This window comes from Trachinotus anak, unplaced genomic scaffold, assembly GCF_046630095.1.
Source record: "Trachinotus anak isolate AG129_WGS33_773 ecotype Australia unplaced genomic scaffold, CSIRO_AGI_Tana_v1 ptg000010l, whole genome shotgun sequence".
NCBI lineage: Eukaryota > Metazoa > Chordata > Actinopteri > Carangiformes > Carangidae > Trachinotus > Trachinotus anak.
In genome coordinates this window covers 13,124,993-13,262,165 of record NW_027273861.1, presented here as the reverse complement: position 1 = coordinate 13,262,165, position 137,173 = coordinate 13,124,993, and the positions used below count along the sequence as shown (strand labels likewise).

General features: G+C 42.6%; 9 protein-coding genes and 1 long non-coding RNA gene across 22 annotated transcripts; 4 read left to right on the top strand and 6 right to left on the bottom strand.

The window, feature by feature from the left end:
* Positions 1-3,119: 3,119 nt before the first annotated feature.
* Positions 3,120-7,544, top strand: s1pr3a (sphingosine-1-phosphate receptor 3a). The gene is made up of 2 exons (XM_071487704.1): positions 3,120-4,242; positions 5,055-7,544. Exon 2 carries the CDS (start codon positions 5,166-5,168, stop codon positions 6,363-6,365), a length of 1,200 nt encoding a protein of 399 aa, XP_071343805.1. The 5' UTR covers positions 3,120-4,242; positions 5,055-5,165; the 3' UTR covers positions 6,366-7,544.
* Positions 7,545-15,661: 8,117 nt separating this feature from the next.
* shdb (Src homology 2 domain containing transforming protein D, b) lies at positions 15,662-38,465 on the bottom strand. 5 transcript variants are annotated; one of them, XM_071487693.1, is made up of 9 exons: positions 38,316-38,465; positions 34,553-34,934; positions 32,490-32,640; positions 29,531-29,746; positions 21,747-21,824; positions 20,814-20,988; positions 18,875-18,994; positions 16,056-16,152; positions 15,662-15,900 (listed from the first exon to the last, which is right to left on the bottom strand). In XM_071487693.1, the coding sequence occupies exons 2-9, from the start codon at positions 34,883-34,885 to the stop codon at positions 15,787-15,789; spliced, it is 1,284 nt and encodes a 427-aa protein (XP_071343794.1). In that variant the 5' UTR covers positions 34,886-34,934; positions 38,316-38,465; the 3' UTR covers positions 15,662-15,786. The 5 variants fall into 5 exon arrangements, with proteins under 5 accessions (XP_071343794.1, XP_071343793.1, XP_071343796.1 ...); XM_071487692.1 differs by lacking the exon at positions 38,316-38,465 and adding an exon at positions 35,607-36,142; XM_071487695.1 differs by lacking the exons at positions 21,747-21,824; positions 38,316-38,465 and adding an exon at positions 35,607-36,115.
* Positions 38,466-38,690: 225 nt separating this feature from the next.
* Positions 38,691-52,113, top strand: ankrd24 (ankyrin repeat domain 24). Of its 3 annotated transcripts, none has more exons than XM_071487686.1 (23): positions 38,691-38,818; positions 39,007-39,075; positions 40,975-41,105; positions 41,452-41,540; positions 41,663-41,727; positions 41,826-41,883; positions 42,098-42,168; positions 42,366-42,472; positions 43,032-43,204; positions 43,827-43,849; positions 44,063-44,155; positions 44,467-44,589; positions 44,696-44,815; positions 45,010-45,139; positions 45,304-45,482; positions 46,541-46,704; positions 47,368-48,164; positions 48,266-48,582; positions 49,078-49,311; positions 50,257-50,424; positions 50,508-50,672; positions 50,788-50,853; positions 51,691-52,113. In XM_071487686.1, the coding sequence occupies exons 2-23, from the start codon at positions 39,040-39,042 to the stop codon at positions 51,751-51,753; spliced, it is 3,372 nt and encodes a 1,123-aa protein (XP_071343787.1). In that variant the 5' UTR covers positions 38,691-38,818; positions 39,007-39,039; the 3' UTR covers positions 51,754-52,113. The 3 variants fall into 3 exon arrangements, with proteins under 3 accessions (XP_071343787.1, XP_071343786.1, XP_071343788.1); XM_071487685.1 differs by having other exon boundaries at positions 50,248-50,424; XM_071487687.1 differs by lacking the exons at positions 38,691-38,818; positions 39,007-39,075; positions 40,975-41,105; positions 41,452-41,540; positions 42,098-42,168 and having other exon boundaries at positions 41,671-41,727; positions 50,248-50,424.
* Positions 52,114-52,364: 251 nt separating this feature from the next.
* Positions 52,365-70,246, bottom strand: shc2 (SHC (Src homology 2 domain containing) transforming protein 2). Of its 4 annotated transcripts, none has more exons than XM_071487690.1 (14): positions 69,845-70,246; positions 67,314-68,108; positions 63,627-63,697; positions 61,104-61,164; positions 60,605-60,724; positions 60,131-60,184; positions 59,880-59,931; positions 59,505-59,631; positions 58,355-58,535; positions 57,100-57,193; positions 55,371-55,550; positions 54,910-55,247; positions 54,499-54,650; positions 52,365-54,181 (listed from the first exon to the last, which is right to left on the bottom strand). In XM_071487690.1, exons 2-13 carry the CDS (start codon positions 68,079-68,081, stop codon positions 54,522-54,524), a joined length of 2,175 nt encoding a protein of 724 aa, XP_071343791.1. In that variant the 5' UTR covers positions 68,082-68,108; positions 69,845-70,246; the 3' UTR covers positions 52,365-54,181; positions 54,499-54,521. The 4 variants fall into 4 exon arrangements, with proteins under 4 accessions (XP_071343791.1, XP_071343790.1, XP_071343792.1 ...); XM_071487689.1 differs by having other exon boundaries at positions 67,314-68,124; positions 69,845-70,245; XM_071487691.1 differs by having other exon boundaries at positions 67,314-67,574; positions 69,845-70,122.
* A 2,537-nt stretch (positions 70,247-72,783) lies between these two features.
* On the top strand, positions 72,784-74,909 carry cks2 (CDC28 protein kinase regulatory subunit 2). The gene is made up of 3 exons (XM_071487702.1): positions 72,784-73,003; positions 73,535-73,662; positions 74,370-74,909. Exons 1-3 carry the CDS (start codon positions 72,945-72,947, stop codon positions 74,411-74,413), a joined length of 231 nt encoding a protein of 76 aa, XP_071343803.1. The 5' UTR covers positions 72,784-72,944; the 3' UTR covers positions 74,414-74,909.
* Positions 74,910-74,971: 62 nt separating this feature from the next.
* On the bottom strand, positions 74,972-77,268 carry cimap1d (CIMAP1 family member D). The gene is made up of 4 exons (XM_071487703.1): positions 77,190-77,268; positions 76,240-76,350; positions 75,743-75,856; positions 74,972-75,469 (listed from the first exon to the last, which is right to left on the bottom strand). Exons 1-4 carry the CDS (start codon positions 77,227-77,229, stop codon positions 74,982-74,984), a joined length of 753 nt encoding a protein of 250 aa, XP_071343804.1. The 5' UTR covers positions 77,230-77,268; the 3' UTR covers positions 74,972-74,981.
* Positions 75,893-78,629, top strand: LOC139627061 (uncharacterized). The gene is made up of 3 exons (XR_011692490.1): positions 75,893-77,716; positions 77,906-78,079; positions 78,263-78,629. It is a non-coding gene; the product is annotated as an uncharacterized lncRNA (long non-coding RNA).
* A 528-nt stretch (positions 78,630-79,157) lies between these two features.
* On the bottom strand, positions 79,158-121,082 carry cpamd8 (C3 and PZP like alpha-2-macroglobulin domain containing 8). Of its 2 annotated transcripts, XM_071487683.1 has the most exons (44): positions 120,394-121,082; positions 117,957-118,108; positions 117,363-117,385; positions 116,510-116,675; positions 116,182-116,234; positions 115,517-115,534; positions 114,807-114,861; positions 114,416-114,529; positions 114,019-114,103; positions 113,785-113,893; positions 113,418-113,645; positions 113,136-113,306; positions 112,888-113,016; positions 112,539-112,737; positions 112,251-112,426; positions 110,841-110,990; positions 110,448-110,609; positions 110,181-110,323; positions 109,332-109,394; positions 108,120-108,351; positions 106,057-106,210; positions 104,551-104,681; positions 104,328-104,379; positions 103,916-104,214; positions 102,988-103,056; positions 102,747-102,903; positions 102,387-102,563; positions 100,650-100,731; positions 96,836-96,992; positions 96,312-96,386; positions 93,219-93,384; positions 92,470-92,556; positions 92,209-92,345; positions 91,956-92,111; positions 91,160-91,222; positions 88,883-89,139; positions 88,693-88,780; positions 85,993-86,067; positions 85,717-85,822; positions 85,389-85,499; positions 85,096-85,308; positions 83,206-83,280; positions 80,833-81,034; positions 79,158-80,347 (listed from the first exon to the last, which is right to left on the bottom strand). In XM_071487683.1, coding segments are annotated over exons 1-44 (5,604 nt in total). In that variant the 5' UTR covers positions 120,480-121,082; the 3' UTR covers positions 79,158-80,346. The 2 variants fall into 2 exon arrangements, with proteins under 2 accessions (XP_071343784.1, XP_071343785.1); XM_071487684.1 differs by lacking the exons at positions 117,363-117,385; positions 120,394-121,082 and having other exon boundaries at positions 117,957-118,075.
* Positions 121,083-121,475: 393 nt separating this feature from the next.
* On the bottom strand, positions 121,476-124,969 carry sac3d1 (SAC3 domain containing 1). 3 transcript variants are annotated; one of them, XM_071487698.1, is made up of 5 exons: positions 124,631-124,727; positions 124,163-124,239; positions 123,612-124,029; positions 122,851-123,133; positions 121,476-122,494 (listed from the first exon to the last, which is right to left on the bottom strand). In XM_071487698.1, the coding sequence occupies exons 3-5, from the start codon at positions 123,864-123,866 to the stop codon at positions 122,028-122,030; spliced, it is 1,005 nt and encodes a 334-aa protein (XP_071343799.1). In that variant the 5' UTR covers positions 123,867-124,029; positions 124,163-124,239; positions 124,631-124,727; the 3' UTR covers positions 121,476-122,027. The 3 variants fall into 3 exon arrangements, with proteins under 3 accessions (XP_071343799.1, XP_071343798.1, XP_071343800.1); XM_071487697.1 differs by lacking the exons at positions 124,163-124,239; positions 124,631-124,727 and adding an exon at positions 124,745-124,969; XM_071487699.1 differs by lacking the exon at positions 124,163-124,239 and having other exon boundaries at positions 124,631-124,737.
* A 1,367-nt stretch (positions 124,970-126,336) lies between these two features.
* On the bottom strand, positions 126,337-130,837 carry haus8 (HAUS augmin like complex subunit 8). Its single transcript, XM_071487701.1, has 10 exons — positions 130,604-130,837; positions 130,254-130,318; positions 130,047-130,108; positions 129,676-129,814; positions 129,210-129,317; positions 129,023-129,126; positions 128,656-128,814; positions 127,729-127,870; positions 127,153-127,294; positions 126,337-126,843 (listed from the first exon to the last, which is right to left on the bottom strand). Exons 1-10 carry the CDS (start codon positions 130,666-130,668, stop codon positions 126,717-126,719), a joined length of 1,113 nt encoding a protein of 370 aa, XP_071343802.1. The 5' UTR covers positions 130,669-130,837; the 3' UTR covers positions 126,337-126,716.
* Positions 130,838-137,173: the final 6,336 nt, after the last annotated feature.

The following is a 137,173-nucleotide window of genomic DNA, read 5'->3' as shown; positions in this document are numbered from 1 at the left end:
ATTATATTGATAATTGTGCAATATTTGTTGGAAAATTCTTTAGAAAAGTTTTCCGTGGGTCTGGGTAAACTGCAGAAGAGGGGAGGGAAGTGGGGTAACGGCCCAAGAGGCCTTCCTTTTCCACCACCACCACCACCACTCCTCCTTCTTTCCCACTACACTTTGCATTCCCAAACATCTAACTCACCACCGAAGCCTGCGTCAGTGTGCCCTGACTCACAATGCTGCTGCGCACGCGCACGCGCACGCACACGCACACGCGCACACACACACACACACACACACACACACACACTAAGACATAGAAACATGCACTCTATGGCATCACCATTACACTAATTTTTACGGGACTTGGCAACAATGCCATTTTTCCTGATCTGGTGACCTGTAGCTACATTTCCTTTTTCCACCACAGCACCAAACATCCAGGAAGTGTGTTGCAACAACATGAAGTCAGGACCTCTGGGGTGTTTTCATACGGTTATAAATGGGTTGTCAGAGAGTCTGTGCATCTCTTGCTGCTCAGGGTAAAGTCAACAGCTCTGGGGGTCATTCATTAATCTGCAGTGCCTGGGCTGACATGTGCAAGAGGGCCAGACTGCCTGTAACCTTTCACAATCAGTGATACCACAGGGAGTGAGAGAGAGAATTAGAGAAAACTGTCTATTCTGCTGCTCCTTAGCCTCCTGTTCTTTTTTTGTCTCCTTCCATCTCACTCTCCTTTTATCAACATTTGTTATGCTGTCAGTCTGTGTTAGCCCATACTGTTATCCATCACAGTCTCAATTTCTGGCTTGTCCTGTGCTATTTTGGCCTATGTGATCCAGCAAAAGCAAAGAAAGCAAAAACAAAAGAACAGAAGAGGTGGACCATTTGAAAAACATTAGCAAAGAGGAAAGAAAACAAAGTAGCCCCCTTGCAATCAGAGTTGTTTCTGGACTTTTTAAGAGACAAACTTATCAGATATGGATAGTCACCTTACCTGGTACCTTGTGTTCCTCTCTAAAAAAATGTACTATATCATTGGAATACTGTCTTTTATGTCCTCTAGCAATAACCACCTTAGGTACCAATCTGTCAGAATTAATTTGTACCTGAAGGTGCCAAAGGAGCTTCACGATCTTCCTGAGTGAATAAAGTGTACCTGATGTATGCATGCAACTATAGATATTAAAATTTCCATTTTTCTGACCATTTTACAGACCCCACTCTGATGAAAATGGAGACACTGCCAAGATGGCGATAGCGGAGCAGGTCACTATGAGCTTCAAAACCGCTCTTCAGAAACATATGGGTGATGTTACAGAGGCTACATGCATCTTAATTTACAGTCTATTGTCTGACTGAGGCTCAAACATGTGTGGCTGAGTCTATTTGATGTTTCCTCTAATGCTAACCATCTTGAAATACTCTGCTCTGCTCTTTCACTGGTCAACCAATCACATGCAGCAGTGGTGGGTGGGGGACGAGGCCTGATCCAGAATTTCTCAATGAAAAAATAAGAGTAGATGTTTGGTTTTTTTTGGTCACTTTTTATGTCAGAAAATCATGTTAAGCACAATATTAATCAAAGCAGAGTATTTTCCCATCGTTTAAAACATGTGTGGAGGGGAACTTTAAGGACTTCTATAAATAAAGTTCATTCTTGACTTTCGAAACACTCATCACAATGCAATGTCCATGACAACTGGGCTATTCCATCAGCTGAAGAAGACTGTGTGATTCAATGAAAAGCTTTGTCTTCCTATGTTCTTCATCAAGCCATGTTTATTATTAGCCTATGTTGTATTATGTTGTATGCAGCAGTGGAAGAAGCATTCAGATCCTTTATCCTTAAATGATCCTTTATGTAAGTAGAAGTAACAATACCATAATGTAAAAATACTCCATTACAAGTAAAAGGCCTGCATTCAATATTTGTTACTATCAAAATATACTTAAAGTATGAAAAATAAAAGTAAGTCTTAATGCAGAAAAATGGCCCCTAACAAAATACCAATAGCAATTTGAAGATTCCACCATGCACCTACAACTGACCTCCTTAATTCAAGTCTCATTTTTCTCCAGCTCCCTCAGCATTTTTCCCACATGAAACTTTCCATCAACCATCCTGTAACTGCTTCTGCTCTCTCTGCCTCCTGGTTAGATGTATGATTCTCTCTCTCTCTCTCTCTCTGTCTTCCAGGCTGAATGTGAAACCATGGCACCTAAAGTCAGTGACTGGCATGTGGGAAAACTGTCATAAAAAGTATGTAAACAGTCAATGTAAACAGTCAACGAGAAGCAACAGTGCCTATTCCTACACAGTACGCCAGCCAGAACCGGAATGATGGCTTTTGGGGTATCTGAGGGGAATGCATGTTTCTGTTTTTTTTTTTTTTTTTTTTTTTAAACACATAGCACAGCCAGCCAGCAGAGAGGGGCACGGGGTGAGGGTGACAGTGGTGTGTGGGATGGATTAGCAGGGTGGAAGAGTATGTGTTAGCGGGTCAGACATAGTCCTCAACATGTCCCACAACTTCCACATCCCATGTGTTGTTGTCAGCAGGAAGTTGGCTCCTCAAGCCTGAATGTTACCCACAGGGATACAGTATGAAACGTGATGCCTGCTGTTTCCAGCAGCAACCTGCTTTTCCTCCATCATGCAGGTTACATATGATAACATAAGCTCTGCCCTCCATAACTGCAGTCTTTCTTTTTCTGGCCACTGAGCAGTTGTTGGGGACTTATTGAAAATCAGATTCATCAATGGTAGTTGTTCAAGGCGTTCCAACTTTTAGCGCTGCTTTCAGATCTTTCTGGCTAATACATACATACATCCACAAGATGATGACCTAATGACCTGGCCTGTACTTTTTAACTGGACATATATCTCCCTGGGCTGCAGACGAAACCCCTTCTTCATAACTATAAAATATCTTTTTCAGAATAACACCAGGAAAAGTGCATAAAAGGAGAAGCGTAACTCGTCCCTTCCCATCTATTCCACTTGGCTCCAACGAGAGAGGTCTGACCTATCTCACACTGTGAAGGAGCAGAGGGACTTTTATTTGAACATGAAAAAACAATGACTCATCAAGTCATAGATATAAAAGGGGCTGCAACTTCTTGGCCTCTTGGTGGAGGAGATGAATTCCACAGTCAAGGCAAATAAACAAATTGTGTCCTTTTATGAAACTCTGGTCAACTTTGGATATGGCTGAATCTGAATTTTGCTTTCTGTGCTCTAACAAAATGGACTGAAAAGACAGGTTTGGTTGAGAATCCTTCACTATTTTCAACCCTGAAAATACGCAACAGTAATATATCTAAGAAATCTAAATGAAGAGATTAAGTTGACAGTGGGAACCAGTGGCAACAGGAACTAAGCATTAGGTGTGAAAGGCTATTTAAGAATGACACAACTCCACAGATCACTAAAGGCCCTTGGGGCAAAAAACTGACATGTGTTGGGACAAGTTAAGTGCAGAGAGTTTATGAGACACTGGAGCAGACAAATTAAGTGTTTCTCTGACACACTCAACCACGTTTTGTCCACAGAGAACAAAAACAGAACTCTGATTTACACTTGGTGAAAATCAACCAAAATCAATTAAACTCATTCTGGCTGCTTGTTTTGTTTGTTTGTTTGTTTGTTTGTTTGTAAGCACCAAACACAAACAAAAACCTGGTGGAGGGATGGGGCACGGGCCAGGCAAGATTATTTATCATGTTCTGCCCAGAAAACTGCCAGATAGTCAAGGGCATTTTCTGTATTTCTCAGGAAATAATGTATGGATCCTGATGTTAAAAGTCAGAAGTACTTATGGTCCTGAGATCTATGCTGTTGTATAATTTGGCGAACACAAAAGAACACACGTCTGAACATTTTATCATCGTGCATAATGAAACATGTGACTCTGACCTCTCTCTCCTCGGTAAATCCTAAACGGAGGGGCGAGGAAAGAGCCCGCCCCGGCGTCGGGAGGGGTGAGAGCTGGGATTGTTGGAGAGGCAGAGCGCGGAGACGACACAAGAGGAAAAGTTTAGTGGATATTTGAGAAATACCTCAGCAATTGGAAACTTTTATACGGGCGAGGACAAGATATGGACATTTGACTGCACGTCGAAGATATTCATCACATACTTTGTACCGGCTCGTCTTTACGCAGGAAAGGGGGGGGAAAAAAAATAAAAAATAAAAATCTCGAAAACTCCCATCACACCGCCGGGATGTTTAGATGAAGGCAGTAGCTCCGAAAGGTAAGGGGGGGGGGGGGTTGCTTAGACCTCCACGAGTGGGCATCTTAAAATGTTGTTTTGTTAAAATGTTGTTTAAATGTTAACTCAACTTATTTTATTTTGACAGCGTATAATTGATGTCCGCTGCAGTGTTCATGGATTAGACATATGCTGAGGAAAACCTGTTTGCCCAACCTCATTGCAAGGATTAGTTTTTAACCTTTTTGATCATAGGCCTTTGTGTAGGAGCCACAGTGCTTTCCCTGGCAATGGATTTCAATATAAATTATGACCTTTAGGCTAAGACAGAGGATTGTTTAACAGCACTTAACTACCACCGCTCTTTGTACACATATGGGTGACAATAAAGAAAAAAAAAGAACCTGTCCAAATTTACAGGTGCTTGTTTATTTTATTTTATTTCATCCATTTCTGTCTGTTTTATATTGTGTTATATGTAATTTATATACTAAGTGTTGTTGCTATAACTTCTGTACATGAGATTTTTTTTTTTTTATCTCAGTGGTGCACGAGGTCTAATATAAACTTTTTTTATATTTATTTTTAATTTGCCATCTTGGGTGCTTCCTGATAACAATTGTTTTCATTCATCAGAGCCCTCAGAGAGTCCAGAAAAAGCTGTTAAAGGCAACTGGACTTGGTTGTAGATACAAGATTTTTCACCTTCAGTTCTGAACTGAACAAGTCCTGTTGCCTTCAGTACAATATTTCCTGGATGACTGAGACAGCTCTCAGAGATTTTTTCTTTCAAAAATGATCAGAAATGCTGTTGAATATAACTTTTGTGACATTTGAGTGTTTTTGTTTGGCAGGTCCTTGATGAGGCTGTAAAATGACTGCCCTAACACTGCCAGGCTGGGCAGCCTGACCTCCCTGTGCTGTGTCCAGTGCTGCAGCTCCCTCTGCTGTTTAAGTGAGGCAGTATGGGGAACATACTGGAGGAGGGGATGAACATTGTCATCGTCACCCACTACAACCACTCAGGAAAGTGGGATCGGCCTCGCAGCAGCGGGGCCTGCAAGATGGCTGTGCTGCTCTTCATCTGCGTGCTGATTGTCCTGGAGAATGTTACTGTCCTGCTCGCTCTCTGGAGGAACAAGCGCTTCCACAGCCGCATGTATTTCCTCATTGGAAACCTGGCACTGTCAGACCTGCTGGCTGGCGTGGCCTATGTAGTAAACATCTTTACCTCAGGACGTAACACCTTCTTCCTGACACCAGTGCAGTGGCTGGCCAGAGAAGGGAGTATGTTTGTGGCCCTCAGTGCCTCCACGTTCAGCCTTCTGGCCATTGGGATTGAGAGGCACATGACTATGGTGCGCCTGCGTCCATGTGAGACGGCAGGTCGAGGGAGACTCCTAGGACTGCTGGCAGCCTGCTGGTTTGTGTCAGTGCTGCTCAGCGCCCTGCCCAGTCTGGGGTGGAACTGCCTGGACAATCTGCCCTCCTGCTCCACAGTGTTGCCGCTCTATGCTAAGAGCTATGTGGCCTTCTGCATCAGTGTCTTCAGTGCCCTGTTGGTGGCCATCATCATCCTCTACATCAGGATCTACCGCCTGGTGACCTCTAGTGGCCGCAGGGTGAGCAGCCGGCCATCAGAGCGCTCACTGGCCCTGCTGCGAACAGTGGTTATTGTTCTTGGATTGTTTGTCATGTGCTGGGCCCCCCTCTTCCTCCTGCTGCTGTTGGATGTAGGTTGTAGCCCAGATAAGTGCCCTGTGCTCTACGAGGTGGACTGGTTCATCGCCCTGGCTGTGCTCAACTCTGCCCTCAATCCTCTGATATACACTCTGTCCAGCAGGGAGATGAGGGCTGCTTTCTTCCGGTTGCTGTGCTGCTGTCAGACCAGCATGGAGCCCACTGGGACTCCTGTTGTGGGCAACCCCCACCTGGGCACAGTCATCCCCACAGCAGAGAATAGCAAGACCAGTTTTGGTGGCGGAGGGGGCAGTGGGACTGGCAAGTCCACAATGAATAAAGGGAAGGTTCCCACACCTATGAACTCTGAAAATAAGCACGGGGATCCCTCTGCCACTGCTGTGCCCCACCCCTCTGGGCCTGCAGACCTGCTGTCAGCTGTGCTGGTGAAGGCGGGGGCGCTGCCGCCCCTCAGCAAGTTCTGAGTGGAAGCACCTTAATGAGGCTTTACAGCACCACAGAAGAAGAACTGACATGGTCCTGTTATCAGCCACTTTTTGTTTATGCACTATGGCCAGTGTAGCATGGATATGAATAGTAAAAATATTCAGTTTAAACCAAATACATCCAGATTGTAGACAATAAATCAAAATAAAACCACTATTTATAACAATTCAACAATATTCACAACACCAGAGGGACTGAGATACTGAATTTGTTTTATGTAATGATTAAATTTAAAATTTCTGAACTATGAAAAATAATAGGCCATTGTCTTGGATATGGACTAAACCAAGCCCCAAAATAAGTCTTGGCTTAATTTCTCTGTGAAATAAGTCTTGGTAATATTTCAAACAATAACAGAATATAATTTACTTTTTTTCGTTGTGTCTGTCAATATGTTTATGTCATTATTTTGTCATTATATGCAGAAAAACATCAGATTGAGGCACTTTTATGCATGTGCTTCATGCAAGTATTTTTAAAACACCAGCGTTTTCCATCACAGTTTGACTTGGTTAATATTTATTTTCTATGAAAACGTTTGGCATCATTACACTATAAACTAATTGGTATATTTTTTTGCTTTGTGTGCATAAAAACCATCATGGTACTAGGACTTCATTATTAATGTTGTTATGATTTGAGATGCACTATAAGAAAGCTTATTTGTCAGACTAGTGGCCTCATGAGGCTGCGATGCTCATTACACACCAGCAAGCGACTGTTGGATGTGTGGTTGACATTGCTTTTATTAGATTTAAACCACCAGTGGGCAAGAACATCAAGTTTGTCCTGATGGTGGTGCTACAGGGAAAGCGATGTTTTTCATAAATCAGTAGGGTTCAAGTTTTATTATAATGGCCATTTTTTTTGGTCATTTCAGGCCCAGCTCTACATTACCACACTTGGTTTATCTTTCATCACTCGAAGCTCTATTGTGTCAGCATCAGCTGCACTGTGAGCTGAAATAGTGTGGCTAATAACTACACTCATGGACATTTTTGCTTCTCATCAGCACCTCTAGAAACCACTCACACGTCAACTAACCACTAGCGAATAGGAGTGTTGGATGTGAATAATGTGAGGTAGACGATTCTGCCTGGGGTGATGTAGTGCCTGATACTATTATATAGCAAATAAAATCCTATTCCCTTTTATGAGATTTTCGCGTGTCATGTTGTTGTATTAAATCATTGGCTTGCCTTCTCTCAGCATCCTTCCTCTTGTCCAAATGCAGTCTGTGTTGATACTCTTTATACATTGTCAAGGAACATACAAGAAACCCAGTGATAGTGATTTGGTCTGTGCCTTTTGTACAATGTGACAGAGATTTTTGCTGATATCAACCTGTCGTGGTCAAAGTTCACATGAAAGCTGAAGCCATACATATATTAATGTAGAAATGCTCCGATTTGTCAGTTTAGCATTTTCCATTCAGACAGGAGAAGAGAAATGTCATCCGACTTAACCCGCTGCACTCATTGAATGTCCTAATGGGAAGCTGATTGATGCTCTCTTATTCCCATTGATAGGAAGACGTGGGTCAGGTGGTGATGAATAATGCAGTGAAATTCTTGATATTTATTTTAACTAGGGGGTTTTCAGTTGGGTGAGGTCAGGAAGGGATTAGTCATGAATCTCACTTTGAAGAGGTCCCTTGTATTGTGAAATATTTCCCATCATTGTTTGAGTTCCCTGGAACTGTATGAACTAGATAACCAATTAGATAACCAAACAGTTTGGCTGAGGCTTTGTTACTTTCAGTTTGAATTATCTTTCTTTTCAACACAAAGAGTTGACAGATGTTGTTGAGTCCGAGAACTGATCAAACAGAAGTATATATAAGTTTATTTTCTAGATGCTGAAGAAATTCAAATCACGTGATTGTGTTTGTACCAAAAACCTGCTGCAGTGAAGCTTACTTTAAACTGAACCGATAGACTGGGCTGATAAAGTTTGCTGTTCATACCACATTGCACAGCAAAGACCAGACAGGAGCTGACAGACTGGCATTTCATACTCACCTCAGGTAAAGGATGTGTCTGTGCTCTGCACCTCCATATTCTGATGAAAAAAGACAGCAAGGATGTAATACCAGCCAAGCAATTCCAGCTTAAAGGTCACTGACTGCTTCCTGTCAGAAATGTTTGAACGCTCTCTTTCCTGAATTAGCTGGGGATGATCGTGACCTTGCACCACGTGGAACATTAGAAAATGCCAAAACGTTGAGCTGTGTAGAGTAATCTGTAGTCAGTGAATCCTCTGCTTCCTGCTTCCCACCTCACCACTGTCAGTGTCCTGATTCAAAGTTTTATTTTCTTTCCTTAAAACTGATGGTTATAAAATAGAGTTTCTCCAAAAAGATAGAGGTATTGTTGCAGTTTCAAGCTTTAATTTTGAGATGTAAGATGTGTCAGGAACAGCTGATAAAAAGCAGGTGTGATGGCTGATTGCTCATTTGCATCAATAAGAAAATTAGACGTAATATTTTGGAAATGCATTATCTCTTGGATCTCCTGGAAAAGACAATGACAAACTGCATTAGGAAAACCTTTCAGCGACAGTTAGATGGACGTCTGTCCTAAAATATGGATCCATCTATTTACTGGAAACATTGTGGAACAAATCCTAAAATTAAAAAGAATCTAACCAAAGAGGTGAGGACATGAAAAAATAGAGTTGGAGACAACTCATGAAAAAGACATTAGTCTGTGGACAATTTATATATAAATTATTGACAAAAGTAAAGACTGGGACTGTTTCTTAAAGACGCATTCATCAGCAGATATAAACCTTTTGTTTACATGATGTGTAGAGCTCTGGGTGTGGATAGGTGCTGATGTTCTTACAATCTTACGGTCACTGCACAGTGTTTATTAGCCGTTCTTTCCTGACATCACTTATTCTTACTGATGATGATTTAAAGTGAAACCTGAAGGTTGAAACTGCAACCATGTCTGTGTTCATTTTTGGAATAACTAACTCTCCTCTAAATTCATCTGAACAGCCAAAAACTGTTGTGAAATGATGGTTTTTAAGAGGGAAAAATAATAAAGTCACACAATACAGATAAGGCTGAAAAACTCACTCCTTTGTTTCACCATCTCCGCCTTCTGTCTGTCTAGATAAAGATTAAAAAAAAAAAAACAGTCAAATTAATAAATTAATTTTCATTCAAATCTTCTTCTTTGTGTCCTCAAATTCCAGCGATGAAAAATTCCATTTCTCCAAACACCTGAAACAAACACCATTTAATGGCTGCACATGCTATCTGGGTCAAACACCTTAATAAATCATGTTAACTAAATAGCCGTCACCAGTCTTCTTTGAGGATTTAGACATGGTGGATTTGTGTCATTCTCTGTGCACAATGCCTATTTGCATATGACTAATGTGAACATGACAGAGGACAAGAGAATCACGCCACCCCCTGTCATCATGATCCTGGCTTTAGACTGCAGCGCGGTGAGGAAATGTTCATGTGTGTGTGTGTGTGTGGATTTGCATGTGTCACAGTTTTTGTGCAGTACAGACGTGTGTGCCGTGTGTGCGTTTGAGAGGAAGAACAAAGACTCCATCTGGTCCGAGCGGCTCAATGTGCCAGTATGAAACACTTCTGTCATTCTCAAGTCCCTTTTTGAAGCAGCTTGGAGGTGGAGTGGGGCCAGGAGGAGAGCGGCGAGGGGTCCTATTTGAGGCGGCCGCTCACGCAGGGAGCCCCCAGCTGAAGCCAGACTCTCCTCTATGGCTCGGCTGTACCACTCTCACCAGAGAAGACGCGCATTCATCTGATGTGTGATGACTCCCCTGCACTGCCTACACCTCCACAGCTCTCCGATTCAATACAGTGAAATTACATGTGGAACAAAGAGAGTGAAGACTCAGGCAGACTTTGGTGATAAGCTCCCCGGGATCAGAGGGCTTTATCCAAGGAGCAGCTGGGAACAAGCTGCGAGAGCTGAGGCAAAGGTCACTTGGTAGGAGGATATCTGAAGGAGCTGGCTGAGATTTGGATTGGTTGACACTCTTCACAGCATCCCTTTCTACACCCCATTGCCATGAATTCTCCTGTCTGGTAGTGATCAAGTAGACTCCATTTGAGACAGAGCAGGAACACTAGATACACTAATATTTTCGACCTGGCAGTCTTTTAACATTCTTAAATGTGTATTTTTATCCCCATCTTCTTTCTCCTGAAGCGACAACAAAAACATCCTTCCTGGGATATCTTATCACATGAGAGTCATGAGCCTAAATGTGTGACTCATACTGCAACATTTATTTTCAGTGCCGATTAATCTCTGTATTCTTTTTCAGTTGAATTTTCTCTCCAAAATGTAAGAAAATATTTAAAAAGGTCCCTCCCTATTTCTCAGAGTCAAAGGCATTGTCATCAAATTGTTTGTTGTTTTTTCTTTTTTTTGTCTGGCAAACATCTCATCTCACATTTAGAAGCTGCAACCTGCAGCTGTGTCATTTTTCCTTGATAAATGACATGACATTGATCTTTTGTCAAAAATTGTTGTCACTTAATTTTCTCTCAATTGAAAAACTGATTAATTGACAACGCGTTTCAGTAAGTAGCCTGTGAAACTGCATGACAATGATTCTTGATCTCTACATTTAGATTAAAATCAGTTTTTCTCACAACAGATTAATGGTTAGAAAATCATTGTGGAATCGACCATTATGCTTGACTATGTTGATGTTTGTTTTCTCGCACTGCTCATTTCACCAACAATTTGAGGCGTTTTTTTTCATTACAGGATTTAAATATTGCACTCATCACTGTGCACTATATGAAAAAGGGGCCTGACCCTCACTGACAACAAAGAGGGAACTACACACTTGATTTGTTTTCTATAATTGTCTCCTACTCAAGCTACATCTGAGCAGATGTCAGGACCGGCTAACTCCTGGTAAATACTGATCTTTCGTGACTGAATTCCACATAAATGAAACAAACTTCTAAGGACATCAAAACCTGAGAGTGTCATCTTTTTGAATGGATTTAAACATTTTTTGGGAAGATTTTTAGAGATGTCTGCCAATGTTTCTGATGCTATGTGTATATACTTGTGTACAACCAGTTGTGTTTTGTTGTGTGTCGTACCTCTGTTCTAGTTTTTCTGCTGTACTGAAGTTTCTATAGCAAAAGAGATCTTGATCTCAGTTAGATTAAATATATATTTATATATTGTAAATCTCTACACCCGGGTCTTTGAGTGCCATCTAATCATAACAGATAGGTGGCAGAAGTGGATAAGCAATCTCCTCTAAATTCTACCCCATAATTACCCCCTCTCCCCAAAATCCCCCAAAACAGCAGCTGCTTCATCTGCAGACCTTCTCCGATTGCAGTCGCCCAGCAGAGGCTGACGGCATGCACACACCTGCTCCCACTGACCTCCAATCTATCTCCTTCACGTCTCCCTGCCACAACTGTAGGGATTAGCATGTCTGGGATAGGGGATAAGAGAGGGAGGATGGCAGCCTTTTAGTCTGACATGTGTGTCTCGTACCTCACTTGTGGCATTGAGCTTGTGCGCACAGCTGGCTGATTCCATGCCTCTGTGCATGCGTGCAGCCTGGAGGTTTCTGTGCATGTGTGTGTGTGTGTGTGTGTGTGTTATGTGAAAGAGCAACTGGAGGCAGAGACACCTTCAGACTTCAAGTGAGAATATCACGCAAGAGTTAAAATCCCTGACAACTTAGTTTCAAATTTTAAGTCTATCTCAGCAACAATGACTCATGACTAAATAAGCAACAATACAAATTAAAATTCACAAGAAACAGTCTTAAGCATTATATATTTAGAGGTAAACACTTCAGCATGTTCTCAATGCGCAGTTGAAAGCACAACAGCTAATCTGAATTCATCAGGACTGTGTGGGTGTGGTGTGAATTCACGTGATTGACAGTTGTGTTTGCAAAATCATCATCCAGTTGTGATTCAAATGTTGCTAAGACTGGACCACAGAAACACATGAATACACCTTTTTAAAGAAAAGAGCCCTGCCTACTAAATCCAGTGAAACAAGAACAGAAATCAGACAAATCTCTCATGAAAACAACACAACTGATCCATCTTTGGAAAGAAATGAATGTTACTCTAGGAAACCACTGCCCAGAGTAACAAGCTGATTGAGAAAATAGGTTTAAAGGCAAATATGTGCTTTTAAACACTGTACAGTGCCACTTAAAATGGTTCCGCTGCAAGGTTAATAGACCATTTTCACAGCAGACATTTTCATTAGGTATAGTAGTAAAAGGAGGCACAGGTGCCACTAATAACATTAAGGATGGTTATTCAGTGTCCTAGTGAGCCATCACACTGCACTGAACCAGGGGCCTGAAACTGAAGAAGCTAAATGGAACTAAACCATCATCATTTCATTATTTACATCTGTGATTTTTATATTCATTAATGCCATTTTTCTTCTGCAAAAATAGCATCTATCCATGATACACCTTTACTTGCATGTACTTGTGTCATGACTCTGTCAGGCCATGCATGTGTGTGCATGTTATGTGGCTTCCCAACATGTTCTTTGGCTCTGTGGTGATCACAGGTGTTCATTCCTCTGAGCCTGTCTGATGGATTAACAGCTGCCGTCACCGCATTATCGTCGACACCCCCCCCCCCGATCTGACATTACACACATTGTGATTCTGATATGGCAGCTGTGCACACACACACACACACACACACACACACACACACACGCACACACACATCCTTGTACACATGTCTTTGTGGGGACCCATCATTGACAAAGTGCATTCTCTAGCCTCTTACCCTAATCTTAACCATCACAGCTGAATGCCTGGCCCCAACCCTTACACTATCCCTAAACTAAAGCTAATTTTAACCCTAACCCTAAAACCAAGTCTTAACCTTCAGCCATTTACATTTGTGGGGTCCAGCATTTTGGTCCCCACAAAGCTGTCGGACCCCACAAATATAGTAAAACAAGCCCACTCATATACATGCAGCTGAGCACATGGAAATGCACAATTTACACACACCAAAATCATCGTGCCATTTGTTTCAACCTACGCAAATCTGCTCATAAAAATATAGCTTTGTATCAGACATCCTTTAGTCGTAAAGAAATTAGACAATAGACATAGTACAAACTCTCATAAGCTGAGAAACAAGGTAAGAGCCAGACAAGAGCCAGAGAAATGTGAGCGTGATATTTGTTTGATTTTTACATGCTGCATTGCCACTGTCGTTATTATTCATATACCTCCCCAGGGAACTTTGTTTGAAAAATGGGACTATAGCAGCCCCCCACCCCCCACCCCCTTCAATGTCACCATCTCTCTCTCTCTCTCTTACACTCACAAACACCCACCCGCACAAACATACACACACTTGTTTGGAGCCTTGTTGGGGAAGTACAGCCAGGCGGCAGTTCCCCCCTCCTCCTGCTCCTTCCCCCTTCCCCCTTCCCTCATCTCCCTCATCTCCCTCCATCCCTTTTTTTCCCTCTTCTTTCACTTTTTTTTTCTCTTCCTTCGCTCTTTCTCCCCGATAGAGAGTGATCCAGCTCGTCTCCTCTCTCCGTCACGCGGGTAATCAGCCTCTGCTTTTTCATTTGGCTCAGTAATGAAAGCAATCCCAGTGCTTTTCACTGCAGCGCAGCCCAAATAATGAGGCCTGCCTCACCCCTCCTCAGCCACACCTCACCCCCAGTCCTCACCCTCTCCCTCCCAACCCTGCTGTTAATGGATGGGGGAAAGCAAATGTGTGTGTGTGTGTGTGTGTGTGTGTGTGTTTGAGTATGTGAAGCACGCAATCATGCCAAGTCCTTTTTGCCTCTTTTTCTTCCTTCTGAGCTGCAAATGAGTCTCATGTATGAAATTTGATCAGCAATGCTTGTAATCAGAATATTTTGGGGTGTTTTCTTTTGAATCAAAAATAAGTACAAAAGGATTTTTCATCAACATAAGTGGTTATTGCATGTGACCCCACAATAGCAACCTATTTTGTGAGCACTCTGGTTCAGTGTTATGAGTTGAGAGCAGTTCAACAGTTATTTTCCATTATCCATTTTTTTGATTAATTTTTAGAGGCTGAAAGAGCTAACAATCAATCAAATCAAAAATTTATCTCCAAACCGCTTGTGGGAGTCCTGGCCCTCAGGTTAGGAGCCACTGATCTACATGAAGATCAACACATATATTGAATGCTCTTCAGAAACACTTGTTTTGAGTACAGAGGCGATACTTCAACACAGCAGGTAAATAATGCAACCCGTTATCTTTTACAATCAATAGAAAATGGCCAACAATAATAATCAATGCCTCACAGGCAATACAGACTTTCAGATTAAGAGACAATGATTAAAATCATTTTTCATTTCCAATTCATTTGTCATTTCCAATGTTCATAAATGTGTTTGGTTGAAATTGGCACTCAAAAAATAAGTTTTTGCCACGTAACCCTGGCACCAGGCAGCAGACATGAAAACCCATTCCAGATGGCAAGTGTTTAACTCAAATACAAACTCACCAACCGGAATGCAAGCACTGGGCCAGGGGAAAAATCTGTGATGAAGCATGTAGGAAGTGTGAGAACGTGGCCAACATTCACCAAGCTTAAGAGTTTGCTTGAAAGTGTCCAGCATCTCGTTATTAGCATTTGATGTAGCCTTAAGACTCAGCTTCCTAAGTTCTCCTACCAGGGAAAAGACAGACAACAACAGCAGTGCAGGTTGTTTTTTTTTTTTTTAACAAATCCATCATTGTCTACCAAATGCAATGTAGGCAACCAACAAGAGACACAGGTCAGCAAGGTCCAATACAACAGCAAGTACCAGTACAACACAGCTTCTCTGTTGCTTACGATGAACAATCAACAAGTAACATGGAGATGTGTCAAGCCAATGCTCAACATACAGCAGCACGACAGCACAGAACAGACTGGATGAAAATTAACAGGCGTGGCTTTGTGTAGAAAAGCATCTGAAATATGACTGTTGTTGGTAAAAACCTTTTATCTTCAAAAATAGCAGTTTTTTTTTTGAACACTTACAAAAGGGTTGTCTGAGCCCAGGGATGACAAAGGTTTCTCGCCCTATACAGTACAATTTGATTTATTGATTCTGTTATAAACATGAAAAATCAGCAAAATATAACTTGCAAGGTTTTCACCTGACAACAGCAATATTGACCAGTGTTGATGAGGTTATATTTGTGGAACAGCAGTAATCTAATCTCAGTCCTCTGCAGTTCTGAACCAAGCTCCAGTTTACAGAAGACCGTAAACTGGAGCTTGGTTCAGAACTGATTTTTTCCCGTCTCCAGTTCTACTACTTACTCCGCACTTCAGTCAGCTGAGCTGTGAGAGAAATGTTCAGGTATTGCATTTCATGTGAATAGATCCCACCGATGTTAGAGACACTTGGCACAGGCACAACAGCAGTGGTGGGTGAGGGCATTTGCCCCGTGGTGTGTTGAGTCATCAAAATCAGTCCAGTCCGACAAGAAGAGAACACTGGCCCTCCCCTGGGAAGATCCAGCAAAACATTCAAGTTTTAAGTGTCCGAGCACAATGAAAGCGTCCGGGTCAGTCAGAGTGTCTGCACCAGCACAGGGAACAGCAGGGACAGGTGCTCTGCACCTCGGATCGGGAGTTTGTGTGTGGTGTAGAAGTGTATCACCTCTGGGATGGTGTCAAAGGGAGGGCTGTTCTGTCCCAGCACGTACTTGCCATCTTTACACTGAGTGAACTTCATGTGCATGAAACCCTGGCAGCTCCTGTGAGGAGGGGAAAAAAAGAACAGGAAGACAGTATTGTGAAAGGAGGAAGAAAGCAGAAGAATGAGAGTGAGAGTGATCCAGAGAGAAAGAGATGTGTAGGGGGAAAAAAGGGGGTGACATGAAATGTGGGGCACATAAAACATCATGCAGCCTTCCACACATTTTGTCATATAATGACATAGTGGAAATGACAACCTGGATTTATGTTCACCTCTCTTTGCTGCACTTTGAGGACACGATTCTAACCAAGATTTAACACCATGTCACAAATTAGGAAGGAAAGGACATTTTGATGGATGAATGGGTGGTGTAACAGTACACGGTGGGAAAGGCAAAGCCAGAGTGAGTGAGAAAGAGGGGCACACTGGACTGTGAAAGTGGCAGGAGAACCACACCGGCGCCTCCCCTTTAAAATCCAGTCAGCCACAACAGGACTTCTCCTTTAAGAGCCAGCCAGCCAGTCATCATGTACGTCTAATTATAGAATCAGAGGGAAAGACAAGGGCTGAAACTGGTCACCATAATTGTCATTGTTCTAGTAAACCAAATTAAATTTTGAAGAGCCAGGAAACCAAAAACACTCTCTGTGACTACAAACAGCCAAACAACAGGCAGTTCATATTTATCCCACTTGTCTCCAGGGTGCTGAGAGCCAGACGCGTCATCACATCAGCACTCAGAGTTGACAGCGTGCTTTCATCCGGTCCTGTTTGTTCTGGGGGAGTCGATTTATCTCAGGGTACATTAGAACCTACCTGTGCTGTTTCATAAATATTCATGTTGGTTTAAATGATGCAGACCTTTCTGTTTTCAGTGCTGACTCACTTTGGAGTGTCTCTTCATTTTGTCTCCATTAAACAACTTTTGTCATTCCGCCCATTGTTCACATTACAGTGTAATCTTAAGGTGTGGTTCGCTTTTTCCAAGGAGAGACACTGCCACAAGGACAAAAACACCCAGATGCATTGTTTCACAAAACCTAGCTGGTATGCGCTGGTATTACACAGTCCTTTCCAATGGGTATGCTGACATCATGCCAGTGTGTCAGTATCCTGAACCTATCTGCAAACTAGCCACAACACCCTGATAAAGAATGGGGAAAACACAACTTGGACCTAATTTGCAGAGTTCTGGCTACCTGTTCTATCTGTGATGACAACAAAGGGGTAAAAAACACAATGAGTTGGTGCTTATCAGGCGATAAGCCTGATTATCTAAACCTCTGTGCTTGAAGGTACAACCCAAAGGATTAAAGTGTCCACTGCTAACCTAGCTGAAAGGCTTTGCTCTGTGCTGACAGGACAATAATGTGTGGTGCAGAAAAGAAGCGCACACTAGAACAGGCGTTCACAGATCCAATGCAAAAAAGAGTGCTACCAATGCAAAACATCTGCATCTGCATGTGTGGACTGCAACAATGGAGGACAAAGCTTACAATGTATGAGACAAATTGACCGTGTCATTCAAACATGTGGACAGGTTCCTGCTCTATAAACAATGATGCTATGAAAAACATCAGGCAGATTGGGGGTTAAAACCAAAGGTAGGCACTTCAAATATGCTGGTAGTAATCTTATTGCACTGGAAACTGTGTTTATGTACAACTGTGAAAAATAAGGATGGCCAATGTAGGTCAAAGTCTCTAAACTGTGAACTTTCTTTTAGTGATGTTTAGTTTGTTCCCTGATCTCAGCAATTTACTTTGTGAGTACAATATTATTATTACTGATGGGAAAGAAGAAAAGAAAAGGCTGTTTCCTTTGGATCCGATTAAAGATCTAAGCTAACTCCTTTCAGACTTCACCATGATAGTAGACCGTGTCATGATGCAGACTCTGAAGGTCTTCTTCACTGAAGGCCAGCTCCTCTCTCTAAACACCCGAAAGAATGCAAGGTTGATAGATTCTGTAGTTTCAGAAGAGACATTATCGTCTCCAAATCTCACATGCACCAGCCGGGGAACCAGCGCTAGTGGTGACCTTGTTGCTTGAGCTAGTGTGTGTGTGTGTGTGTGTGTGTGTGTGTGTATGTGTGTGTCAAACCCACTCTACTCATGTAAATGAGTAATGCATGAGCTTGTTTATATGTCAGCACAACACAGTGACACTCTGTGCCTCCCCCTCCCCTCACTGTCTCCCCCTTCTCTCCCTAATTCCCTTCTTGTGTGGCCCACAGAAGGTAATTCATATTCATTAGTGATTATGGGGAGGATGATGTGTGCAGTGAAGTGTGCTCTACCTGCCTGATTACCACTTAGAGGGCCCAATGGGGCCAAGGGGGAAGGCCACAGAGAAGAGGCCAAGGATGGGGTGAGGACAGAGGGATGATGGGAAAGCGGTGCGAGGCCGGGACCATGGACTGTGGTAGTAATTACAAGGGAGAGATTTGACCAGATAAGCAGTATTGTGCCCTGCAAATGAGTATCGGGAAAGGCATCAGTGTGATCTTAAGTGGGGGTGATGGTGGAGGGGAGGGAGGGAGGGAGGGAGAGAGAAGAGCGAGAGACAGATGGAGAGGTGTGGGAGACTGTGATATGAGATCGGTAGCTCAGGTGGCTTCACAGACACTTCACACACACTCCTCAGTCGCACGGCAGAAAATATGAGAAGTGTGCAATTAAATCATAGCAATGAATATCCAAAGTGTTCAGGTCTCTCACCACTTGATGTGGTACATCAGCACGTGTGTGCGCGCGAGCGTGTGTGTGTCAGAGTCTTACCGTAGGGACAGGGAGTAGTCAGAGCGGTTGGTCTGACTGTTCCTCACCAGGTAGCTACACTCTTTACACAGCGTTAGCAGCGACTCTGCCTCAGAACGAGAAAGTGATCCATGGTACCATCTGACGCGCACACGCGCACACGCGCACACACACACACACACACACACACACACACACACACACACACACACACACACACACACACACACACACACACACACACACACACACACACAATAAAGATATGGTAAAAGTGGTGACATGAAGTGCGATTCCGACATTTTTACATGTTTTGCTGCTAGATGTCGACATGTCATCAATTTGTTTCTACAAGTTGATAAAAATAAAAATACATCTCAAGATTTGCCTCCATAGTCTAACAGTGATGATACAGTAGCATGAGTTTAATAGAAAAAAATGAATACAACAATGATATAATTCCAAACAAAGCCTCTGCTGGTAAACACCACTGCTGGTCACGCATACCGTAAATGCCATGGTCTTGAACATTACACTTGAACAACAGCTGTAATGAGAAACGGTATGATACAGCCATGCTAGCAGCTATGTGAAGCTGCAATATGGCACAGCAGTGCTTTGAGCTGAATACTACTACACACTGACAATGCTAACACGCTGATGTTCAGCAGATATAATGTGGTGGGAATGTCATTACTTTTCCAGATTTGGTTTAAGGGAACATCGCAGTTTTTACAATTTTATCCAGATGAACCAAATGTGATGGTAATCCATCCTACAGTTGTAGAGACATTTCACTAAAAACTACAGATGTCAACCTCATGGTGATGCTAAAGGAGAAATCAGCAGATCACCAAAGTCCTTAAGATTGATATATTGTTTCTGTCACAATAATGAGATATTCTTGGACATGACTTAGCCAAGTGTACTGAATGCTACAGGTTAACAGTAATGTTGTTTCTGTTTATAACAGAAGGAAACCACAAAGCACAGAAATAGCCCTTCTGAGATCATCAGAGAGTAATGAAGCATGATAATCAACTACCATCCTCATGTGATTTTTGCACATTTATGAGTACAACACTGCACGTTGTGTGTGTGTGTGTCTGCGTGCATGCGTGTGTGCTTGTGCATGTGTGCTTAAGGGGTGTCATGTGCTCAGATTTCATTAGTAAAACCGCCATTTAAATGCACAGAAAGAGCACATAAATTACACAAATGATGTCTGAAATTACAAGACCAAAGTAAATGTGTGTTTTTAATGTTCTGACTTAATTAGTCCTCCTTCTAACCTTTCGCAGTTCTGTAAGCTCTGATGAGCGCTGCTTAGCCGAAACACATAACCGTTTGGCTTTAATGTGTCCACACCATCAAAGCGGTGCAATGAAATACATTTGGGCTTTATTTGTGGATGTTACAACCCCTTTGTCCCTCAAATGTTCAAAATCACTTTCATAAAAGTGTATGATAAATGAATGTATACGATATCTGTCCAGAGACATTTACAACCTCCAGAGATTAATGGCACAGACTAATTGCATTTACGTGCACAAATAATTACATATCTCAGTTTTGTTTAATGCATATAAACATCATAATTCAGAATAATGGCTCAGACAAGATGCCTGGCTTAATCATATATTACAGTGATATGTGGACATCTTATTCCTTACTCTGCTTGGATTGCACAGTGTGCACATATTCAGTTTTGCGCAGCACTGTGGGCACATTTTGATGTCAACTGTATCACCTCTATTATTACTGCTATTTTTCTTCTAAGACAGTGCAATTTCTTTATCCTGTATTATATTCAAGTTAATTAAATTAATGGCAACAGGGGCACTTAATCATTAACTATCTAAGGACGGAAGCCTCTTAATCTGATTAAACCTTAGAGTGTGGCCTGTACCAAGTGATCTATGTTTATGTGGCTGGGTTTAACAGAAGACTGCATACATACACCTGCTTCTCCAGAGGCAGGGTGGGGTCCACTCTCTCCCCAACCATCGCAAGGCTTTCCTGTGGCATTCGAAACTTCATCCCCCCACCTGCCAGCGGGCTGGACCTGGGCCCCGGAGGACGCAACCGCTCTGTGGGCGACGAGGAGCAGTCCCACTCTGCGCTGTCGAACTTCACTGTTGGCAGACGGGGACAGAAAAAGTGAGTCACAGTATTTACACAGTGATGTGATCAAAAGGGATTAAACCTCAAAGCCAGACTTGGGTAAACATCAAACATCCGGCTATTGCAAAACCACGCATGCAGGCGAAGGACCTCTTGCACTAGAGGACAGCAGGTCCAGGTCTGACAGACTGCAGAATCATCAGCATCATCACAATTACCATCATCGACATATTTATGAGTCTCCAATGGCAGACAGAGGCAGGAAGCTAGTGTCTTCTCTACCTAGCTCTGGTGCACTCATCTTTGTCTTCCAGTAGTCTAGATATTGACTATATTAATTCCATTCTGAAACAAATTACACTTACAGACTGAAGTGTTATTTACCCCCTTTGTGTCTGGTTTTGGTGAAATCCAATCTACAGTGTTTGTAATTAAACATTAAGTGTGCTGCAGCTCTACTGAGCTTGCTGATATGAACAAGGCAGACATTCCAATTTACAAGCAGCTATTCATGGTTGATGCAAGAGGGTGGGGAGTGAGGGGAGTATAATAATAAAAGCTTCACACCCAATGCCACAGTGACCGCAACAGGCGGGGACAGACGCAGGTGGTGCAGATGAAGGTGGCTGGGAGTTCAGGGTGGAGGTAGAGACAGATGTAGGACAACAACTTGGGTCATGGAGGTCACCATGACTGCATATGTGTGTGTTTGGGGTGATAAAGGACGGCAAGGCAGGGGGTGGGGGTGGTGTTCGGGGTTAGAGGTCACCTTGCTCTCTGACGGGGGGCTCCTCCTCCAGCTGACCCACTGGGGCAGGCCAGGGCAACTCCGACAACTCCCTCATTTCTAACAGAGGGGGGGAGAGGCGGAGAGGAGGCGAGAGAAAGAGGAGTGAAAAAACAGCAGATGGGTTTGAACAAAGTTAAGCAAAGTGAAGATATGTGAGAGAAGCAGTGATGATACCGAAGTGAGACTGAAATCAGCCGCAAGATTTTAATATGAGGAGCTGAGAGTAAGTGAGAAGTGCAATGTGGAAGAGGTGACAGACAGAGAAGCCCAGTGTGTGCGCAGATGACAGGGATTTGGTGTCATGAAATGTGGTTAACTATACTTCCTGTCATGGAGAGAAGTAATACACTCTACCTCCTGTCCCCCTGCTTCATCACACATCTGAAGGAACAAAATCTTGTCTCAGAAGTGTCTCAGATTCTTTATTTACAGTAATTTATCATGTAAGATAAGAGAGACGGGACAAGTTCATTACTTATAGTCATCAGAACAAATCCACTTTAAGGAACTGTCTCTCGGTGAGAGCTGCACTGAAAATAAAATGTGACTTCATGTGCAATGCCAGCCACAGCGCAGCGTGACAGCGGAACTGAGGAGCGTGGGGGCAGGATAATGCTCCCTTCGCTGTCCTACCTACAATAGGAGAGCAGCAGAAGGTGCACTGTGAGACAGAACTGAAAATAGCTCATTATCTACCATAGAAGGCAACCATCTACTGTAAGAGTCATCACTGCAGCCGTACGCACGCACACACTGACACACGTACATTATGCGATTTGCCAGTTTCACACCGTACATTCAGCTCCTGCTCACAGCGAAAACGGATTACAAAACAAATAAAAGGAAAAGAGGGGTGATGTCTTAATGAGCCGACAAATCCAAAGACCCCCCAGGCCCGCGACATCAAAGGCCATTTGAATGGGCGTTTGGAGAGAGACCCAGGCTGTACATACATCCCTCTCTCCGTCCCTGGTTAATTATTGAGCAGGCAGACACACTCCGCCACTTTCTCTGGCTCTCCATGAATTATTGATGCATGGCGCAGTACAATGGCCCCATCTGGAGCGGGGCGCACCTCCGCTGAAGCCAGGATTAAAGTGTGGCCTGGCATCCCTCTATGGAAGACATGCACGCAAACACACAGGTTCACAAACACAAACACACACACACACCTGACACTCCGAAACACCATCACTGCTACACTCTGCTGCCTGTCCGCTTGCCACCACATCACATTTCACACCTCTAATTTCTCCAGTAAAACTGAAAGAGACGCGTGGAAAGAGAGGGAGGGGGGGTGTAAATGAGTGGCACACAAAAACAAGTGAAGGGTAACAAGAATGGAGAGAGACAGAGTGGAACCAGCCAAGATAATTTATTAGAGATCAGAAATGTGCTCAGGCATATGAGCGAGAGATAAGCTCAGGTTGTGGCGTAGAGTAGACAGAGGAGAAATTCCATCAAGATTCCTCTCCCTCTGTGTTTGGGTAGCTGTTCTCCCTCTTAACAAGTCATTATGTCTGGTAGCCTTGAGTAAAAGTAAAGAAATCTACCAAAGAGAGTGAGATGATTTCAGTTGATCCACTGTCTTTTCCCGTTTGCGGACTTGCCTTTATATTAAAGGAAACAGTCAATGAACTGTGTATGTAAACAGATGTTTTGATTGTCACACTGACAGTTTCATCCATTTAATTTTCCTGGATTGACTCATGATAAAATGAGCCAGATCACGAGTGCCAAACCCTGGTCTTTTGGATACAGGGTATTGCTAGTTGTCTTGTCATAGCAGGTACCAGACTCCAGTCACTTTCCAAACAAGCTGTACATCAGTTCCTAATTAGATGTGTAAAACTGAAATTTGGTGTGACGTTGTACTGGTAAGTATGCCGCTACTTAATTCACAGATCTCATTCATTAACATCCTTTTTCCATGTTGTTACCTAATATAAATAATTCCACTGTCTTCACATAGATTTATACTAAAATCATGTGGTACATGTGTTCCCTCTGATTTGGGAATACTCCTCCTAAAGCCGCAGACTCTACATAGCTAACCAGGACTAGTGTTTTTCTATCTGGTTGTCAGATTGTAACATTGGCAACTCTCTCCACTGCAAAAGGCTGGACACACACACACACACACACACACACACACACACACACACACACAAACCTTGTCTGAGCCCCTCACTCTGATAACAAAAGGTTGAATACCAAGCTAACACATGCACACACAGAGACACACTATCACACCATGTCACTCATTTACTAACAGGGAACATCTGGCTACCAACAGGAACCTGTGGATCTGCCATACATAGAGCGCTGTTAGCTCTCTGCTTTGTTTGCCAAAACAAAGACAATGAGACACACTAAATGGTTTACAGATAAAGGCACGGTCACATCTGTGCTATTCATGATTTGTAATTAAAATCCACTACATTGTATTCATTATATACTGTATGCGAAAACAATGGAGTGTGCTTTTTAATCAGTTCTGTCTCCCAAATTAACCCAAGTGATGAAACAGGTGACCGCAATTCAGTCATTTTTGGTCTCATGCGCCTGGTGCCTCAACTACCAGCTAACAATTACCAGAAATTATCTGAGGGGGAGGGAACGGCCAGACTGAGTTTTCCTTTCTGTGTTGCACCAAGCACTCATTGCCTTAGGTGACGGATAACTGACTTTTCAAACACACCAGCTGTTTTCTGTGTCCTTGCAATAAAGGAGGAGCAGGCAGAGACAATAGAGCAGCTTCATTAGGTCCATTAATGAAGACATCTGTTTTTCAAACAGCCCTGGCATCTCGTCTTTTCTCTTCACACAAAGACCTTCTGCTGGGCAAAAAGGCCCCCATAAGGACAGACAATTAACACCTTATGCCATTATGCCAGGGCAGGGGGAAAGAAAACATGTATTCACACAAGTTCCTCTTTCATAATGAAGATCCACACCTGTGTATCCATTCTCCAGAAATTCATTACACCCACTCCCCTGTGGCATCATGCTGCTCTCCCTGTCCTTTTCTCTGTATTGAACGTCCCTCTTTCTTCATCTACCCCTTTTCACCTATCATCTCTAAGTGGGGCATTATCTCTCTTTCCGTATTCCCCTGGTCCTCTCCTCTCTTGCCCTGCTCTACTTCCATCATCCCCCCCCCCCCCCCGTCTTTGCGAGGGGTAATCACGAAGGAAATGCCTTTTCATTAATGTCGGTAAAGGTTCACGCTGAAGGAGAAAGAAAATCAGTGAAGTGGGAAGGGGCAAGAGAGAGGAAGTGTGACAAAAAGAAAAAAGAGGCGGGAGTGAAAGAGAGGGGGAGAAAGAGAGCAAGATAAGAGTCTTTCCACTGTGCCAGTAAATTGATGAAGAGACTGGTCAGATGCCCCCAGGGTCTGCTTAGAGCAACAGAGAGCAGCATCACACCAGAAATGGAAATCTCATTTTCGTTTTCCTTTTTTCTTGCTGGCACATTCGTCTGCATGAAAACATACATTTGTAGGCTCCTACAGGGACATGCACACACTCCAAATATCCCAGGAAACCTTGTCCTGTCCTGTCAGAGCACATGTATCTTGACAGCACAAACGCACACTGAACATCTGCCAAGATGTCTTTGCAAACTTTGCAAAAAGGAGCTTTTGCCTCGCTATTCATTAACACTTTAAAGCACCATTCAGCATCTTGCTAACAGTGTTATTTTTTCAAGAATAAATAAAGCAATCTAACTCTCTGGATCAGCAAAATGTCACGCCAGTCCCCAATCCTCAGTTTAGCTTCTCATTTGCTGATAAAAATACTACAGCCATGCTAACTGCTCTGTGAAGCTAATAAGGCACAGCCGTGTTTTGAGCTAAATGCTAATGTCAGCATGCTAGCATCTCACAACGATAGCACTAACATCTCATGCTCAGATTTAAGGTTTACGGCGTCTTAGTTTAGCATGTTAACATGTGCCATTTAGCATTAAACATAAGGCACAACTCAGGCTGATGGGAATGTACTAAGTTCTGCAGGTATTTGGTCATTAATCAAAGACAACTTTAGACAAGTGAAAAGTTAATGGATAACCACAGTGGTTACAACATATATCAGGTGGTCATGAATATCTGTCAGAACATTTTCGCACTAAAAAAAACATAGATATAAACCTCACAATGGCGCTAACAGAAACGTCAGGAGATCACCAAAATCAGCTGGATTTATTCTCTGAAGGCCATAAATGTATACAAAAAAAGTATATCAATCCAGTAGATGTGAGATGTTGAGATATTTCAGACTAGATAGAAAAACAATGTGATGGATTGATTGACTGACAGACAGACATTATCATGGCCATTTTTTTGGCATGGCTTAAAACAATAGTGATTCACACTATATAGGCAGTTGGGAGAAAAAACAACTTTATATTTACCCACACTGCATAGGGGTTGTTGCAGTTTATGCTTTCATCAAGACCCATTTTTTTGCAATTATGGTGCATATCAAACATGTTGCCATAGAAAAGGAAAATTGTCTTTAGGAAGAATTTCCACTTTAATGCTACAAAGAGTCTAACTAAACTTTTTACCACCCATGCATAGTCAGGAGCTTCCCTCTACAGTCCCAGTATTTTGCTGTTGCCTAATGAGCAGCTGCACTGGAATAAGTGGAGGATAAGTGCTTTGCTCACTAGCACCATAATAGTAATTGCTAAGGGCGCCAATGTTATTCCTTCACCTTCTTCATCCAGATTTCCTGCTGATTTGTGCCCCTCTCATCATCTGTCCACTCCACCAGTGTTCAGCCATCATCTGACTCAAATCAAATGGCTCAACACTCCTTTGCTGAACTATAAAACTTAAAAAAAATGAAATACCTGAAACACCCATTCATCTGTTCATTAGGTGTGGCCATCGGAGAGTTAATGAGATAGTACCTTTCATTAGCTCACTAATTGGTGCTGAATGGCTGCAGGGCCAATCTCTCACTGCTGGACTGTCTACTCACTTCCAGGAATTAATGACTGCTGTAATTTGAGCTGGACGGTGGTGACTGGTGACAGCTTTCTAACGTTGTAATTAAAACCGACCGGACAGAGAGAGGCCTGTCACGTCCGACCCCTCAGGCATGCTCACACAGCTGGCTGAAGTGAACCCACTATCCATATCCAACAGAAAATAAATTAAATGCTTTGGAGGCATTCTTAATTCGGATGCCATTTGAAAAATAGCCACATGCATCATTTCCCGGATTATATTTAAGCATGGATAATCTGTGAAAATCATAATCAGAGAGATTCTGTTCAGAAGTGCTTGCATGAATGCAATGCATGCAAATCCAGATACAATATGCTCCGACAGTCCTCCCTAACCCTCCCCACTCTGCAGCATCCACACACTCATTTGTGCCAACATCCACACAACCTCTTCTCACCCTTGAATTAGGAGCCGAGTGATAATAACAGCTGGAAAACCTATCTGAGAATCCACATGTGTGTGTGTGTGTGTGTGTGTATGTGCATGCGCCTGTGCGGAGGTGATGATGAGGGGCTGCTGGCAGATCGTGATGCCCCCCTTTGCCCCCTGCAGCGGGTTATCTGAGTGAGTGTGTCACATCCGCAGGGAGGGAGGGCTGCGGGGACAGCCCTGTCACTGCTGCTGTGCTGGTGTGTATATGTGTGAGACAGTGTGCCTGTGTTAGCGGATGACTGATTGCACCCTGCTACAATGGCCCTGACTCCCCCTCCTCTCCATTCGCCTCACCTCGCCACAGCCGCCGACCATTAATTCTCCTCAACGCCCCTCCCCTCTGAAGCGCTGGGCCTCCACAAACATCCATTGAGCTGCCACCAAACATACCATAATCCTGGACACCCCTTTCTATTTCTCTACAGCTAGCTTTCTCTGCAGCCTCTCTATCTGTTTTCCAGCTTTGTCTCTCAAACCTCCTCTTCATCTCTTTTTTTTTCCACAGTCCATCTTTTCCATCTTTCTCTTTTTCTGCTCTGTCCTTGTCCTCCCCATCTCTCCCCTCCCTCTGGTGTGGGCCGTGCCTAGCAACGCCGAGAGGGTCTGGGAATATGGATTAAATGTGAGAATGGAAAATACTGTTTGTGTGTTTACACTTCAGTGCTTTGGTCTGCTCAGACAGCCAGCACGCCAACTCAGAGTGCTGACTCCAAATGGAAAAAACAAGGGGTCAGACAACTCCAGTCTCACAAGTGTTTTCCTCCACTGCGTTCTCTAATGGTGCTGTAAGCGCTTCTCTGCAGGACTGCATACTGTATATGGCACAAAGAGGAAAAGCTTGAGAGCAAGAATAAACAGATAAAGCAGGAATGAGTGCTAAGTAGGTGAGAGGGGATACTGGCTTTTTTAAATGAACTGCTGTGCACCTCCTTTTCAAACTTCACTATCAAATAAGCTACGGCGTCTCTTTGCTGCTCCTCTAGTTCACGTGATTCGAGCACGAACATGGTGTGAATGGATATGCCTGTGTGTGTGTATTCAGACAATGGTGTGCTGACCATGACTCTCTTATTAGCACTGGATCAGTCATGCACATGTAGGCATGTAATTAACTGGGAAGAAAGGAGGGGCACACACACAAGGGGAAGAGAGGAGGAGAGCGGGAATGGAGGGGAGTGTACACGAGGCAAGGTTGATTTATTATCCCATCACCTTGACCTTGGTGACTTGGAGATGCAGCTCAATTAAGCTGAGTTGGCCTGGCATGCCTTACACTGATCGACTCCTAAATGACCTATCAGTCTGTTTCTGTTTCTCTGTACCTCTCTATCTCTCTTACTTTCACTTCACTCCCTCCCTCCGTTATATTCAATAGATGGAACATAACAGGATACTGATACTGTCAGTGTAACTTTAAAAATACACTATGGATAACTAGCCTAACCTAACTAACTAAACCTGCTGTGACAATTAATTAAAAGAAATACTGCATTATCAAAAAAAAAAGATCCTTGCTTTCTGTGTTCCTCCACTGCTGACCTTCTCTTTATGACATCAACTGTATCTCTCTCACACCAAAACATAAACAAGACATCTCTGTCACTTCTCATGATCATCTCAGAGGTTGTTGTGACTGTGGTTTGCCACATGTGTGAGAGCCAGAAATCAATAACTCAGCAGAAGGTGTTTAAATGTAGTAAAAGAGACAGAAAGATATGTGTCATTTGAGCTGAGGCAGTGAAGGTCACAGCAGTCTCCATTTCCTGCAAAAAAAGGCTTTGCAGCTGTAATGACGAGGGGGCAGGAACCACATTAAAAGGTCGGGACAGTTAGATGAGTATTTCACAATGTAGTATCAGCAGCAGGGCTGTGCTCAGGGAAGGGCTTTGACCTTTAAAAACAACCCTTTTTAGTCTGGTTTTTCACTAATTGTATCAGGTGATGAAAACTAATTTTGTGCAATACCTTACTGTTTATGTTTGGCACACTGAAGCTCCAGGAGATGTCCTCTTTACAGTACGCGACAGAGATTCATTGTTTAGCTCTAAGATAATAGCAGACTGCCATGCAAAATGGATTAAAAAGGTTGGGCTATTTTGACATTTTCCGAATAGCTGCCATGTTTTCCTGCTTGGAAATCACAAGTAAGGACCAGCGACATGCCAGTATCATGGGGTAAAGCTCCAATCACATGTAGGAACGGTTCACTGATGTGTTCATTGACCACAGAGACTGAACCAAAATTTGTGGATGGGCTTTGTCAGACTATGCTCCACTCTTTACAGCCAGAATGCTATCTGGTTCTGGTTACCTGCAAAAGCTTTGGAGATGTGGTCCTTTTTCCATTCCCAAGGTTGGTCATACTCGTCAGCCGGCCTCTCATCATCCTGCGGCAGCCTGCTGCTCTCCTTGCCCTCTTCCTGAGGTTCTCCGTACACCAGGCGCTTGCCTCGCTCATCTTCATAGGGGGTGTCGTAGAGCTGCAACCCGCCACGCATCCGTCCTCCTCCTGGGCCACGCTGCAGCTCTGTTATACCATATGTGAAATTACACAAATTCAAACACAGACACAAACACATGAGGCACACATTGAGAGATTTGTTCTATGTGTCACCTTTAACCACTCTGCAAGAAAAACAGATAATATTGAGAAATAATATTTACCAGCAGCAATAAGATTCCCCCTAACACAGCATTGATATTATTCTGCACTACAAAGTAAAACAAAAAATCCTGTTGAGCTCTGACATGACTAGAATTAGAGAAGTGAAACAAATTATGTTTGCACAGCTTGCCGTGGGCTCAGAATCTCATATGGGGGGGCTTAATGAGGCCTAAGGCTGGATGCTGAGTTGCAACACGGTAGAAAACCCACCCCCCTCCTCTTGTCCATCCTGAATCCCAGCAGCAATCTAGTATGGCTCACAACAACATCCATAGTCCCTTGTTAACATTTTCATCACTTTCTCAGTGGGTTCCAACCTAGAAATGCTTCTCAGCACCTGCAGCTGTTATGTGGAGTCAAATATGGCCATGAGATAAAAGGCTTTAGGGTTATTGACGCAAGCTAGAGGATGAAATCTGATTTCAATAGGAGCCTTTGAGCCGCAGCAGCCGCAATCAGCAGTGGTGCTTTGTTGACCTCGATAATGTGACCTTTAAAAAAAACAGGTGGTACAGAAGGGGGAAAAAATGAGGAACAAATGAAGGAATACACATCTTTTGTGTCCGCAGGCAGGAGCCTTGCAAAGGAGGTGCGCTCACGTGAGAAGGGAACAGGACTAAATGGAGGGATTCGCTGGTGAAAAGCAGAGAAAACTTTAACCTTCACACGACAAGACACCGCTATTGGGCGGCCCTGTAGTCACCATGACAACCGAGTGGAGACCCTGGGGAAAGTCCCTGAGGTTATGAAGAAGAGGGTGGAGGGGAAATGGAGAGAGAGGAGGAGCGAGGCAAGGGAGGAGGGAAAGAGGAGGAGAGGATGTGGTGGGGTGAGGAGCAGGAGGAGAAGGAAGAGGAAAGGGAAGCAGTGAGGAAACAAGGGGAGGAGGAGGGCGATGGGAGGGAAGGACAAGCGAGGGAGGTGGGATGGGGTGAGGGGGGTGGCGTGTCTGTCAACGTTTGATGTAAAGTCATTGAGACAGAAGCACAGCGGGGCTGAATGCTGCTCTACCTGCGCTGGGAACCCACAGTGTCAGCGGCAGCCTGGAGATGGAGGAGATGAAGGCGAAGAGATAAAAACAGGCATGGAGGAAATAAAATGAGAAATTCATAGGTAACATGATGGAGGAAAACCCCAGCAAGGGGGCAGAAAATAGCAATTTGCCAGAAAGGTGACAAAGACACTGTAGAGGATTGAGGGGAATGACAACAGGGAGGGCTGGGGAGTGTTTAGGCATACAGATGTGAGTCAGACCTGGAAACTGAGACCTGCCTTTATCCTCATGAGCCAGACACAAGAATCACGACAGAGTTAAAAGACACCCGCTTGAGAGATGTAAGCATTAAAGATGTTTTTCCACCTAAAAGTACAGTCTGAAAAGCACACAGGTGTCTTTTCAGGACAGTCTTTGTGAAACATAATTACTATTCCAATCTCACTGTCTTTGACGCTCTGCTGTGTTTTTTAATGAGCAAAAACAGACAGAGAGACAGACAGACAAAAGCAGGCAGACAGACAGCCCTGGAGTGACAGGCTCAATTCAAAGTCAATGAAAGAGTTGTGGCAATGCTTTGCCAAATGCTCTGCCATCACCACTGTGAATCTAATCTCTCCAGTAGCTCCATCCAGCTGCAGTGAGGTTTCTCAGTGCAGGCAATAGCACAGGATGCTCCATTCAGTTAAGCCTGAGATTATGGTTCATTTGACCACCAAAAAAGGTAGCACAGGCGACAACAGAGAGCAAGCAGGACGTAAAATTTGTTAAAGAACAAATGAGAGGGACAGCCAGACTCCCCTCAGGGCCGGGGAGAGCCCTCAAGATGAAGAGAGATAGAGAAATGGAGAAAGAGGAGGGGGAGGCTTTTACACTAAATGACTGGGACAGACCAGGGAGAGCATGGGGGAAAGGGGCAGACAGAGATGTTATGGGAGGAGAGACAAATGGAAAACGATAGATGTGAGTTAGATGGTGTGGGAGAAAATAGCAAGGGAGGAGGGAGGGTTTGAGACTGGATAGGCATCTCCAAAGGGCAGACTCGTCTGTGATGAACTAAACGCACAGGGGAGTGGACAGTTACAACACTCTAAAGACGAACTGCTGCCAACAATGAAGCAATTAAAGCGGAAAAACGGAGCAATCCTGCATTTAACAACAATGTCTTTGGAACAAAGAACTGGAAAATTATGGAAATAAAGATAGATTATTTTATAAAGGCAGAAATACATCACAACGGGAAAAAAGAAGAGTAAAAAAGAACGATAATGTCACAAATCATCTCAGTGTTGTTCAGTACAGAAATTACTGACAGATTATAGATTATACCTGACAGATTTTTATGATGAGATCTGATTTAACATTTGAGGATGTCTACTTAATCTCATATTGTGAAGGCAATTCAAAGTCATTATTTATGTGGATGTCTGGGTTTACTAGATGTGAAAATAACTGTCAGAGACAACTAAAAATGAGAAACTGAAACACAAAAAGGAAGTGGTAAAAGGAGAGGGAACAGGGAAGGTAACTAAACCACCACACCTCCCTTGAAAGTGGATCACTCAAACACTGTAATACTGATAAGATACTGAGCAGAAAGAGTCCTCTGACCTGTTATGACCCTCTGGGCCTCATATGGTTCCATGTAGCCGTTGTTCTCACATGGAACAGGTCCATGATCTGGCTCCGGTCGGTGGTCTAGTCGAGCATCAAATGGGTCAGAATAATCTGTGTCCCCTGCCAGCGGAGCAGAGGGTACCACCTAAAGAACAAAACACACACAAGCAAAACGACATTTGCTACAGAACATCAACTCGTCCCCTTACAGAAACAATGCCCCTAGAGTTTTTTGACTTAGTATAGAAATAAAAAAACACTTTAAATATGTTTTTGTCTTGCAGGCAAATGTGCAAAAACAGCTAGAATCCCAATCATAGGCTGTAATGAATTTCCTCCAGCATTTTCATATCAGTATTTTCTAAAAGCGCCCGCTTTTGAATCAAACATTTGAATAAAAACATCCTGGGGCATGCATGTTTTCTGATAATTGGGAGAATTTGGTCTGTATGTATAAATGCTTAAAAGGAAGGAGTGTTTCACAGACAAAAGCTCATCAACAACCAAGATGGAGAGAGCAGCGCCGCATTTTTAACTAGCAATCAGATCCTCACTGACTGGCACATTAAATATATGTTTGGTTTCAGACAAAATGCTTTTTGAGTATCCTCAAGACACTGAAATTGCACCATGAGTGCGCAACGTCACAAAAACACACCAAAGCTCTGTCGAAGCTACACAATGTTCCCTCTTTAAAGCCTTGAACAAGGAACTATATTTTGTCTTTGTTGAAACATTAAAGCTAAATGCAATACAGTAAGAAACCGTCCTTTCTGTGAGGATGATTCATTTTTTGGGGTGTAAGAAGAGAGTACAGAGGGCACTGGTTGGTTGGTCAGGAGCATTTGTTCTTTTATGCAAGCACGGGGGGGAAACAGTGGTCAGCTGGCACACTGACAGCTACAAAGGCAGCCATATGGTCTCTCTCTCCCTCTCTCTCACACACACACACACACACACACACACACACACACACGTACAAATACACAAACACACACATGTGCACATTCCTACAAACACATACACCCTTTGGCAAAGTGCTCTTGTCCTTTCGCTCTCTCCCTCTCTGACAAAGGAAATCACAACAGCAAGGCCCACTCCACAAATTCCTGCTAAACATGCACACTTCGCAAAATTACATCCTAATCCCATGTTGATCATGTAACAGGTTACCTATCAATGCACAGGAATCTGAAATGTTAATTAGAGTGCGGATGTTCCCACAGACCCTGGGAAATTAATGAGATCTTGAGGAGAGTTGGGTAGAGAGGGGAGCTATTGACTTCAGTTAAGACTATTACTTCAATTCACTTCAGGCCTTTTGCACTTGTAGCATTTTCCATGAGTGGAGTCGTGGATATAACTGCAGCGATGAAAACCTTGAAATGCTCCATAACTTACTCAGCATATGTGATCTGAATTAATGTGTGGACCATTTCCTTGTGCAACATTTGCATCTGCTCCAGTCGCTCTCACAACATCTGTTTGCCTTTTTTTCCCCTCACAGTAGCCGTGTATGTTTTCTACAGTACAAAAAAAGCACTCCAGTCCCGATGACACAAACAGCACCAAAGCATAAATTATACCTCCCTGTGGCCCTTGACACATCAGCATACGGTGTACTGTATATGGCCCCTAACATGTGCTGATGTGGGGGTCTCTCTCAGCTTGCAAAACCAAACCCCATTTATTATTTATGGTAGGACATAAACTCAGGGGACTGTGACCCCCTCCTACTCAATGGTCCGTCCAAGCCATCAATAATTCTTTCCTCCATCTACACTAGCAAATTTATGTGGTGCGTGGGATGTAATGTGATTTATGTAAACAATACATATCTGTGACACGTATTCCCAGTCACTTGCTTATGGAGTCTGATCAATAAAGCTGTCACTGTGATGGAAATGAGATAAGAAAGAAGAGGGACAGTTTTTTTTTCCTTCCTTGCATCCTTTCTTCTCACTTCCTGACATACCACTTAAAAATCTTAATTCATCATCCCTCTCTGTTTGCTCCGAAACACCTACAAAGATATGAAGGGAGACTGAGGCTCTTACAGGCTCTTGTGGGTCCTCTAAAGAGATGGCACTGAGGAGGATATTGGTGCGCCCCAGGTCCTGAGAGTCCACTTTGATCAGTCTGTGTTTAGGAGACTTCCCATCCACATTGGATGACTTCATGGGAGACCCATACACTGGCGTGGCGGGGTCAGAAGCCCCAGACTCGCCCCTGGACCTGTTCTCAGAGTCCTCATAGGGATCTTCAAAGTCCAGGTCCCTCTGGAGTCGGTAAGCTTTCAGGATCTCGCTCTCGGTGTAGTCTGGTGTGGGTGGCTGTGGAGGCACCTTCCTGCTGCCAAAGCTCAGGTAGTCTTTCAGCCACTTGGCCATCGCAGCTCAGCTTCCAAATGTGCTGATGTAGTGGAGAGAAAGCAGGAGTCTGCAGGAGGGCGAACAGGGACAAAACAAGGGGGTTACTGCCTGACCTTATTTCTGGTGAAACAGTGTGAGCTGTGGATTTGATTTGCTCTGTGGGTTTGTGTTTCTCTTATCATGACATTGACTTTAAAGATGAATTTCATTTTTTTTATTCTAAAAACAACATTAATCCACAGCTCCTGATCTTCTCATAACATTTGTGCTGGACAACTTTTTAGTGATCGCTGACCCGCAATCACTGTGCGTTTACATGCACCCAAGTAACATTAAACTGCACCAACAGCTGGGCTTTACGCACTCCTTTTGTTTTACGCAGGGAGCAATAACGTCTGGCATCTGGACTTTGCCCAAAGGCTGCAATTACATTTCACACCCCTGCAATAAAGTGCGACGTTAACACGCTGATAAAAAAAAAAGGAGAAGGGGAAAGACTGGAAGACTCAAAAATTAATGAGGAATCAAAGGTATCTAACATGTATTAAATTAAATCTTATCTGCTCAGTTAACCAAGATTTAATCCAGGAAGTTCAGAATTGGCCCAGCAAAGACAGGTTCGGAACACTAAAGGCATTTTTTTTTTAATTAGAATTTAACATTTCTTTTCTTCAACTTCTCACCAAACACTGGATTTAAATGGCTGTGCGCTCTGCGCTGCGAGGGCACACTCACTTACCAATCCTATTCAGTCCTTCAGCCACTTTGGATGCTTTATTCCGCGTTTCTTCATGTCGATGACAATAAAACGACACAGAGAAGAGAGAAAACCTTCCCCGCTCCTTACTCCGAAAAACGACTAGAAAAAAACAAAAAAAAAAAAAAACAGAAACAAAAAAAAAACAAAACACGGCCGCTTATCTGGGACAAAACCAGAGCGCTGATATCCACCGGAGTTCGTCAACCCGCTGACGGCGAATGTGCGAGTGAAGAGAGCGACTACAGATCCGACAGAAAGTCAACGGAGCGATTAAAGGGGAGGTGCTTCATTCCCTGTGGAATACCCTCCTATTCCCTTTCGTACTCAGCCGACCGTTCATTCATTGAAATATCTGCACATCTGCAACAAGAGATACTCCCTCCGTCAAAATCACAACCGCTGCACGGGGAAAACAAATGTAAAGAACAGAAACTGAGTGGGGGGGGGACCAGTTCGCACGAATGCTCCAAAGATGTGCATTATTTATTGGCATGACATCACTGGAGAGTTTTTATGTTGTAGCTTCAGTGAAGGCTTTTTTTTTTTTTTTTTTTTTTTTTTTTACATGACAGGTTCCCTAACAGAACATCAAACTGCAAAAAGCCTGAGAGTTGAACAAAACTGTTTTCTGCTCTCTGTTAAGGGGTTTGGTGGAATAGGGAAATCCTATCAGCCTTCAGGCAACATGAACTGCGTGCTGAAGTTTAGACAGATGTGGAGACACAAAAACGCTCATCATATGCAGTAGACAAGATGAAAAAGGCAGTGGAGCCTGTCAAGTCTGACTGAAAAATAAAGCATTTTGTTCAGTGTCACTCCCTTTGTTTCATCCTTCTTGCTCTCTCCGAGTGTGTTTCATCCTCTTACACATGTCCCATTATCCAAGGTCCAGGCTGCTAAATTGGATTATGTGCCACAGTGGGTAAGGCCCATCTAAGTCTGTTAAAAGACCGTAAATGCCTCTTTCTTTACGACGCTCATGAGCTCACTTTCTCCCAGGGGTGGGAGACTAGATGAGGTCATCGTGCTAGAATTCAACCCCACCACAACCATCAACAGTATCCCATCAAGACTTCCACATCTTCCTCCTCCTTCCTGCCTCGTCTGTCTGCGCCACTGTTCACTGTGTGTGTGTGTGTGTGGTTGCAAGTATTGTATATTTTAGGTCCCTGCAGTCCAATTTAAATCAGTTTTTGTGATGAATCAGTTAACTTGAATCCAATTCCATGACAGCAACTGATATAAAAGCCTGTCAAATTATTGTTTTTTTCTTTCTACAAATCTTTAATGTCCCTCTAACCTCACTGGTCATGGCCGTCGTCGTCGTCGTCCCCCCAGAACAAGGTTGTGGGAACAACAAAATCTCAACACCATTATCATGTGGGAACAAGATCAATACGCTGTGCTAAAGGTCTTATCTTCTGGGAATGAGATCTATTAATTCAGTAAGTTGATAGAGATCTTGTTGGCACAACACATGGACCTTGATACTTCAAGATAGTTTGTTTGCACAATACATGGGTCACTATTTCAAACCAGTTAAGATCTTTTTTCTCACATGACTAAAAATACCATCTTCCTCCCCCTTCACTCACTCTGCTATTCTTTTCTACCTTTGCATTTTTGTCTCTGGTTATCTACCAGTAATCTTTCCTCTCTTCTCCCTCCGTTCAGCCACATATTCCCTTCTTTCATCTGCACAATCGTCTCAGTCCAACACCCCCTGATCCCCCTACATGCCAGTAACATATTGAACATACATTTCATTTTTCTTTCCATGCCGACCTGGAGTGAGAGCTGGAATTATATGGAAAAGAAGATTGAAACTGAGCAAGAAATGGAAAATAAGAGACAGAGAGACAGGCAAGCTGTTAGACTCAGCTAGAGGAAGACACATGGAGAGCACACGGGGAGAGGAAAACTGAAATGGAAAATCAGTGGCTCTTACAGAGCGAGATAATCACATACAGTCAGGCAGACAGACAGGTACAAAGTCATTGTGCTTTTTCATGCAAAATAAACACTGTTGTAGGAGCCAGAGATTTAATTGAATCAAACAGAAACAAGAAGGTGCTGTGGAATGGTTCAGAGAATTAATAAGACTCCCTCATTATAAAGGGCTAAATATGGATGTGACATTTCCTCTGAACTCCACGCTTCACTCAGATGTTGCTCCTTCACAGCTCAACAGCAATGTTTATGAAATATGAAAAGGTATGCAAACGAGCTGCTCTTTCAGTAGTGGATCAGCAGCTGCAGACATTCATGAACAATCGGACACACACCAACAAAGGTCATCTTTCAAAGTCACATATTTCATCTTGAGTATTGTGATTGAATTAGCGTCCTGGAAAAGATGCAACACAGACTCGTAGGAATAAGTGATTTCCATAGTATCATCTGCCTTACTTTTACTGCCCTCATCTGATGGGTCCTGTGTATTGCACGCCTCCTTTAGAGGCAGTAACAGGGGCAGGTCTCATCTAACTTCATAGTTTGTGAAAATTCTTATTAGTATTCATTCACGACCGAAAACCTGGCACTGTAGGTGGTAAACAGAGGTGATAATAGTGCCTCAGTAAAGTATCACTTTAGTTTAAGATATAAACTCAGTAGCACCCTGAATAGTAGTGTAACAATTAGCTAGGTTAACCCTGCTGCTTTTTTTATTTTTCATTTTTTACACACCTGTCATTTTCAAAAGTGAGCTTCCGGGTTCAGCTCCTCCAGTGTTGTAATTGGTTAAATACACCGTTTGACGTTTCAGTGATTGGCCAAAATATGCAAAACAAGGAGCTTACCCCCAACAACCCTGCAGCCCATACTGAATTGTGAGCTACAGGGAACACCTACAACACAACACGTTGTACACGACGCAATGTGCTGCTCGACAGGCTACACAGCCCGTGCAACACAAAATAACATCCGTGCATTTCAGCGCGCATCCTTGAGGAAAGTGCCGCACGTCGTTGTTGCCTGTGCTGCACACGACAGACACACTGTGCCCCCCATCACTGCCAATCAAATGCTAATTCGGCGTTTTGCGCATTGCTGATTGGTTGATTTATGGTGGGGGCGGGTGCATTCCTGGTGTCCGCCAGGCAGCAGCAGTGACTTCAGTGTTTTTTACTGTGAGCAGCAGCTGATGGGACAGAGGAAGCACCCACCTGGAACAGGACTGTCCTCCACAGGTAGGCTGCATGTTTCTCTGGTCATGTGTTAAATGCATTGGGGTTTGTGTTCTTCTAATGTATTCATAAAATCCTGGTGCACCTAAATGTTAGACCGTTTCTGAGACCACTTGATGACTGAACCCTGGGGAAAAAATTAAAACCCTTCTGAGACTCAAGTTTTTGTTTATTTACCTTGTTTATTTCAGTGTTCCTGTTGAGTCGGTGGCTTTCAAGCCATTATGAAGAGTCTGAAGGCAAAGTTTAAAAAGAATGAGGTAAGAGCCATCTGTTGAAGGGCATGTGGAGCTTTACAGTTGGGTGTATTTATAAGTAGCACACTATTTACAATGTCTACACGCTATTTCAAGATATAAGCCATACAAGCTGTGTTTTAACCTAATACCACAGTGCTCAGGTGTTCCACATTAAATAGCCATTTATATAGGTCCCAGGTCGCTCACTCCTGTGCATGTAAGGGGGGGCACTGGGATTCAGTGTCACCGGCAGCAGCAGGAGAGCAGGGCTGTCTCCAGACTGCTGCTATAACCAGGGATCTCAGGTAGCCTTCAATTATTTACATGTACGTGCACACACGCACACACACACACACACACACACACACTCAAAGCATATATACTTTCCTGCTGTTATTGCCATGTTACTCTGAAGGGCTTTGTGTTTTGGGGGTTAAACTTGGTCTCTGTTGTTCTGTTTTGTTTTGTTTTTTTGCCTAGCTCCATGTAGCTAGGTGCTTGTTGCAGGCTGTTTTACAGGTGTCAACCTTGCACCCTAGCAGCACTGGGGCACAGGTGCAAGTAGATAAACTAGCAACTGGTGGCTGTAAAATGTGGTCAAATGTAAAATGTGGAGTATTTGGATCCTGATGATGCTTTTAGCACCATTACAGCCTGTTACTGTCAGTCGTTTTAAGGAGAAATTGTACCTCCCTGCTGTCTTTGATTTCACACTTTGTGATCACCACATCTATGGTGACAAAACTGATCTTCTTGGATACAGCAGATGAGTAGTTTCAATTAAAAGTCACATAGATAGATAGATAGAAAAGAGACAGATAGGTAGATAGATAGTGGTGTTTGTGTGTCTCATTATGTCCCCCCTGCCTCATAAATGACCATCCAAACCAGCAGAGCAGAGTCTGGCTTATCCAGCTTGTTTCTCTGCTTTTTGCTGAGTCTTCACATCACACAGGCCCTGCTTTGTAACTGCAGAGAAACAGATCTCCGACACTGCTGGGGGGGGGGGGGGGGGTGTACTGAGCAGGACCTGACAGAAACTAAGGGAGAGAAAGAGAGAGGCTGCTGCAGAGAAGAAGGAGGCAGTGTAATTATTAGCTTAGAGAAAGGAGGACAGTGAAGAAAGGAAGGCAGAGTGTGTGTGTGTGTGTGTGTGTGTGTGAGGTAAGACTGGCTATGTCCCTGTTAGCAGCTGGAGCAGGACGAGAGGATGGATGCGGACAGAGCGGCGCTGCACAGGGAGATGTTGTGAGGAAAGAGAATAGAAGCGTTACTGCGTGTGTGTCAGAGTTTGTGCGTGTCGAGCTGTTTTGTTTAACTGCATTAGTGATTGTGAGTGTGGCATACAGTCTCTGGCATGTAGATCTCTGTGGTGATGTTGCTGTGACCTTTGAAGGGTATCTGACAGAAACTTAGGGTGAGCTGAGTTCTCTACATGATCTGTTGTAAGTCTGGGCCTGTTTAGTAGCCAGGCAGCAGCGTGTATTGTCATTCGGGACACACACTGGTGGGCTCGTATACTTTAGCTGTATTCAGTTGAGTGTTTGACGCCCTGCTAGCCCTATGGATCCTCAGCAGCCTGTTTTTAGCCTGATGAAGCGGTTCTGTCCTTGTTTCAGTCTGCTGCCGCTGCCAGTAGGTATCTGCCCTCTATACCCAATAAACATATGAATAGGAATATTATATTTATTTCTGTCTTAAAAGTAGTTTTATGTGATTTATAAAACTTGTCATATTCTCTTAATGATCCCATATTTTTACACAGACACCAACACTGGTTGTCGCACATGCTAATTGCATTATATTTCTTCAGGCTGCCCATCCATTGTTTCGTATGCTATGAGATATGCAGTGTGGTATCGTTTTTCTTTGGGGCAGTACAGGGTGCCTGACCTGTTCTCTGGCTTGTCCCCCCCTCAGAGTCAGGACTGGAGTAAGAGTGATGAGAGACTCCTGCAGGCTGTGGAGCAGAATGAACCCGACAAAGTCTCCGCTCTCATCGTCAAAAAAGGTCTCTGTCCCACCAAGCTGGATGCTGAGGGGAAGTCAGCGTAAGTTAATCATCTATTCATTACCTTACAAAGTTACTTTGGTAATTAAACTAATTACCTATAATATTCAAATTCCTTAAAGTTGCATTAAGATTATGGTACATGATTTCTTGTGTGGGTTAAGTCATTTTTCATGAAAGGATCAACCCAACACTCAGTATTTAGATCAATCCAGTTCTTTATTAATTCTTCCTTTTTTGATGAATGATTTGGTTTTATTTCTCTTGAACCAAAACTAAACTGATAAGAGAAATCTGCAGTGTCGGAGCTGAACAATGCTCAGGAATCAGACATTTTAAATGGAAACCAATTTTCATTTCTCATCTCTAATCCTTCCTTCTGACAGTTTTCACCTCTGTGCGTCCCGAGGCCGGCTAGACTGTCTGGAGGTAATCATCTCTCATGGAGCAGATCTCAATGTCCCTGATGGTGCTGGTACGGCATTTTATTTACCAAGTAACAGTTTTATCTCATAACCCAAGGTTGTTGAATCACATGTGTCATGTTTTTTTTTGTTTTTTTTTTGTAAATGTCTGGTAATAACTGACTGACTCCAGGCTTCAGTGCCCTTCACCTGGCTGCCAAAAATAGCCAGTCAGAGTGTTTAAAGAGACTCTTACAGGTAAAACACAAAGTGACAACACTGTCTGGTCAATCAATAAATATTGCAGTAAAAATACTGCAAATAAATTCATTTTTTTTGTGTGTTTTCCCTAACAGGAAAGATTGGCAGTAGATTGCACCGACAGCATTGGCAGGACACCACTTCATCACGCAGGTAACGGCTACACAACCACAATGCTTTGCATGTAACGCACACCTCTCATGGAACCCATTCAACCTAATTTAAATACCAAAAGCAAGCAGGCGTTTAGGAACATTTAAGACTGAAGCTGAATTCACGACAAATCTTTCATCTAGCCTTACATTATCAATCACATGTTGTATGTAAACCTCTGATATCAACCATAGTATCTGACTACTTTCTGCAGCAGTCAGTGGCTGCTTGTCCTGCACTGAGACTCTGTGGGACTTTAAAGCCAATCTGGATGTCCAGGACACTGTAAGTTGATGATTACAGTTATAGTATATGGAATTTGGTTTGCTGCTTTTTTTAAATTGTTGTGTGACATGAAAAAAGACTATCAGGGATTTACTTCTTATTTACCTTTGGTCATTGATCTAGTACATTGGACAACATTATGAAATATCTATGTGCGCTCTTGCTCCATGATGGTCATACATCTCTCTCTCTGTCAGGATGGGGCCACGCCTCTGATCTTAGCAGCCCAGATGAGCAGAGTGGAGCTCTGTGTGTTCCTGTTGGGAAGAGGTGCTAATGCAGACATACAGGACAACCAGGGAAGGTAATGCACTGTTAATGTTCAGATCTTCCTCTGAGTGGGGAGCGTTAGTTAGTTAGTTCTCACTGTTGCTGTAGCCTTGATAGATAGAATGACTGAGAGGGAGAGACAGTGGGAGGCCTGTTGAGACAGACTGGAACATGATGCAGCTTCTTCAGGATGCAGGATTATTTTCACAGCAGTTAGGTTGTCTGGATCAGGATACAGGAAGGATTCCTGTAGAAGGTCTCCATTAGTTGGGACTACTTGGGAGAGATTTCGAGGGATGCAGGCCAGGACCTCTAGCAGGGAGTAGCAGCTTTTAGGCTTAGTTTGCCTCTTGGAGAAGATGACTATAGTATTTTCTCATGCTCAACATTAACAAGATGCAATTTTTTTAGGCTACATCATTACATTAGATCAAACATTTTCACCGCTCTATACTTTATATCATATGTATTGACAGGTGTGAGTTGTCCAATACTACAGTTTTATAGCTCTAAAATGAATATACTGTGTGATTCTACAGGACTTTATAGTTTTGATGACTTGTTTTCTCAATGTAATTGTTTGTGAATCACAGATCTGCATTAATGTTGGCCTGTGAGAGTGACCGTGTTGAAACCGTAGAGGCTCTGCTGAGAGGTGGGGCCAACACACAACTGGCTGACGCCCTTGGATACAAAGCCGCCGACTACAGTGCAGCCACAGGAAACCAACATGTCATACAGATGTTGCAGAATGGAGTACATCCAGGTACAGTGTCAGGCCTTTGTGATTTGTACTGATAGAAGGAATTGAACTATTGTAAATCGGGCGTAGTTATTTGTGTTAAATCAAGTGGAATAAATGAAACAGCTCATGAAGGCACAACACGTAGCAGCAGCATCTTGCAGACCATCAGAGCTAGTGTATGCCTTCTGTTTTTGGCTGTCTGGATTCTGGCTCTAAAGCTGTAATAAGACTGTAATAAAGTGCATCAGAAGGACAGCTGGGTGTGATTGCAAAGTGGGGTTTGAAAAAAAAAGAAAGAGACGAAAGGCTTGTTCCACTTTTATCTCCCAACAAAGACATTGCTGTTATATAAAAAACAGATGTGTGACTGGTTGGAAAAGGAGATGAAGGAGAGGCTTTGGTGTGCATATGATGCCTGACTACATTAGCTTTTATTCTATAATTGGAGATTTTGGTGGATTTTTTTTTATTTTTTATACAAGATACATGAAAGCCACTACTATAAACTACATGTTAAAAAGTGAGTGGAAGAGAGAGCGTGCATGTGCGCATATTCTCTTGTGCCTCTGGCTGTTCGATGAACCTCACTGCTATGGAGGTTAAAGTGTTCTGCTGTGTGTGTCTTTTCCCTCCGCATACGCAGCTTCTGAGGGCGCAGGCGAGGAGGTAATGTTGCATAGCTGTGTGCTGCATCACTCCCTCCATCAATGAGATCACGGCCCAATTTGGCCGATCATATTGTGCATGTTTTCCAATATGAGGTCATTGTTTTTGTGCGCTTCTTTCTTTTTGTTGGCTTTCATTCCCCTGTTGTTGCTCCATTTTCCCATTTTAAGTTGAGCTTTACATCCACTGACCCCCCTCCCAACCCCCACACAGCCCCCCCAAGTTCCCTCAGGCGCCTCATCAGTGCAAGGGGGGACTACCCCCCGCAAACGGAAAGCTCCTCCACCACCCCGCTCTCCTCTTCAGGTACTGTAAGAACCATCTCAGTGGATGGAGAACACATTTTAACCACATTTAAAGACCAGCCTTACAGTATTATTAGCACATATAACCCATATCAGTGGGAGCAATGTCTGCTATTACTGAAATGTCTACCCCCATCACATGTTGCACATATGAAACGTTAAACCTGTGAGTTTTCTTCATCAGTAGAGAAAAGCAGGAAACAAAAAGATTTATCACTGATTTATTATTTATTACTGTAAATGATTGTAATATTTCTGAAGAGATAAAGTAGACTAATAAAGATTTATTTCATTGTTCTTTCCACCACAAAGATGCTGGGTTTACCACCCTCTCCGCAGCCCCAGAGTCCTGCTCCCCCTGCCCAGTCCCCTGAGCCCCAGACCCAGTCTCCCTATCCTTCTCCGCAGCCTCCAGAAACACAGCAACCAGCCCAGGTAGACACTTGATAATCGTCTAGTCATAGCTGATGTTCCCCCTTCGAATTACATGAAATGCAAACTTTGTCAGGTTGTCACAGTGTTTTGTGGATGTCTGTGTAAGGCGGAGGACGAGGAGGTGTTTGAGGAGATTAGACGGCTCCGTCTGGAGAGAGGCCGTCTGCTTCAGAAGATCAAAGCCTTGGAGCAGCAGCAGCAGAGCGCCATCTCTGCCTTGGAGGAGGTACTGCAGGCTGTGGGCAGCGCAAACTCACCTTGAAAAATGTTTAATGATGTAATTTAAGCCTGTAACGATTCATTAGAGCTCTGCATGTTTGCATCTACATCAGACATGACAACGCATTTATGAAGACTGAGGGTTTGTTTTTCTAACCTCTATTTCTTACGTGTGTGTCTGTGTTGGTGTGTGCACTGTAGTTGTCCCAACTGAAGCAGCGTCTAGAGGAGGCGGAGGCGGAGAGGGACAAGCTGCTTGAGGAGCTGAAGGGAGGCCATGGAATAGGGGTCAGTGACTCTGAGGACATGGATGAAATGTTGGACTTCCCAGGTATGTGATCTACATGTACATGTGCTTCCCAAGCCCTGGCACAGAGCATGTATGTACTTCCAAGCATGTGTCCCTGCTATACCGCATGGGCATTCCTGCATCTATCATGTCAGGAAGAACACTGACTGATTTATTTTGTGGTTTCTCTTGAACTTTCCCTCTAGAGAAGCTGCTCTCCAAGCGCTCCAGAGCCTCTCCTGCTCAGGATGAGGCCACTTCTCAAGCAGACGCTGACTCAGCCAGCCCCTCTCCCGCCCCTGCTGACCCAGGAACTGTTGCAGAGCTGCATAAACGAATTGAGGACCTTACCTCACAGAACTCTGAACTTGTTCTCAAAGTACAGGTAAAGTCACAGAGTGCGCAAAAGCACAAATACACACGTAATATATGCACACACTCTCACCCACTCACACATCTGCAGAGAAAAAAATACTACAACTAACATGTCCCACAATAAATATACTAAACGTAAACATAACCTCCCCTCTCACTCTCTCTCTCTCTCTCACACGCAAACACATACAGACCCAGGCCTCTTTAAAGAGGATAAATTGATAGTAAAGTGATGGCTCCCTAGCAGAAGATGGAGATGCTGTTTCAAGGGTAGCTGAGTGTCCCTGGCTGGAGCATTAGTCATGACCACTTAAACTTTATGACGCTGCGCTCTGGTACACTAATGCACTGAGGCAGTTGTGCTCATAGAAGTATAAATAGAACAACGCAACATCAGATGAAGACATGGGGGCATTTTGTAGTCATACTTCACTAACTGGGTCATGCTGGTTGAAGCGCTGAAGTCTATTTGAAGTATTCTGTTCTGGCGTGGTTGTTCATTCACCACCGTCTCAACGGCAGCGATCTAGGCCAAGAACCCGAGTCCTGCCCCGCGGAGAGACAACGTGAGGTCTGATGTGAGAGCAAAGAGGTTGTGTCTGTGGATGAAGGTCAGAATTAAACTAGAACCAAACCTCCTGCTGTCATTTACTGTATATGGTGGAGAGCAAGCATTCATAATAACTGAAGTTAATTAAAGGGAGCTTCACCAATTATACACATAAAGGTCAGTTTACCAGTCACTGGGAGTATTATTCAGCCTCTGAAAACAGGCTAAATACGGAGGAGCTTTGTCAGGCCTGAGAAAAATTATGGGATAATGTCATGAGGATTATGTCTGCATGGACTTTAATTTATAGATAAATTATACATTTAAAATAGAAACTCTTTGTTACGAACTGTGGGCAGGGAGTGTAATAAAATGATACTATCAAGTTTCACAATGGGAAATGTAGTATTTAGTGTTCTCGGAGCAACAGTGGCATTGACTGATAAACTGTACAAGGCATCCTAATGAAAGGTGACAACCTCCCGAAGCTACTGTAATTCCCTCTGTGTTGTATACAGATGCTGGAGATGTTTGAGAAAGATGACACAGACATGCAGACCTCCAGCCCGGACTCCATCCCCTTAGATCAGTATGAGACTTTGAGAAAGGAGTTTGAGGCCCTTCAGGAGCGCTTCTCTCAGGCCCAGGCTTCAGAGGAGGCCTCCAGCGTGGCAGAGCAGCGGTAAGACTGATCCGGTTATTCTCACATTTAAACTGATTTATCTCTAGTAAGCTGAAATACCCAACGTGGTTGACATTCACTTGAACTCCCCTGTATTTAATCAGACCTTTATTCTCAGATGAGCACACCTTTGCTAATATCAGCTCCAAAGCCTCAGCAGTATCTGGTAGCAGCCTCTATCAGGGCCATTTTTAAAAGTGCTGAGCTTTTCTATTTTCACCTGCAGCATGCTGGAGGCTGAGCAGGCTCATGTCTACTCGTGATATCATGGATTTGTTGGTCTCTTGACCTCTTCATGTTATTTATTGTTTTTCCATCATCTTTGTCATTTGCTTACTATTCTGAGGAAGGAAATATATTTGTGTTAAAATATACCTGTATGTATCACAGGAAGCAGTTGTGTGCTTCAATTTAGTTGATTAATTGATTAATCTGCACAAAGGAAATTATCAGAAAGTCATTTATTGAGCATTTATTGGACATTTTTAAATGTTTTAGGGCACAATAACAACAAAACTTTTAGTTGATTAATCAAAAAAATAATAATAAATGCAAAACATATTGTAGAGTTAGTATGTTGCTAAACATGTTCCCCTCACTTTTTCATTGATGTGATTGATTTGTTCAGTTGCAATGTTTGATAAGCCCTGTCTTGTGATGCAGTGGTGATGACAAGTCTCAGGAAGGAGGTGCAGGTGCAGAGAGTACAGAGGCTTTGAAGGAGAAGCTGCGTGGGTTGGAAGAGCAGTTGGCCTCCTCCCAGTCTGAGCTGGAGGAGCTGAAGGAGCAGATGCGTCTTGGGGTGCTTTCTGTGGAGTGTGGTGAAGGGGATACTGTCGTGGCAGGTGCTGGGACCAAAGGCGGGTCTGGGGCTGCAGAGGAGGATCTGAGCCAGGAGGCACAGCAGCTGAAAGCAAGGGTGACGGAGCTAGAGGCGGAGCTTGCTAAGAGACAGGGTGGGGAAGGGGGTCAGAGCAGCCAGGACACTGACACAATCAAACAGCTGACAGAGAAAGTAGAGGACCTCCAGGCTGCTCTGGCCCAGAGAGAGTCTATGAATGAAGAGGGGGAGAAAGACGGCGAAGGGGAAGAGTCAGAAACAGTGAGGTGCCTCCGTGACAAAGTGGCTGAGTTGGAGGCAGCCCTGGCAGAGAGCAGGATATCAGGGAAAGAGGGAGGAGCAGCGAGAGATGGAGATCAGGTCCGTCGTCTCCAGGAGCGTTTGGGAGAGCTAGAGGGGCAGCTGAGGAAGAGTGTGGCGCGCTCTGAGTTGGAGGAGGTGCAGGTGACTCTGGGTATCCAGTGTGAGCAGCTGGCCAGGGAGAGGGCGGACGTGGCCAGAAGGCTCAATGATGCCCTCCTGGAGCTGGAAAGACTCAGGCCTCCTCCACGTGTTGATGAGGAGGAGGAGGAAGAAGAGGAGGAGCACTCAGAGAGCTCAGAGCCCTCAGTCATATCAGGTGTGTAGTGTCTTTTTTTTAATATAAAATATTCTGTGTTTCGTTGTTAGTGTTGGACTTTTCTGTCCATTTTGTGAGTGATCATGCCTCTGTCCAATCAGAGCACACCAGACGCACTTTGGCAGCAGTGAGAGAAGAACTGGAGGTGGCGAGGCAGGAAGCAGCCCAGGCTCTGGATTGTTTGTGTGCAGAGCGAGAGGGCCGGGCTCAGGACGCCCTGCAGCTGATAGATGCAGTGCCGCTCTCAAAACACAAGGAGGCGCTGTCTGCAGTATCAGAACAGCTAGCTCAGACACTGCAGGAGCTCCAGGAGGAGAAGACCCTTCGCAGCCAGGCTGAGGAGCAGGCTGCCGCGCTAGAGGCCAAACTGAAGCCCATGCAGGACGCCATACCCAGAGAGGAGCATGAGAAAATCAAGGTCAGCCGGGAAACTCACAAACATAGAGGATGGGGGGTGGGGATTATTTCATTATTGGAAGATGTGGTTTTGCCTCTACTTCATTTAAGGCCATTTTACATTGGGTGTAACAACATGCTTTTGGTTCAGGTAAGAGGATTCACCAATATGGTCTGTCAGATTGTAGAGGGGGTAATCTCCACCCAAACCCTGTACCCCTGGGTGTTGTCCCTGAGTTTATGTTTAGTAATCATAAAGTAAGTTATCTGCTATTTAGAAATGGCTCAGTAAAACTAAACACAATACAAAGACTAACAAGTGAAGTGTTTGTCTGCTTTGGATTATTAAGGGAGTATACCTTACACTGGGATACACATACTGTGGTATGTCACAGTAGATATAGTAATGTGAATTGCATTTCCATCTCACTTAGGAGTCCATCTTCCATGAACTTTGAAATCATCACAGGACAGAAAGTAATGCGTCGTCAGGTAATCTGTGCTTCTTGCCTCACAGTCAGAGCTCCAGCGCTCCCTGCAGGCCAGTGAGAGCAGTGCAGCAGCGGTGCAGGACGCTCTGACTGAGAAGGAGATGGAGCTGAGAGAGCTGAAGTCCCAGAAGGCTGCAGAACAGGGTCTGATCTCTAAGGAGGACCATGAGGCCCTGCGGCTCTCTTTGCAGGCTGAGATCAACGCCATTACCGCTCGCTTCAATGATCTCACCCGCAAACATGAGAAGACCTGCACCGAGGTGCGTGCGCGCGTGCACCCATGTTTACATGCTTGTGTGTGTTATTGTTTCTGGCTTCTCCGATCCCTTCTAATGCTATCTAAAGCCACATTAGATGTTATTGTGTCTGCCACAAAGTGACCCATGTTCCATGAAGGCCCCTTTCCTGCCTCTACATTATTCATACATGTGCTGCTTTCTCTTTTCACTACCTTCCTCTGTTTCATTGATCCCTCTGTATATGTGCTCACTGATACACTGAAGTAGTGTTACATGTGCACTATAGGCTCCTGGTGACCCTCCAAATGTCATTTTTGTCTGTTTTCCCTGGCTGGGGGAATACTCATACAGAGAATGATATCTTCTAATGGGGTGTTACACATACATTGAGTCCTGCTAAAAGTAGAGGACATTTTATCACAAAAATATGGTCTGTTTGGCACCCAACCCATTTTATGCCGGTAGATCCTTACACACACCCTTATACAAAACTTCCCTGTAACAGAAACACATTTGAATATGATACCCAAGGCAAATGTGCGTAGATTTGCCTTGGTTTGGTTTACTGCAGTGCAAAAACCCCAGTGTGGGTGTATGAAGATCAAAGAGAGAACCGTTATCAAGGGAAATTCCAGTGAGCAAGAACTCATACAAAAATGGATGTGGGAATAAGCATTTTGAGGGAGAGATATTTTAGATTTTATTGAGAGAATGAAAACAATTCAAAACTAGTTATGAAAAACAATTCAAAACTAGTTATGAAAACACTTCAAAACCCTTCATTAAATCAGTAAACAGGACCAAGTATAGCATGAGATATATGGTAAAGTCAATCAAACAGCACTTTGAATATCTCATTTAATAAAGTTGTATAGTACATTAGCAGAAAACATCTGAACCAAACATAGACACCATTTTCAAAGTGACAGGGTGCCACTGGTGATTTTACTGGTCTAGGTGTTCCAGGTGCAGAGGGACGCTCTCTTTAACAAGAGTGAGCGCCAGGTTGCAGAGTCCCAGCTGTCCGCAGTGCAGCAGCAGCTTGCTGAACTACAGGCACAATCCAGCCACATCCAGGAGCTCCATAAGGACATCCAGGAATCCCAGGGCCTGGTCAAGGAGAAGGACCGCAAGGTGAGAGATTGTATGGCCAGTTCAAACAGCTGCTGTTGAAGCAGCTATGAGTTGACCAAACTGATGTGTCTGTCTTTGTGCAGATAACAGAGCTGTCCAAGGAGGTGTTCCGACTAAAGGAGGCCTTGGGAGCTCTCTCGCCTCCTCTCGGCATCACATCCTCCTCATCCTCAGCCACCCATCATGGTAACCCTGGGCAGCAAATGGCACTGCAGAACAGGATCTCTATACTCACCCAGCAGCTCCAGGTAAGGAGAGACTTGACACAAGAGATATGTGAAGTGAGATATCAGGATCTATAAAACACCATCATCTGTACAAAAAAAGACAAAGAAACGTTCACGACAGTAAAATCTTTTGCAGGACTGGGAGAGAAAGCACAAACAGGTGGTGGCTGTATACCGTTCTCATTTACTGGCAGCTGTACAGGTCAGTTGAAAGCACACATATTAACCAGAGCACAAATTCAGACTTAAACCTTTGTTATGAGACATAAAAAGCTTTTTTATTGAGGATTTCAATGTGTGTATAAGCGCATGCGACACTACTGGGGGCTGTGTAAGACTGAATCAATAAAATCTTCTATGTGCAACCGGCTGGGTAGCCACTTATAGTCGGTACTGTGAATGGCACTGACCGCTGAATTTGCTCCCCTCGGTGGTGCAGACAATAAAGAGCTGGCAGGCTCAGTTCACCATCTCTGCTTACCAGACAGTGGATGAAATTTCAGAAGAGCTGTGGGGGAAAGGGGGCTCAATTCACTCTCTTTTTGTATCAGTTTCATCAAACACTAAGGTGTATACATTAGCTATTTACTTACATAATGTTGGTTGTAATGAGGGATTGTGACCTTCATGAGAACTGTTGGCCATTTAGTTGCTTCTTCTTTGTGCTTCTGGCAGGTAGAGGCTTTCATTGCAAACTCGTACATGTTTTGTGCTTGAACTTTTGAGGACAGGGCTAGATGTGGGATAGCCTGCACAGTGTGGTTGAGCTCTATTCCTGGTATGTCTGGCACTGACCAGTGGGCTGGGAAAGGTCAGAAGACACTGTGTGTCATTGTCCCCTCGTATTATCATTTCTACTTAATATAGGGGGGGTGGAGTTGAGCTTGATATCCAGTTTGATTATCCATTTCTAAAAACCTGGGTTCTGCTGGTAGGTCTGTCCTATGGAGCCTGTTATGCGGCCTCTGCCTGTGCTTATGCAACAAGGATTAAAATGCAGTACCTTATCATTCTTACATCATTTTCTGTTGCCAAACAGGGCCGCATGGATGAAGAGGTGCAGGGCCTGCTACTCCAAATCCTGAGGATGACACAGCAGTGACACTGAACCTTAAAACATCTGCAAGTCTCTCAACACTTCCAGTCCTACAGGTCAGAATAAAGAAGCTCCAGCACAGCAACCTGTGGGACCAGTATGATAGAAAGCCAAATACAACTGATCTGTGATCAGACATAGCTGCATGCATGTGATACAGTAACCTAAACAACAGCCTTAAGGATTGACTGATGACCAAGCAGTGAAAAAACCGAGTTGTGGAGTGCCTTCATTACATGTCAGGGGTTTGTGGAGGCAGAAAATGAATGTGGATGTGGTTACTTAGAAAATAGAAACAGGTTGATTGATTGTGTGACGAACTGATTGATTTTATATAATATTGTTATAATAAAAAAGGAAAAATCAGATTGTTCGTCTGTTGATCCTGTTCATTGCAACTCACTTCATACACAAATACTGTTGATTGAACACACAATAGCTTTTGAAAGCCACCGCTTCCACACTGTGCCTCATGTCTATTCTTGGGTGATGGAAATCTGAGGTCTTAATTTGGCTGTGGCATGTGTGTATGGGATGTCAGGCAGCTGGGTTCACTGTGCAGCTGCTGCATTAGCTGGCAGATACGAAGACTCACAAATGACAAGATACCATCTGAATTTCTTTCATTAATCTTTAATTAACTCTTCAATTAAATTTATTGACAAAAAGCCAATAAGGTTAATCAAAGAAGAAAAGATCCAAGAAATTCCTGAGAACGCAAAAAGGGAGATCTGAAAAAATGACAGTAATCATTTGGACCTCACCAAAAGCCTTGAAGCTCATTTCATCTCTCTGTGCATTCATGAGGCTGTAGCTAAGTACAGTGGTGGGCCTGATTAAAGATACGTTCCAAATGACACAGAGCGAAATGCAAAAAGGACATGACCAACCACTAGTAAGATTTTTAAAGTATTAGACCGGCAAAAATAGGGTAGGAAATTTGCTGTCAGTGTAGCCAAAGAACAGAAATAAGACAAGCGAGTCATTGAGATGTACAGACACAGACGTGGGAAAAGGACAATCAATAAACTGATGTATTTCCCTGAGCCGGGACAAATAAAGGATTTCATTTCAAGTCCAAATCCCCTGCCTTTAATAACAATCACTGCAGAGGCTATGGTTTGCTTCAAAGAAAACAAAAGGATTAATCTAGGGGAACGTTCTAAGGGATACACATACAGACAATGACAATCATGACCACAATAAGACATTATTAAACATTGTTCGCCCCAAAACAAGAGCAGCTTAGATTACTGTTTACAAGTATAAGAGCTTAATCATCCTGAAGTTTGTTCAGTCATTCATTGGCATGGCAAGAAAACTAGTCTTTTGCATTAGGAGCATAAATGCACATTATATACACTCTGACACAAATGCCTGTCTCTGTAGTTATTAAGGCACTGAAGTTGGAGGGGCTGGGGAAAAACAGGCATGGATATACTGAGTGTGTATGCACAGTGGGTGTTTTGAACCCAGGATGTAGTATTCATTTGATCTCAGAGTACAGACTGACCAATAGGACTTCCATAGGACTATACAACACATACAGTCTTATGTCAAATTATGAACAGCCCTTGCAAACACAACACAAACGACTGATATTCATGGTAAATGTGTTAAAACCGATTTCAAGACAATGTATTTGATGTCCACTTGGCTGTCTACATGAAGATATAGTATGGCTGCATGATTTTTTAAAAAGTTGGATTTGGTGCTTCAGTGATTCTGGAGAAAGAAAAAAGACAGAAGAATGTGTGTGACTATCTGAATCATGTTCAGTTTGTTTCCATTGTGCCATCTTAGTCAGGTGCTGCAGCCCTGTGAACATGTAACAACAAACACTCTTTACAGTCCAGTGAAGCAGACATTCCTTCAGTTGTCTCTTGTAATCACAGTATTTTCATTTCCTGCATTTATACTGAAAGGAACTACTGAATATGGAACCTGATGTCTTTGTGTTTTTCTATATCTGCACCAAATAATCAGTGACAGATTTTGTTCATGACAGTTTTGCTCTGTGACGGACTGGTCGACTGGAAGCACATCACTATTACAGGCATTGTTGGACATTTCTTCACTGTGCATCAAATCCTTACATGATTTCCTGAAGTTGGGTCCTCTCCAAACAGTTGCAATGATCGACAGTTATCCAGCTCAGGGTTAAGTTAAACTTCTGGTGGATTGGTTAGCTTAATAGCTGCGTGCTGAGGAGTTTATGACAGATGAGGGATAGTTTGGTTGATCCTGGTAGGACAACAGGCGGAGAAAGTACATGGAGATGTCAGATGCCTTACTCTCCTTGGTAGAGTTGTTCATGGAAAGAAAGTGTGAGACATATCCTTCGCTCCAGATAAATATCCATCGGTGATAATTGATTTCCAGTTACAGTTTTTTCTCTGTAGTTTTTCTTGCATGGGCACACAAACATTCAGCTCTGGAATAAGGTGGAGAAAGATGACATACCTTTAGGCACTGATCAATACAGTCATTGTTTAGTGGCTGAGATACAATAATCACATGTCTGACAGTAGATAAGCTGTCCATTGCTGCTAGGAACTAAATTGTAATTGATTGCCCCCCACAAGGTTAAGAACAACCACCTATGATTTCTTGAAAACATGCAATTTTCATGAAATGCACATTCACTTCTTCTCACTGTATAGAATGCTTCCAATAATCTTAAGTCCTCCTGCATCCCTGATTAATGCATTTCCAATCATAATCAACAATACAAATCATTTTCCGACTTACTATCCCATGCAGAGGCAGGTGGCTCACTGTTTCCTCCTGACCACCTGTTTAAGGTGGAGCTCACTCTCTGCTGCTACAATAGGCAGCTCGTTCTTCAGATGGTATGAGATGAGGTGGCTTATGCTCTCAAATAACATGTCTTTGGTTCGGACCTGTGTAGAAGACAGGAAGAGATAGGGGTGTAAGTAATCACGCTGACCACAAAGGTTATGATAAGTCCTTTATAAAGCCTGCTTGCCATATTGAATTGCGCCAAATACAAAAAAGGTCACAAACCAATAAATACACAGTTGAAAAGTTTGATTTAAGTCTATTTTTGCTTCACCGCCTTTCTATGAACTGGTATGACCTTTGATTGCTGGCAAACACAGTTTTGACAAGCTGTATTGTCTGTTATTAGACTAGACTCACCACCCCCTCAGGGTCCACTAGCAGTAGGTGTTTGGGCAGGCCACAGTGCATGCCTGTTAGCACATACTGTCCCGGGTTGGTTGTGCTCTCCCGGACAAGGAAATCTCCATCTCGAACCAGGAGTTTCTCTGCGTCTCTTCGGCTCATGCGGCTGTGATACCAGGTCTCCCTGCGGAGCTGATCCTCATTTGGGGCCACAGGGGCTCGACGGCGTGGAGGGCTGGGCCACTGGTCCTCCAAGATCCGAACACCACCCCCTCCAGCCTGAGCACCTCCAGCTGTGGAGCCAACAGCTCCACCACTGGCCTCATGGAGCTTCAGGGCATCCTCAAAGGGCCCTACAGGGACAGTGATGTTTCACAAACACAAATATTTTCATCCTACAGTATTTTTCTAATAATGAAGTGAGATTATCTTCACTATATCTGTCAGAATATGTCATTCTAAATCTCAGGACTTACTCATGTCAAAGAGATCTTTCTTAGGACTGTCAGGTGCCCTGCCCCCTCTGTGTCCACTGGGGCCGTGTGCCAATGAATCCAGGTTTTCCAGACTCTGGGTGTTAACATACTGATGCTCCTCATAGTCTCTGCTGCCAGGTGGTTGGCCATCAGCACACAGGTAACCATCTGATGTCAGACCTGAAACAGACAGGTGTGCTCAGTGCATTTCTGACTTCTGGCGGGATATGTAGAACTGTGCGTATCATGTATGTAATATGTGTGTGAAATTTTTATATGTGTCTTACGTTTTCTCCTCTAATGGTTCACATCACAATTTGAAATATTTCCACAGATGAGCTATTTTTTTAGTATTTACTAAAATGGCTATTGTCACCATTTTTGACCAGTTATATGTAGCAACCAATGAGGAGGCAGCTTCTGGAAAACAGAAAGGTCTATTGTTCAAGACTGACTGGCCCTTACATATTTTACCCCTCTCACTTCCCTTGTTTCCTGTGTGTCTCTTCACCATTGATTGTCCAATAAAAAAGTTATCTTTTCACAATATTAATATCCAGAGGTGGCAGGGAGCATAAGCTCATAAGAGAACTATGAGCCTGCTTAGGGCCCTAAGAGTGCTTGAAAAAAAATTGTTAAATGTTATTTCACTAGTAATCATACAAAAATGAAGCTACAACAAATAAACTTGCTAATGGGAGTGTTTAAATTTACAGATGTGCAAATGATGAAGTATTGACAATATTCAATAATATTGACAGTGCTGAGGCACTGGTAGGCCCCTCCTCCAAATCAAATTCTGCTTAGGGCCCCATAAAGGCTTGTTACTTTTAATCAACTTTTTCAATTGTAATCATGATGTTCAAAATCAACGTACAAGGGTCAATACAAGTAACTTATGTGGCATGCACACGTCATTCATTGTTTTAATTTGCTAAAAATATTCATTTACTCTGTAAACCTGGTGGTAAAACTGCAGAAAAGCTCATTTAGATTGTTTTTTCATGCTATAAAAAACACATAAAAGATCTATCCTGAGGAGATGATACCACTGCAGATATTTGTGACAACAAAATATCACACGTTTCCTGAAAAGAATGGTGTGGTCTGCACTAGATTCCTCCACAAAGTTAATAAATGAATCAATCCCAAAGGTTAACTACGGTAATAATCCAAAGGGAATTCAGAGAATCTTGAGGACGCTCCAAGCTTCTCTCCTATCAAAGCTGACAGACAACCTGAACCACAAGGTCAAGCCTATAATCTGGAAGGTCATCCTGATTAAAGCTTCCTACAATCCTAATTCTATCAGGTGATTCTGAGAAGAGTCCAAACTCTGGACTTTTTGTGCCTGTGCCAGAGTGTAAGTAAATCTCATTCAGGCCAAAGTGCAGAGACGAGGAGAAATGAGCAGTGAGAGAGCTGAAGGACAGCCTTCATGTGTGGAGACAATTTAATTACAGATCTGTAAACACAAACATCTGACCAAGGAGAAATCCCACAACTTATTCTCTATTCGGGGTCATTGTTCTCCTGACTGGGTGAGTAAAGAACACTGCAGCTCAAATCAAATAAAAAAAATCTTATATATATGTGATTTGTATAAATTACCTCCTGCTTTGATCTTGATTAATATTACCCCATGAAGGAAATGTTATCTTAGTAGCTTACTGGCACTGTTTTTTTTTTTCTTGCTGTTATACCTTCCTCTTGCCACAGGGTGTCTCACCTGAGCTGCTGCTGGTCTCAGTGTCCCAGTGAAGCTCATAACACAGCTGACCAGGGGGATAAGACGCTTGCTCCCTCCTAGCTGGTGAGCCCATCTGCAAACACACATACACACCAAACAAACCCATCGTAAATACATTTCTATCACTGTACCTGAATGGACAACTCTCTCATCTCTTGTCCCCACATAATGTTGTTTTAAAGCACTCTATTTGAAACACTAGCTACAGCATGTCACCATATTTTGAACAAGTTGCGGGGAGAGAGAGAGAGAGATGATCACCCAGTAAGCAACAGAGGAGCCAAGGCTCTTTGCGTAATCATATCTGCCTTTGGCAATTATGGTGCAGGCACATCAGGTAGACAGTTATGGAGTATATTTTCATCCTCCTGCTGTTTAACTCCTGGCAAGCAATGCAGGGAAGGAGAAGCAAAACATAGTCACCAATTTATGAGGGAGATATCAAATAGTTTACCTGAGTCTGGCTGTCGGGTAAAGGATAGTTATTTAATACCTGATAAAGCCCAGATGTGCTTTGGCTACATCTCTAATAACGTTAGATAGTGAATTTGGAAATTTCACATCACACATGATTCTTGGATGCCCTCTTATATATTGCAGTGGAGAAGCAAGTATTCAGATCCTTTACTTATATAAAAGTACCAGTAAAGCAATGATAAGGAAAAAAAACGTAAAAGTAAAGTAAAAGTTACAAGTAAAAGTCCTGCATCAAGTAAAATTACCACTGTATTATTGGCAAAAATGTAATTAAAGTATCAAAAGTAAAATTACTTGTGCTGTTAAATGTCCCTGATATATTATTATATATAACATTTTTTACATTGTTAATACTGATACACCAATAATATGTAAGCATCATTTTACAGTTGTAGCTGGTTGAGTTGGAGTTTTAACTACTTTATACACAATTTGGTAGTTTAAGTTAAGATAGTTTAAAAACAATTACAACATTCAGAGCTGAGGTTCCTCCAAAGGGTCACACGATAAATATATATCTGTCAAATAAATGTAATGGAGTAAAATGTACAAGTTTCTTTTGGAAATGTAGTGGATCAGAAGAATAAAGTAGTATAAATTAGCAATAAAGTACAAGTGCCTCAAAACTATACTCAAGAACAGTACTTGAGTAGGTGTACTTTGTTATTCCATCGCTGCTATACTGCACAGCTAGGGCTACCATACCAGAATCTGGAAACTTGACCCAACTTAACCAAAATCATGCCAGGACACTCACCTGTGCTGCCATCTTGCTCTGTGGCTGAGTGTGGATGTGACCCAGGAGGGCTCCACTGGGCCTGAGCCTGGAATCCACTACACCCCCAACAGGTGGCTCTTTCCCTGGGATGCTGTTGTAGTAATCATGCTCAGAGAAGTCCTCATCCTCCCCCCACAACGGCTCCTCTGGCCTGACAGACCTGAGGAGGCACGTACATGTAAGTGAAAGTAGCTTTATGTCTACATTAAAGAAAATACAATAAAAAACAGAAAACATACCAATGTTTTTATTACACTGTGCATGAGCATACTAACAGTATTATTACTACTAAAGCAAGACCCCTACTTCTACAATCTGAACAATACTTATGTTGATTATTATTCTTCTATGACTTTGATATGATAAAGAAATCTGGGTTCAGAATGGATCAGGTCAGATCAGATGACATGTCCACATCCGAAAGTGATCTATACAAATCAGATAGAGATTTTTATAGATCACTGGATCTGCTGCTGCTGCTGCTGATGCTGCTGCTGCTGACAGCAGGAGGATGTTCATTTGAAACCAGAACAGAAAAGACCAACAGTCTGGAGTTCCTCCCGTGTTTGCAGTGGCATCACCGCAACACCTGAAGTTTGGTCACAGGGTGAGAAGACCTGTGAGATCAATGTTAAAAGATGGATTTTTTAGGTAACACAAGAACAAACTATCATGTCTCTCTGTAATGAATAACAAAGAAAGCTGAGAGTTGTACAGTAGGTCAGGTTTTTTTGATACAACTAAACTTTTTTTTGTAGGATGCCTGACCAATATAGTGTATTTATATTGTCAAACTAAGTATGACTGAAAGTAAACTTCCACCACCTACAACTGCCAACTAGTTTAAAGTGTTAAGCTTTAATGTATATTAATGTTCTCTTGTTGAGTTTTATTTTCTTAAAATTATATATATATACATTATATTTAAAATTGTGTTGTACAGGGAATGTATTTACAGATATCTCTTAGCACCTTAATACTTGTTGTTACTGTACAAATAGGCTGCAAATGATTGTATGATTTAATAGTGTCTCACAAATCCACAGATGCCACAGATTTGAGGAACAGTAAAAAAGACTCATTTTAATCTTTTCACTGAGGTTATGATTTTACCAGGACTGTGAGTTACCTCTCCACAGATGCCATAGTTTTGGGAGGACTGTGTAGATACTGTTTGAACTGCAGCTCAAAGGCCTGGCCGATGGTGCTGATGACACTCTGGGCTAAACCGTCTGAGCACTCCAGGATATGACAAGCTGAAGGAAACAAAAAAGAGAAGTTTTTTTTCCAGCTGCCACGTACTTAAAGAATGAATTTCCTGAGCTAGTATTAATCTCACTATGTTACCCTTATATGCTATTTTTTTCTTTTTTAATGGGAGTGACATCTTGCTCAAAAAATATTAGTAATTAATATTATAAAGCAAGAACTGTAGTCAATGTAATAGTGAGTTTTTGTCCACTCTCATATTAAGGATAACTATTAGAAGCTTTTGAGGACACACCTCTCTGATTCACTGGGTCTTTGGCCACATACGCTACATAATCAGGCGTGTCCTGCAACAGACAAGAGGAAAAATTTGATTAGACAAGATTAATTAGATGTATATTACTTCATTAAAGCCTTCATCGACCCTTGGATCATGAGATTGGAAAACAGTAAAATGCAATCCAGTCAAATATGTGCTGTCTGCCAAAATGTCCATTCCAGCAATAACAATGTAAAAGAGAGCTGGGAGTAAAATACTGCACTCACTGTGTCTCCCCCAGAGGCAAATGAGATGGACTGCATGGGATGATGCGCTATCACCTAAAAGAGACAAGTAGATCAGTCAGAGGCAGAGGTTTGCCAATTTTCTTATATATATATATATATATATATATATATATATATATATATATATATAGCAACATAAATGGACAAGGAGACAAGAGATGCCAAAATCTAATGAAGTAAAGAAAGCTCACTAAACATTTTTCATAATTAGAAGAACTGAACATTCTCAAGTGGAAATTACTTTAGCAATTTATTTTTCTCATGACCCAACACAACTATTTATTGGATGTGGAAACTCTGGGATTGACTATCAATGAGAAATTAATTCACACATATTATTACGAAAATTGAACATCAGCTGTGGACAATAACATTTTATGAAAGGATATTTAAAGAAATGTGTCACTGTAGTTCTTGAGGAGATGAATTTATCGTGGTTTAGTATCATCTTACCTGTCGTGTGGTAGGGACGAGCAGACCGAGGCCGTCTATGGAAATATTGACTGCGATACTCATGCCTGCAAATCGCAGGTTACTCTTCCCCATAATGGACTGGAGAGCTTTGTTCAGGGCCTGCACGAGAAATAATACAGTGGAAATTATCATCACATATTTAAAACTGTGGTTATTTCAGAAAAGGGTAATATCATCCTGTTTTTGTCAGAAATCCTGCATAGAGTAACAGATGAGTTTGTTTTGTGATATCCAGTGATTCAGAAAGCATCACACAAGCTGGCACATGTATCACAGTGACCCTGTGTAGTAAACTCTACACATCTAGTTCTCCAGCAGCAACAATTTTAGTATATGTTATACCATATCTGTTTTTATCTGTACTGCAATTCAAGTTTCCCACTTGGGATAATCAAATGAATCTGAATCTGAATTCTAGGAATTATTTGCAAACAGCATAATGAAACATGCACAGAAGGATTAAAAGTTTACTATTAACCTTCTTCCTCCAAGGCCCCTTTCCTCCTGGCACAGCTTCACAGAGCCTGTTGATGGCTTCCCTAATTAATGAAATGAAAAAAGGTCAAAGGTCAAAATAAAGTGGGAGACACTGGCTACCGATCAGCTGAGTGCAAGGACATATTTATGATCTCAACGTCATGTGGATTTATGGTGTCTGTGCACCCACATCCATTATGGGTGCTGGGTTGTTCCTTGAGTATAACTGAGATGAAAAGTTTTAAATATTTAGCCCACCTTTAGAGCTACACAAATCTGCTGCATCACAATGATGGAAAAACCTGAGGTTAAACATGAACAGAAGCTTAGTGTTTCCTTCCCTCGAGCTAAAGTCATAGGTCACAGACCTGTCACAGTTCAAAGGTCAAGAAAAGCTTTCCAGCAGGGCTGTTCATAATGTACTATCCAAGCCACCACTGATTTCCATGGATCTTACAAAAAAAGACAGTCATCATCAGTGATTGTTTATCAAATTCACATTCAAGTCCCCATTGGCTTAGAGAAGAAGAAACCATAATTTAATGCAAACTAAAGTGTCTGCAACTCTAACTGCTTCTTTAGGGCATCTTTATTCACATTTATTTTTCACAGTGCAATTCTCTCTGCAGATTTGCTACAACTTTGCAGTGAAGCTGCAGTAACTCCTAAGAATGGCTGTCTAATGGGCATTTAAAGCTTCTGTCCCCTGTGGGTCTGATGGCGGGAGAGAGGCATAATGTGGATTTGAGGCTGGAGCACACTCTCCCTCTGCCAGGGGACAGCGGGGACAGCAGTCAAGAACCCAGCTGCCCCTATCAAGTGTCTCGTAAATATTTAAAAAGCAGCGTCCCGGGCCCCATCTCGAGTAAAGGTCTTCTCAGGGATTTTTGACAAACACCACAATGTTCGAATGACTCATGCTGATGAGAGGGCAAGGGGGAGGGGGAGGAGGAGGATAAGGAGAAGGAGAGCTGGGCTGTTGTTGTTGTTGTTGTTTTTGTCTGCAGCCTCGGCAGCCTCCCTGCAATAAAATGCTGGGCTTCATTATCACTGCTATTGCTGTTTCACACCGTGACACACAGAGCACTGTTGGGAGGAGGAAGTACGTTTTTGAAATTCTGACAGGCACCAAATGATTTGCGGTTGTTTTCCAGGACTCAGTTAAGCTGTGTGCAGCCAGCTCTCCATGAAAAATATAGTCTCTGACTCTTTTTTTTTTTTTTTGCTTTATTAAGACAATCAGTCATTGCTTTTTGGACTTGTGGGACAGATGCAACATGTTCCCCGAGCAATCAGAGACTCAGGCCTTGTGTCATTAGCATCACTGGAGAATTAGAAAGTCTGTTTTAAAGCCTTTGCTTAACTGCTTTATACAAGCAACCAAAAAAAAAAGGCCATAGTGCATTTGACCGAGGGTAAGCACTCTGAACATTGACCATAAAGTCAACAACCTCAAGGACGCAAAAACAAAACAGATTCATCATCAATGCACGAAAACAGTCAAGATTAGAATGATGTCATGCTGTTAGTCATACGACAACTAAACCTGATGTACACAGCTCATGCTCTGTATGGTTCCTCCCTTCGCTAATGTTTTGTTTTGCTGTTTTGTTTTGAACACCCTCCTCCTCCTCCTCCTCCTCCTCCCCCTCCTCCTCCTGAAGAAGTTACAGCCGCAGACATTATCCAACAGGGTGCGTTCACGGGGACCACTGCAGCTTTCCACAGTCATTAACAAACATCATCAATAATAGATCTCTCTCTCTTTCTCTCTCTCTCTCTCTCCCTCTCCCTCTCTATCACTCCATCTCTGCTGCCTCCTCCCCCTGCACTTAAGCCTTGGATGCATGGTGGGCTCCGATTACTACCGATCGATTGTGAAGGAGAGAGAGGAGGGCGAGAGACAGAGAGGGAGAGCGGGGGGAGTGCACTTCTCCCATGTGGTCGAGGATTGCAAAGAACCCTCTTTTATAACAATAACATCACATGTAGGGCATAAAAACACAAAGACACAGGTATATTAAGACCCTGAGGTGTAGTTTAATATACCTGTGTCTTTTATACCCTACACTAACCTGTCACACCAGTGAATACATACTGTGCACAGCAGTTGTGTTTGTCTTTAAACTGGGACACACAACACTGCATTGCTGCCATCATGCAGAGTCATTTCTCTGCCATCATGCAGAGTTACATTTCCACTCCAAGTGGTTGCAATGAAAAAAATAATCATGTCCTTTAACATTCCCAAAAAGGTGAATAGCTTTAAATCAAAGCTAGAGGTAAGACTCTTTGTTTTGCTTGTTACAGCAAAAGATAGATACTTAAGGATCATTCATCAAGTCACAGTGACATACTAATGAAGAAAATGAAAATAACCACTCAAAGTACTGTAACAGCCCAGTATTGACACACCGCTGATGGCAATTTGATATTATAGTGGCTGGTACTTCAGTTAATCCTGTACATCTTGGATCAAATTCTCCTGACTCATCACTGCCAGTAGAGATGGTTACCAGCTTACCTCGTCACCTGAGTCCGCGTGTTAAAGTCCAGGGAGCGCATTGACTTCAACACTTCAATGCAGCCCATGTACTGCAAAGAAAAACAGCCCAAACAAAAACAGTTAAAATTTTAAAAGACGGGTTTTTAAATGCACTTTCGACTGTAAGAATGAACTGTCCATGTAAAGTGCTGTGATTACCATTGTTTTAAGGCATAAACAAGTAAAAGGACTTTCAGTCAAAAATGAAAGATTCACTGTCTCCAATGTGGGAGAGGGCCTAAAAAAATGAAAGCTGAAAGTAAACATAAACTTACGACTTAAATTACCGGCTTTCTGAGGACCTAAATGCTGTATTTGCCGGAAAACCTTTCAAAGTTGTTTTTCAGTGGCATTAGAAATGTTCTATTGGCAAACATTAGTATTTCCAACAACACATAATAATCTAGCTCGAACCAACATTAAAGGCCATTAAAGTGTGATGCAGTGAGTAGCAGCCAGCTGAGCAGCTTCCTAATGGCTGCCAGGTTGAGGTGCTAATGGCACCTTGACTAGATTAGCAGCACTAAGAGCTCCAAATCACGGACAAGCTGTAGCTCCTTAGTCCTCTGGGGGATGCTAAGGGTGTGAGTGTGTGTATGTACTGCATACAATCGTTGCATGTGAGCATGCTTTGCATATCTGTGAGGTTTAGATTAAAATATTTAAAGGTGAGGAAAATCTGTGACTTAACATTGTAACACTGTTTGTAAAATAATTCCATTGCCATCACCAGTAAATGTTTGTTTATAAAGTGAAATAAAATGTAACATTTGTCTATAATGGCATGTACAGTGTTTATTTTAATGTGAAGTGTTTCAGTTAAATAAGCCAATACACAAATACATACAGAAAATAAAAAGAATCACAGAAATAAAGTGTTACACATTTGTGATATGTGAAAGGCAATCGTGTTGACTTGTCTATTAACTTTGATTGCTGTTTGTAAAACATAATTTGTGTATGTTAATATCTACTTATCAATAGTTTCCTGTCTCTCTGCTTAAAAAGACTTCCCGTAAAAAAAATATATATATATATCTATATATATATATAGATATATATATATATCTATATATGTATATAATAAAAAAATAAAACATTTTGGGAAGTAAAACTCTTTAGAAATGTAATAGCTTCTCAGATGCTCAGCTTCTCTTTGTGAAAGTTATTTGGTGTTACATAATGCACATCCTGTCCACCCTGTGGTACCTTAGTTCAATCAGTGTCATATTTACTGTTTTTCCAGGGTTATTACAGCAGACAGTGACAGACCACATGACAGCCGCACAAACAAACACACACAGAGAGAGAAAGAGAGGGAGAGACAGAGAGAGACAGAGAGAGAGAGAGCAACCTTTGAGCCACAGTGCTTAATGAGCTCTCTAACTAGATTTGGAGAGGGGGGGATGTCTTCCATCAGGAAAATTATCTCTCTCTTTTTTCTTTCCTACTCTCTGCCAATGCCTTCATTGTCACTCACTCATCTGCTGATGCAATGCACCCCCTCCTCTATCATGCTATCTGCTTTTTTATCCTTTTTGGATAGTCCAAACTCACCATTCCTGTGACTACGGGGACACTGACTTTTCAAGAAGCATTCCTTAGAAATGTAATTATACTGACATCCTCTCTCAAACTATCTTGCATCATAGCAGCCTTCTTTGAGATAAATTGGGGTCAGTTTATAGTTTGTTAATGTAGGAAATGTCCTAAGCTAATTTTATAATCTAATACCTTTCATTTTACCATTAATGCAAAGCCACACCAAGAAGCATGTAAGATATGTAACAGTGGATGGGCAGATAATGGTGCAGACAGTAAATGATTAGTTTTTTAAGGTTAGTACATATCCTGATCTTGATGCACCCCTTACAAACTGCACCCCTAGTAACAGACAATCATGTTACATATTACAAATAGTTATAATTTGATGGGAAAATAATGTGCACCAGATTGTAAGGGAATCGTATAAAATGATAGCAGTCTGGTTTTAATATAGCTCTTTAAATGATAGCTGCTTTGGCAGCTGCAGTTCTTTGTTTGATAGTTGCTGCAGTGTCCTGGCTGTCAGAGATGGCAGATGCAGGCCAGGCACAGAGCCGGACATGACCGTGAGGACAGAGACAAAGTGTAAAGAGGAAACCAATACTAAGAATCATATTTGTGTCTTTCCCAGCAGAGGAGCGTGTGTGTGTGTGTGTGTGTGTGTGTGTGTGTGTGTGTGGATGTGTGTGGGTATGTGAAAGAGTGAGTGGGAGAGAGAGCAGAAATAGAGGGAGTGAGAGCTGGCGCTATGGTAGCTATGCTGATTAAAAATGGCACAGCACAGCAGAAATCTACTGTCACTTTGACACTAATACATGCAGCAACTACTCCTCCCTGCATAGACGTACCACTGAATTGCACATGTACTACTGCTTTAGTTGCAGTGAAATGCTTTTCAAACATTAGCTCACATGGGTCATCTAAAATGATTGCATTACATGTTCAGAGATGACAACAATAAGCTGTTAAAAGCTTAGTCTGATAATTAACAGAGTAATCAATCACCTATGAGAGTAGTACTTGTTATGAATCGAGGAAAGCTCTGCATGGTGATGAGAGCTCATACGCACTCATCACTGGACCCCTCCCAAACCGATGCAACCGTCCTCTTCCACATCACATGATGCAAATGACTGTGATTAAATGTAATTGAATATAGGAATGAATAGTGCCTGTATAGTGCCATTAGAAAGCGAGCTTGGGCCCCAGACTGCGCTAATAAAGAGCATGTCATTAGTTTGTGGGGGGGGGGGGGGGGGGGGGGCAAAGATGAACAGGAGTGGGGGATTGCTACGGGGAGATCATTGACACTGACGTCAAGCAGTCTGCTTGGGATGGTAACCCTTTGTAAACACTAATCACAAGCAGACGCTGATGAAGAGGTGTCTTCAGAACACAGAATTATCCGTCGGGTTTATAATCAACTGACTAATATTTCTTTATGTAGCCTGATCTTATCTCATAAAAACACACAGTTTTGTCAAGCTCAGTCAAGCTTGCTATAATGATGCTAACTATTATAAAGACTGGGATTCACTATGCTGAGGGATCGTAAATCACACTTTATGGATAAAATCTTATGGTCACATTGCACACAAGAAATGAAGGTAAACAATCCCGACACCACACAAAGAGCACCACTCCCACAGGCTTACAATCATGCACAAGTTACATGCACTATAAATACAGATGGTTGTTGTTTGAAGTATAGTGCAAACAGGTAAACACGGTAAACAGTACAGCAGAAAGACAATCCTTACTATAGTCTGAGCACATCATTTCTTGGTTTATCTTTTTCCACCACGATGCCTGTGTGCTGTCCTCCTGACGCAGCCACACCAAGCCATCTATCTGGATTAAATTATGTATTCCCCAGCCCTTGCCACATGAGCTGCATAACAAACTGCCTGGCACTATGGTGTCCTTTTGTTTCCCACCCAGACGCAGAAACCTAAATGGAGTCATCAATATTATGGTATTCACTGGTTCCTGTGAGAAGGCAGTTGTTCACAAATGAGCACCTGGAAAAGAAAAGTTTTTCCTTTTCCTTTTCATTCAAATCCTGAATGAAGTCTGTGTTTAACTTCCTTTACAATAAATACATAGTATGCATTGACTCACCCTGACAATGTAGGACGCTCCTGGTCCTGCAATCTTCTTGTCAGGATGCAGCCAGCCCTGGGAAGGTTTGTGGATGAAGCTGCCCTTCTGGTTGAAGTCTTCTCCGCCAAGCCACATGCCTTCCACCCTTGTCCTGCGGTTCATTCCTGACCTGGAGCTGCTGGAACCACCAGGGCTCGCCATGACCTCTGTGGCCCCAAATCCGTGCCCCCCTGGACTGGCAGAGTTTGCTGCTGCAACTGCTCTCTGCCCCCGGATGGCCTGTAGGGAACAGGGGGTGACACACACAGGGTCACAGGAGTTGAGCACTGCTGCAAGACTGGCCACTGGGCCACTGGCTGAGGTCGCACCACTGGGCCTGTGTGATGTTGAAGACGGAGAGACAGAGGCCTGGGAAGGAGCTGCTGCTGTCTTGCCCGAGTCCTTGCTGGAGCTGGAGCTGGAGCTGGAGTTGGATGGGCTCCGGCTGAGCAGGGAGTTGGAAAACTTCCACTGGGGCATCTTAGGGATGAGCATGCAGAAGGTTGTGGTGGCATCCTGTTCCCCATCCAGGCAAGGGGAGTCAGCCAGGGCTGTAGCCCCAGCAGAGGACGAGGTCCTGGCACTGGGATCCAGAGGAGGCAGGGGAGGCAGAGGAAGCCTTGGGGTGGAGGAGGGCACTACCGGTGTGGCCACAACTTTGCCGCTCATGGCTAAGCTCTGCATCAGGTCGTCGGAGGAGGTCACAGACTCGTTGCGAAAGCGGCCATACTTTGGCTTAAGGAGCATGCCCGGAGGAGCCGCCTGAAGCAGGACCTGAGAGGGGGGATAACTGCCACAGGATGAAGGGGGGAAAGGGAAAAGGGGAAGGGAAGGGGAGGGGGGGAGGTGTGATGGAAGAGGGGGAGAAAACTAGAGACAAAATCTCCCAGGCGGAGTCCTATATCCTTGTCAGAGTCAACTGAATGCTGTCTGGTCCTCTCCCGTTCACGCACACACACTTCCCCACTCTCATGCCGCTCTCCTCTCTATCTGAGCTGGCCTGCTTCCTTTCCCTGCCTTAGGCAAGCTTGCTCTTATGCTCCCGGTCTCCCTCTCTCTCTCTGTCTCTCTCTCTTTGGATGATGTCATTGGGTCTATTAGCCCTGCCCTGCCCAGCTGCTCTCAGACTATATTAGCTAAAACACATCTGCCTGAACCACCCTGCTCTCAGACACACACACATTCACACACTGCAGAGAACCTATTTTGTGCATAAAAGACATTCAGCAAATTAATAATGCATCAGTGTATCTTTGGAAAAATTGCATGATTTCAAATCTCTCAGACCGAACAAAGCTGTCAATATATAGACAATAAAATAAAGCAATGATAATGAGGTTATATTATAATGAGGCTTTATTTTACGTTACATTATTAAGTGACTATGTTAATCTAAGCAAAGCCAATATTCTTTTTTGTTTTTCTCTAACTTGCAAGACGATAAATATACATACAAGAATATTTCGGTTCTGTAGGAAAGTGCACGAAAATAAATGCAATATACTGTAGCAGTACACACTGACGTGACAATGTTCAAATACAATATAGAAACAGTAACAGAAGAATTGATAGAGAATAAAATACAATTCCAATTAGTTTAAGTGTATTTCTTGTGAGTCGACGGGTGTAGAATTCAATTTGTCCTGGCAGTACACAAAGACTTAACAAAGGACACAATGCAGCCACACTCATAAGGGACTACATGTCTGAAAACATCCACCCAATCCCATCTGTCTGAATTGTCTTCCCAACTTCCCTCCCACCCACCTCCCCAGAGAGCAATCAGCCACCTCAGCACGATCCTTTTAGCCCCTCGGCTGCACCCTCCCTCGTGCCTTTTCCTCATTCCTTGTCAAATCATTTTTACTCTTTTATCTGTTTCTCTCACAATTGTATTTTCCCATCTTGCACACATAATACACATAAGGTATGCATCAGCAGTCAAGGTTCCTACAAAGTGGGTTAAGCAGGGATTTACACTGCACAACTTTTTTTTCATTGTGTGGTGGTCAAATCATGCACACAGGTAAGAGTGAGTACAAGGTATTAAAAAAGAATGCAAATGTTAGAGGTGATCCATAAGGACAGCAAAGGTTACTCAGATTGTTGAGAAAATAAAGAAAACTGATAATAAATGTTATAAGGACAGAAGAGAGGACTTAGTGTGTGATGTGAACAATGTCTGGAATGATTGTGAAATAAACCAATAGGAAGGGTCATCTGTTACCAACGAAGGAGGGGCAATGTACTGACTAAATAATACCACCTACACAGACAAGGAAAAGCTCATTATGTTCCTGTCAATAGCTTAAATTCAATCAAGCAAGTCATTACGATTTGTTCAGTCCCATAACCAGTCTGCACAGTAGTGTCTTGTTTTCTGTCCAACAAAATGCAACTCAAGAACGACTCACTAAACAAAATATGATTCAGTCAGAACATCCTGAGCAAAATATGAACAAATTCTACACTAAATGTATTTAGAAATGCATCAGAGGCAGGAAACTTACCTATATGTCAGAGGAGAAAAAGGATGAAAATAAGATCCAGCCCAGTGAACGTCCAATGACGTAAACTATGTGTATGATTCTAAAATTAAACCAGCTGCAGCTATGGTTGAATATGAGAAAAAATTCATTTCACCAGCCAGGAAACCCTATTACAACTGAAAAACCGACGCACACGCAAGTAAACCAGACTCAGAAACACTATGACACCACTACTGCTGCCATCCCACCTTCTTCCAAACAGCCAATCACTTCTTGTTTGTTTGCTACAGAGTATAAGAAGTTACTGATAAACCAGATGTAATCGATACATGTCGACAGATGTAGCTGGCCTTACGCAGTGCCCTTTTCCCAAACTGCACTAACAACATGTACAAAAGGAAAGAGATATGTGAAATGCATGCCTGCAAGCCACACTGACTGAAGTATTGTAAACAAATAGATGCAATGGTAAGCTATAAAAAGTGGTACTAGGTTTAATTTTCATGAACACCAATATCAGTTATTGGATTCTACCTGATGTTAGACTGCAGTTTCAATCACACAACTATACTATGTTTCTCTGTATGTGAACAGTTAACATATTTGCCCCATGATCCGGTACTTTGCATATAACTACAAGTGGAACAAATCATGCTGTGAATACACAACCACTCATTAGCAGCTGTTACCCTGACAACGGTGATTACAACTTGGAACAACAACATAGGTCACCTGCAGCGCAGAAACCTCAAACTAAACAGTTTGGTTAAAATATAAGTTATGGGTTTGTACTTGCAAATCATTGACTGAGAAAAGTAATACCACATTTATGTGAGGCTATAAAAAATATAAATGATTACTGATGCATTTCTCACTGCCTGTTATTATGTCACAACAGTACTGTTGAAATTTCAAGAAAATGCATTAAGCCAATGGAAATGTCTCAAATAGAAATAAGAGCATAACCTATTTTGATATTAAGGGATGAAATCCTGTTATAGTCTAATAAAATACTGAGTGACAAGAAAAATGTCCCTCCTGTCCCTGGATTGGATCATAACTGAAATCCTCAGGATAAAACAGTCCACTGTATCTAACACAAGCATAATTGAATTACACACATAACTGACCATTTGATCATTTTCTTTGCCTCAAATCAGCCAACAACAATAATAATAGTAATAATAAAAAATAGGATTTTGATAAGACATGCTCCTACAAGAAAATAAATAAATAAATAATGATAATAATAATATATTATATCTTTTACTTTACTGACTACTTTACTTTTGAAGACCAGACCAGAGGCTGCAGTGAAGCTTGGGAGATCATCACCAGGGAAGTTTCCAAGCATTGGCTGATGTCTATGGGCTCCGAGACTTCAGGCGGCCACTGTCTGCAAATGATTTTCCACAATATATTTTGTTTGATTTCATGTGTATCTGTCCAATTAATTTTGAACCCCTAAATCTTGGTTCCTATGTGGTAAATGTTATACAGGTCTGACAGTTATTTCTATATTTCTCTAAACCTACTCAAATTAAAGCTGAGACTTTCCACTTTACCGTAGTGTTCTTTATCTTATTTCAAATTGAATATGCTGAAGCACAGAGCCTGAAGAACAAAAAATGTAACTGTCCAAATAATTAAGGACTGGACTGTAGTTCAGACACAGCTCAGATCTGACAATTCAAATCTTTTACTTTTTATGATCCTTTGAAGACAATGCTATAACCAATTGTCAAACTTAAAATTATGTAATTAAAATAAAATGTGTTACATCTTCCTCAATTATTTTTTTTTATACCATGAACAGATTATTTTACAAACATAACAACCACTTAATTAATGCACCAAGTCCAGAGCCTGCAAGGACATTTGGTCAGTTCACCAGAAATGTCACAGTCATAGAAACAACTAATCATACTCGGTGTATTATCAGACTAATTCACTCTGCAGCTTTATTGCAAGCTACTGTATATTTGACAGATTGTTGATACTCCTGTGGGTTGACATGAAACACGGGGGTAAGTGTTGAACATCTGAACAATCTTAGCCTGCTTAATGATAGTGACAGTCGATCACAAGGAGACATGCTCTATTTGTTAGGTTTTCAGATGAGAAAAAAAAACTTAAGACGGTTTGTGGACAGCTGGTGGAATCAATACATTGTCGATCAAGCGTCCAGTCATCAAACAGCGCGGTCCTCAATGACAATCTATCCTGCACACAGGACCATTCACTCGTACTGACGATTATTGATAAACAACAATGTGGGAATGTGAACAACACTGCAGAACATAATCAGGTCTAATTACGGCAAATAATTACAATTCAGAATGATAATTGCCTCCCTTTTGACAGAGCCGTCGGGCGGGCCAATGAAGGTGCGCGTTTGTACATGGCTTGTAGAGGTTATACAGAACTCCCTCAAACACAGCTGTTGCGTTCACTGCTGCTGTGTAAACCAACCATGAAGCAGGAGCGGGTGGAATTAATTGAACACCCAGTGTGAGCATGGACTTTATTTTAGCTTTTGGAAGCATCTGATAAGAAATAAATCCCTATTTTTCCACATACTGAACAGCATGTGCAACAACACCCGAGCCTCGACGGCAGGCAGCGTCGCAACGTAACAGAGAGAACTATGACATGAAGAGCTCTCACTGAGCCTCTCTTTTCGCTGTCAGAAAGGTTCTGGCAAAGGACCAGCATATTTTTTTTAATCAAATACATTACACGTCTTCCGCTCCAACGCCTAAGACTTACTTGACTTACGTGACACAAAACATAAACTTGAGATGATAGCTGAAATTTCAATTTTTTTAAGGAATTTAGAGGAAAATACACACAGTGTGGCATACCATGCTTCCTCACTGTGCTTCTGAGACAGAGTGCCTCATCTTCTCAAACATAGACGATTTGGGGGAAGGGCGTGTTCCTCACTCGACCAATCCGGGGAAAGCGGGGAACCGTTGGTGTTTGAATCGTCGTCTGAAAACAGCGGCAGATGACAGCAGCCTGTTGCGCTCGTAAATCTGAGGAGAAGTGAGCTAACTGTTTAATATCACCTGAAAACAGCTTTCTGGACTTCAGCTTTGACTGCTACCGTCCACTGAAGATGTCGAAGAAACAGATTTACTATTCTGACAAGTACAACGATGAGGAGTTCGAGTACAGGTAGGATTATCGGCATTTGCTAACGTTAACGTTCTCAGAAGTCCGTTATTTATGTTGAGTAGCTAGTTAGCTAACGTAAAACTACGGTAAGATTACGGTAGTTTGATAATCTGCGGGGATCAACATGATGTTAACGCCTGTTGGTAACGTCGTCCTGACATGGTCATTTAGTAAAAGGCAGTACTGAGTATGTAATCTTAGTGTTATCGCAAACAGTACTCAAATAACACAACTATCCGGTCCACTGAATAGCTACCCATGCTAATTGTTGTTAAAAGCAGCTCTGTTTGAACGCTGTGGGGCCAACGTTAAGTTACTGTGGCAGATTTAATGTACAAAAACCAACTACGCCTTACATTACTAGCATTGTGAACCGAGGCTTCAAGTGGTAAGGTTGCATTAAAGTTACCTGAGATTGACATTAATTTAGCCTACTGCTTTGCCGTCGTTTTGCAAAAATAACACACTATTGTCTGAGCTCTGGTTGGTCATTCTTTTGTTTTTTCGTTTTGTTGTTTGTCCTCCACATAGGCATGTCGTGCTTCCAAAGCAGCTGTCTAAACTGGTGCCCTCCTCCCACCTAATGACAGAAGAGGAGTGGAGGGGACTGGGGGTGCAACAGAGCCAGGGCTGGATTCACTACATGATCCACAAACCAGGTGAGTGACCGTGGAATTAAAGGATAGGCTCACGTCTTTTAAAGGTCTGTCTTAAAACAATACTCTAAAAGGCATACTGATTGCTGTAACCATTTCTTATGTTCATGATCATAAGGGTACAAGAAAAAGGGGACAAAATCCACAGTCTTAGTCTTTGTTACCTGCCAAAATAAATTGTTCAACCAAAGCCAATATGTGTGTTTCAGCAGTCTGCATTAATCAGATCATTTGATTATTTCCAAACTTTAAGTATTTTTTAGAGCAAAATTCTGTTTTGTATTACCATCTCCCCAGTGCAGCTCAGCAAGGGAATACAGACTGGAGAAATACAACAGGGACATTTTGTATCTGAAAGACTAACTTGCACACATTTTTGTCAAAACAAGACTGCTAGAGCCTAATTTTTATTCAGCTTCAGCCATCTCCACTGTAGTTCACCATGAAGGAATCTCTTCATCTCCAGTAAGGAGACGGGGAATGATTATAGATGTCAGTGTCTCATGTTTTACAAACGTGAGTGTAGTATTAAGGTAAGCATGACAAATATCAGAACTTATCCTCTAATAGCTCTTAGCATCTCCCATTAGACTGTGCTGAAACTTAGAAGGACATGGATCATACCTGTGTGCATGGTAATACACTGTATGGTGTAACCACTGTACTTAGATGATGCTGACAGATACTTCTCCTTGCTTTACTCTCTTCAGAGCCACATATACTGCTTTTCCGAAGGCCTCTCCCAAAGGATTAAATGGGAACCATCTGTAAAATACCTGCTCTCATCTTTGCTGATTTGTATTGTCCTTGGACCATACATCTCTCCTACATACATCTCTACATTTGTTCTAATGTATTGTGTAGAAAACCCTTAGTTGTATTGTGGTTTTTGTTCTTTCAAACTCCCTCAATTTTTAGAGGTAACGAGAGGCAAATATCTTGATTCCACTGTGAATGATTATAACCAATATGAAGGTGAAAATTTGCCTGTCAATTGTACATTTTTAATGCATTTTTTTAAATGTCTTTTGATGTCATTTTGTTATGATTGATTTATTTACTGAGTGGTCATACAGGCATAGGATTTTATTTTTCTTAAGGCCACGATTTCCCCATTTTCTGTTCTTTATGCTTATGTTAGTGTTATGTACATATATTATTTCTAGATATTATACATTTTGACACTGAGTCATGGTTGATTCAACAAGTTCTTTGTTACTGAAAGAACAAAATAAAATGTACTTTCTTCACACGTGTTTGCTCATGCATATTTTCACACCATTAGATAATTATGCTTGTCATTTTCTCCAAGTGATTAATCCTCAGTCAGAAACATTGACAACTAGTGGGGTGACAAATTCTGAGTGTCTGATGCCCAGAGAGAAGGCAGGGGCCCGGGCCTTGTGAACTGTAACTTTTTCTGGATTGTATGTTCCAGGGCCAGGTTTCTTGGTGGCATCTCTGGGTAAGCCGTGTCGTCCCAGTATGGAAAATGCTGGCTGTCGGCGTAAATATACACCTGGGTCCGTACTGTTGTACCTGCAAGGCCCGGGTGTCTTGGCTAAATCCACAGATGGTCCGCCTGTGCTGTAACTACCTGATATTGTGTAGCTTGCACTGGCTGGCTTGTTTGGGACTCGAGGACCCATGAGTGGAGGGAGACAGTACTTGTTAGGAGCAGGTACTGAGTCAGTGCTGCGGTAGTGTGTGCGAGAGCCCATTGTGTAGGATGGGGGTCTGCGCTGAAGGTTGCATGGAGGGGCTTTCTCAGGACTGTATGCACCTGGTCCAGGTGTTTGGAATAGCTCCTCTAGTGAAGAGAGAAGAGTTGAATAATATAAACGGTTAACTCAACACCATCTGGTAGAGTGTGTCGTGGGGTTTAGATTTTCAGTTGCAACAGCTGACTCTGGATTTCAATAAGTGTCAAAAACAAGTGTTTTTTGTACAAGGATTCCTTATTTAACTGCTATAGAGCTATGAAATAGGCTGTAACTTAAAATTCAGTGTAAAACATTATTCTGCAAAGGAAAATATGCACTAAAATGAAATATTTGATTATAATAGGGGAATAGGAACTTACTCTGTGCTTTCATTCTGCTCAACATTGAGTATGCAGGTGTGCCATCCTTTCCAAAGCGAGTGATTTTTGCATCAACATGATACTGAGGCCCTGGACTGGAGTCAACACAGTACACTGTGGGGAGTGCAAACATTTATTATAAATTCAATATAATGTCTCCTCTTTTAGTTTGATCATGCAATGGCCCCAAATTGCTTGATGAACAAAAGGAGATAAAACTACAGAATAATGTGGCGTTGTCTCCCCCTATTGGTTCTCAATTGACACCACTTTGGATGTGCCACTGACTTCGTGACGTGATGAATTTGTGGGAAAAAAATTATTTTAAAAAGAGATGAAATTATTCCCTTGGTTAGCTTTCTTAGCTGTTACCAAATTTATAGCTTTGACATCAAGGTGATCTGACCAAGACAGCAGCAAAGCATTTATTACATTAAGAATTAACAGTAAAGGTTTCAGCTGAAGCAAATCTAAAAATAGGAAAATGGATGTCTCACAATTGTCACTTGTCCTGCCATGGAAAGAATAGGCAGGGCTTGTTGACTTTGTGAAGTCGTGACCAATAAATCCAATGGTTGGTGGAAGCCCATAGCGACCAGGACCTGGCCCTAGAGACAGGGGGAGATGTCACTCACTTATTCACAGTCTTACATTTGTGCTGTAAACTGCATTTGCTGTGAACAAATTACAAAGATGTGCAGTAAGGGAGATTAATTTTAATTTATGTATGCAGCTGGAGTTTTACTGCAGATTCATGTTCCACAGAAAAATGGGGATCTGTGCAAGTGGTGTATTTCAGTACCTTTTTCAGTTGCAAACAAGACTTTTTGCAAAATGGTGTAAGTCAGTGAGTAATAAATACATGCATAAAAAAAAAAAAAAGCACAATTATTGCATTTTACATGACCATGAATAACTGTGACCTGTCATTTGACCATTTGATTCATTACAACATTAGAAGCAAAACTGAGCTGCTTCATCATCATTCTGCTCTCGGGAACACCTGTCAGCCAATTAGCCTGGAGCTATCAGTAATTAAACGACTGCATCTGAGTTTTGTCTCTTATGCACACTGGGTCAGACCAACATCTACCAGAGCAGGAGGGTGCTGCAGGCAGCAGCACACAACATCGGAAAACACAACTGGGGGGAAAAAAGTATTACATCAGCACACAAGTGCTCAGTGGCATGTGCAAAAGAAGAGCAACCTGGAGCATTTTTCACAGAGTGGAGCGAGTCCTGGCAGGTCTGCACACTGAGAAATCCTCCACTCTGTTCAAGTGGGTGCTCCCCTTTGGAATTATGAGATACCAAATGACCAAAAGGGACTAGCTGGAACACAGGTGATGATATTGTCTTGATACAGGGTGTAAAATTTTACACAAATGGATTCACATAATCAGGAAAAGTAACTTTTTGTAAGATTATCTTTCATTGATGAAGTTACCTTTTTCTCTTCCTGCGATTGCTGGATATTTTTTCTCCATTTGACTCTTTGTAGAAGTGATGGATACTTCAGGAACTGCTCAATGGTAGCAATACTATAGAAATATTAATATGTGTTAATCTACAACACGACACTTGCTGAGAAAATAATGATTGACATTTCTAAAATAATGGTTTAAAAAAAAAAAAAAAAACTGAAATGGTCATCTTTTTGTACCTTACCACAGGTAATTCCCCCTTTCAGCCAGAACTGAGGCATGCTGCATACTTGGAAATTCAAACTGTCATCAGATGTGTGCCAGAGTAGCACCTCACTCCTGAATCCATGCTCTGCTAGTTGGTTTTTCTTCAACTCTCACAGTATTGTTTTTTACAGGATCCAGCATCACCCCTGCCTTGGCTAACACTGAAACCAAAATCAATCAACAGCAGTGTCAACAGCAGAGCTGACTCTACCCTGGATAGGTTTTTATCTATCTGCCAGTTTGTCCTTTTATCCAAATGCTCCATCTGCAGTGGCTCAGACAGGTGAATGGCCCTGCCTCCACAGAGGTGGATGTATAGGTGCACTCAGCTGAACAATGTCATCACTCCGATTCACTCTCATGTAATGCTAGCCCCCCCCCCCCCCCCCCCCCCCCCCCCCCCACCTGCAAACCATGAAACCAAGATCCCCCTCTCCCTCCTTTCTCTTTTCACTCTTTCTGCTCATCGAAGTGTGGAGACGCAATATCACTCTTCAGCCATGCATGCAGTTGCTATGGAGACTGCTGCGGATAGTTTGCTGCTGCCAGGTCCCCTGCACTGCTGGCTCATTGTCACAACAGGAACAACGGAAGTTTTTCCATTCAGACTGGATAGGTAGATCATACTGTCCCTGCTCAGAACTTGGTGAGAGGGTTAAGTCTTTGTTAAGTTCCATAACTTTGACCTCAAATGATAAACTACTGAAAGTACCAGTTCTCTACATGCTCTTCTTTACATTTAGGGAAGCAGGGAGGAGAGAATTCATATTTACTTCTCTGCATGCACCGCCTTTATACTGCGTGATGTATTGTGTACATTTTCTTCCAGGATTGGATGCAGTGCAGCACACCTGGAGCAGTTACAGGCTGACTGCCTTCATTCATCAGCCCCCATTAATCTAGTCATAAACTGCCAACATACAGCTGGAATACACCGTTGGAAATTAAACTAGCAACCCCCTGTTTTCTCATCCTTAAAGTCAAACCAATTACTCAGATGCAGCTACAGTTTATCACTCTTTGATCTCCTCTAATCCCAGTGATAATTTGTAGTCAGGAGTTTAAGGACTCGTTTAAAGGCCTGAGCTGCCAGTTCGCCAGAGGCCAGAGTAACCGAGAGGGTCGACAAGTGATGTGCAGAAAACAAACATTAAACAGGCTCTAACTTTCTTGCAGCTGCTGCTTTGGTAACCTCAATCTGTTGTTAGCAGTAACACAAACACACACAATGCAAATCCAAGCTTAGACATCTGTACAGTATGTACAAGCTGATAAACACATGTACATGCTTTCTGCCTCTAACACAGTAGCTTGCCAGGGGTCAGAGAGTCAATTATCAAAGCAGAGGGCCTTTTGAAGCAGCAGGGCTGTAATACAGCTCACTGCTGGCAGGAAATCATCTCCAGACTTAACTAGCCTTTCAAAGGAAATGGAGCAACGCAGCCTTCATAAACCACTGCATAGAGCTCCTCTGCTAGTGGAGCAGTGACATGTACTGTGCAGCATCTGAAGAGACGGTAGCAGGGGTGAAGAGGTGTGTCTTCATTACAGTTACACAGAGTGTAATGGGACAAGCAAAAAAAAAAAAAACAAGAGGACATGTGGTAGCAAAATGCAGAAGTCATGATTTAACCCAGGCAACACATAAATTACTGATAAGACACACAACCAAGACTTGTCTGCTTATTAATCACAGTGTAAATCCAACACAGTCAAAAACCCTAGATTGTATACAAATTTTATTCTCGTTTGTTTCAAAAAGCACAGTATTTGATATGAATCGGGGGTACATTTAATCAAATTTGGTACATTTACAGAAATTTATAACTTCATTCTTGATTTTTACGTTGACTGCTTCACGAATAAAAATTTAACAAAACACACAATAGCTTATGAACTGTACAATCAAATCTCAAGGTAGGTAAGGTGAAAGGTGACTTGAGAGTAGATGATGTTCATGTCTTGATACAATAGTTTCAGAAACATTTCAGCTGGTGCATCCCGGTGCACCACTGGTCGTAAGACGCATCTCTTGTAACTGTAAAGTCCACGGTTTGAGTCAGCCAGAGGCCTTTGTTGCATGTCAGTCCCCAACCCTCTCCTCAAGTTTCCTGTCGATCTCTACTGTGCTGTGTAATAAAGGCAAAAAGCCCCAAAAAATCTCAAAAATGAAAAACATTTCAGCTTATGTTTCTGTAAAGCATATGGTTAGCATATGTCTTCTTCCAGCAGGATACCAGCACAAGAATTTCAGCAAACGTTTCAATAATTGGGTTAAAGCTTGCTATGAAAGAAAAAAAAAATGCCTTTGATAGCACATACTGTATCTCGTGTCTGAACTGAAAGAACCACAAGGGCAGAAAGTAGAATGTATGGGCAGGCAATGACAAAAAAAAAATAAAAATAAAAATGATATGACCTCTAGCTACAAATAAATACCACAGATAGAAAATATAACAAAATATTTTGCTTAAAGTCAGGTGTAATTACAAACATAAATACTTGATTATTTCTTCTAGTGATTATAAAGGCAGTACAGTGAATAACAAAGATGCTATGGTGCCTATTGGTGACTCGGAGTCTGGAGGAAGAAAAATAAAAGTCTGGAGGACACTAGCTTAATAACAATCATACACAGTCACACCCAAGCACACACACACACACACACACACACACACACACAAAAAACACACAAACACACACAAACATAAATGCATCCACTCTACCATTCGAAACAGTCTAAAACCTAAAAACATATGCTCGCACACAAAGTCACACTCTCATTCTCCAGACCCCAACATCTCTTCCTTTCAGGCTGAGCAAGTCCCAAGTCTCTCTTCTCTTTCCATTCACTAGCATATTCACAAATAATGTACAATTTGGAGGTGGGTATGGCTTCACTCTGTGAGGGTTTCTGTGGATGACAGGGAAACACAACAAACTTTCAGTAAAAGATTATCTTCAGGCTCTGTAAAAACGTCTTGCTCTGAACAATATAGGTCTGTGATCAAACCCTGTGGAGACACAATGGTATTCAACTGTCGTACAGCAGCGAGCAGCTCTTTTTTTAACATTATCATCAAGGACCAAACGTCATACCTACGTAAAACTGATCCATTAATGCTTCTAAATAAATCTGCCCCCAACCCCATGATGACATACTCCTTCATTAAGGTCAGAGTGGGCACTGTAGTTTATTTTGAGTCAGTACCACAATTACCATCCTCCAGCCGTAAATACTAGTGTGTCCATCCACATCTAAAAATAGTCCCCAACAAATGCAGTATTTACCTCTGTTAGTGCATGGGTAAAGTGCAGAGTTAGTGCAGTGTTTGCAAAAGCAAATACAATGCCCAGGAGATATTATACAAACACAAACAATGATGAAGCTGCTCGTACCATCGTTCAGGGGTGTTTTTTGTGTCCAGTGTGGGTAGCTGGGTATCTGCGGGCAAGAGCACCTTCTGCTCTACATCCTCTCCACCTTCAGGAAGGTCAAAATGGTCCCTTCCTTCTGCATCAGCAAGGAAAGGCTCAGAATCTGGGTCATATTCATAGGAGTAGTAGGACACCTCTGCCATGGACCCCTGCTCCTCTTCACCTGGAGAGATCAGGCGTGGGGTGACAAATACAAATACATTAAACTGAATGAGGGGGGGTCTGTAGATTTTCAGCCCTGACAGCTCAAGCTCTTCAGTTGCAATACCCCATCAGTGACAGTAGGGGTCCTTCCATACTTAAAATGTTGCACAATCCCATAACATGCTACATCAAAATCACCCTTTTTGGATGAGGGTATGGCGTTATTAAATATTAATTTTAGATTTGCACTTATTGCAAGTTCTCTACAATCAGATTTTGCTGCTTTAAAAGGTGGTGGTACACATTTAGACTTTACGGTGAGTTCTCACACACAAATAAAAAGTTTTTGTAAATGTTTGATTCTTAAAGTGGGAAATTTAAACATGACCAAAAAGCATGCACAAGATGGGAAACAATCAGCTCAAATGTAGCCTGCATGTCTGTGTATCATTATAGTGTATGTTGTCCTCTGGTACAAGTTCAGTAATAAGACAAGTCTGCACAGGGAAGCTAATTCCAGAGCTTCAGCTCCCTCCACTGTTCCAGTGGAAACTGTCAGTTCCTTGGCACAACCCACCATCACCTATTACACTCTCGGTGCACTTAGCGGGCATGTCGTCAACATTGTAATGGTTTACAATGACAGTGTTTTTACAGTACTTATTCAATCTAATCACCCCTGCGGTTATCATATTGTAGCTAAGTGTGTGTGGGTGTATTTGCCTGTGTGTGCGTGTGTATACATATGTATGGACGCACACGCACACGCACACACACACATGTGTGTGTGTGTGTATATATATATATATACACACACACACACGTATGTATGTGTATGTATGTGTGTGTGTGTATACATATGTATACACACATATACATACAAATATATGTGTGTGTGTGTATATATATATATATATATATATATATATACACACATACACACACATGCAAACATATATACAGCAGGGTTCAAAGTCTCTTGCTCTCCAAACTTCCCTCCATCTGCACTTTCAGAAAGTGGTCTCAGAGTTTTGAACCCTTCTGCACGTATATATACATACATATACCTTTACGCGCGTGTGTGTGCATAACAGCATTCCTGTGGTGAGTGTGAAGCGTTAGCTTTTGTACTAAGGACCTTTCACTGAGAGCAGCTTTGTGAACTGCAGCTACTGGGAGCTGCAGGCTGGGAAACAAGTCAGTGCAGGCTGTGCCACATCACACATATACACACACACACGCACACAACTCAGACATTCACATAGACAGACTTTAATGCTATATATCCGTAATAGCTCACACATTACCACATGCAATCCATGCACATCCACACACAGCGTGCATGTACACCATGCACACTTCTGCAACCTGTGAATGACTGCATTGCCTTTTTATGTTTCCACTGCCAAATGTAACACAGCTATATCCTCCCTCCACATGCAGCCAAACATCCTATCAGGAATTCTCTGGCTGCCTCTCTGGAAGTGGCAGCTGATCTAAGCTCATGGCACAGCAACAATTGAGCCTGCAGTGTGAAACCTATCCACCTATTTATCACACCGATTGTAGACATGATGTGGTGGCAGGGGAATGTGCTGCCACACACCCCATCTACGTCTCTACTTTCCTCTTCTCATCCCCTCTCCCTTTCAACCCTGCTCCTTTCTTCTCTTTCTTCTTATATCTTGTCTCCCAGTCATCCCTCTTTCACTATCTGTCTCCCTTTCTTGTTTACATCCCTGACACATTCTTTCATCTCTTCGTTTCTCAGCCTTTCTTCTTCCTGCCCCATTGAACTCCTATTCTCCACATGATAAAAAACCCAACACGCAAACACACACACACACACACACACACACACACACACACACACACACACACGCACACACACACGCACACACACACGCACACACATTATTTAAAATATCTCTATATTTACATTTAGCTGACACAGAAGCTCAGATTGAGCTACCATGGATGCAGAAGCAGATCAGATTCCTAGGAAACAAAAGGCTGTAGCATTTAGACTGCAGATGTAACACGCTACAGACGCTTTACAACATGTGCATCATAACGACAGCTGCCAGGAGGTAATATGGAAAAACCTATGAGAAGAGTGTATGGGAGGGGTATGAGATGGGAGGCAATGTGTATAGTATAAGTGGAGAGAGGTGTGGTAGGTGAAGTTACCTGTGTGTACAGGCACTGAGGGCTGCTCAGTTTCCTGGCTTGCTGTTGGTTGCCTCTCCTCCACCGTGGTCTTCACTGGAAATACAAACACACACACGTTTGATTATTCACGTTTATGTGGCTGCCCCGGCACCTAAAAGAAAAAAAAAAAACAGTAATGAATTAAACAGAGTTTCAGTGTTGCATAATCTAAATACTGCCCAGAAGCATTATCCACCCCACTGAGCAACGCTTCTTGGCAAATCATCGATGTACACTCTGTCTCAACAGAAGCCTGCATTAACATCTTTCCAAAAATAGCAGGGGCCAAACCATGGCCACGGGGGCCATGTGTGGAAACAAATTATATCTTTTTCCTTTTCAAAATGGGGAAATGGTGGCATGAATGTCCCCCACACAACCATACACAAACAAACAAGGCTAAACAAAAATACAATTCTTTTGATAATCTACACAGCATGAACCACTTGGCACAAACTGAGGTCTTTTCCCACCAAAGTTTTGTCTATGTCCTTTCCCAATCTGCTCCACAACATGAAGGCTCCTTTGTTGTTGGGCTGTGCGTCGGAAAGGAATGTGACAAGGATTTCAAAGGGCTGGACAAAAGCACTCTGTCATTTGGACAGAGCCCTGTAATACAGCAGAGAGCAAGAGAGGGTGGGGGGTGGCTCTCCTCAGAAAACTCATCCAGTAATCAGCTCAACACCTGAACAGCTGTTTCCGCAGCTCAGATCATGGCACACACAGATGAGCATAGACACGATTAGACACACATATAGATGCTTGCACAATGGACATGTGGACGATTCCAGTTTAGATTACAGAGCTCCTAAGAACATACACTGACTCAGACAAACACTCTCTTCTTCTGAAATGTTGGCTGTTTCAAAATAAAGTGAAAGGTACAGAAGATGTCCAAGAGATCATTTCATCCATTGGTGAAAGAATTTCTGCACGGACACTTACGATGACTTTTACTACTGTGTTAATCTCTTCCACCATCTCTTGCACTCACCCACTTGTCAAGAATATGATGAAGGATGACACATCTAACCATATTTCTTTTTTCCATATCTTTATAGACCAGTGTCTATGGTTTTTGCACCACTGAACGAATGTGCATTTATCTTTATAATGAGGGGTTTATGCGGTGCAGCCTCACTGTAATGTCCCTGTCTATGTAATTGTCGACAGACTGTTCTTGATGACTCCGTCTGATCACGTCCTGCATTGATATTCTCAGTCACCTGAGGAGGAGTTGCTCTTCTTTTTTTCCTTACATAACATACGAGCATCACGGTCATCAAATGTGTCGACTACAATGTCCGATTTATAGCTATAACTATTTCACTACGTCTTTCCCGCAGAGCTAAATGCACTTGTCAATTTAGTCACCGTTCCTTTTGAAACCCAGCAGTCTTTGTGACTGACCCTCCTGCCATTCATGCACCAAGAATGAACCCTCTTTCAAAGCCACTTAGATTTTTTTCCTCTTGCCATCTTGAACTGGGCCTCCTCAGCATGTTTATACCTGCCACAGAGCATGGCTGGATGTTAACCGCTTGATTATACCACGCAGTGCACCTGTGTGGAGGCATCTGCATTCATTATGTTTCTCCACTCATTTATTCAAGTTTTTCCTCAAATTTGTCACCTGTCTCTAGACACAGAATATGTGGGAGGATAACATCCGCATTTCTAGTCCTGCGTTCCAAGCTCTGATTGGTCGACTGTTTCTCCAGCTGGCAGATCTGAACCTAACTGAGATGTGGGTGGAGATTGAGATGTCTAGAACCAGGCTACAGTAGTACAAGCAGCATGAGTGAATTATGGAGCCCGACTGAAGAAAGTCCAGGTGATGTCAGGTGTTGTGCGATGATGAGCTCTTACTGTGAGGACACTGGGACAGTGGAACCTGTTTGATGCGTGTCCCATTTCGACAGGCAAACACCTCCATCTGGCACTGGTTCTGGTAGAGCTGCCCATCGGACCCACAAACCGGCTCCCCATCGTAACCGCAGTCCCTGTAGCAAGTGCAACGCTCAAACTGCTCCTCCTCCAGACAGCCAAACACATTGTTGCACTGGTTTGCCTGCACAAAACCTACACACACAAACACATTATTAAGAGACTGAAGGAAAGAAGGTGTCTGTGTATCATTACGGGTGTAGAATAAATCTCACCTATCCACTGATTGGTTGAGCTCTCCACCTCATTGCAAGTAGGTCCGTCACACAGCTCCCGCGCTAGTGGACTGCTCTCGCTAACGTTGTAGAACCGGGTGGCCTCGAAGGCTGCACGACAAGCAGAGACCCACACCGGCACATTCACACATCCACACACACAAAACAATGATGACGCTCACCATAACTAGGTCATAAACTTCAAAAAAAAAAAATTCCAATTTCCACCAAGAAGAAGCCACTTCATAAATCATGGTGAGTTAGACTTTTTTTTCCTGCTCTTTCACTCTTTAAAGAGCTGTACTTAAAATATTCATCAGAGGCACACCTGGTTCGTAGTAGTCATAGATCTTGACCGGAACAGGCGCTGTCTTGCCCACAATGTATTCCCTGACAGCTTGAAAGGCCACACACGTCATACACTGGCTGGGAATCTAAGCAATATACAAATGTGGACATTAAACTTTTACACACACTCAAAATACTCCCCAACACCGTGCAAACATCGATGAGTAGCTTTTTCCTCATCCACCATCACTACAGTATGCTTTCACGTGTGCATACCCTGACTGACACAGCAGTGAGGAATGTGGATGAAACTTACCTCATCAAAGTAGAACAACACTTTTCGCCCATTCAGCTCATATCTCTTTAGACCCACTCTCTTATCCATCAGCAGCTGTGAAGGAAGACACAAGTAAACCAGGCTCAGTATGTAGAAAACACACAAACACTTCTGGACTGAAGCAAATCTGCTGTGTCGTGTTATACTTGAAGATTTTAACTTGCCTTGGTCCTGGAATTGGTTTGGAACATTGTAGAGTGTGTGTGTTATTAATTTCATTGATTAAATTGCGTTTTTTTTTTTGTTTGGTTTTTTTTACAACAGTCTCCAGAATTACCTTTTGAAAACCTAGTGTTGAAACCAGCTAAACATGTAACACATGCCAACATCTTCATTTGAAATGAAGATGAACCTAACACAGTTTTAACAAACATAAACACTTTATTGCAGGGCTGTTGTATTAGACTGCATTAGTTTTAGCTAGATATACCTAATAAACTGCCAAATGAGTGTATGTTGTAGCCATGGACATGCACATAACAACACTAATCAGCACCACAGTGGACTGGACAGCTCCACCTCATGCTAATCAGGGTTTACTATTCACAGAGGATTAAATATAAAATGTTAAACATAGAACAAAATCCCTAACTTGACTTAAGTACTGCTGGGTTAACAAGTCCTAATAGTCCCACAAGCCATTTGGATATGTTGATACTAAATTGCATCCCATTATGCACAAGCCTGGATGGTCAGCTGTCATAAAACCTTTAAGTGGTGCACATCATGACTGAAGTGTATCGAAACACACAGGGTGAGTGCGCTCACCACCCTGTCAGAGTCCACATGGTCTGCATTTGAATACGCTCTGTGAGCCACAACTGGAATGTAAACCATATGCAATCTACCATGAAACGAAGGCTGGGGTGGAAAATATAAAGGTCACCAATCATGGACTTAGCTAGGCTTATATTAGTTGAAATCAACAAGGGATCATAATTTTCCTCTGGGATAGCCTGATCAGAGTTTTATACTGAGGGAGTTTTTGGTAATTTGTGAACCTTGTGCACAAACGTACAGTTGGGTTAGACATGCATGGCCATTTCTAGTAAATATGAGTGTATGAATGAGTACCGAGGAAGCTGTTTACTGCAAATTTGGGTGTGTGCATAGAGAGCCAGCAGTTAATTCCCCCCACAGGGGGATTTTTTCATTCTGTCAAAGGTGGTAGCCTTTGGACAGCAGGGGTTTATGAGGTGCACAGCCTGAGCTGGCGCCACTGAGACACACTCACACTCTCTCTCTCGCTCTCAAACACACACACTATACAATTGGTCTCTCTTTACAAAAGCATTGTTTGTCGATCTAGCAACTAAAAATTGCCAGTGAACTCCCATAGCTCAAATGTTATACCCACGGTGTGTTCTGGGTCGTTAAACAAAGCTCATTATATTGGGTGATAAGAAGCCATGGCTGTGGTAGCTCCCAGTCAGTCACTGGGCTAATCATTCATGACTACAGCATCCATGAAAGCAACTAGACATGACTGTAGAAGCCAAGCTTGCCACCATAAATTGAGGAATGTAAGTGGCAGTCAGGCAGGCAGCAGTAAAACTCCAAGGGAGGCCAGCAGGGGTGTAAACTGAGCTTGTTAGCCACTACAACTCAGGTCAGCCTCAACTGACACACTCACAGCAGTATTTGTGTGCACATATGTGTGTGCATGTTTAACATCTCCCCAGGTAGCCAGAGAGGTGGCTCTTTTCGAGGTGGACGCCTGCAGACTAAGACCCTTTAACTGTCTGGTAATGAGGGACAAGCCTCTGATGGGTGGCAGGGAGCTGACCTGGATCCAGCCCTTAAATTTACCTTCTCTTTCTCTCTCTCTCTCTCCATCAGTGTAGCCACTTCTAAATTCACCTATATATCCTACAAATTGAGTTACTCCTTTAATTCAGTCCACTGTTTTTTGTCAACTATGTTTTCTTTAAGCCTGTACCTCCTGAGGCCCAGAGTGTGTTTGGTCTTGTAGGCCCAGAGAGGCCTGATGGCCTCTGACCCTGAGACATTGCAACTCCACAGAGCCTCAGCTGGCTGGTCTTTCTCTCATCATACCTAAAAAACCACCATAAAAAAAGGACCCCCATCTCAATGACCATTCATGTGACTGTGAATGCTCCAAACAGATGTACACGCATACAGACATTTGACAGACCTTCACATTGCTCATGTACAAAACACACATTGCTTAGAGGACCTGTCCTCATTTGAAGGAAGTCTTCAGGAGTTGCACTGAGCAACAACTTTAAACAACAATGAAGGGAATGTCAGATAAACACTTGACTCCTTCCTGCTCTGACAAATATTTACTTCAAAACACCTTCCACTCTACTTCAGGAATAATGCCCATATCCAAAGAATGCGTGTGTTTGTTTAAGGACGCATCCTGTGTAGGTGTGAACGTGTACACGTGCGTCTGGGGTCTCCAAAGGAAACAGGAGGAGTCAGATAAATTCCATGACGTACTGCTTTTCATCACATTGCCTCCAGATGTGGGTGCATCTGTCTGTCTTTCTGCCTGTCTTTTAAATACACTACTTGCACTGCCTGTCTAACAATCTCCAAGCCAGTATGACCAACAACAATATCCAGTCGGTGTCTATGGATCTGTGTATGTTCACAGTGATTTTAAGTCTCCAAACCATTGGCAACATGTGCCCTGTTTGCGTGATTACCTACCCTTTCTAGACTTTCCACATCTGCTCGGAACCCAGAAATCATGGGAACTTCTATGACGGCCATGTTAGACGAGCCTGAATGGAGCCACCTAGACAGAGATTCAGGGTTGGGATGAAGACAGGGTGTTGTGAGCTGCAGAGCTGTGCATGCAGGCCTACTTCATTATTGGTACACAGAGTGTGTGCTCCACCTGGCACAAACTTCCAGGGAGATGTGGAAATCCATCTTGTCCTGGTGGGCTGCTGGGTCATCGTCATCGATGGGTGCCCGCCGCTTCCGGTTGAGCTCAGAGCGGTTATCAGCACGGCTCCTGGAGCGCGAGGAAGGATGACGGGAAGACGAGGAGGGGGGCTGCAGGTGTCGCTCCTGAAAAGGCTCTTTCAGGTCCACTTTGAGATGGAAGGCTGGCTTAGACACTGGGTCAGGTACGTTGTAAGACACATCAATCTACAGACACAGAGAGCGGTATTTGAGAACGTTATCCACGAAATTGAGACTTTAAATTCCTAAATCGAGCAGCCTGTCTGGATCGAAAGGAAAAACAAACACAGATGGCCAGGCATCTGTAATCAACGCACTCAGCTATGAAATTAGGTTTTCATAAACACACACTTTGATAGGACTGTCCTATCCCTGCTGAATTGATGTTTACTTTCACTGTCTTGGTCGTTTTGTGGTTTGGAGTCTCTGTATGGTAAAATTATTTTAGCCCTGCCAGTGGCACGGCTCTAGGGATGGCACAGCCAGTCATCTTGGTCCAAACTGAAACACTGTAATAACTGTTTGCTGAATTGCCATGAAATTTTGTACAGAGATTCATGGTCCCCAGCCTTCTCACTTTGGTGTTCACACAACTTTCCCTTTAGCACCACCTGCAGGTCGACATGTCTGGCTTTTTGTGACATGTCTCCACAGCTACTGGATGGAATGCCATAAAATCTGGCTCAAACATTCAATGTCCACAGAGGATGAATCTTACTGACTTTGGTGACTTTTCCTCTGATGCTACCACAAGGTTTACATTTATGGTTTTGAGTGAAATGATATTGGATGAACATACAAAATTTGGTGTAGACTTAGTCATGTTAATATTTCCTTTTCTGATCAGGCATTAGCTCGTGAACTGATATTTGCAAATACCGGTTGTAGTTTTACTTTATCCTACGAGGATATGGCCAATAACAAGCAGACACATTGTGTAGCCCTGATACAGAGACATAGAGCTAATAGTTTGTCACAACGTCTGCTATCAAAGCAGGTCTTCGTTCGTTTGCCAAATATTTGGTATGTGTTAGAGGAAGCTATTTCGTACAATAATATTTTTGTATGAAGAAACAAAATTAATTAAATAACTTCTTGACAGCTGTGTGAAAGACACAAGTTTTGGCATCAAAGATTGGCAACAAACTACTTAGAGTTCAAATATTTAGGACCTCCGGCCTTGAAAAGACTAGGGAAGCAGGAAGAAAAAAAAAAAACTTAGGCAGCACTTTAAAGCATAAACCACAAATCATATTCACTGGACACAAGACATGTATTCAGCAGACTACTATTTCTGCCTGAGGACAACTCGCTGCTTTGACGCTCTTTTTAATTTCACAGAGGATTATTATTGCCAGAACCGCACAGATTCTGAATAAATCATCCAGCGTGATTTGAAACCTTCGCAAGGCTACTAAATAATAGTCCCGAGGCGCAGGACGTAAACTCATCACATACAGGTTGTCTACAAACGCATACATGGGCAGGTCTCTTTGATAGCCTCGCTGTTGTATTTCATTAGAGCCCAGGTGCTGCTGGCCCGAGGGTCTGTCGGAGATGTGTGTTGATGCACAAAGAGGTGTGGATGGAGGGAAGTAGAGAGGAAGCGAGGTGTGAAAGAAAGAAATTGTGGGTTTGTGAGTGAGAAACTCGCCGAGGAGAATGAGTTGGAAGATGTTTCAGTACAAGACAACATCCGCCGCTCTATCTGGCTCTGCCTCAGTCAAATCAAGTCGTATCTCACATACAGGTTCATGAAAACAGGACTGTAAACATTCAACTTTGGTCAAGCATGCTTTTTCTTTTATGCCTTGTTTGGTTTTAAAGCAAACATTTAAACATTGGTGATAAGAAGAGAGGACCAAGTAACATCCAACAAGGAGGAAAAATGACTCCCACTGTTTATAAAAGGGGCTTTTGTTTGTCTGTGACAAGGTAGAAGTAAACAGCATCCTGTCCGGGGGACCGCAGGAATCAACAGGAATGATCAACACATTCCAAAACAACTGGCTAAACTCTACCAGATTACTCCAATTTACGGGGAGGAATTTGGGCATTATGAGGCGACGGTAACTGACTCTCCCCTGCCGGGAGATTCTTGCTGTGAGCCAGTGAAGTAAGCATAACATTACAGTTCCTTTAGGGCAACGTTCAAAACTGCAAATGTGTCTGTGTGTGTAAACCTGTGTGTGTGGCACTACAATACCTGCATGAGGCAGCAGCCTTCTCCTTTAGCGCTCACAAAAAGGCCTGTGGGGATACTGGGGATCTGAAAAAGAACAAAGAAAGTCAGAGGGGGCAAGGAGAGGTGAGTGAGTCATTTATCAAGTGAATGAATGCTGTAGGCTGCTGCACTGCCACTAGTGGTTCCCTGGCTACTAACCAGCAGGGCTTAATTGCCCCCAATTAAGCTGACACCACTAATCACAGCGGAGGAACATGCCTGGCAGAGAGAACATATTGCGCTCTCACCTGAACCACTCTAGCTCATGGAGCACTTTTACACACACCGCAGTGCTGACCTTGCACCACAGTGCCATGGGTAAAAAGTTGGTTTGTGCACACACTGTCAAATGTGTAATGTGTGGGCAAACAGGCCAATAAAACACAGCTATTAAATCAAAAGACCAACTAGGTGCTTTTGGGAAATCCAGCTTGGTTTAGTTTGGCAGTGTGAAAAGGTTCTGGCTACTAAACAGCTGGATATTGAAACAGGGATTAATGTTCAGTGCCAGAGTGTGGCCCTGGTACATAGTTGCTCATCAATCACTGTAATCAAGAGGGGGAAGTTTCTAAAGTGCAAGGGTTTCACTTAAGCGAAATATCCTCTCTGAAGTACCAGCAATCTTTAGTAGAATTGACAGTTAATGCCGTTAAAGTACTGTCAACCTCGACAACATGAAGTGTGCCTCATCTGCGTATAAAAACACTGTAGGAGAAGCTCTGCCACAAACAAAAACACAAATATTTATACTACTTGCTGTTTCCATAGATGTGATTACCTTGGCACTCTGAAGGAGTTTCTTGTTGTCCCTGTTGAGTTCAAAGGTCTCCTGGAAGTCGAGGTTGGTGGAGGCCAGTGAGATGGTGAGGTTGACCCCTCCAACGTAGGACAGGATGGCGTACTCTGACAGAGCCTGCAGAGCCACACACGTGTCCTAGGCACGGCGGGTGTCGGAAAAGTCAACTTTTTATTGATGCTGCTACAAATGTTTCGCTTCAAAAGAAAGGAAGAAGCCAGAGAAACAGGGCTACCTGTGTGGAGGAGAAGCCGCCCAAGGCATTCCTTTGCTGGGAGAGCCATTTGACCACAGGCAAGGCAGACGCTACATCTCCCAGGAGGGTGTAGGTGAGAAGACCATAGGCTGTCATCTCCACCTCTGCTGACACCACTGTGCAAAAACAAGAACTGATTATGAAAATTCTTATTTGGACTTTGCATTTTATTTTAGGGAATTACAGATGGATATGAGTTATTTCCAATATGGATTTAATATTAATTGATATACAGTATACCTGACTGAGAGAGGCCATCACTGAAGCCCATGAAAGTGTCCTCATCTGTCATAGTGCTGCCTGTCAGACTCCAGTGGGTGAGTCCATCTACAGAGACAAACAAAGGGAGATTAAGAGAGAGAGGTTGCAAGAGGAACATCCTGTATCATATGACTCATTGTGTCATTATCCTAATTGTCTGAATCTTTCAGCAACTATGCAACCAAGCCCTGTGCCTTCATTGTGCTTGGCAAATAAAATGATTGCGATCAACTACGAGCATTTTTGTATTCCCCTCAACTCAGTGCAATCTGTAAAAACTTGCAGAAAGTTTCAGTCAAGAGGAAGAGAAGGAAATAGCCAAAGGAAACCAACAGTGAGATAAGGAAATGAAAGGAAAGGGAGGAGTGGATTGAACTACTGACGACTACTGCAGCAACTTTCACAACTGTTTTTGTCCTCTATCTTCTGTCTGACTGCTTTTCTAACTGTGAGCAGCCTAAGGACAGGATACTAATTGTAAATCTGTAGCACTTCTGCACTGCTGTAAAGACCTGATCAAAAAAATGAGCCATATATTTCTACATTTCCGTCCTCACTGTGATCTTTTAAATGGTGCATTAGTCTTGTTGTTACAGGCCACTTTTATTCAACATCTGGCCTTTGCTTGTCACCTTTTCATACATCTGTTGTCCAGTACTTAGAGCTGAATGAATGAGCCTCTGGTGGCTTGTTAATCATGTTGTTCACAGTGATGAGTGTGGCGGTACCTTGAGTGATGGCCATGTGGTTGAGGCGGCGCAAGGCCAGCGGGGCGTAAGGGCTGCGTAGCAGAGCCAAGGCGTATGCAGACAAGGCCGTGGTGTAAGGGTCATCTGCAGAGTAGGTGTTGCTCTCCAGGAAATCCTTGGCTTTTGCCACTGCCACCTTCTCTTCCTGGATCAGACGGGACAGCGTGTAAGACAAACACAGATGTGGTAGTGGTGGTGATCAGCAGCTTATAAGAGATGGACAAAACAGAACTTTTTGTTTTGGTATTGCTGTACCAAATACAAAAAAAACCCTTCTGGGAAATAGTCATATTAGTGGCATGCCTGCACGCATTTATTTATGAATATTTCTTCTCCCAATAGTGCTGTTTAAATATGTATTTGAAGTGCTTGTTTGATGTTTTTCCCCCACTTTTGAGTAACTGGTTAAAATAATAAAATATCATTAAATACTTCAATTACAGTTTGCCTTATCATGAAGGTGCCAATCTACATGTTAATAAAACCATAGAGACAGTTTGTTTGTTATTCCTTAGCTTTGACCCATTTGCATACTACATACTTGTACTGAGATCAGCAGAATGTTTACACTGGGAAAATGACAAAATGAAAAACATTTTAAAAAGCCAGTACACAGACCAAAATTGCCAAATTATTTAATGTGTGGTGCTGATAGACGATGTGCTGCAATGCAAGACACAGCTGAAATAAAACAGACTCAGCTGAGAAAACTGAAAATTGTGAATGGTATTGTGATGGCTCCATGGACAGTTTAGTAAAGACTAGGTCAAAACCTAGTGTGTGGCTGGACTCCCTATGATCTATAACTGCGACATCGTCTGACAAAAAGAAACAAACACATAAATTAAAGATAAAGACTGTGCTGTGATTTGAGCTATATTTACTTAATGATCACTCGGTGGGAAAGTTAGAAGAGACAAGCTATCTTTTCTTTTTTTAAGTTACTTTTTAAGGCTTTTGACCTCATTACAGTCGTAGTGAGAGAGAGACGAGAATATTGGGAAAAGAGAGAGAGAAGATGACACGCAGCAAAGGGCCAAAGGCTGGAATTGAATCCGAGCTGCCACAGCAAGGACTAAGCCCAATTGGCACGCACTCTAACAGGTGACGGGATACCCCGAGACATACTATCTCTCTAACTGTGGCTCTTACACAGAGCAGAGCCTTTGTGTGGATCCACAATAGTTTAGCCTTTATTTACTTCCAACTCCAGATCGTAACAGACTTTTATTAGAGGCAGGTCTTTATGTCGAACTCCCTCTGTGTTATATGTGGAATTGGTGATAGCGGTTAGTATGAAGCCTCGTTACCAATGAGTTATCTCTCTTTCTCCCCCTCTCCTGCTCTCTCTCCTCATAGCGTGGGATGTTTAGTTATTCCTCCGCCTCCTTTAGTAATCATGATACATGTCATAAAAGTAGTTTATTTGCTGTAATGGAGGCGAGGCTCAGTGTATTGGAGGTGCTCTTCTGCTTCCTTGCAGTTCCCATGCAGCTGGGAAGCCTGTAACAAGTGTAGCCCCAAGCCCCGGGTTGGCATCCATACACGGTCCAGTCATGTACCAAGTTCATACCCAGTTTGTTTGAAAAAAGGTCTCTAAATGTAGTGACAATGCGCTAAGTTGGCATCACTGCAGACTGTTAACCCCCCTCTGATAGAATGGGTTTGCACCAGAAACTCCAGCTCAGTGACGAGACACTCAGCTGACCAATATTGGAAAATATCATCACTCAGTCAGTTAGTCAGGGACATGCTCCGCTGTTGCGGTCCAGCCAAAAATATTTGCCTGTTATGACAAAAACTATAGGTAGGGGTAAATTACAAGATACAGTGTCTTTCATTTCTGTGCAGTAGTGATATATACTGTCTTATCTGCTGCAGCAATCTACTGTAATTTCCCCGCAGGGATAATCAGATATGCCTTTTACAAGACCTTTGGCATCACTGTCAACATCATCCCTGTCAGTGTTCAGCTGTTTAGAGGCTACCCTGTCCAAGCTCACAAACCTCTCCTCTGCTCAGATACTGTTCTTCAACAAACATTCATTTTGGCCATTAAAAAGTTGAGAGTTGACTTTCATCTCATGCAGATGTGACCTTCCCTCTCATCCATGAGATGATAGGCCTCCAGAGCCACTCACTGTAATTGCAGCAGTCATCTTTTAATTAAGTGAAATTGGAGGGGGGGTGGAGGCTCTGCTTTGATGTGAAGGATACCTTTTCAGTTTTTATCAGTTGTAAAAGGACAGATTCTCAGAAGAGGCCCTTTGGGATAGATAGCGGAGGAAGCGAGGAGAGACACGTGGATGGAGAGGAGCCAGGGAGAGGAAATGCTAAATAAAGAGTCAACTATGTGGACAAATTGAGAGCAAAGACAAAAACAATCAGATCTTTAGCAGCTTTTATGTTGCAGGAATTTCCAATACAAGCTGGGGACAACTTAAGCAGAATTTTTTGTATCTTTTAGCGACTGAACTGTTAAATCATTAAGGTTGGCTATTAGCAGGAGTAAAGAAAAATCAAGCCAAAAAACAGAGAGAAAGGTAGAGCAACAACGGAAAAAGAAGAAAGGATAAAGAGAGGAATGCAACTGAGGTGTCTTTCAGGGGATTCAATTGTCTCTAAATGTCAGCCTAAATCTTTTTACGTAGTCCAAAACGTGATTAGATATTAGATTAGCAGCACTGGTGCATGACAAATATGAGTAGGCTGACTGCCAGCACATCCATCTTCACAACTATCAGGAATGCAGCGATATGTCCACACACGACCCAGGCTGGTAGGATGGGCTACAGGAGTAAGTGGTTTAAGTGGGACAGGTAGCGCACTGCGTGTTGCTCTCAAAGACTTTCTCCTGTTAACCCACTGAAATCCTGAATTGAATTTTACAGCACTGCATCCAGTGTCGATAACACATAAGGCAAAGTGGAAACATTTTCTTTTGATTTTTTTTTTTTCTTTGGGTTCCAGTACAACCAAATGAAGCTCTATTTGGTCCATCGAAAGCTTAACTCTAAGGAGCAACTGTGGTGTAAGAGCCACAGGCTGCAGTGTTTCTGTCTGACTGCTTACCTCTGTGGTTATCCCAGTCTCCAAGAGAGCTGCGACCACATAAGCTGTAAGGGAGATCTTCCCATGGATCCCTCCCTGTGGACAAAAACACACATCAGCTTTCAGTTACTTTCACAAATCATACAGACCTCCATCTTGTAATATTCAAAGAAGTCTGAAAAAATGTTTCATCCAAACATTCAAATCATGTAAATTGTAAGGCAGTTTGAAAATGTCCGCCCCTTGGAAAAGGCATCTTAGTAAACAACACCTCAGTCTTCACTTGTCCCCGAGTAAACTAAACATTTGGTTTGACGGTGCAAAATAAGCTTTCACCTGACACACAAGACACTGAAGTCATAAATATGCAGAGGGATGCAGGTTGATACAATAAGGTTAAACAATTGTCAGAATGCCACCTTTAAACAGTCCAGTCCAAATCCAAACTGTCATTGTCTCAGAAGAAGAGCCAATCCCTCCTCTTCATCAAGATCCTCTGCTTTTAACCCCACCCCCACCCCGCATCCAACTAGACACAGGCCTACCTGCAGGTCTTTGTTGAGGATGCGTCCCATGGCGGGGAAAGAGCCATCATCCCGCTGATGTTTGATGAGCCAGGACTTGGCCGCTCGAAGCTCCTCGGGGTCAATGAAGATGAAACCACGAGACTGAGCAAAGGACTTCAGCACAAAGGCTGTCAACCTAGACGAAGGAGAGGTGGAGGGGTGAGACAGATAAAGATGGGTGAGGGTAAAGGAAAAAAGGGGATGGAGATAAGAGAGGAGAGATAATCAAAGATTCTTTAAAACATGTGCTGGCACATCCAGAAAAATGTTTAACTATCAAGCGTTTGAAAGCAACGGAGTGAGAAGTTTTCAACTGATCACACTCTTTCAATCTGTCAACGGGGGGGGGGGGGGCTGATAGTGAAGAGCGTAGATGGAAGGATGTTTGTGTCAAGAGGACTGGTATGTATAGACGGATCTGATGAAATGGAAAAAAAAAAAAAAAGAAAGGAAGTGAGGAACGGAGGAGATGGGTGCGGCAGGGTTTGATCACCACTACAGGATGCGGCAGCTGTGCTCTTGAGAATGTGAAATCTCACACAGGCCAATCAAGTATGTTTCTGCATGTGAGTCGGAGATTCCCCAAAAGCATTCCGCAACTTATACAAACACGGATCCCAGGGAGGAAGGTTGTGAATCTGGTTGGCCTGGGAGTGCAACTGAAAGTTTATGAGCCGTGGTTTTAGTGGGCCGCGGTGGAGAAGGACCAGGGGAATCACGGAGAAAGGCCAAGGTCAGCCCTAGGGGAGACGGCTGAGCTAATAAACACACACTCATCCATAAACAACAGACCTCCTGGTAGTGGTCGAAAGCTGCAGTCTTTGAACAACAACTCCTCAGTGAAAGCAAGACATTCCATTACAGCACTCCTGACTACAACTGACTGAAAGGATGAGGCAAGCTGCTTACCATAAAAAGACAGAAACACAAGATGGACATGGAGAAATAAACAAACAGGTCATGCTCTGGTTTCTCAACGCAGCTCGTAAGTGAGCGCACGATCCAAGTAAGAGCACCAGGGGAGATGAGTGGGAAAAAAAGAACTTTTCTCTCATAAAGCAAAACATTAAATCTTCCCTGGCTGAAACCTGGATGTTATTGCTCCCTGGAGACAAAAATAGGGACGAAGCCGCAAGCCTGTTGGAATTTTTATAATGTTAAGTAATATCGTGTCGCAGGCTTTAAATGTCGGGCCCCAAGGAAAGGTACTGGAAAGTGTAAATATGATTTAGTTTGGTGAAGGAAGGAAGCACTAGACAGACTCACTTCCACCACTCAAGCCTTGGCTGGGGTCACGCTCACCAGATTCTCCCTCGTCCAGTTTTTCTTTCTCCCGTTTTCTTACTTCTCACTCCCAGATCCCCTCCCTGAGCTCCCCATATCCAGCTCCATACTTCAAAGGGTTGATCTGAAGTATTTTTTTTACAGACAATACATGGATGTGTTCCATGATAAAGCCTAGGTTGATAAGCTTAATGGGGAATGTTATGAGTTGGACTTGGAGAAAGTGTTCCAGACTCCTGTTTAAGGGTTTTTTTTGTTTTTTTTTGCATTCAACTATTGAGACGTTGCTGGTGTGTTGTTTCAGAGAGCACCCAGAGGTGCATTACTTAAACTGGATTACGACAACATATTACTAACAAGGGGTTAGAGTTAGGGATGACATCATGGATCAGGTGCTACTTCTGCTACTATTGTAACCAAACTGGGGAAATAAAATCAAGACACTAGTAAAATGTTAGCAAATGTCTGCCTGTGGCTGATCATTTCTCTCTTACCATTTGGTGGATATGTCTATATTTTCAGTTCTAAGTATTTGCTTTGCAGGCTGTCTATGGATGACAGCTTCGTGACAAGCCTACATGACTTAATGTGTAGTGAATATACAGACCATTGAGGGCTTTAGTTTTACAAATGAACATGTTTACAGTGATTCTATAGCTAAGCAAAGGAAAGGAAGCAACAATGGCTTTCCAGTTTGGCACAGGACTGGAAGTAGATATTAGGTTAATACAGCAGTAGATATCAGTGCTTTCAATCTCTGGTATTCAGCCCCCCAACCCTGCTAACGCTGTCAGATCAGTCTTTGGGCAGACACAAATGCCATGCCAGCCTCAACACGTAGAGCCAAGGACTGAGGCTTCAGAGAAAATGAAAAAATAGACTGCCCCACTCTTACAGATAATTATATGGGGGGCGGGGGGGACATAAGGAAACTAGAGGGCTTCCTTTACTGTTTTTAGGTTTAGTGAGAGAGTTAATGCACTGTCACCTTGGGCTGGAACAGGGTATGAAGCTTTCAGAGGGCTGTGTACTGTGAGAATGGGGGGGCAGGGATGTTCTTTGTGTGTAAAAACCTGAGGATGATGGTAGAAGATGAAAAGAAAGATTATAAAATCCAAAGAGTGGATTTATGTGGTTCAAAGTATTACAGTTAGGGTCAGGGTTTTGGGAACTAAGATAGTTAATGAAAGGTTTTTCACAAGTATGGCAATTAAAACCTGTGCATGTATGCACTGTGTTGCTGCATCTGCAAAACAGCAGGCAGTTTTCATTCAACTCAACATAAAAAGGAGCGAGGAGTTGAAAACTTACTCTCCAACCCCCATTATGCCTCGTCAGTGTCTCTCTGCTTCTGAATGACATTAAGTCAGTGAACTTTCAGCCCACTCTGTGCAGTGTTAACAGCCTTTGCAGCAGAGATGGCCAGCATTGCACACCAAACAATTGCTGCCAGCCCTTGTCATTATGTTCAATCTTTTCAACACATCCTGTCAATTTCCTCTCAGATACATTTTTACAAGCTGGAATACATTAACACTGCATTACAGGAGCTTTTAAGCAGGCAGTAAATGCACTGCTCTACTTGTGAACTCTGGAACCAAAACAAAAGCTGGGCTTGTTTTGGATGCAAACATGTTGCTGATGGATTCATAAAGTGTCTGATGCAGGTTTACTGAAGGTTCACCATCTGTGTTGTGCCCACAACCCACACTTGTTGCCCCGGGCGCCAAGGAAAATTCCAAACCACTGCTTGTTACATCCTCATATCCTCTCACAGTCATCAGGGGAAGAGTTCAAGCTTTCCATGGCAGTTTAATGTTACCAATTACACCCAGGTAGTGAGTCATTAAGAGGCATGTACCACTTCTTCTCACATTTTCTAGGCCATGTCAAAAAAAAGTACCGAGCCATTTGGTGAAGTGGCTCCAGACAAGTTATAACAGTGTCTCCAATAGTGGCATTAAGAGCTTGTCTGTGGGGCCAAAGCAGCATGGGTCCACTCAGTGCGACGGATATGAACTCTGATTAACTGCAAATAAATCTTGACGGCTTTGCCTACCTCAGGGATCCAATTATGCAGTTTGTTTACGATTCTCTGTTGTTTATGTAACCTGCTGTTTCACAGTGTTAGCTCTATTAAATATCATAATACCCACCTCAACTCATAAATCAACCTGAGGTATGCACATTGTGCATGGGCCTCAAAATGCAAGCCGTGGAGCTCCCCATTGAGGGCATTGATTTCAGTTTCATAAATATTATGAGATGATTCTGTCTGCCTGCCTACCCCCAGGGAGTGTAAACATGAAATTAAAACTCACCAGTGATTTAAACACACCAACAGGAATAGATTAATTTGAGCACAGCGTACGGAGATGCTGATAAAAACTTCATTGCTTTGGCCGGTAATCTATGCCACAGTTAAAGCTGAAGAATGTGGCTACAGCTAAGTGTAGTTTGGCTGGTATGAGTTGTGTAAACTTCAGCAGCTACCCCCACAATGACTTACCACATACTGCCAGAGGAATCCCTCTCTCCGAAGGCACTGTAGGATCCATCCTGCCGTTTGTAGGTTAGTTGTCTCTGGTAGCCTGGATAAGAATAAAGAATGGGAGAGGTGGTGGGAGAGTACTTTAAGAAAAACAGTTACTCAAAATTACTGAGGAATTGCCAAAATTATTTATGCACCTTTTCTGGATTTTACAGAACCTGCAAAGTCTGTAGGAAATCCAACTGGACGTTTCTTTCTATCCATCACGGCAGAGACATGGTTAAAAAACTAGACTAAAAAAAGGCAGACTTAAAAAAGCATTCCAAAGGATTCTTACACGGTATGTAATGGGATAAATATACACTAACTGCAAGACAGACAGACATAGACAGATATATTGACTTCCGGGGGTGAAAAATTAAGCCAGCACGGAAAATGCCAAAAACTGCACGGTTTTGGTCTGTATGGCTAATTTCCCCCTTTGTGGCAACAGTGAATTTTCACCCATTCAAATTTTTATTAAGACTTAAGGTTATGCACAGTTGAGGGCGTGTCGCTTTGAGTGACAGGTGGGTGAGCGTATGCCTGCCACAAACCAGCATACATCGAAGTGTTGGCTCCACATGTTCCCTACCTCTTTGCCCATTTTTTGATTAGCTTGGAGTTCGGCAGGAGTCAGGCACTGCCAAGATGGCAACGGGCATATTTTTACACACTGCACAGGGCACAAAGTACAGACCTGGGAAGAGAGGTTCAAGAAGAATACCTCTTGGACTTTGCCACCTGATCACGGCATGTGCACAACTCTGCAGAGTGGCCTGCCCCTTGTAGAGCACACTAGGAAAAGTCTAGTGGGAGTTTCTGTTTAAGATGGGTAAGTGGAGAAAACAGAGGAGGTGCAGGAAAGACTGGTCTGTGTAACCGAGTAAAAACATCCAGCTTCATGTTCCAATCCATGATCCTAAGTATTCAGTGCCAGCCAGGCTTAGACTCCTCTGTCAAGAAATCCACAGTTCCACAAACAAAGTCCAAGGCAAACTTCACTCCAATAGTTTCCAGAAAACTGGAACAACAGTATACAACTTGCCAGCAATTAGAAAACATTCCCTCCTCTCAGCTTGAAGCCACTTTGTGCACAGCTGGGCTAGAAGGAGTTTGACTCAGTGAGATTCATTGATGCTCTTGTTGCCTCTGCTTAAACAGCTGCTAGCTAACTGGAGGTAGGTCAGCAGGGATTTGGGAATGCAGCTCATTCGGATAAACATGTCATCCGTTATCTCAGACAGGTGAAATCTGTGGTACCAGAGGAGGATCCTTCAACTTGGTGTCAAATATTGGATCACTGATTCAGGTTTGTCCAAAAGAAATGGTCCAAGATAACAGATTGTATGAATTAAGGCTAATTAGCGCTACTGCTTCTAATAAATAAGATTTATACTGAACATAAATCTTAACATCTTAAACACTTTGCTGGCAATCATATCCACACTGATGTACAATGAATAAATAAGGAGAACACATAACTTAAAGGCAGATTATTAAAAGTATATGTTATCAATAATAAAGTGTCCAAAACTCAAACCCACATCTCCCTGACACATAAATTTAAACTTCTTACAGAAAGAAAAAAGAGTATTTTTAAGTTTAGGGAGGAGCTTATCTTTAACCCACTCAGATAAATTTGCATTAAAAGTATGGTCTAAGGGTAAAGTGTATTGTGAAAACCAGAATGTGGTTAGGTTGCAGTTTTTTTACCTTGCAGCAGGTAATCAGTCGCTTCATTCTCAACCTCGGGGCTGAGCTGTCTGGTCTTCTGCAGGTACTTCAGAACAAAGACATTGGGGGCAAAGTGGATCATGTTCTGCTCCCCACATCCAAAGGGCAGCCGCAACAGCTTGTCCAGGTTATTAAGAGTTGGCCCCATGACGTCCCCTGATACAGATGCACAGATACGCAGGTAGTTATTCACACTGTACAATGCACTGAATTTTAGTTCCACTCAAATGAAGGCTTGACAGATCTACTTAAGTCAGAGTCTTATGGATATAGATAAGCATATGATGGAAATAAGAAATCAGTCGGTGTGCCTCACATATAAAAATACAGTAATACTACCAATCATAAATGCAGTGGCCCTCTCAGATCCAGGCACCATGTTGTGAGGGACCCCCAGAGTGAAGGCCTCATTGTGGTTCTCATCAGAGTCTTCCTTCCTCCAGATCTTAAATTCTCCAACTGAGCCCCAGCCTGTTGAGAAGCCTATGTGGCGCACCTGAATGGGCAAACAAATTATTATTTATATCATCTCTGAAAAAACATTACACCAACTAGTATATATGTCATAAAAGAGTCAAACCTGTCCAGGGAATTGGCCCGCCCAGTGGAGGATCACTGACTCATTGGATGGATGTAAACCATGTCCTACCTGGAGAGAGTAATGCAGACAGACTAAAGGAAAACATGTCTGGAAGAATACACATTTGTAATTAAACAGTCCATCTTATTGTTTCTGTTTGTATTCTATGGTCACACCGCAGCTGCTGCCTGGAAGGATCAGAACACAAATACAATTGTACACAAATAGACAGCAGTCAACAAGGAAACATTACGAATCAGTGAACCCACTTTAGAAAGCAACTGGTGCTGTTTTTGGACTCCCTCACACTGAGCACTAATAATGTCCCTCTGCCAAGTGTTAGTGACGCCAGTGTGATTCACTCACCTCCCACACACAATCACAAACACAAACATACAAACAGACCCATGTAGAGAGCATTTCCTCCCTGGTACTGGAGTTTAACTTCATAATCACATTAAACCAAAGACCATGCATGGCCAAGCCCCACAGCTCATTAACCCTAAAATGCCATCGTCCCCAAGAAAATAAATGAATCCTATTGGACTGTAATGTGCATTGCTCTTCTGCGGGCTTTTAATTGCTGCCTTTGGTGAGTGGTGCAAAGCTAATGCCAGGGCTGGGGCCGGGAGGCAGTGTGCCAGCCAGAGAGGGCCATGCGAGCACCAGGCCATGGATCAACGAGTGTCCTCAGTGACATCAGCCCGTTAAGCGTGACCTTACCGGAAGGCACGCCAGTAAAAGTGGCGCCAGTCCTCCTAACACACAGACCCCATGGCCTGCTGAGTCTTTTTCACCCTCCTCTTTTTCTGTCAGAGTGTCCACTCATGATCTGAACACAAATCTGTTGCACTTGTTGGTGCAGGATATTTCAGGGCTCCACACTTGTTGGAGAACACTTTCTTCTACAATCCCTTTATCTCCTTACCTGCACCACGCCTCCCTTCCAACTGATCCAGAAGCTGCGGAACTCATCCCAGGAGAGGATGCCTGGTGTGGAGGCACTGACGAGGGGCTCACCCATCTTGCCCAAGGAGATCCAGGAGCGAGTGTTTTGCCTTCCCCCAAGTACGATCTCTAGCATCTCTGCACTGTCGTGGGGGCTGGCAGAGAGAGCAAAATGGGCATCGTTGTGGGTCTTCACTGCAACCTGGAACTGGCTCATCCTGGCCGGCTTTTTCACATACTGATACTCATACTTGTTGGGGGTGGAAATGTGGATCCTCTCTGACAATGGAAATACAAAATACACTTATGCACTTATGGGTCAGTAAAATTTACTGTATCAACAGTATAATAACATATCAATGTATAAGCGAAGAAAATGTGTCTGCACTGACCATTGGGACAGAAGAAGACACTGTAGGTGTATTCTCTGGGCAGGCCTTCTGGCTGCAAGGAGGATGAGGGGAGGAGAAAGATGTCACAGGAAAGAGAAAGAATAAGGAAAAGTGGGATACATTAAGAAAATAGAAAAGGTGTGAGTGTATTCTTTCAATAAAACAATACATAAATCACTTTATAACCTTATAAAGTGACATTGATCAATATCAGCTGTCATACCTCCACCAGGACAGTCCTGCGGACATAGTCCAGGCCAGTTGGGATCCTTCTTTCGTCCACATCATTGCCTGTTTTTCCTGTCTGGAGTCCATCTGAACAGCAGCTTGGTTCGCTGTAGGCAATGGCACGAGCTATCGGGCAGCACAGAACAGAATCAGTGTTCCTCCCTTCAATTCTCTCATCGCACAATGTCACCCACTTTGGTTTCGTATAATGTCTGTGGAGTGTCACCACAGGCCAGTCACTAGCTCCCTGACAAACCTTGGTTGACAAGGTTACTGAAAAATATTATTGCAAAACCTACATTATAGTTGATATTTGCTAATTCAGTCTCAAGGAGCATCAATCTGTATCGCTGGTACTAGTACTAGCAGCAGTAGTAGTATAAGTTACTCTTTATGGGTGGATGCCATAAAAAAATATGGTGACAAATTATTACCATTAATGAAATTATTTAAAAGAAAACATGATCACGTGTTTGTGAAGTCACAAATCCCTAATAGCTCTGTGAGGCCTTGTCTCTACTGTCTTTCAGGCATTTGTGGTCATCGCTCATAACATATATTACACAGGACAAACGTGTCTGTAAGAGGACTCCCAGTTCTCTTCCTGAGGAGCACATTGGAAATGTGGTCCTGTGCCAATGGCGTCTCTTTGTGTGTGTGTACTGAGAGGGAAACACAAGGGGCCAGGGGACTAGGAGTGGGGCCATGGGGGGCCCATTGACCGCCAGTGACCTGCAAACTCATCAACATGCCACTCAGTGTCACAGCACAGCTCTGGTTTGCTCCCCCACTGCTGGCCTGCTTTGTTCTCACATGTGCTCTGGAGGGGACTGTTTGTAACTCTGGGTGGGTGACCAGATCACCCACAGCTCAGCTCCTTGGCCAGCAGAGCTCTCCTGAGTCAAAGGCTTGCCTTTTTGTAAGGCATCACACTGAGGGGACCGACAGCCTGGTCAAAGGGCCATACCACTTAAGAATTCAAATGATGCTACTTTCATCATCCGGACTGCCCTGATCTGCATTGTTCACATGACCATCAAAACCCTCAGTCATTGTGTCACAACAGACACAGATCCACTTCCTTCTTTCTGAACATGTGACAAAGAACTTTGAACTTTGGGAAATTACTGTAAAATATTTTGTCCTGAATTAATACAAAATTCTACTTCATTGCATTGCATAGAGAGAAGTTATACATTCAGTATACTGAATGTTTCACAGTAATAAAATGAGCACGCATAACTGCAGAGAGGTGTTTTCTCCAGTGATGCATAAGGTGACAAATTTCCTGAACAACTAACCTGAATTTGCCTCGTGACTTAAATGACACTGCAACGACATAATGACAAAATATTTGTGGTTTCCTTATCGAAAAATAACTTAAGAGGAACATCAGTTTACTTGCATCCTGACAATATACTATTTGAAATAATAATAACAACGTAAGAAAAATCAAGAAATCCTTTTCCAAATTATTCATTTGACTGTGCTCTGTTGGTACCTGTGATGTTAGCAGATCCCAGTTCAGTGAAAGACAACACAATGGATGTGGGAGTAGCCTCTCCAGGTGCGACACACTTCTTCCTGGTAAGGTGGTGCCTTCCAGGATGGCCAACAAACTTGATGCCCTTTGGAACGGATACTTTAACATGAACCTGTGAGAGGAGAGGAGAGGAGAGGAGCGGAGAGGAGAGGAGAGGAGGAGATAAATCAGTGGCAATCGATCTCCTCTGACAGCCCTACAGTGACATCATTCCTGCCAGGCACGCCCCTCCCTCATATAGCGTGTTCCCCTCAAAGCACTGAAAGCAAGGGAGAATTTTTAAATCACATTGTGAATTTTCCATGCTGACTGACTCATGCTTCTCAAGCTCCCTGAAGGATTAAGTTCCACTCATCGTCCAATTTTCACAGAGGGCTCAGTAATGCAGAGGGATCTTTTAACTGTTCTTTATCCACACGCCACAAGTCGTAAATAACGCAGCACAAAATATAAGAATCACATGTTGCTGCGGTGGACATCAAAAGAAGGGCTATTCTGGTTTGCATATTCACCTAACATGACATCAGGGCAGCACACGCACAGGCCATTTAACAGGCTCATCTGCAAACATCATGATGTCATCGGTGTGGAGCGCAGGATGGACCCATTTAAGGCCAAGACAGAGCTCAGACAGCTCTTCAAAGTGAATGCTGAAACATACTTCTGAGCTAATCTCACATCTTCACATTACAAACCTGTGCTTCCTTTGGACTCCAGTCTCCAGTCTCTCTTACCTACGGTTGTCACATAACAATCCTTGCTTCGTTTATCACATTGTTTTGACCACAATGGTTTTGCCGAATGCAGAAATAAAAAAAAAAACTTCCCACCTCCACAGTGGTTTGCATGTTTTAGCCCATCACCTACACAGCACATGTGTTTTTAGCACCTGGAAGACGCTCTGTCTTCTCTGGGATGCACAGTCTTCCTTTCAAACACTTTGGTAGTACGCCTCTTTAACTTATCATGTTCAATATTGTTATGGATTTTATTTACTTAATATTGCACCTCTGTCTTTCCATGTTGTAATTCTACTACTGTTACTCGTGTCTACTCCGTAAATGCGACACCTATTGCATGTGTATCCATCCTGGAAGAGGGCTCCCTCCCCTACTGATGAGTCTCCGCTTTTTTCCCCTTGAAGACCTTTTCTTATCTGAATTCAGGGCCTGAGAACAGAGGAAGTAGTATGTTGTCCACGTTGTCAAAAGTCTTTCTAACCACCCTATGTTTTGCACTCATGTCACCACACCATAAAATTCAGCTTGACTTGACTTGACTCTACTGATTTTGAATGGTCAATTTAATTCTACTACTACAGTGTACTACATTGCTTATTGCCGCCAACTTCAACTTTTGGCCCCTGAAGGATGTAGACTCTGAATGTGTCTCCTGCGACACATCCGGAGTCACTTGCTGCTTCCTTTCACTTGACAGTGAGAAGCTTCGCCACTAACAACTCCAGGACCACTAGAACACACATTGAATTTAACACGATCCTGCCAGATGTTACCCACATGTTACAAGTGTCCCAACCAACCAGGTTTGCTGATGCCAATACAAGAACATCATCAACAACCCTCTATGCTTATTCCGCAGTGGAGTCGCTGGCACACAACTGGTCACCCACATTAGTTTTTGTGAAGATGATCTCTATGTGGTCAAATCAAACAATCCTCTGTACCAGAGTTAGTGCAGTGATTTTGGCTGTTTCTCCCACTGAAAAGCTGCTGTACAGTATGACTGTTCAAAGCAGTCTCATCTCTACTATGTTGTGACCACTGAATAGAAAAATGGATTGGATAATGGATTACACATAATTTGTAGTCAATGGGCTGACACATGTAAAGCACAGGTATGGCCCTTTAAGATGCACTGTAACCTATTGCTGCCCTTGCCGTCTTTAAGAATATGACTCGGTTGACTTGTTTCTTTTTTGCTAAAGAGTCTTATTGCACATTTGCTGTGGAAAAGGAACTAGCTTCCTTCCTGTCCATTTGCCCCCTAATTCATCATCTTACCTCAGAACATGTTGGCAGGTAGTTGTAGACGGTGAGGGGAACTTTGGTCTGCTCCCCTCTGATTAAGCTGTAGGGCAGCGTAAAGTCAACAAAGAAGGGCTTGAAGGTACGAAGCTCCGCTCTCTTTGCTAAGCCCAGCCCCTTCTCTTCAGACAGGCCAACAGCTTCTGTCACCCATGTGGTGATTGAATCCGGCACATCCAGTCGCAGCTCAGCTTCCCCGGTTTCAGAGCTGTCAGTGACACATGTTGAGATACAACTTGAGTGGCAGGGAAGTAAAAGGAGTTTAGCGTCCTTTCATGGTTTTATTTAAGCAATAAAAATGCACAGACTACAAGGACGGGCTTGAGGAAACACTGTAGATTACTTTTATGTCAGCAACACCTGTGTCAACACCAACACCTGCACCGGTGTAACTACAGCAAACACTTTAAAACGGATAGGTGTGAGGGACAGTCAGGTGTTGACCCAATCTGTTTCTTTGAATGAACAGGGCTGAGATCATTATTGGCAACACATATTTAATGTTGGTCTTGGCAAATGGTCACAGGGCATAATAAACTTGAAAAACTGCATGTACGCCCATTCCTTTTGATCAAAGTTGCCCAAAATCCACTTTAATAGACTTTAAGTGAAATCAGAGCTTTGGACTTCACAGGAAATTAGGCAGAGCTGAAGTCCCATCCAAAGGAATCAAGCATATGGAAATCTATGGGCAACTCATTTATATTGGCTGAAAATGAATGGAAGGAGCTGTTGAGAAAGTGACAGTCCGTTCCAAGATCGCCCAATTTAAATGAGGCTCATTCACACCCAGAGGGGGGAAATCTTGGATGCTGCTACATGATGGATCATCCGTCTTCTCGCAAACAGATTTACTAGCACCTTTCCTCTCTTCTCTCATTCCTTTCTTCTCCCAACAATCTGTCATCTCATCTTCTCTCTTCCTTTGCAGCACTCACTTTTTGTCCTCACTTCCCGTCTTTTCTTGCACTCTCTGAATGTAGATCTCCTTTTGTTTTGTCGCCCTTTCACTCTTCCAGGTTTTTGTACATGTGCTCTTCTCTTTCCTCCTCTCCTCTCCTAAATGTTTCAGATTGTGACTAAATCCCTTGTAGTAAGTATAGACAGTGTGGTGCACCTCATACGTGTAGCCACAGGCATGCAACACACATACACATGAGTGAAATATTTATATAAAGATTTAAATACCTGACGTTGAGGCAATGCCACACCCAAGTCTCTGGGAAAAATGTACGCCTCCGCTTCTCTGCTCTGCAACCAAAACACAAGCTGACATCAATAAAAGGCTTCAGCTGCTCACAATAAAACAACACCATAATTGGAAAATGTATTATCCTGAATTCCACACTGACATTCTCTGAGTCACGTTATGTGTTTAATGTTCATCTCTTGAATGAGAAGTATTCATGGCATTGAGGAAAGAAGACCTGAAATATGGACAAACCAACAAAACCCATTTCTTTTGTGATGTTTTTCTCTGCTTGTCCGTTACACAACTCTGAGACCTTATTTGACCGAAGCATGACAAATATTGAAATGTGTATATGGAATTTATAATTGTTTGGATCATGAAGTAATTATTTCTCTCTCATGGGCTTGGTTTCAAATTCATTGTTTTCAGAGAAGTACATGCCCTTATAACAGTGTGTGGTCCAGTCAAAGATCACAGAAAATTGATATCAATAATTTAACTAAACAGTATGAACGTCAATTACTGGCTACCCTTGAGCAAGACAAAAAATCCAACCCTACTCCCTCTTTGTCAAGGTTCAGTCACACATAATTAACTTTGTTGTGTCTGATAACTTGTTTTAGTAACTTTCAGATCAAAGAAAACATTTACTTTCAGAGATTTTGACCCTTTTGAGCTTTTATATCAGGTAAGAAAACTTTTCTAAAAGCCACAACTAAGGCAGTTGAAGAAGAGAATATTGGGATTTTTAGGCATCTGACAGTGGTGAGTTGAAAGGCAGAGACTGCCTCTGATATTGATGTGGATTTTCTGCTAAAACAGTATCTCTGGAGCAGGTCCTTTACCTGGTTGTGGGGCGAGAGTGCATGGCAGCCACTAAGGTGGACGTGTGTGGCTGAAAGGCAGGAACAGCCTCGTCTGTGTACATGCCTCCGCTCTGCCGGTGGTTTAAACTCACCATATCTGTCATCACAACCAGCCCTGATTCCTGTGTTAAACATACAGAGAAATAAACACACACACACACACACACGCACCAAAATTATGATTATTTTTTTATCCCTGTACCATCACTGTGGACCCTTTAACTACCGGTAAGTGTGTGTTCTCACTGTGAAAGCGAAGCGTGCATCCTTGGTGATGTCCCAGTGCCATGGAAACACAGAGGAGCGCCTGCGTCTCTTTGATGACAGCCCAGGCCACCAGAAGTGTCCGTCATCTTTAGGAATGCCGAAGGCATCTGAAACATCAAAATCTGCCAGCTCTTTAAACACCTGCACAGAGGAGACACATTCATGTCAGCACACAAACAGCAGCACAGAGTCACTTATATCTAGTGACTTAATATCTCAGAAACAAAGCATCTATTAGTGAAAGTGACGGCCTTTAGATGAACACTTATATGGTAAGCCACACAAAACATACATCTACTTTTTTTCAAGTGAACATTATCAAAGTGAAATACCATGAACTATACACCACCAGAAACTATTAATACAACCAACCTTGTCAGGACTGAGCTGGAAGTCAGGCTTTAACAAGTAAAGACTCTTATCCACAGTGGCCACACAAACACAGGAGCCCCTCTCTCCCCGGACATGCAGGGTCACTGGGTCCCCTGGCATGGATTCATTAGTTGACAGAGAAACAGACACCTGCAATCGAGCCAACAGAAGAAACACAATTGATAAGCATACAAAAAAAACATTTCTAAAGACCAGCATGCATTTAAAAAGCACTTTCTCTAAACCATAAAACTGTACATTACGATTCAACCAATCTTTCGCAGTAGAGCTGCAATTCATAGTTATGTTTATCATTTTTTCATTCATCAATTACTCACTGGCTTTAACAGAAAATAGTGAAAAATGCTGCACAGAATTTCTAGGTGCCCAAGGTGAGATCTTGAAATGGGTTGTTTAGTCTGACTAACAGTCCAAAGCCTGAACAAAAGAATGATATTAAACCAACAAAGGCAACAAATCCCCACATTCAAAAACCTGGAACAAGCAAACTGCATTTTTGCCAGATAAATCACAGATCAATTATTAAAATAGTTTTCATTTATTTCTGTCAATCAAATTTACTAAATCATTTCAGCACTAGTTGGCAGTGTTTCCTGACAGAGCCTAAGAGGCAATTTGTGTGTCATTTGGAACAACATCAATTCAGTAGTGCTGAGTGGTGAGATATGGTGGGAAACGACAGGACAGAGAGTGGAAAACTACAGCCTTTGAAAGAGGAGGGATGGTGAGAGTCGGCCATAAACTTTCACAATTCAAAAGTGTTTTTCAGTAATGTGCAGTCACAAATTAGCCCTGTTAATCGGTTCCGCTGCCCTCCTTTCACCACTCCGTAACCTGTCATCCTCTCCTGTCACGACCCCACTCATCTGCCTGCGGCCCACATGGCCTCTGTCTCATCATGCCCTCACAACCCCCCTCCTCCAACACACACACACACACACACACACACACACAAACACACACACAAACACACACACGCAGAGTGTTGTAATGGCATACCACGGAGCTGTAAATACTTCAGGGAGTTAACTCCACCTAATGCAGGCAGGAACTGGGGATCTCTCCCAGGCCAACACAGCTGTTTGTTTACAGACATTACACTGTGAACTGAGCTGGTGCATGGACACTTGCACTCAGCTCCAGAATGTATACTGAGCGTGCACCGTTTTCCCCAGGTTTTTAATGAATATTATACAATGCAGTTATTCTTATAATAACAAGAAAATCCATAAATGTATATCCAACAGTATCAGTGTTTGGGAACTTACCTCCAGTTATCATACGTTTAATATCTAGTGTGTGTTTATATAACAGGGTAATACAGATACAATGTTTTTCTCTGGATAAATTGCATGGATAAAAGGAGATTCTTTTTCATTGTTTCCAAACCTGGTTCTCAAAGTCGGGCTGGATAGGGATTTGCAGGCTGTCCGTGACACCCTCACCATTTTCCCTCACGTAGTAGACCAGCAGACGGCTGACGGGTGCCATGCTGTGACTAACAGGAAAATGTAGGTAAGTCAAACAGCTGTCCATCTCAGCCTGGGAGGAGGAGCCTGCAACACCTGGCAGAGTGATGCGAGGGTAAGGAAAGGTGACTGGGGTGGCATAATCTTCAGGAGACTATTTGGCATTCTGGTGTTGAGAATGCTGAGAGCAGAAGAAAAAAGTACTTACTGGAGGCAGAAGGAGGCAGGTGGGTGGTGTGAATGTTTTTGTCAAAGGTGACTGTAGCCCTTTTTCCTCGGTGTGAGGCTGTCAGGTTGACGGGCTGTTGGCCTGATAGGATGATGTTCCCCTTGGATATCACCTCATAGTACAGTGTGAAGTTACAGGGACAGGTGGATTTGAGAGCCACTTCTGCCTCTTGGCCAATCTGTACATGCAGAAAAATACAACTATGATTACTTTAAGGATGATACTGTAGCATTGTGATGCATTGAAAGGTGTGAACCCCAAAAAGAAAACACAACACCTAATGGCAACATTGATGCATAACACTCCACATTCAGAGGACAACACTTACCTTGAGTGCAGTGCTGGGGCTCTGGATCTGGATGTGACACCTGCTGGGAGAGTACCAGCTACTGATGGACAGATAGCTGGGCAGGTACTGGTCCCCTACTGTCTTTCCATTAATAGATGTCACCTTGGTCTATGCCAAGCAAAGACAAAACATTCTAACACTTCATAAAATGTACTTAAAATTACTTTCTCACTTCACCCTGTTTACATTACATTAATCTAGAAACTACTGCCACTACAACCACTGACCTCTAGCCAGACATACTGGGCAGCAGTGGGGATGGAGGGGATCTCAAAGGTGGCCTGGCCGTCCTTAGAGATTAGTTCACTGGTGTAGACATTGTCCTTGGGGGTCAGCTCTGCCTTAACACGCACCCTCACCCCATCAGCTGGGCTCCCGTCAGGGTAGGTCACCTCAATCTGCAAGGAGAGGGTTAAGAGTAGGTGGGGGAAAGGGAAAACTCATAGACTCAGTAATGACCTGATTTATCTTGAACTTTCAGCTGTTAAAGCGGCTTTTCATTGTCTCACCTTCCCTTTGTAGGGCAGACCAGGCTTGAACTGTTTGCGTGTGTCCTTGGAGTACTTGATGTCGATGAGCTGCTTGTGGACGGGTGTTGAATCGTCAAATGTGGTTTGCCTGCTTCCGTCTACGCTGGTCACTGACGCCCAAATGCTCACTGTGCCCCTGAAGTGATCTGCTACATCCAAGGGCATCATGTCCTTGACACACAGGCTGAAGTTTGCAGAGCCTTTGATCTGAGAAGAGCAGAGGAGTGATCTGGTGTTGTGAATGTGCCGGGATTCAGATAAGCAGTCTTGTTTCATTACCAATCTCTAAGAAATTCATAAACAGGAGCATTAAGATTTCTGTTGACCAGGGAATAAATAAACTGACCTCCATGTTTTTAATCACAGGATGTCCCATCTCATGACGGTAGTAGCCCACTCCATTCACAGTCATATTCACTGTCAACTTCCCTGTCACTGGTTTCCCAAAGGTATACCTATAGAACAGTGACATGTCAGACAGCCAAGGTCAGCGAATCTATAAACAATTAAAAAGCATGACAAATGTAATAAAACAGAGCTGCAGGATTCTAATGGATGGTCAAAAGTTTAAGTGACTTGCCTGGCCCTGACGGTGGCCTGCTCGCATGAGTTCAGGTCCCAGATGTAGCGTGGTGGATCTATGACCAACTCAAACCTGGGCATCACTGTGAAGGAGGCAGAACAGAATATTACTTTTGGGTAGATCTGCTTTTTTAGTGTATGTGTGCTGCATTATCTCATGTCTTGCTTGTTACTGGATTTTTGTTGTTGATGCATAAAATGATGTTATTGTAATAGAAGGTCCTTGAATATTACAGATCAACTTTATGTAGGCCGTCTGCACAAAGGAACTACACACAAAATCATCATATGACTTAAAGACGTTAAAAACACAACCAAGGACAACTGAGAGCACCCAAACTATAAAGTTTGTTCGTTGTTGTGCAAACAACTGTCTCACAGACGCAGGTCCTCACCATATTTCTGCACTTCAAATGACTTGTTATAGGTGTGGCCCTGCACCTCCACAAAGATAAACCAATCCCCAAACATAGGCTGGTCAGACAGAGGGAAACTCATGTTCACAACCCCTATAAGAGAGAGAAATCTAGTTAACACATTCGGTGCCTGTGTGCCTGATAGTTATTAACCATATACCAACATATACACCGCTGATATTACAATTACAGTGCAGCAGTGAATTGTACAGGATGTGCTTGTTACCTATCATCCTCCTACAATTACAAGTTGAAAATGGAAAAAGTCTTTACTCTGTAGTGGAAACATTACCTAGAGACACTGTAATGAAATGTGAACATACAGGCTACACAGTGATGCTGCAAAAATACTGCAGAGGATGTGGCTTACCACAGCAGACAGATTTAAGACCCTTCCACTGGACCATCCTGGATCCTCTTGGATCCTGAAGGATCAAATTAGGAGACCAAACACCAAGTGTTAATATTACATATTACAGCATTAGAGTGCTGAACTATGTTAGTTGCACATTTGCATATTGTTGTTACACAATGGCAACATCTTGTACTGTAATTGTTGAGTCGGGGCTAACAGTCCTTGAACTGAACTTGACCCAGAGACCTGGCTCCTATCTCAGACCACTATCAAAATACTTTTACAGCTGTTCCTCAGGTGACCCATATGCTGCAGGTAAGAGGGTATATACGCAAAAAATGTTCTTATGACGCAGAAGCTTGTTATTTGCCCTACAAACATCTCAGTATCTGAGGAGAGAGACAATAAATGAGCAAGGTCAGCAAGTACAGGAGGGAGACACTGTATGTGGGTGGTGAGGTTGAGGGGGGTCTGATGAAGGAGAAGAGAAGAGAAGAGAAGAGAAGAGAAGAGAAGAGAAGAGAAGAGAAGAGAAGAGAAGAGAAGAGAAGAGATTCCTTTCATGTTGTTTATCCTTGCACTGTTCCAAAGAGCACCCTGTTATCTAGGTGAGCTGCCTTGATTTCTGCTCTGTAATCTCAAGCCAGACTGGGAACTAAAATTGCCACTGTCCTTCCCGGACGTGGCTCTGCCAACCCTGGGTGGTCCTGCCAGCCTCCACTCACCAAAACATACGCCTCAATCTGCAAAAAAAAAGGAGAAAGACAAGTACAAGATGTTATGAATTAGATTAAAAAAAAAAACTGTAAAGCTTAGAGAGGATCCTATACTTCTTCCCGGTGCTTCACCCCACTCCTTCCTTATCCAACAATCATCCATCTGTGAAAGTGAATACTGCCCTTTACCAGCAGCAGACCTTTATAGCTGCAAACATCAATAAACCATCTGTCTGCACAGTTGCACAGTATATTTGGAGCCATTGCTAACATTCCAAGAGAAATGACTCTGGCTCGGCTTCTGTAAATAAGTGACTGTACATTTCTCTGCACTCAGGGCAGGCCAGATTCCTCCTCTTAATTTCACCAATTAGAGAAAGGAAAGGCATGTTTGTGCTAGATATTATGCTGTTCTATTGCTGGAGTGATAATGGAACATCGATCGAATAATGTAAACAGTAATATGGGCATTTAGAATTTTTTTTTTTTTAAAGACCCATGGATGGAATTACAGATTTTACAGCAAATCCTATTCATTTTTAGTACAAATTGTTATTCAGTTGTTTGTCTTTTGTGTGCCCGTTCATCATGATTGGTGTGTAATGTTTGCAGTGTTTCTGGGTGCATGCACTGGATGTGCAGGTGTTATTTGCATAACATAATTTTTCATTTACCTTGTCATTAACGGGCCTCAGGTCAGGGGTGACAGTGTAGACATTAATCAGCACTGTAGACAGAAAAAGAGACACAGTATTGTAAAGCAAGCTTACATCCTTTCAACATGAAAACTAATATTTTGGTAGCCCTTTTAGATCAACAAAGTTAGTGCAAACAAAGTTAGATTCCATTCAAGACATGGCATAATATCCATGGTAGGACAGCATCTTTTAACTGATTTTCATTGAGTTTTATTCAGTGACAAAACCCTAAAAATGAGCCTCAATTCTCTGCATTTCTGCGCAGCGATTAACTGATTAACTACCAGGTGCACTATGAGGGAACCTTTATGTTTGGGTTTGTAGACGGGCTTGTCAGTCTGGATGAAGACAGCTGTGCCCTTGCTCTCCACTGTGACGGTTGTGTAGTTGTGGAAGATGTAACCTCCATCTGTGAGGTGACGGTTCCCCCACACCTTCAGATGGGCCTGGCCTCTTAGCCCAGAGGGAACCTGGTGGTCCACACAAACACACAAAACACACACACACACACACACACACACACACACATAACAGCAAACAGAATCAGAGCTGAATTCACCAAAAGTAAAATTAGGTCAGTGGGGGAAGGTTTGAAATGTTTACTCTAGACTGTTGCAGTGACACACAATCAGAAAATATGTATTTGATTTTAACATTTTAAATATTTTTTTTAAAGAAACAAAAGCTACAGAATAACCAAAGAACTACATTTATACACCAGAGGAAGATGCCAAGCTATAACACTGCACACTACACATGACTGTATTTCACGAGAATGAGGGTGGAGGTTACAGGGAGGGGAGAGCAGGCAAGGGAGAGAGAGAGAGAGACAGAGGGGAAGAATCGAGTCGTGCATACTAGATTGATCTATTCCAGCCTTCGGGGGCGGCGGACCATACATGCACGTCAACAGCTGTTGCATATTATATTGAGGCTGTTACCTTATTCCCATTGAATGAGCAGAGACAGATGTTGCATTGCAAATAATGTTAGTGTTGATTTGCATGTTGCCTGAGGAATGTGAACTCAACGGACAAGAGGTTCTCACTACTGTGCAGCTGTCACCGCTAAACAGGGGCGTGCATTTTAAATGTGTCTGGAAAGCAGCATGCACACACTGCAGGACACTGCAAACTAAGTTGCACAGACAGACTCACCTTTAGTTTGACGGTGCCTTTGTCTAAAATAGAAACAATGAGATCATTTAATGTGGGATATTTCTTCACGGCTTGCCACACACTTATAAATCTCAGTTCTCAGTTCTCAGTTCTCTCACACACATCCGTGTAATATTATTAATATTCAGTAGAGCTACTGCACTGTGGCTGACTTTCCCTGGAGGTTCTCGTCCAGGTTAGCTGGACACCCAGCTGCAACCTGTCTCCATGCCACTTTGAGGCAGAGCGAGTACAATCTATTAACGGTGCTGTCAAACAAATCACACACTGTATATACTAAGAGGCTGGTGGGATCGGCTGAACTGATGCCTCCCATCATAGATAATGTCTATGAAAACCCCGGCTGGTCAGAGGCATACAGCCAGGGCAGGGGTCAATTAGGCTCATGCTGTGTGTGTTCTTCAATCTACATGTATGTTTCTGCCAGCATCCCTGTCTGTCTGATCTCAACCTCCCCTGAATAAATCACACAGAAGAGGGGAGTAGATCATAGCTCAATTTGTTAGTGCAAGTTTTCTTTCTAAAAGTAATGCATTGTGCCAGTGTAACCTTAGCTTCAGAATGCGTCCTCACCGAGCACTGAGCCGTGGCTGTGGGCCACCGTCTGTCCTTTCACCGACAGCTGCACCTGGACGCGGGTTTCTGCTTTTGCATTGAAGATGGTTATGCTCACGCTCTCCTCCACGCCTGCTCGAAACACCGAGGGTGCAGCAACCAAATAACCCCTGAAAGGAGAGAGGGAGGAGGAGACAGGAGGGAGAGCGGGGGTAAGGAGAGAGGTGAGATAGAAGGAGAGCAGAGAGGACACAAGAGTGTGCAGGGGGGGTAAAAGTAGAGGTGGCAAAGCAAAAGGAGAGGTGAGGGGTCATAGAGGGGAAGTGTGACAGGAAGAGGTATATGGATAAACATGTATTGCATCACTGTTTACGTGAATGCGGCAGTGTAACTGTAGTGTTGTTTTTCTACAAATCATACAGGTTAATTTGAGCATAAGTTCACCTTTTTTTTTCCTCATTGTCTGTTTCTCACTTTCACTCTAACCCACACGCACTCTTCCACATGTACCCATACACAACAAATCACACATACAAACAGGGACATTCCACGTGGATTTATGCAGCGAGATCAGGTTTAATTGCAACGGTTACCAGGGACACGGTACCTGTTGGCCAATGAGCTTTCTGCTCGACTGTTTTCTTTGGGTGGTCTGGCACCTCTGACAGAACCTTGGCGTCTGTTTTGAAAAATAACGACTGAGATTCCACACAGCCACTCTGACATTTAATTGAGGGAAGGAGCCTGTCACTGAGGTCACAGAGCAAAGGTCATTCTTTGATGATTATAAACAGTCTGGAAAAAAAAAACCCAATTGAAGTTTTATTTGGATGAAAGAATAGCATCATTTAGCACAGAGGGGCTATATCTCTCAGGTAACAAAGGTAGAATAATTGGAGCTCTCTTGTTAGCATGGTCCTGCAGAACTAACTTGGACAGCGTAGTACGTTAGGGGTTAGTCAGGGGTATGTAGAGCAGATGACAAAAGCGTCCACCGAATGATGTGTTGTGTTTAAGTATCATTCAATTAGTTCTATTATTTGTGAGCATGTGTTGATTTGGGAAAAGCAAATACCAAATCAGTAATGCCACCCACATGTGGCAGGCATACCTGAATCAATCCAAGTCTAAACATATTTGTGTTTGATGAATTCAGTCTAGTCATTCCAGCTCTAGTTCTTAAGGCAAACAGGCCTACTCACTCCCTGAAAACTTAAATGAAGATCATACAAATTAGGAGTGAACAAAGCCTTGAGCACAAACCCAATTGCATGCCTGAGAGAAAGATCAGGTGGTTGGCATTACAGCACTACTGCATTACAGCCGGAGGCAACTGCAGTTCCTGAGAGAGAAAGTCATGAGAAAATCCCCTGGAAAATAAGGCTTCGGGAGAAGGAAGATAATACGAGGAAATTGACTCTGTGCGTTTGATCTACAGTGAGTTTAACCAGCTCTTGGATGAGCCTGGATCAGGTGGTGGAGACCATGCTTATTTCAGTCACATGGCATCATGTACTCAAGTTCTCCTTGTTTTTGCCCAACTTTTGTCCTCAGCTGAGAGCTGGTCAGTGCCTGAGTAGGATTTGTGTTCTCCTTTGTAGGTAAAGTCCTTACCAGCCAGCTCTTTTTTTTTAAGGTCAGTCACATGGTTTCATGTTTCTAAGCCTTTTGCATTTTGCCCAAAATTCACCCTCAGCTGAGAGCAGTTCAATACATGACAACGACATGAGCTCCTTTTCGTAAATCAAGCCTGCGTTTGTCAGTAATCTTGTAATTTTTGTTTATTTTCTACAGTGAGCTGCATTCCTTACCTCCCCCCCTGGACAACCTGGAAGAACTGTTTACAAGTCTTCACTATTAACACAACTCTCAAGGTCAGGATTAAACAAACAGCTGACAGGAGTTGGACTGATTCAAATGACTGAGTCAGTTTTACACCCCCCCCCCCCCCCCCCCCCCGGGTCTGGAGGGATAAACTGAATAAAACAGACCACAACCATGAATTCACCTGAAATATCTGTCATTTTCAGAACATATCATCAAGTGATGGGCAACCACAACATGAAAGGCAGCGCAGGCCACCTTCTCAACATATCACTTTTTGTAACTGCTCACAAGTCCAATAACACAAGATGTTATGTAGAAGCATGACTGACAAAGGTGTCGTTATAGCACAGTGTGATGGCAAACGCTGTGATATAGTGGCAGATAGGGACAGAGGCTTTATGCAGCAAATAGTACACATCAATGATCAAGGTGCTTCCTGCATACATCTTAATGAAAAGATAACGCTGCTATGACAAGTCCAAAAAAAAAAAAAAAAAAAAAAAAAAAAAAAAAAAATCTGGATCTTTCTTGCATATTTGAAAGAGTGTAGCTGAATTGAGAGCATCGGGAAATGCTTGTAGTAGCTTAAGCACAAAGCACTGCACCACATGCAACATCGGCTACTTACTGTCTTTCTTGTGCATAACTTCTGCTCACGTTGCAGATCAACAAAGTCCATGAAAGGCTCAAAGCTGTCAAAGACAACCGCAACATTTTGGCCTCAGCAACCGAGATACTGCAGGATATCGTCTCTCTGCTCTGAAGGAGGCTGGAACTCTTGACTCCAATGAAAAGATAAATGAAAGTTTAACAGTCTGAGTCTACAGCCCTCTCAGTCTATCTATCCATTGGAGCTGCTTGGCGTGATTGGTGTGCAGAGCTTCGTCCGGAACACAAAGATCAACTTTTTGTAATAATCATCCCACTTCGCCAAATCCAGTTCCAAGCAAACCGTGTTTTTTTTTTATTTTTATTTTTATTTTTTTTTCTTTTAGAGCCCAGAGCACACGGACAGTCCTCTCCCATGTGCCTTCACCCGCCCCGGTTCCGTTCTCTCATATTTCAGCATTACAAATTGTAAGCGTCCTCCCACTGCAGCGCGCAAAAAAAAAAAAAAAAAAAAAAAAAAAAAAAATGTCACTGTAAAGAAATGTTTGACAGTAAAAATCCGTGCAACTCTCGCTTCCCCGGTTCCTCCTGATCTCTTTCGAGTCGGTTGATCTTTTTTATTCCGCTCCTGCAGCAGCAGCGGCAGCGGCAGCGGCGAGTCAGGAGGCGATCAGCGTCAGGCTGCGATTCATTCACTTCAATACCTCCTCTCACGTCTCTGCCGCACAGAGCATGACTAACCCCAGTGAAAGGGAAGGCACGGACCCTGCAGTTTAAATTACTACAAGATACCTGCACGTCTCATGCTGTTGCTTCAGTCCACATCTCAGAAGATCTTAAAAAAAAAAAAAAAAAAAAAAAAAAGGGGAAGAACTGGTTCCTTTTGCGTTGGAGAACATTACAAGACTGCCACGCTGAAAAGTTTTTAAGAGGAACACATCACAAAACACCTGAAGCAGAATTATGTATCGTTTAGTGTCTTTTTGTAGTAGTTTGGACTGCGCTGACCCCCCCTGTGCAGATATCTGCTGCCCTCAAGTGGTACATGGGATTAAACGCACTGAAAGTTTCTCAATGACATTACAGGCCAAAAAAAAAATCTCTTTTAGGTAACAAAATTTATTGAAGTGTTTCTGAGGTACTGCATTTATGAGAATAAATGAACACTGTTGCACAGAAGATTTTCCAGCAGGTTTTCTGAAATACTGAACAAAAAGAACAAAACCAGTAAACAGTAACAATATAAAAACAATTCACATCTTAAAGTAATTCAGACACTTAAAGAGTATGAGGATGAAAAAGCACATCCAGAACCGAGAGGGAACTTTTTTAAATTCAGCCTCTCAGTTAGAGTAGACGCTTGGCTCAACAACAACCCTGACCCTAATGCCTTACCCTGAACTTGTATGAATCTAAAGCATTTCATTTGTAAAACATACTGGCATTGGGCAACCTAGAGGGAAGCCCTAAGGCTCAAATCCAACAAGATAACAAGAGTACAAGAATGAACCCACAGCTGCACTGCTGAAATGTCCATGAGAAAATCTTAAAGTCCCTGTCAGTTGCACTGAGACTTCCCTGTGGAGGGAGTTAACAGACAATTTCCCTATAATGCATTACTTGTATTACTAATTAACGCCTTTTTTTTCCATCTCAAGTGCAACCATGAATGATACTCACAACAGTGAGGTCTCTCTGTTTCTCAGCCACTATGTTGTGATACAGTTTACAGTGCAGTTTCCCTTGTTCAGGCTCAGTGAAAGCAGCTTTGGAGAAAACCACTTGGTCGCCCTGGTTAACCTCCAGTCCGTAAGCTTGACAGAGTTGGGCTGTAAGTGACGTGTCTAAGGACATGAGCTGAGCCAGTCTATCAAGGGGAAAGCGACAGTTGCGGCTGTTGTATCCATGGCTGAATATTAGCACCAGATCTCTACGACACGTCACCAGGTGCCGGTGGATCGCACAACACTGCAGGAAGTTCAACCTCTGAGCCAACCGGAGCAATCGCACAGGGTTTCGCTCCAGAAAAGCCCGATTGATAGACAGAGCAAGGCTGACGGCAGGAGCGCTGCGAAGCCGCTCAGGGAGCTCCATGATGTGCTGCGTGGCACGGGCTGAACCTGGAGGAGACGAGGAAAAAGAACGTTATCAGCAAATATGGTGAAATCATCTGGGTTGTTTTCAGGTGACTGTCTTGTAAAGCAGGATTTATAAGCCATACAAAAAATATACACTTACATATGCCTGCTTTTGTGTAAGTAATAAACAAAATCTCTTCCTTTATGTAAAAAACACAGACTAGTGCTACACTTTGTCTTCAACGTAAACGTATTCAGGAGCTATGCTGAACTTTTTCAACAGTGCTCTGCATTAAAAGCCTGCTCATATAATATAACGCTCAACATGCATACAAATACATAATATGATACATGCAAAAACCTTGTTTAATATTTAATTATTACATATAGCAACCAACCTAAGTTGTAAAGTAGACCAAGAGCCTGAAACTCTTCCTGATTGGGATGGGGTTCTGTTCCAGTTGCATAGCAATCCAACAGCCAACTTAGATTCTCCTGCAGGTGTGTGTCGTTAATGCGTGGGTCGTAGAGTCGCAGCGGCTCACCACAGAGACGATAAGAGGCATAGATGAGGAAGCGTACTGTCCGCTCTAAAATGGCCACGCAGTCCAAGCCAGACACCCTCTGGATGATCATGTCCTGCTTGACACCACGCAGCCGATCAAACACAAAGCTATACACCTAAAAGACAAGGATAATTTTCATGAAAGGAAATGTGCCTTAGAAAGTTTGTTTTATGTATCTACTCATGTAACTTCAATATTACAGTGTTCTTCCTCAGCCAGTCACAGATGAACGATGACAAGATCAATTGTAAAAGCCCTGCATGCTAGACCAATGTCCCAAACTAATTTTTCATTACATCACATTTTATGGCCACCAGTCCCTCACAGTTTTGTAATTTTCTAATCAACCTCAGTTCCAAATTACAATACAGGTTTGTATGACACAATAACACAGACAGATTCATACAGGGGGCAAAACATATCAATCTAACCAGATTGTGTTGTGTAAACAAACAACTGCATGTAAGCTCAAACTTCACTGACGATGGTGTGTAGATAATGCCAAACGTTTCAATTCTAAGTGAACCATTCCCTTAATATATGAGACAATAATAAAAACAAAGAGAGTGCAAAATAGATGTGTAAATACTAGCCTCAGTCCAAGGATGCAGACTAGGGGAGGCAGCGATGTCATCAATAAGGTAACACACAGTTTTCAGCAACACAGCAGGTGGACGGAGGTCACTGGGATTTGTCGAGTCTTTCCCAGCTGCCGGTCTGGAGTACTCCTTTACAGAACGCAAGGGGTCTCCCCTGGGTCGTCGATCTCTTTCTGTGCCCACTAACATCTCAAAACGGTGAAGGCGGTTTTGTGACTCACGGACCCGCAGCTCATGAGCGGGGCACATGGTCTGGCAGGTCCCCTTGGGTACTGTCTCTTTTCCCTGTTGCCCACGTCTCTCATCCTCCTCCGCTGGTCTCACCTGTGCTTTGTCCTGGCCTCGCCATTGCTCCTGGTTCCTCTGCCTCCACTCTCCTCCTGTTGGTGCATCCCTCCGGTGTGAGTGAGAGCTGTGTGCACAGGTTTCATTAAAAGTTCAGCATATGGTTTCACGAGAATAACATCTACATTACAGAAAGTAAATACAAGAACAGCAGCCTCTATCATGCTGGCCCTCATCGACGCTTGATAATCTCTACCCACCTTCACACAAACAAATATAGAAGAGTGATGACTCCTGTTCTGTCTGTGTTCATCATTTTCCTATGGCTTGACATTTTCTAAACACAAATATACATTTAAAAGTTCATCTGTCTTTTTCAGCGTAGAGAACACCAAATTACTTAACCTTTACTCTCCTATTTAACTTAATCTGTACTAATTACTATTCATTTTTATGTTCACTTGCATTTCGTTTTCGCGACCTGTATTCAATGCAATAACTGTTGACTAAAACAGAAATGGCAAATTGTTTAGTCAACTCTGACATGCTGAGTCAATCTATGGTGTTTCTGTGTAGCTAGTAGCTTGTAACTGCCCCACTGAAAGCTGTTAGCCACTGTAATGTATGGCTGTAGCAGCGCTAACGTTGATGCCTAGCCATTAGCTAGAAACGACTGTTAGCTAGCTAACAGCGACAGATAACGGACGAATGACACTTTTTCTACCTACCACTATATTAGTTTCACTAAGCAAGCTGTCAACATACAATAAAAGCCTTGACTTTGAATAATATTTTTACGAAACGCGTCAGTAGAGTGAAAAACAAACAATGTTTGTACTCACATGCGACGAGACGCTCTCCTGCGGTTCATTGGTCTTTCAGGCAAGTCGTCACTTTCCAGCATTATCCAATAAAATTTGTCTTTGTTGTTTTGCCACGACGTCACATCCGGAATCGTGCAAGTGCATTTACAGCTAAAGGGAGAAACTTCTGATTTAGATTTGTTTAACTCTCCAAATTATGTTTATGCCTCCCATGCACTTCAGTTCTTCCTGGCCTTGATTCCAAGATTTTGGAAACACTACTTTGAGATTCCTGTCCATGTTGACATGATTGCATCACATAAGTTCAACAGATTTGTCAGATGCACATCCATGCTGCAAACCTCGCGTTTTACCATATCTCAGAAGTATTCTGCTGGATTCACATCTGGTAACTGGGGAGGCCACTGAACTCACCCTCTTGTTCATGGAACCAGTTTGAGATTACTCTTGCTCTGTGACATGGTGCATTATCGTGCTGGAAGTAGCCATTAGAAGACTTTCAAGCCATAACTGATTGCTATTAATGAGCCCAATGTGTGAGGAAGAAGACATTCCCATCATTACACCACCACCAGCATTAACTGTTGACACAAGGCAGGGAGCGTCCATGGTCTCATGCTGTTGACAACTGACCCTACCATCTGCGTGCCTCAGCAGAACCCTAGATTCATCAGACAAGGCTACATTTTTCCAGACTTCAGCCTCAGACTTTTCTTCTTGGCTGACAGGAGCGGGGCCCAATGTGGTTTTCTGCTATTGGCGTACATCCACCTCAGGGCTCGACATGTTTTGCATTCTGAGATGCTTTTCTGCTCACCACAGTTCTAAAGAGTGGTTATCTGAGTTACCATGGCCTTTCTGTCACCTCCAAACAATATTAAAACCAATCCGTCTGGCACCAGCTGTCATTCCAAGGTCAAAGTCAATGAGATTATGAGATTTTTTCCCCCATTCTGATGTTTGATGTAAATATAAACTGAAGCTCCTGACCTGTTTCTGCATAATTTTATGCATTACACTGTTGCCATATGATTGGCTGATTGGATGAATGCATGAATAACCAAGTATTCCTACTAAAGTGCTAGGTGAGTGTGTAATGGTAAAATATGAGAGGCGCATACAGGGGCTACAACGAAACGTATAAAAGTGGACTTCACCTGTCTTCGAAAACGACCAGTAAATTAAATTGTCGTTTTTGTCAGTTATATAGTGAAAACACAGTACCATGCAAAAGGTTTAGGCTCATTAATTAGATTCTTATACATGGCACAAAACCATGAGGAAGGTATCTGATTGGTAACAAATTCATTCTGCAGCAATGACCCCAAACATTCAGTCTATCTACATCTGCAGAGACAAGAAGAACAAGGAGTCCGGCAACAAATGGTCTGTTGGAATTACATGAAGAGACAGGAGACTCTGAGACAATCTAAATCAACAGAGGACATGTGGCTAATCCTCCAAGATGTTGTGGAACCACCTACCTGCCATAGTACCTTGAAAAACTGCTCAAGTGTATTGGGAACTGATGCTGTTTTAAAGGCAAAGGATGGCCACACAAGACTGATTTGATTTTGTTTTTTTATAACTCTGCACTTTGCATGAAAATAATCAATAAAAACTTTTTTTTTATTATATAATTAAAACACTTTTGTGCAGTAATGTACATTGAACATGTGCATTTCAACTTGTCCAGTCCTCCTAACTCTTAGAACTCTGCTCACATATTTGTATCCGCAGCAGTAAGACTCCATTCAGAGATTTTGCAGGTGTACTTAAAACATAAAACTAGAATACCCTTTATTGTTGTTTTCTATTTAACAATGTTCCGTCCATAAAACGGCATCAGTCATTATTCAACATTTACAATTTCTAATAAAACAGCTTCAAAGAAGTAAGACACATAAAAGAAAAATGGCACCAGGGAAATTGGAGGGTGGAGGGGCTATCAAAGTGCATGTACTGTGTATCCCTTGCTGTGTGGTAGCTTTCACTGTTTGGGGCAGTAGAGCTCCTGGGTTCTTGCTGTGCCGAGATGCTCCTCCTCAATAGCCTGCTGGACATGGATTGTATGGCGGCAAACCAATGATGACAGCTCCAGCAGCTCTGAAAATGCACTGGGGAAAAAAATGGAAAACAGTTTGAGTATCTGAGTACAAGTGTGACCTAATTAATATCTAATCAGTATAATTTTTTAGGTGCTACTGAATATGTGCGGGCATTCAGTTCTTTAAAAATAAAGTAACTTTTCACTTTTTCAACCGCAGAAATACAAAATGAATCTATTTAAAGAAGACAGAAGAAGAGCGACAAATCACTCTTAACACTCAGTGAAATCCTCTGGGAAGGAACAAAAGAGCAACAAATAGAAATGCTGATGTACAGCAGACCATGTAAACACAGCAGGGTACTATGTATGTGCCTACCCTGACAGCTGCTGACTGATGTCCTTTGATGTCATTTTCATGTCCCTGAGGCACTGTAGAGAGGTGCTATTGTCGTTGTGATCTCCCTCTGTGCACTCCATCAGCAACTTCTCACTCTCTTTCAGGGAAGCTTCAGCCTTATCTAAAACAGGTAGGTAACATGCAGATATTATTATCATAACATTTATCACAACACATATAACATATGTCATTTCATGTTTACAAGATCACACACTGGTTTGGTAACATTCTGTCAGCTTGTGGAACAATTTTGTCAATTTGTCAAAATCCAGAAGCAAATTGTTTAAAATGATATGTCTTTTGTGAAGACCCTGAAAACCAACGTCTTACAATAACCAAAGAGGTCCTATGAAACACCAGCATCTTTCAAAGTCAGAGTGATACTGGTGACTTAACGTTACAGATTCCTGTATGTTTGGTCTATGCTCCTGTCAGTGGTTTGAAGAGGACTGTATTGTATTATAATTTTCAAGATATTTCATGTATGACTAACGATGTTGTTTTGTGCAACTACAACCTACAACTTTTTAAGCTTATAAACATAATAACTACAACCTAGAAATTCTCTTCTGTCCACATCAATGTAGAAATTCTTGACAGGCAGCTCGTGTCGGGTGGTGTCAACAGCTGTTGCGAAAGTCTTGTAGTCCTCTGTGAACTGCTTGGCGGCTTCTGCTACAGGAGTCAGTGCAGCAATCTGATAGAAAATGATAACATCAGCAGGATGAGAATCATACTCATACTGTTTACACACAGTGAATACAATTTTACATTGAAAGAAAAGTAACCAGATATTCACCAGCTGTTTTGATTGGACCTTATCAATCACTACAGGTGTGACCCAACAAGCCTCAAAAAGTATGAAAAAGCAACAAAAGCGTCTCTAGCAATAAATGTCAGTTTTTGTGTTACGATATTCTGCCATACAGACAGACATTTCAAATTTATATTATACACGAGAAACATTCTGATTTCTAGCTATAAGACCCTTTTGCACTAGGGTTGAACAATTACATTATCAGCATTGCAATATGGCCAAATCACAGGAGCTGCAATTTTTTGACAAAGGTAAACTGTGTCCCAGCATACCATAATAAATGAAGCACTGTGGTGTTAGAGATGGGCCCTGCCACAAATTGTTTTCTCCAGATGTAAGGGAACATGCTTGTTTGGTTACAACTCCAGCACAAATCACACCATCATCATCGTTTCTATATTTCTTTTCAGTGAAAATGAAATGCAAAAATGACCAGTCCCACTAAAATGCGACTCATCACAATGACAATATCTGTCACAATAATCGCAATATGATTTTTTTCTGCACATTGTTTAGCTCTATTTTACATCGGGTTCAAGATTCAGCTATGAGTGTTATGATTGTTGTTGCTTGGCAGGGAGGTGACATTCACATTACATCTGTCATTATGACTGCGAATTCAATTGAAAAGTCAATGACACTGAAAAAAAAAAAGTTTTTCTGACCTGCAAATCCAGCAGCTCATTCCCCAGCCTGTTCTTTTCTGCAAGCAGGTATCGGCACTTCTTCTCATGGACCTCATTACGCAGTGCCTCCTCTTCCTCCATCATCTGCAGAATCTTTGCCTCTGCCTCCGCCTTAAGTTTTGCAGTATTGTGCTTCATCTTCAGTAAAAACATGACAGAGACAGAACCAGATCATTCATGGTTTGGGACTCTTGTCATTTGCTCTTGAATTTGTTCATTTCCGACTGAACACAGTACACAAGTCAATAAAATCTACTTAAATGATAGTTTTATTTAAAAACTGATTTAACAAGGCAGATACACTGAAAACAGTTTTCAGCATATCAGCTGTACTTGACCAACTCACCTTAGCTGTGAGGTATGCCAGTAGGAATGTTTGCATCTCAATGTCCCTCTTCTCAATCTCTGGGTTTTTCTCGGGTTCCGTGCCATTTTCTATCACTGTTTTATCTTAGACATTCAAAAGAAAACTGTTATAGGATTGTCCCATTTGCAGTTAAGTCCACACATTTTAGGGGTTTAAATCAGTTTACCTTTAATGACTGAAATGTCAAAATCTGGTCGAAAGCAGTGTCCATCTGAGAATGTAGACTGCAGAATACTTTTACCGAGCAGTGATGGTTCGTTTTCGCGTGATATTGCTGTCAGGAAGATAACATGAATAGGCAAATGGATCTTATTCAGACAGTTTCATTGGCTCAATTAGAACTTGGGGGAAACAAGTTGTTAAAACAGCACTACTGTGTTTCACTGGAAGATATCAACAACTGACTAAACTAGAACCATACACAATCCAAGTATCAACAACATAACCTTTATACCTAAAATAAAGACCTTCTTTAAATAAGTTAAAGTATTGGGAAGTTAACATCAATGCTCTTAGGGCACACTACAGTTAGCATATTCACTTGATTTAAATCCAATGAAGATCAAACTGAAAAATTTACTCATCTGTCATACACTGAATACACATTCAAAATTATTACAAGAGGAACTTACATGTTCCAAGGGTTAGGGTCAGAGCCTGTGGGGCCACTGATCGTCTTGGTGGAGTGCCCACCTTTGGTCTGACACCACTGGGTTTAGGTGAAGAAGGCCGCGGTGGCACAGCAACAGACTCATTGGTCAGCGAGTTACTCTGTTAATGGTTACGGGGATGCAATAAGACACAAATGTGTAACATCACAAGGGTGACAGTAACAGACAGAAATTAAGACATGAATCATTCAAAAATTTAAAAGAATATTGGAATCTTAGATCAACGTCCCAAATAACAATACATAATGTGCTTGGATTACCAGAAGTAACTAACATGCAAACTGTAAAAAAAAAATAAGAAAAGAATTTAAAAAGAAAGAAGTTAGCAATACCTTTGAAAGTGATGACTTCTCAGCAGCCTGCATATATCGAGACTTGACTATAGTTCCACTTGCTTAAGTTTGATAAAGAAATTTTCAGATATTAATTATGAGAGAGAAAAAACAATGAAGCCTTATTATCCATAATGAAGCATATAGTTACACCCGTACACTCAGTTATCCAATGTAACGCATTGTGAACTTAACACAAATACTTACATTTGACACCTTTCTTCCCAGTTCCACTGCTGCTGGCCTTATTAGCACTGTTCCCACTTTTCGAGCTGAAAACAAAGAAAGTAGCACCAGTAGAAATGAGGAACAAGATAAAACACAAAAGCTGGCATTTTTTAAAGAAAACGAGCTAAACACAAGGCTAAGATTCGACGTTAGCTTAACTACCCTTAAGTTACTTTAGCGTTACACTTCACAAAAACATAAAGATGTGTACATTTAGTTGCTTAAAAAGGCTACTCATTGGTCATTTGTCTGGTCCAGTATCAAATTCTCCTAAAATCAAACTTGCCACAAATCTGCGAAGCAAAAGAAGGTAAAACAACAAGGACTACCTTTTAGCGTCGGTGGAGGTATTTTTGAAACCACTTGGCCCTGTTGTTGTTCTTCTCGAAGCCATAATGTTTTGAACCAAATTTATTTCCACCGGAGAGAAGTTCTTTCAGAGGCTTTTTGTTATGTTTACCCAACACTTTCGTGATGGCTGCTGCTTTCAGCTGAGTGTGAAAACAAACATGACGGAGTATGGAGTGTCCGGTTTGAGGACCCCGCCTGTACGCCAGTTTTGAGAGCCGGCAGAAACATGAAATGATACATTTGTTCCGTCCTTCTTCTTCTTCTCTGTACATTTTGTGGCGATTTGCAAATATTGAAAGTGAATGCTGACATCTGCTGTACTGGAGTGTGTGCGTTCATAGTCAATGTATTAATCAATGTATCTTAATACTGTTTATGAGTACATAAATACTTTTCTCTGGGGATACCATATAACTGACTACTCCATGGTGAGTCTGGCAGTTATTTATAAGTATTTATATTCATAAACACAATCACAGTATTCCTAGTGATTTAACTTGAATATAGCTTTTTCAGATTCTGATTACCTCAAACCTGATCACACAAAGCACCAACTGTGTGTCAACGGTTAGACACCAAACATGTAAAAATAGCTTGCATACTATTATATCCTGGTGTTCTGATTTACAGATTGTTTTTTTTTTATGTGAAATTACTGTCTTTACTTCCCAAATTTAAATTTAATTTAATATTCTCCATTTTATTTGAAGGCGTACTCTCCACAGTTTCTCGGGGGATGACAATGATCTCTCTGAATTCTGCCTAAAGGCTGATGTACATTACCCCAGAGCCAAGATTATTCACTGCATTTGTAATTTTTAGATGCCCACTCACAAGCCATTTTCCATCTCTACCCCCTGTAGTTTATCCATCCATGTCATATCAGTGATGTCAATTAAGATTTTAGCTTCACATGCCATCTCTTTTCCCACAGTGATGTTTTCTTACTCGTACAGGGAGTAAACATAATAATATCAATGCCTATGCAATCTTCAGTCTTCTTTCTGAGGCTTATAGGGTTCTCTTCTTTGTTGACATAGAGATGCAAAGTGATATATGCAGGGCTGTTGCATTATATTGTACAGTTGTTCACATTACTGTGTCCATACTTTGTAGCTGCACAAGTGAAAAATATATGTTAGAGAAAGACTGCAACATCTGCTCTACATTGACTTCAGAGGATGTGAGAACCTACAGTTCCTCTAGTAACCACTAGATGGGTGTAAGGGTCTGCATCCATGTCATTGTCAGCAGATATTTGGTAACAGTTTTTTTCAAGTTAAAAAAAAACGTCAGCTTATATCTAAAAACAGTATATTTTCCTATTCTGTACACATATTAATATATTTCTTTTGTTCACCATTTGTTAGGAGGATAGGGCCAATGCTTGCCATTGAATTGCTGGAAACCTGTGTAAACACTGAAAAGGTAACTAGACTATCACAAGACTAACAGTGATTAGCTGACTGACTCTGATATACACGGAGGCAATATAGAGAGCCCAGTCCACCTCAGTTGCATGTGTGCAATTGGGGAACCCAGAAGTTACCCCCCCACACACACACACACACACACACACACACACACACACACACACATATACACACACACACACACACACACACACAGAACTGTAACGTCAAACCTTGATTTTGGTGCTGTAAGCCAATAGAAATGATAACCCCCTCACATGCATGTACCTGCATGTGTGTAGGTCTTGGTGTCTTCAGCCCATTTGTGTGGATATCTGCTTAGCAAGTTCCCTTACCGACAGTTTACTGGCTGTTTGTGTGCTCAAGTCTTAAAGAACATAATGGGTGCTGATCCCACCTGTCTGGGCTGGCCTTGGACAACAGGAAGGACAATAGGAAGAGAGTGGGTGTGGGACTGGGTGGTAAACACTGGTAAGCAACTTCTGTCCTAAGTCACTTCCACAGACATAGATGGATAAACCACTGGGGGAAGAGATGGAAAATAATGGTGGCTTGTGAGTGGGAATCTAAAAATTACAAATGTAGCTAATAATGCAGTGCGGTAGTACAGTTTACCCTGTACTATCCCATAGTATTATTTTAAATATACATTTTAAAACATTCATTGATTAAGAGCTCTATAAAGTGAGTATGCTGGATAACATCCAGGTATTGAAGCTAGTTTTATTCTGACCTTTCTGCTTTAATGAAATTTCATGATAAAGGTTGAGCATTTGGGCTTGGCACTAAAACAAATCTCTCACAAATACAGTCTGTATTTGTGTGTGTGTGTGTGTGTGTGTCCTACTTTATCAGCCCATGTAAAGGCCGGGTCTTATCATTGCTCTACTCTCTCTCAGTGTAATAAAGCCTTGAGGCAGGCTGCCGTGTGTCTGCATGCTGGCAGTTCATCTCTCACCACCAAGCAATGCCAAGACCAATAGCTGCTCTGAGGTGGACAACTAGTGCTGTTGATGAAGTTGATGTGTGCAGCATTCACTGTCTTAGATTCAATCAGTCGCATTTTTAGATGTTATAGTATAAGTGTTTTATTGGTATAGTGGTTTCCTTTTACTTGTCTCTGGGGTAAAGAATGAGATTCAGTCCACTGCTGCGGAGCTGAAGTGAAAGAGTGAGAAGTGCATGTTGAAAGACATAAGTATAAAAGACATGGAGTCGCTGAAAGAGAGTCCTTGTCTCCTTGCTCAGCCCACCTCTCTTGCCTCTCTCTCTGCTCCGAAACTCTGACGTCTAATGAAGGATTTGTCTATGTCACTGTGACCTCACTGATACTCTGCTTTGCCACTTGAAGGTGATGAAAATGCGAGACGAAAACAGCTTTAATTCATGTCCTGAATAAAGTGAAAGAAAAATTGTGTTCAGCTCTCCCAGCACATGTATGTACACATGATTGCACACACTCAGCCATGCAGCCCACACAGCAGCCCCCTCTTCCCTTTGCGGTAAGCTGTTACTCATCACTACCCAGTCTGCCAGTCTGGTCCACATAGCCTTCCAGGAATGCCTCAGATACACAGTGCCTTATACAGTAAAGCCAACAACCACTATTTGCAGCATTTACTTGGCTATCTGAACAAAATCACATCACTCTAAATCAGATTATTGTGCTTTTGCTTGTGGGTTTATTATTAATTCATTCGACATTTAATAACCAAAGAATAAATCTCATGTGGTAATTTGATCAAGTATTGGATCAGTAATTGTTTGGCTTTTACTGTATTTATCAAGATCTGAATATGCAGATAGTCTTTTTTTTTTTTTTTTTTATACAGCAAACCAAGTATTTCCATCCTATCTTGGTTCATAATTGCCCATTTGGTTTTTGGCCACCTCAGCTCTCCAGAGCAGACAGGTGTATGATTTCTTCTGTTTGCTCTTGATTTGAAGTGGTGGCTCTTGCTGCAGAAAGCAGCTAAGGAAGGATCTAGCCAGGCAGCCAGGAGCCCCTGGTGTTAAGTCATTAAGCTTGTCTCTGTTGGCTCACCACAGTAAGCATTGAGTATTAGGACAGTGTTTATGTCTTATCTTCATATTATCTGGGTGGTTCTACATGTCATTTTGTCACTTTGGGTGTATCACATTTGGGGAAGTCATAATGAAAGGACAAACAACTATTCTCGCTGACAATCAGCACTTATCAACACTAAAAAGATATGTGTGTATGAATATATTTTAAAAGGAGGACGAGAACATTGATACCTCTCATAGACATCCTTATAGAGAGCTGGAAGCAGTGTCAAAGCAACACCACTTCCATCGAATGACCCAAAGCCTTGTGTTCCACCTCATCCATGTGTCGCTCACTTCCTAATTGTATAATTACTATGCTTATCTCTGCAGGATGCGACCTCAGCTTGGTGTTCACTCTTGTGGATGAATCCTTCCAGCATGCCTGGCTGCAATGCTGGAGGGTTTTTTTTTGGGGGGTGGGGCTTTACATCATTACAGGTCAAAGGTTTATGTTCATTACTAAATGAAGAATTGCAGGGGAAATTATTTTGTGTGCAGAGCAGAACGTGTTTCTCAATGGCATATATCATATATCATTCAACTGCGGCAGAAAATGACACTAAAATTAAATTAGTGACACTTACTGTGACACTACTGTGTTGCTTAAGAATATATACTGTGTGTGTGTGCGTGTGAGTATCTGTCTTTATGTATCTATGTGTTAAGCCTCCATGTGAATTTTTGCGAATGAAAGATGAGCACCATATAATCAAGCATGACTGGCTGTGTGTGTGTGTGTGTGTGTGAGAACCATGTGCAGTGCTTTAGCAGGGCAGTGTAGCGTGCAGTGCAGGAGTGAGCAGAGGCGGCCCGGGCCAGCACAGCCCCAGTACCCTGGTAATCCCTGCGTTTTCAGGAGCCCTGGCCCGTACTTGATGAGCTTGAGCAAGAAAAAGGTTGCGCTCTCTCGTGTGTTTCTCTCTCTCTCTCCCTCTCTTTCTCTTTCTGTCTCTCGCTCTTTTATTCCCCCTCTTTTTCTCATGCCCCCCCCCCTCCCGTCCCCTGGAGCCACTTTGCGAATGAATGGATTCCAAGTGTTTACTCAGCAACTCCGTCTGTCACTCTGTCCCTCTGTATTTCTCAGGACCTCATCAAAAAGAGGAAGAGAACATGCTGTCAGAGACCACCAGAGACTGAAGGTGAACATTTGACAGACAACTGGAGAATATGTTAGGGAATGCATTGCACATCCCTGCAACTGTGACTTCAGATGCACACATGTAGACTGCGCTCAACTCATTCTGCATGTCTGAAAGCACAGTCAAGATTTAGAGTCACAAACATAACAGTTGTTCCTGTGATGCTTTCAGGAATGCACACATATCCAACTGCTGTTTCTCAAAGTAAAGTACTATTGGCTTTCTATCGCTCATAGAAACTACAAGTTTATGGTTTGATAAAATTTGTATTTTTTTCTCACTTCTTAGTTTTCTGTATGACAGCAAGCAAATGTATAAAGAAATGAATCCAAAAACAAAATGTCCCTTTTTTTGGAGTGGAGTAACATATTAAATTTATGAAAAACAAAACAGGACCTTTTTCTGAATGATGGTGGACAACCTCAGTCTGAGGATGACAAAATGAGGACTATATTACTTGTAAATGTCTAGTTTTTCAACAAAATCCATCAAAGCGTCAGCAGCGTTTTTGAGACTTTTTCCATTTTATTTGTTTTTGTTTGGCTCCATCCAGCATGATGAAATCAACAAATTGCTAAATGCCTAAAACCCAGTGTCAATCTAGTTGGTCATGTTGAAGTGATTTATTCATAGGTAATAATAATGTTATTCTTATAATATTATTTCAATATGCCAAGACTGCATATTTCAGGCTAACTTGTTTATGGCATTGCCTTTTATTCTCGATTCTCTGGTCAGGTTTGCACATTAAAGTGTGATTCAGGCTACAGTTCGCAAACTTAACCTGAACCTGAACCAGTGGGGCTTCAGCTCCCACTGAGCTCAGCTACAGGGAATTCTCCACCTTCTGTCGTTCATCCACCGCTAAGATACAAGATTTACAACTTGTGTATGTGTCTGTCTATAATAAAAAACATATAACAATTTATAATTGATTTATAGATCCTGATGTGGGCTTCAGTGCAGCAGCAGCAGCATCCTGATATTGGGTGGGGGCACAATATCATGCACTGAACTGAAACAAGGTTTTCACTGCACACAACATATGCATGTGCAAGCTGATGCATGGATGTATAAAATACACTGGCGAATATTGTAAATACATAACCTGACCACAGTTCAGGACAAGTGTGTAGGCAGTGTCTAGGTGCAGAGAGGTGTAGGGAGCCTCTGGTGGGGTAGCGGGGTGGTTTGGGAGGGGAGGGGATTAGCAAGAGGCCGCAGGCCCCGAGGCAGAGGGCCCGTTTCCTGGCCTGAGCCCCTGTTTGTCCTGCCTGACCTGACAGCTCTGGGGGCAGATCCTGCTTGGATACAGCCGCACTCCCACGCCTGTCTGAAGCTGTTAGCCACTGGCTGTGAGTAGCTAGCTGGGCTTAGTGTTGTCTGAGCTGCGGCTGGGTTGGGAGGGGTCCAGTCATCTGTATGTGGTGGTGGTGGTGGGGGGTGATAGGGGATGCCAGCTACTTTGTGTTGGTGGAGTGAGGGTGATGGGGAAACAGGCATCTAGTCGAACAGTGGGCGTTTATGACTAATGACTTTGGTTTGATTATTCCCACCATATTTTTTTCATCAGCCCTGTCAGTAGGACAATTAACCACACTGTCTTGAACAAATACACCCAAGAATGAATACGTACAAATGGGTGACAAATTAAAGGAGAAGCTAATAAGGTGTTTGGCCAATATACATGTATCATCCAGAGTAGCGATTGTACACTTTGGTATAGATCCTTCAACATTCTTCCTAAAGGTCCTCACTCAGTTGCTATTATGACAATGGCGGTGGAAAACACTGACTAACAATTTGGTCCAAAATTGCAGTGACATGGTATATGACGAACATAATTTTCATACTCATGAATCTATTCAGTGACCCTTGTGTCCTTGTTTATGGAAGCTTTCTGATT

Coding starts and splice junctions, on each gene's coding strand:
- s1pr3a (XM_071487704.1), top strand. CDS start 5,166: ATGGGGAACATACTGGAGGAGGGGATGAACATTGTCATCGTCACCCAC.
- shdb (XM_071487693.1), bottom strand. CDS start 34,885: ATGGCCAAGTGGCTGAAAGACTACCTGAGCTTTGGCAGCAGGAAGGTG. Junction 32,641..34,552: donor TAGAGGACCCACAAGAGCCT/GTAAGAGCCTCA, acceptor TTTGTTCTTTAG/GTGGTACCCTCTGCTCCGCT. Junction 29,747..32,489: donor GGCCCAGAGGGTCATAACAG/GTCAGAGGACTC, acceptor ATGGTATAACAG/AGCTGCAGCGTGGCCCAGGA.
- ankrd24 (XM_071487685.1), top strand. CDS start 39,040: ATGAAGAGTCTGAAGGCAAAGTTTAAAAAGAATGAG. Junction 45,483..46,540: donor AACTTGTTCTCAAAGTACAG/GTAAAGTCACAG, acceptor TGTTGTATACAG/ATGCTGGAGATGTTTGAGAA. Junction 50,673..50,787: donor TACTCACCCAGCAGCTCCAG/GTAAGGAGAGAC, acceptor AATCTTTTGCAG/GACTGGGAGAGAAAGCACAA.
- shc2 (XM_071487690.1), bottom strand. CDS start 68,081: ATGCTCCTTAAGCCAAAGTATGGCCGCTTTCGCAACGAGTCTGTGACC. Junction 63,698..67,313: donor GAGCGTCCTACATTGTCAGG/GTGAGTCAATGC, acceptor TTTTCTTTGCAG/TACATGGGCTGCATTGAAGT. Junction 58,536..59,504: donor ACTATGGCATCTGTGGAGAG/GTAACTCACAGT, acceptor GTGCCTCCTCAG/GTCTGTCAGGCCAGAGGAGC.
- cks2 (XM_071487702.1), top strand. CDS start 72,945: ATGTCGAAGAAACAGATTTACTATTCTGACAAGTACAACGATGAGGAG. Junction 73,004..73,534: donor GATGAGGAGTTCGAGTACAG/GTAGGATTATCG, acceptor TCCTCCACATAG/GCATGTCGTGCTTCCAAAGC. Junction 73,663..74,369: donor CTACATGATCCACAAACCAG/GTGAGTGACCGT, acceptor TACTCTCTTCAG/AGCCACATATACTGCTTTTC.
- cimap1d (XM_071487703.1), bottom strand. CDS start 77,229: ATGGAGAAAAAATATCCAGCAATCGCAGGAAGAGAAAAAG. Junction 75,857..76,239: donor TGGCAGGACAAGTGACAATT/GTGAGACATCCA, acceptor CACTCCCCACAG/TGTACTGTGTTGACTCCAGT. Junction 75,470..75,742: donor GAGCAGAATGAAAGCACAGA/GTAAGTTCCTAT, acceptor TCTCTTCACTAG/AGGAGCTATTCCAAACACCT.
- cpamd8 (XM_071487683.1), bottom strand. CDS start 120,479: ATGTTGCGGTTGTCTTTGACAGCTTTGAGCCTTTCATGGACTTTGTTG. Junction 88,781..88,882: donor TCCCTGGAAGTTTGTGCCAG/GTGGAGCACACA, acceptor ATCTCTGTCTAG/GTGGCTCCATTCAGGCTCGT. Junction 86,068..88,692: donor ATGTGGAAAGTCTAGAAAGG/GTAGGTAATCAC, acceptor CTTCCTTCACAG/CTGCTGATGGATAAGAGAGT.
- sac3d1 (XM_071487697.1), bottom strand. CDS start 124,806: ATGCTGGAAAGTGACGACTTGCCTGAAAGACCAATGAACCGCAGGAGA. Junction 124,030..124,744: donor AGGAGAGCGTCTCGTCGCAT/GTGAGTACAAAC, acceptor CTGTGCACACAG/CTCTCACTCACACCGGAGGG. Junction 123,134..123,611: donor GTCTGCATCCTTGGACTGAG/GCTAGTATTTAC, acceptor CTTGTCTTTTAG/GTGTATAGCTTTGTGTTTGA.
- haus8 (XM_071487701.1), bottom strand. CDS start 130,668: ATGGCTTCGAGAAGAACAACAACAGGGCCAAGTGGTTTCAAAAATACC. Junction 130,319..130,603: donor ACCTCCACCGACGCTAAAAG/GTAGTCCTTGTT, acceptor CTTTGTTTTCAG/CTCGAAAAGTGGGAACAGTG. Junction 130,109..130,253: donor TGGGAAGAAAGGTGTCAAAT/GTAAGTATTTGT, acceptor ATCAAACTTAAG/CAAGTGGAACTATAGTCAAG.